This window comes from Agelaius phoeniceus, chromosome 5 (assembly GCF_051311805.1).
Source record: "Agelaius phoeniceus isolate bAgePho1 chromosome 5, bAgePho1.hap1, whole genome shotgun sequence".
NCBI classification, from domain to species: domain Eukaryota; kingdom Metazoa; phylum Chordata; class Aves; order Passeriformes; family Icteridae; genus Agelaius; species Agelaius phoeniceus.
Window position 1 is genome coordinate 25,431,270 of NC_135269.1, and position 120,688 is coordinate 25,551,957.

At 40.7% G+C, this 120,688-nt stretch overlaps 6 protein-coding genes and 1 non-coding gene across 12 annotated transcripts; 2 read left to right on the top strand and 5 right to left on the bottom strand.

Moving 5' to 3' along the window:
• Window positions 1-2,457: 2,457 nt before the first annotated feature.
• On the bottom strand, window positions 2,458-9,001 carry LOC129119174 (uncharacterized). Its single transcript, XM_054631014.2, has 8 exons — window positions 8,572-9,001; window positions 7,113-7,256; window positions 6,605-6,658; window positions 6,223-6,312; window positions 5,544-5,724; window positions 4,830-4,913; window positions 4,192-4,269; window positions 2,458-3,130 (listed from the first exon to the last, which is right to left on the bottom strand). The coding sequence occupies exons 1-8, from the start codon at window positions 8,859-8,861 to the stop codon at window positions 2,879-2,881; spliced, it is 1,173 nt and encodes a 390-aa protein (XP_054486989.2). The 5' UTR covers window positions 8,862-9,001; the 3' UTR covers window positions 2,458-2,878.
• Window positions 9,002-9,130: 129 nt separating this feature from the next.
• On the top strand, window positions 9,131-17,179 carry LOC129119067 (heat shock 70 kDa protein 12A-like). The gene is made up of 4 exons (XM_054630768.2): window positions 9,131-9,472; window positions 10,637-10,861; window positions 11,220-11,391; window positions 12,878-17,179. The coding sequence occupies exons 1-4, from the start codon at window positions 9,191-9,193 to the stop codon at window positions 13,939-13,941; spliced, it is 1,743 nt and encodes a 580-aa protein (XP_054486743.2). The 5' UTR covers window positions 9,131-9,190; the 3' UTR covers window positions 13,942-17,179.
• Window positions 17,180-20,987: 3,808 nt separating this feature from the next.
• Window positions 20,988-24,573, top strand: LOC129120093 (cytoglobin-1-like). Its single transcript, XM_054632398.2, has 3 exons — window positions 20,988-21,082; window positions 22,974-23,205; window positions 24,389-24,573. The coding sequence occupies exons 1-3, from the start codon at window positions 20,988-20,990 to the stop codon at window positions 24,515-24,517; spliced, it is 456 nt and encodes a 151-aa protein (XP_054488373.2). The 3' UTR covers window positions 24,518-24,573.
• Window positions 24,574-32,559: 7,986 nt separating this feature from the next.
• Window positions 32,560-62,595, bottom strand: LUC7L2 (LUC7 like 2, pre-mRNA splicing factor). Of its 5 annotated transcripts, XM_054630861.2 has the most exons (12): window positions 62,335-62,594; window positions 53,550-53,620; window positions 52,310-52,415; window positions 51,785-51,879; window positions 42,655-42,753; window positions 41,699-41,809; window positions 40,894-41,037; window positions 39,704-39,880; window positions 37,603-37,694; window positions 36,709-36,738; window positions 35,595-35,789; window positions 32,560-33,599 (listed from the first exon to the last, which is right to left on the bottom strand). In XM_054630861.2, the coding sequence occupies exons 1-12, from the start codon at window positions 62,393-62,395 to the stop codon at window positions 33,407-33,409; spliced, it is 1,374 nt and encodes a 457-aa protein (XP_054486836.1). In that variant the 5' UTR covers window positions 62,396-62,594; the 3' UTR covers window positions 32,560-33,406. The 5 variants fall into 5 exon arrangements, with proteins under 5 accessions (XP_054486836.1, XP_054486837.1, XP_054486838.1 ...); XM_054630862.2 differs by lacking the exon at window positions 36,709-36,738 and having other exon boundaries at window positions 62,335-62,595; XM_054630863.2 differs by lacking the exons at window positions 52,310-52,415; window positions 53,550-53,620.
• Window positions 62,596-64,962: 2,367 nt separating this feature from the next.
• FMC1 (formation of mitochondrial complex V assembly factor 1) lies at window positions 64,963-65,910 on the bottom strand. Its single transcript, XM_054630869.2, has 2 exons — window positions 65,307-65,910; window positions 64,963-65,212 (listed from the first exon to the last, which is right to left on the bottom strand). Exons 1-2 carry the CDS (start codon window positions 65,433-65,435, stop codon window positions 65,018-65,020), a joined length of 324 nt encoding a protein of 107 aa, XP_054486844.1. The 5' UTR covers window positions 65,436-65,910; the 3' UTR covers window positions 64,963-65,017.
• TRNAR-CCU (transfer RNA arginine (anticodon CCU)) lies at window positions 65,889-65,961 on the bottom strand. Its single transcript has one exon. It is a non-coding gene; the product is annotated as a tRNA-Arg (tRNA).
• A 409-nt stretch (window positions 65,962-66,370) lies between these two features.
• Window positions 66,371-118,138, bottom strand: UBN2 (ubinuclein 2). Of its 2 annotated transcripts, none has more exons than XM_077178647.1 (17): window positions 117,683-118,138; window positions 113,493-113,582; window positions 107,725-107,826; window positions 98,840-98,977; window positions 97,473-97,585; window positions 95,890-96,388; window positions 92,550-92,620; window positions 91,709-91,838; window positions 90,254-90,372; window positions 89,505-89,618; window positions 88,202-88,345; window positions 85,205-85,255; window positions 83,805-83,847; window positions 81,553-83,085; window positions 77,350-77,596; window positions 76,535-76,624; window positions 66,371-75,573 (listed from the first exon to the last, which is right to left on the bottom strand). In XM_077178647.1, the coding sequence occupies exons 1-17, from the start codon at window positions 118,100-118,102 to the stop codon at window positions 75,524-75,526; spliced, it is 3,954 nt and encodes a 1,317-aa protein (XP_077034762.1). In that variant the 5' UTR covers window positions 118,103-118,138; the 3' UTR covers window positions 66,371-75,523. The 2 variants fall into 2 exon arrangements, with proteins under 2 accessions (XP_077034762.1, XP_054486899.2); XM_054630924.2 differs by having other exon boundaries at window positions 113,493-113,585; window positions 117,683-118,137.
• Between the last annotated feature and the right edge of the window lie 2,550 nt (window positions 118,139-120,688).

A 120,688-nucleotide genomic window follows, 5' to 3' on the forward strand; every position in this document is an offset into this window, starting at 1 on the left:
GTGAAGAATTCCAGGCCTGCTCAGACATTCCTACAGGTGAAGGTTGAAGCTCCCTTCCCTCTGCAGGCTTCCACCTTCCCATGTTGTCTCTGTGGGAGGCTGATTGGGGGGCATGAGTCATGGTGTTGCAAGAAAGGAAGGGTTTAAACATCAAGATTGTCCTCTCTCTTCCTTTTTCTGACTGTTTTGCTCTTTCTGTCAGACACAAGCTGTAGCTCAGTTTTTTCATGGTTTCCTCTCTGAGCTGTGTATAGGAAGTCGAGTATTTGTTCCAGGAAGGGCCTGGGCCCCTGCTTCCTTCCTTGTGGCTGGGAGAGGGATAATTGTGTAAGCAGCAACAAAGAGATCTCCCTGAGTGTAGGGATCTCTACAAAGGGCTCCTTGTCCCAGTGTGCTGGAAAACTTTCAGGCCTGCCCTTGTTTTCCAGAGGCAGATTCCCTATCCTGAATCTTCTGGGATCCCCACAGCATGGAAGTCAGACCAGAGGAGACCATCTTGCACCAATTTCGTGTAAAATATTATTGGAAAAGCAGGGCACCCCCAACGAAGGAAGGAATGATGAGCAGGACTCCATGGATATCAGAAAGCTAAATAATTACTTTGTTATACTATATTATTCTATACTATATTACATTACATCTAAACTGAATCTGCCAAGCACTCAACTGCACAGCATCTCGTGACTGACGCACACACACACGCTTGGCCCCGATAGGCCAAGGAAACAAAACCCCATCACTCTGGGTGAACAATCTCCATATTGCATTCTACTTTGGCACAAACACAGGCACAGCAAATGAGATAAGAATTGTCTTCCCTTTCTCTGAGGTTCAGGAAATGTGAATCCCAGAATATCCTTGGGAAGAATTGTGCCTTGCTTTTGTCTGTGAAGAGAAATGTGGCGACAGTGGCGGAAGTACCCGGTTTGTAGTGAGAGGTTAAAAATCTCTGATTTTAGCAGTTCGTTCTCTTTTTCAGGACTACTGAACCCTAGGCCTTTTAGCCTTCTGAAGACTTTTAAATCAGTCTTTGAAATATAAGGCCTTGAAAGATGAGTATTTTTGCCTAGCAAAAATGATATTAAGGAGAGAAAAATCAAAGGAGAGGACACACCTGAGGAGATGCAGAAGTGATGAGCTTCAGAGATAAAACTGATGCACAGCATAGGATCCAGACAGACTCAGGCAGCTACCATAAAAAATAGGCTAAAAATTTTCTAAGCAGGTAACAAAGAGAGCACGGCAGCTTGCCATATGTGTAGTATTATACCTGCATAATCACATGGCATTTGGCTCAGGGTCATGCTGAAACTTCTACTTCACGTCACGTCAAGTGCCTGTACTGGACAACTTACCTCTCATTTACCTTCTACGGCCTGGAAAAATGAAATATTATTGCAGTGTTCATCTGAGTCTGCAACATTTTAAAAAGCATGAAAAACCAACAATGATAGTTCTTTCTTTTTGTGAAAATTGTAGGAAATATGTTACATATGTAATTTTACTTGACCTGTTCTATTCCATAATAGATATTTCCAATAAAGGAACACACCTGTATCCCAGCTTATGTTGTCAGTGACCTGCAATATGCTTAGGGAATACTGAATTCCTGAGAGATGCAGAGCAATTTGCTTGCAGAGAGCTGCACAGAAATTTGCCTTTCTTTCTGGGGGCCCATTGAGAAAATCCCAGGGAGTTTGTGCAGCCAAGGAAACTGATGGATTAGAAAGGAAAACTGGAGAAAAGGACTTGGCAGGTGTTCAGTCTTGAGTGGGTATTGGGTCTTCAAAGAGACAGGAGTAGTTGTTCGTTGTTGTAAAGTTGTTTATTGTATGAATACATCAGTACTGAAGGTGAAGAGTTTACAGTATTAAAGTTTGTGCTAAAAGCATTCTGGTATGGAGTCTTGATGTTTTGAGTAGAAGCAGCAGAAGTAGTAGTAGTTAGTAGAAGCAATTAGCACCTTTTTTGTATCCCAATATAGGGGAAATTTATTCATAAATAATCTCATCAGCTAAAAACACAATTCTAAAACATTCTTTCTACACCTATCCAAGCTTAATTCTAATGTGTGAAAGTAGTGTTAGTTTTTACACAAAATCTACACATACAGTTCTATCTGTTCACACAAACAGTTCTATCTGTTCTATTTAGGAATGTAAGCAATGTTCTGCTATGGTTTTGTTATGTCTGGAGCTAAGTTAGTTTTGTGAAAGATAACACTACTGAACTTTAAACTAGGCTTTAGGGTTTTTTACTAGCTAATACAGTTTCTTAAGGCACTTAAGATATATTTCTCCTTACTTAAAATTAAAACTTACACTCCTACTTCATGTCTGTGTGGTTTAATATATTTTAGTTTCTCTAAAGGTTCCAATTCAATTCCTATATTCCTTTCTCTCTCTGAGGGACTCAGAGAAGCTTCTATTCCATGCATTCCAACAGCAGGCACACAGCAGAATTTAAAGTCTTTTTTATTTGGTAATTCTCAAGTTGCTCACAGAATACTGTATCACACCAAATCGCATAAACATGCATTTGCCTCATTGCATGCCCATTATGCCACAGAATACAACTTCTGGAATTCTTCGGTCCAGAGCTGTGGCACATGTGTAGCTGAAGGACTTTGGGAGAGGTAAATTGTAAAGATGTGAGGAAGCAGAGGAGTGCTAACAGACAGGTGGTCTTTGTGAGGAGACAATTGGAATAGCTTCAATTTTTAATACAGGTTTGTAATGATGATTTATCCTAGGTGTCCCAAGTGGGGGATGTCTAACTTACTAGCTCTGAAAAGTAGGCAATTCATGGGAGAAAGAAAAGCAGAGTACTATATAGCAGCTGTTTCATCTTATGGCTAAGTAAGTAATTAGCCTGACTCTCAAGTCATTTTCCTTTGGTCCCAGACTACACCTTTCACAATAATTTCTTCCCCACATTTCATTATGGGCCACAGAAATGATGCATTTTGCCAGTACACTACATCTTTCTTGTCCACATGCTCTACATGCCTGCTGTTTATGCTCCACTCAGCTTTAACTGGTGGATCCTGAAGAAGCAGCAAACAATAAATTTGGCAGCACTGCAGCAGGAACTGTTTTTCATTTTCAGTTCTTTCGTGAATGTCAGCTTCCTGAAAATCAAATAAGAACAGTTTTCAAAGCTTTGTAATATTATGCCGATGTATTGTTACATTGCCTCCCCGCTCTCATTCTGTGCAGCTGCTCCACAGGAACTAAGCACTCAAAAACTTCACTGGTCAAAGCTGCTGGTGCTGCTTGAGTGGGACATGCAGGGGTCCCAGGGCCACTTTAAAAGTTCTTTTATTTACCAAGTCCTGACTTCTGGATTGTGCCACTGTCCAGCCCCTGTCTCTATTTCCTCATAGAGAGATCTGCAAGGAGTTTGGTAAGACCAAGCTCTTCGAAAAACCCAGAAAGCTGCAAAAGGAAGAAGCTCCTCTTTGGAAGTTTCATATATCTGTGATATATATGTCATATCTTCCACAAAAAAAAAGCCCACTAGAGACCTGTCCATGTGGATAGCAGGTGTCAGGGCTCTGTGCTCATCAACAGCCTCTGCACACTTTCCTCTGCCTTCCCCTTCACAAGCAGGGGTTTGGCTGCTTGTGTTCAAGATCAGCTCAGATTTAGCATGACCATATGAAATTGTATGCAACTCCTGCAGTAACAGCCAAGCTGGCAGAAAGGTGGTGTGAGAAGGAGTTATGAGAAGCCTCATCTTCACCCACAAACTGGCCACCAATTGACCCAGGAGCTGAGTGGTGGCTGGGTGCTTGACTGAGCTGTGGTGTTGGGATGCCTGTGCCCAGTCTTGCTGGTCCTGACCCAGAGACCAACTTCACAGCTTGGTCTTGACCTGGCTGAGCTTGCCCAATGGTCACTGGTTTGTGGCTGACCCTGGTCACCACCACTGGCCCTTTGCTCTTTGCTCCTTGCTAGGGTCCAGTAGGGCTGTGCCTTTGTTGGTAGGGGCACGACCCTGCCCATCCTGCTGTACTCCCCTTACAAGGTTATGTGTACTGGAGAATATTTTGGGAGTATATGGACTGGAACAACCTGGTCTCAAGTGGAAAACAACCTCATTCAGAAGGGAGACCTCTCATGTTTTAAATAACAAGCTGCACAGACAATTGGACCATTGCCCCGGTTCCTGGGCTGTATCTTTACTCACTTGGACAATCTGGTTGTAAACACTCCAGTTTTGTTGATAGTGTTGCCTTAACAGCTTCATTATGTCGTGCATCATCACCTACAGAACAATCATAGCACAAAGCAGGCTGTTACCATGTGGTAAGGCAAACGCTGGGAACTTTTGTTTCTCATATTGGGTCAGTCAGTAATGGGGAAGTCACTCATTTCAGGCTTTGGAGGAGGGTCCCATAAAAGCAACGCAGGGCTGGAAAATGCTTTCTGCACTCATATATGTGCTTCATCCAGCTGGACAATTCAGATATGCAGTGTATGCCTGTGTGTCATGGGACAGAGAATAATTTAATTTTGGAAGGCTCCCACAAGGATCCTCAACTCCAGCTCCCTGCTTCTCCATGGAATAGCTTAACTCTTAGAGAGAAAGACCTGGTTTTTATCCAGTGCTGCTCTCATACCTAGGATTGCTAGAGCTTGGCCCCAGACCTCTCAGCTCAGAAGGTATCCCCAGTGTCATTGCTGACATATTTTGAGAGGCGTCCTTAGCAGATACAAAGTTCTAAATGAAATGGCAGGTGCCAATGGCCCTTTTACAGGCCATAAAAGGCCTTTTTACAGGCCTTTTACAGAAACATAAGATACCTTGGTCAAAGATATTTTTACCTTATTCGAAGGTGGAACGTAAAGAACTTTAAGTATGTCCTCTCTTCTCTGCTGTATATCTTTTTCACAGGCATCAAACACCTTCTGCAGTGCAAAAACAACTGATTACAGCATCAATCACAGTGAAACCACAGGTGTGGTGCGCAAGGCTAAGAAAACAACTGGATTAGAGTAAATTGTAGGGCTGCTAATTGATTGAAACATGTCTTCAATAGCTGTGAAACAAACTGTTTCATCAAGCTGCTTGCATATTGGAGCCCATTCTTCAGCATCTGTGGGGCCTTATCATCACAGTCAATGCTAATAATGGCCTCATCTCAGTCTTGTCCTTTCAGGTAATACCACTTTGGTGGTATTTTCCTTTAGATGTCTCCAGCAGCATCACAGCAGTGAGTCAGACATCAAAATGAGGTCTCCCAGCTATCAGTTCAAGCACTAACATAAGGAAAGTGGATTGTTTTCCCACTTGTGCTTAACACCTGTGAGAGATGGGACTAGTATTTGAGTGTGCCCTTCTGAAAGGCAGGAGGAAGAAGGTCACTGTCATTTTGATCTCCACAGCATTCCACAGGCCCTGCTGGGCTGGAAAATCAGAGACCCAAACTTAGCCCAAACCCTGTCTGGTACAGAAATACAAATACTCAAAGGCTGCTATATGGCTACACCATAATTGATGTGATAAGGATCAGATGGAGAAAATGGACTTGAACAAACCTTGATGGCGTCACTGCCTTCTTCATAGGTCCAGCGGTGGAGCATGGAGCACCTGACTTTCTCCCATTCCTGCAGCCGGAGAATCTCGTATCTCTCCAGCACAGCAGACAAACGTGAGGGGTCATTGATGTCCTCAGAGTGCTGGTGCATGGCCATCGCTTTAGCCAACAGCTTTTGGATTCTAGGTCAAGGGGGATATTAAAAACATATCTAAGTCAAGATGAAATAATGAGCAAATGTAAATATTTTACTTATGAAACTGTTTAATGAATCCCATGTTTTCTATGATGCACTTCTCATTTATATTATATAGCTGGCAAGCAGTTTTTTGTGGAAAATAGTGCTTTCTCAGCTTAGTTTTGCATGATCATTGTAGCATCTGATCAGAGTGGCATCTTGACTATGTCATTGTAGACTGGTTTCTTTTACTCTTTATATTTAACTGGCTACCCCAACTGTCTTCCTCCCTTTGCAGAATGTCTTCTTCCCTTTGCAGAACAACCCAAACCATCTTCCAGAGTCAGTTACAAAGAGATGCTGGCAGGTTGAAAGTCTGGAAAGAAGGTGTCATGGATGTCTGGTCAGAAATAGAGTCCCCAAGGACTGGAGGAAGCAAGAAGCATGTGGTTTTTCAGTGTAGAAACACACACTATGTCTGAAATATGAATAAATGCCTTACCTTTCCTCTAGCTTTTTGTTCTTCTCTTTCAGCTTCTCATTTTCTTCATTCTCCTTATGCAGTATTTTAATTACCTTTTCAGGAAGTTCTCTGAAACAGATTTGGGAAATCTCTTTATTTGTACTTGGACACTGGCACAACAGTGGACATGCCCCTGTTGAATAATCTGAGTTCAAGGAAAAAAGCTCTGAGGTGGGAAAGTGCAAGAGCATCCAGGAAAACTCCAGGGGAGCTGAACACCTCCCCTAAAAGCTCCCACCCAGAATTTATGCTCAAATCAAGTGGGAAGCTGTTTACATCAGAAGAAATAGAGGTGTGGTTGTGAGGATCATAATGATTTTCCCCTCTTACACTGATTATTAATGTAGAGAATCACCATTACCTGACGTGACTGTCCAGAAGGTGAAATAGAGTATCAACAGTGTCGGACAAATTTCTGTTCTCGTTGTCCATCCATCCATAAGGGAAAGAAAGAAACAATAAACCACATTGCAATCAGTGGGCAAGTATGCAATAAAGTCTTAAAAAATGCACAAGCTAAACTTCTCCTCTCCAATTTCTGATCAGCCCATAGGGAAAAGAAATTTAGAGACCAAAACTTGTCAAGGCTGTTCTTTGCCAGGTGCACAGTATGTGACTCTGTGAGTCAATACCAACAGTTCAAATGAAATACCCAAAGTGTAAGACCTGCACATTACATGGTGCAAATCCAACAACTTCTGTAAATTGGCTCTGGGTTCCCAGTATAGCCTGGGCAAAATTTGTTGCTAATGCAGAGCCCTCCCTGTGTCTGGCTCATTTTCTGTCCCACCCATCCTAGTGTGCACCAGCTACAGTTCATTGTCAGATGCCACACTAAACAGTGTCATTTTTGATCACTGGACTCTCACGTTATTTTGTTGTCCATCTTTGTCATCATTTCAAATACTTCCTTTGTGTTCTTGTACATCTCTTTCATAATTTCAAACATTTCCTTCATGTTAGAAGTCTGGTCTCCATAGGCTGATGGCTGCCGTGAGGTGTCAGATATATATCTGAGGAAAAAAAAGAAAAAGGAATTCTTATAATGAAGTGGGGTAAGAACACATCCTCAAAAAAGTACTTTATAATTGCAAGCAGCGGCTTCATGGCTACGTCCATGCCAGCAAAAGGATCAGAGCCAGGAAAAGGGCACACGGGTGCAGGTGTGGCACAAGTGAGTTAGCACTCTCCCAGATAATGCCTGGTACAGCTCAGAGGACTCCACAGGCTGTCTATCTTAGCCAAGCCTAAAACTCAAGCTATTGTTTCATGTCCTTGCTTGCTGTCTTATTGTAACTTTTTCTACTTTCAGACTTTGCAGCTGCAGCTAGCTCTAAGTTTTCTCTTCTTCCTGTTTCTAAGGCCTGCTTTTAAGGCTTTCTAGAAATCTTACTTTAACTATTTCCCACACCAAGGTATGCCAAAACCAGGGGGGTTTGACTAATCATTAGGTCTGGATAAAGTAAGCAAGATACAAGGACAGCTCCTGAGAAACAAATTCAACCCAGACCTGCAGAGAGTGGGAGAACAGCAAATGCAGGTGATTGTTCTGCTAAAACCAACTTTGCAATGTATGTTTTTTTTTTAACACAGGAGTACAAAGCTCTGTGTTCTCAAGGTAATTTTTTATTTATACAACTGCTGTGTCCTGTTTCCTCACGAGGATCCCAAATATCAGCTATTATTAGAGAAACAGTCCCAGATTAAGATTCTCCTGCAGCCTGGATCCAGGTAGAACAGAGAGCAAGCTCATCCCCACAACCAGATGCCAGAGCAAGCCTTAGCATGAGGCTTTACCTTTGGTTTATGCCAAAAAACCTGCTGCCCCTCTCAGCATTACTCCTTCCCACTGAAGCACATTTTGGTTTTGTTTACTTGGATTGATTCCTTTCCAGGTAAATTACTTCACTTTCAGTCTTTCACTGAAGACACAACCTTTTTCTTTAAGCTAAGCAATCCAGTAAAAAAATTACATTTTAGTCCACCTTTCCCTGCAAAATTGATGAGCTCAGAGTCAGAGCCATGAAATCCCAGATCTTGTCACACTCTTTATACTGATATTTCTAGTTTCTCTTCCTCTTGCACCAATTTAAGATCTGCCTCCCACTGTTGAGTTGAACTTGAGCAGAATTTGGGGATAGTAACCATCTCTGTGATGACTAGAAAAGTTAGGAAGTAGAAAACAGAGCTCTTACTGAATATTTCACAGTCAGAAAATGTTTGCAATTCAGCAACCCTCATGCAACTCTCCAAGAAACTTTGTAGAAATGCTCAGACCTAGAAAAATTAAATAATATTATCCAGAGATACCCCCCTTGTATAACCTACCTGCTGCCTTCTGCAGTTGTCTTTATGGGATCAGTATCCTCACACTTTCTTTCCAATACCTCTTTTCCTTTTTTTACATGCCATGATTCTATTCCTCTGGAGCCAGAAATGTTGGATGTCCACCACACTTGTCTGCTGGAGCCAGAACCACTGGGTGTATGCCACACATATCCTTTGCTGGAGCCAGAAATATCAGGTGTATCTGGCACTTCTGCTTTTCTGTCACCAAAAAGACTGCCAGTAGCCCACATTTTTCTTCTTCTGGAGCCAGAAACCTTGTGTCTGTTCATGCAGAAGCAAAAAATGTTTGTTGAAATGTGTGGGCAGCGCTGAGGACTGTTGATACTGCTGGGAGTGCAGAAAGCTCCTGATAAGACAGTTCCCCAACAAAGGCACTTTGCTGCTATAAAAAGCCCTGCTTTTTTTTTTTTTTCCCCCCCGGTTTACAGGAAAACATACAATTTACAGGATGTCTAGAGTTAGATCTGTCTCCAGCCAATAAAATCAGGGGAAATTGCCCCTCCCTCTGCAATATCAGTCCGTTTCAGTTTCGTTTCAGTCCAGTCCCTGTTTATGCCTCTCTGCTCCCAGAGCTGCACGCCTCTGCACTACCGTGGCCATGGCCAGCGAGTCAGTCTTTGTCATTGCTATAGATTTTGGCACATCCTACAGCGGGTACTGTTTTTGTCTTGCTTCAGGTACAGACCAAATCCGCCAGGTTTACTGGGGAGCAGAGCATGGGTTAAAGACCCCAAAGACACCTACGAGCATCTTGTTCAACCAGAAGCAGGAGTTTGAATATTTTGGTTATGATGCTGTGATGAAGTACAAGAGCCTGCCCTCCAGCCAAGCTGACCGCTGGTACTTCTTCCAGAACTTCAAGATGCAGCTGTACAGCACGGTAGGTGGAAGATCTGCTACTAATGGGGATTGGAGCTATTCATTTGTTTGAGGGGTGGGGGTTAGGCTGAGTAAGTCTGGTTGATGAGAATGAATAAATGCAAGTCAGAGAGTATTTTGATGAACAAAAGAAGAATTTTTTTTTTAATTCCAAAAGCTTCCCAGGCGCTTCCTTTATGTTGTTTTTTTGTCTAAAGACAATAAAACGTGACTGTATACATGGGTGAAGGCAAATATCGGTTCCTAATAAAAAGCTGCCCTGTTTCCGAGCTTGACAGAGAAACTGGTCTCCCTCTGGGACTCCCTACCTTAGTCCTCAACAAGAAACAGGGATCAAGTGAAATTTCCTGTAATTCAAATGAGATGGGCAGTTTTGGGATTGCCTAAAATCTCATCCCATGTTATACAGCTCCCCCTAGCTTGTCTCTTCCTCCCTTGAAATGTGATGCTGAGGCTAATATAAAGATGTCCAGCTGTCCTTGAAGCCTCCAGTAGCTTTATCAAATTTCTCTCTGAAGGCTCTGTGTTGGTTTAGAATAGTTCACAGCTTTATCTGTGTTTGCTTGTTCAGCCAAACACCAGACTACCCTAGGGCTCCTGGGTCCCACAGGGCCTCTCAAGCATAGAATAAGCCAGAGCACAAGGCCAGTCCCAGCAAAAGCCTCAGGTCCTCTCTTTGGTGGATAGGAGGCCTCTTAGAAGATTTTCCTCCCCAGGACAGCTGGGAATGACATGGTCTGTCACAAGGTCACCTCTGGAGTGGTTGGTTCTCATTCACTTTCAGCAGGGGCTGGAGAGAGGTTTTAGTTCAGAAATATTTCTCTGCATCTGAGGAGCAAATGGTGAAGAAAAATTTCATTACAGAATCACTCCCCACTGGCTCTTGAGGAATCTATAGGATCTACAGGGTCTTTACAAAATTTGGCCTAGGAGAAAGAGCTGAATTATCAACCACATTGACATGTTGCCTTCTGAATCACAGGTGTGGTGGGTGAGCAGTTTGGTAGCTGACCTGTGCCACTTAGACTCAGCCACAGTAGTGAAGCCAGTGCTGGGAGTTTGGTTTGGAGACAGGGGTGTCTGGGTGCCTCATGTAGTGCAGTGTTGGTGTGAAGGGTCTCATACTGACACTGCACCATGTGACCCTGGGCCTTTTTTTTGGTAGAACGTCACAGCTGGCATGAAGCTGAAAGCCACCAATGGAAAGTTCCTTCCTGCCTTGACAGTCTTTTCCGAAAGCCTGCGCTTCATGAAGGAACATGCTTTGAACACCATCAAGGAGGCCTCTTCCCAAACTGTCTATGACCCGGAGGAGATCACCTGGGTCATTACTGTCCCGGCCATATGGAGCGCTGCTGCCAAGCAGTTCATGCGCCTGGCAGCAAAAGAGGTAAAAGCGGGGGTTACCCCCTTTCCTCAAATTACCTTTGGAGGTTTCTTTGCCCAATTGAACCATAGGAACTCCTCAATATGTAAACAACCTGTATTTCAAATTTCAGCCCATTGGGCAGAGAAATCTTCCACATTGAGGGTGGTGAGGGAGAGGATGTCCCCAAATGGCACTATAACAGCTCTGCCCTCTCTCCCCACCGCCAGGTAGAAATGAGCCCCACAGAGATCAGCAGTGCAAGAACCACCACCCTTGCATGAGCCACTAGGGTGAGAACAGACTCCCTAGGAGGTGGTGTTCATGCAGCAGTAATCTCACTCCTTTTCCTTGACCTGACTCCTCTCTTTTTTGATTTTAGGCAGGAATTATCTCTGGCATGCTCTCTAGGAACCTGATCATTGCCTTGGAGCCAGAAGCTGCATCGCTGTGGTGCAAGCAGCTTCCACAGGAAGGGTTTATGACAGATAGCAGTGACAAGAAGAAGTTTGAAGACTCTCCTGGGATCCAGTATATTGTCGTTGACTGTGGAGGTAAAATTTTCCCTGTTCAACAGGTACCATCTTTGCTGAGCATGGTGCATGCCTGTTTCCCAACAGTGAAGGTCCCAGAGCTTGGACGCCACTGCTGTGCTTGTCATGGATTTTTAAATGTTATTTCTCACCTAATGAGATCCTGTGAGCAGGCAGAAAAATAGGAGGGAAGAACAGAGTTGTGTCTCACACTGCAGTGCTCTTCAGGCCAGACAGTCACAACACGAGGCCCTGCCCTCACACCAGATCAGCTGGCACAGTGTCCCAGCATCAGCCACCGGCTCTTGTGTAGCCTGAGCTCACAGCCTCCTCTCCAGAAGCAGCTGTAGTTAGTGCCCAGTGAAGCGACCAAAGAGAAGAGCTAGCAGGCACCGGAGAGTAAATCATTAAGAATATTTGATGAAGCACTTTGCAGTAATTTCTCTAGATTCCTGAGGTTTTTTGGAGTGATGTGAATTTTCTGCCAAGAGCAGTTTGGTGGTTGTGAACAAATACAGAAAGGTATGGAATATTAATCCCAATATTACCTGGTGGGACGTGCCTGGCCTTGTCTGACCCTTGCTGCTGGACCAAAGGCGGCAGCTGTGGTGTTTTCACCTCAGAGATACCTCTGGCCGGCTGGATGCTGCAGCTGGGCACTCGGAACAAATCCAGGCATAGTGGAAACTCAGTTCACCTCTGGTGGAAAAGGTTCAGGTGATGATGAAGAGAAAAAGGAGAGGATTCTGCCATGGAGTTTTAATCCAGAGTTTTATTCCAGGATGACAGACCTCTGAATCTTATAACAGCTCCCAACAGAATCCAGACCGCATGGTCCCGTCTCCTTTTAAGCCCCGGGGACAGGGGGAGGGAAGGGACAGGTGAGGCACCAACCAGGTGGGAGGAGGGGAAGGCTCAAGGGACAAAGACACTGGGACAGGCCAATGAGCCCGGACCTGAGGGGCATCTTTTGAACTTCTGCCAACCACACCACGACCCTGCTGGAATGTTAAGATTGATGGACAGCTCTCAGCAGGAGGGCAAAGAGGGAGGGGAAAGGAGAGGTTGGCACACCTGGGGGGTTGGGATAGGTGAAACAGGAAAGGGTGTCACACTGCAACAGAAAGGCATGAAGAGGACCACAAGTTCCTGAGAGTCTTCTCACCACTGCTCAGGAGTCAACCACCTATGTGAGGAGGCCAGGCTCGCTTTGTGATCAGACAGGAGATTGGCTTGTTCAGTGAGCAAGCTGGAGCATCCAGCTCTTATCAGAAATAACTGTAGGAGCCTCATGAGACCAGGCTTTTAAACAGAAGTGCAGAAATTTAAGAAATCTAGAGAAGTACAGGCAATAGCAGAAGAGGGAGGATGAGGAAAGAAAGCAGGAGAAAAGCACATCTGTGAATTGGGAATTCAGAAGATAAGACTGAATTCCGTGGAAACTTGTGCACTTTAAAGCAAACAGCACAATTAATTTGAGTCTCTGTGTGTGTGTTTGCACGTGTAGGTGGCACCATAGACATCACAGTACACGAGATCCAAGAAAACCATTGCCTAAAGGAGCTACATAAGGCAAGTGGAGGTGGATGGGGAGGCAACAGAGTGGATGAAAACTTCACCAATTTCCTCAAGGAAATATTCAGTGATGGCGTATGGGATGAATATGTGAAGAAGCACCCTACTGAATTACAAAATATGATGTACAACTTCAGCTTACAGAAATGCTCTGCTAGCAGGGAGGCAGTCTACATACGCTGCTACTACAACCTGACCAGAGTGGCAGAGTCCAAGAAGGACATCTCCAAGTTCTTTGAAAATGCAGTAGGAGCTGTGTGGTGTGATGGGACAATCATGATTACATATGAGAAAATGAAGAGCTTGTTTGACTACAGTGTCAACAATATAATTTTTGCTTTGAGGGAAATTCTTTCCAAACCTGAGATGGACAAAGTCCAGTACATTTTACTTGTGGGAGGCTTTGCATGCAGCATCATCCTGCGAGATGCAGTCAGGCAGGCCTTTAGCAGCAAGTATCATATCCTTTGTCCCATGGAGGCCCAGGCAGCCATTGCAAAAGGGGCTGTTTTATTTGGAGTTAATCCACACATCATTACCTCAAGAATCAGCTGTAGGACATATGGCTTAAGTGTGTGTGAGAAATTTGATGATGCTATCCATGACATCCGTAAACGGAGGGTCTCGAAAGCTGGTGACTTTATTTATTGCACAGGACTCTTCCAGAAACTGGTGGAAATTGGAGAGTCAGTGAACATACACAAAGCTGCCCACTATGATTTCTTTCCAATAGAACCAGATCAAACAAAGGTAACCTTTACTTTCTATTGTACAAAAAAACAGAATGCTCAGTATGTGGATGAGGAAGGGATGGAAATGCTTGGCTCCTGTGAAGTGCCATCACCAGCCACATGGCTGGGGTTAAATCGCAGGCTGAAAGTGGAGATTCAGTTTGGGCTCACTGAATTTAAAGCCACATGTACTGATGTTACTTCCCAAGAAAGTCGTACAGTTATAATAGATTTTTTATCTTATAATTATCACTCATCATATTGAACAGATCTTGGATGCGTTTTCCAACCATTATGATTCTAACAATTCTATGACTTTTACCATAGAGGAGACAATTGGACAGTAAGTTCATCATTCAACTTTCTTTTTACGCAGGAAAAGTACTAGTCTGATTCTCTGGTTCCTTCCATTCCTCACCAACTGCCCTTACAGTTCAACATCTCGTTTTCTCTTGTATCTGACAGCAGGTTTTCCTGCTGCTTTATCTCATGCCCTTTTAGCTTGCATCTCTGAACACAATAGTCCATATCATCAAGACAGTCATCTGTGACATACCTGTATTTGATGGAAAGTCTCTGGACTGGTGTCTAACTTCCACATAAAGCAGCCCATAGCTGTTTATTTTAGCCTGATGTCTTCTTGCAGCTACACCTTCTGTTTCTCCGACATCAGGTCACTTTATCTGGAGTCCAGGTTTAATTCTGCTGGGGGTGATATTTAGTGGATTTCTGTTTTCTTCAGAATATGATTTATATAAACTCTATGTAATTAAAGCTCCAGTGTCCCAGACAAGGGAGTTGAGTGAACCAGTCTAGGGGCTTGTGTCCAAAACCTATGGGAGTCTGTTTCCATTAAATGATGGGGTGGTTCAATCTCATCAATTGGGCCAGTTGTAACACTACAGATGTGAATAGTGCATATGCTGCTGCCTGATGCCTCTGTCCAGCCCTGGTACTCTGTATCTCTGATTTGGGCATGATATTTTCTATATCTGTAAAAACTGATCTCTTTCCTCCTGCCTGCAGCACCTGTGCAAAATTGAGCAGTGTGAAGGCTTCATGAGCCTGAATTTGTCCACAAAAAGGATGCAGTCCTGCAGTGTGCTGTGTCTGGCTGAGGTGCAGTGAACTTTCTTCATAGCAACCCTTATGTTGGTGTGTGGTTTGGGTCCAGAATGATGCTGATAGCACACTGATGGTTTGGGGTGGGCTGGGGTTTGTGGAGTTGGCTTTCTTCCCCTTTACCAAGGATGTAAAGTTTCTCTGCTGAACACCAGCCTCCACGAATGCAAATTCTTGGTTAGCTGGATACAGTGCAAGAAAACTCAGCCCTGTCATCCTTATTAGTTGAATAATCATGTTAGAGTCACTGCTGGCCATGTGTTGAATATTGTTAATCATGAGAGCAGCATTCAGAGGACTAACCTGCATATTTACTATGCCCTATGATATAGAAAAGTGAAATGATTTTGAAATTATTACCTTTCACATTTAAAATGTTATGCATGCAATAAAAATATTCATAACAGACACCTATGTGCATTTCTACCATGTCAGGTGGTACCACTCAGAACACTTCATAAGGGCTATTCTGGGGGCGAGGTCCCAAGAAGCTGAGTAATCCTGCTTTTTGTTACTCTTTGCATTTGGTGTTTTCACCAGTGGAAAGCCCAACACAGCTCCACCCAAGCTCACCAAGGCCCTGGAATGGGAAGAGAAGTACGGTCTGGGACAGTGGCAGTGGGGAAAGCCTTTCCCACCCATGTGCTAGGTGGGCTTTGGGATTCAGACGTTGACACTGTAATATATGGTATAGATAATTCATGCTATATAGATAGATATATGTGTGTATAAAATATTGTGAATGTCCAAAGTTATGCCTTTGACCACTCTGGCTGGGAGCAGAGTTCTATTCTCATTGTAACCAGTTCCCGGACAGCGTTAAGATAATATCAGATCTGTTACCGTATGTGGAGACTGTAGACTGCAGTCTGCAAGGACGATGTAAAATTTTGCTGTAGACTGCAAGGACGATGTAAAATTTTGGTCCCCAGAGGCCATAGTTGCAGCATCTTTTTTGGCTCCAGGGGTATCGGCAGCAGGTGCCCATGCCATTTTAAATAAGTTGGGATGTTGGCTTGCTAAGCAAACCAATACCACCTCTTTGGCACTTTCTAGCCTTTTGCTTGATGTTGATTCTATTCGTCATGCAACGCTTTAAAATAGAGCTGCAATAGATTTTCTTTTACTTGCACAAGGCCATGGTTGTGAAGAATTTGAAGGCATGTGTTGCATGAACCTTTCTGACCATTCACAGTCCATCCACTCCCAACTCTCTGAGTTGCAGAAGTTAACTGGAAACCTGCAGGTAGAATCGGGTTTTGGTATTGATGAATGGCTCAAATCTTTAGGCCTGGGATCATGGTTACGCTCGATTGTTAAGGTTATCATTATAGTAAGCATCATAGCTTTGTTAGTAGTATTAATTTTGCCATGTTTTTGCATGTGCCTACAGAACATGGTGCAAAAGATGATATCTGCTGCATTTAATCAGACCATGCTTGTTCAACAGAAAAACGGGGGAAGTGTGGAGAGCTTTGTGGACAGTTGGCTAGCTGAGAAAGGTCACATCTACATAATACTGCTGGTTAAGCAAGAAGGAGACAAGTCCAGGATTCAGCAGTCAGTGTCCAACCACTGACAAGGACATTGTGCCCTTGGTGCAACAACAGGATAGGGAAGAGGATCTTTTGCCAAAAATATGAAGATAGTTTCAGCAGAATAATCACAAGAATGTAGAAGTAGTAACAGAATAACCTTAAGAATGCAGAAGTAGGTGTAGTTGGCTAAGTAACTAACCAATAATGAGCTCTTCTTTGCAATATGTATGAGCTTCATTAACACCAATATAAATATGTGTGACTATCAATAAAGTTTGAGACTTGCTGCTCACTCATATTGTGTGCCGCATTTCTCCTGCCGATCCAACAACTGTATGAATTGGACAGTCCCGGACCATCATAGATGATTTCCCCTGGCATCTATACCTGGGAGATAGCATCTGGACCTTCCTGGACCATGATTAATGGAATGTCTCAAGGAGCTCACAAGACCTGCACCTGGGCATGATTACATCTGCAGTACTCAGGAACTGGTATCATTCGAATACCTGTGAATGCAGCTTCTGCCTGGATACTCATTTGTCTGAGTCTCCGGATCCATCTCCGTCTGTTCCTGCACATGTATGGATCCAACTCTACATGTGAAGAGACACAAAGAAATATGTGGTCATCCCTGCCTCAGGCAGAATAAAGTGTATATAAGCTGGCTGCTGGAAGCACTCGGGGTGAACTCCTGGGGACACGCTGTCACTTTGTCAGTGGACCCTGGTTCACCCAGCGCCTGCGCCCAGGGCTGATGCTGTCTTGGCTGTGGTGGTTCTCTTCCGAAATTCTATTTTTTTTGTTATCGATCCAATAAATCTTTGTTAAATTTTTAATAAATTTGGCTACCGATTTGATAATTTATAACAACACCAACAGTTGTGACTGCAGCTCCTAGTTTTGCTTGTTTTGATGAGCTGATTATGTTGATAACCTCAGACACTGAGCATGAGCAGATGCAGGTGTTTGTCCTTTCTGTGAAAGCAGCACTGAGTGTCAGGGTCTTGGGCTAAGCGTCCCTGAAACCTGGCAATGTGGGGGGCTCCACCCTGAGCCTGACACCACCATGGGAGTTGGGAAAATAAGAGTTACAGCTGCTGAGCCCCTGGCAGCCATCCTCTGAAACAGGTGTGTCTGCTGAGCTGGGAATCAACCCTGCTGAACAACAAATAGGTGTTTATGCTAAAAAACACAGAATCACAGATGCCCAAGTTTCAAGGATAAGAAAAGACACTGAGGTTTGCAGTGCCTCCAGCCAGGACATCAATGAGCTCTAGAGCTGTGATGGCTGCTGGATCCTAAATAGCTGAGTGAGTAGAAGGTGTCGCCCATTTCCGTGGCTGGATCTTGCCAGCTGCCTTCTGCCTAAAACACGTGATTTCTTGGAAACTGAGAGAAAGCAACCCCCCTTCTGCAGTACTGACACCACTTCTGGCAGCGAGGTGAGAGGCACATCCCCTTCTCCCCCTGCTGGGGACAGAAAGAGGAGCAGCTTTGTCACAGCCCAAACACCGTGGCTGTGCTTTCTGCTCCCGATTTCCCAGCGCCATCTGGCTCACCCTGCTTGCTGGATGTCAGAGGAAATTAAAGATTCACAACAAGTTCGCAGTCACTATAAGTTAGCCTTGAAACCATGACAGGGGGGTGCTGGATGAATGGAACCATGAAGAGACCCTAGGAACAGAATGCTATAAATCCTTATGTCCTTGACAAGTAATGGTTCAAATAGATTCAAGCAGAAACTGCAACAGAGGTTTAACAAAATAAAATTAAATGATAACTTAGCAACAGGTGATAGGATGTAAAGACAACCTCAAGTTACCTTAGATAATTATAATGTTAAAGAACACATCCCCAGGGGAATTTGTATGTGGAAATGATAGGATAATAAACTGGACTGAGATCAGCACATGCACATCAACAATTTTGTAACACAAACATGAGTGACCAATCTCCTGTTTCTATATGAATTGGTTATGGTTACCTTTTTGTAAAAAGGACTCTGCTTGTTTCCCAAAAGGTTGTAAAAGGCCTGGCCTGTCCCCCTGTTCTTCAGATTTGTAATAAAGTCATATTTTGACTCAATGTGTTGTTTTGCTCTTGCACACAAGGATTCCTTTCTCTAGGGATAGCATCCAGAGGAACTTCACCCCTGTTAGAAAATATGTCTCTTCATGCAATAGAAATTATGCATGAGAGGATTCACTTCCTTTGGCATAATAAACAAAACAAACCACATGAGAGGAAAAAGAAATAAACCAAGCACTCATCCTCTTGCTCACATGTGGGGAGGTATCAGCAATGACTTCATGATTAAACAGCACATTTTCCATAGCTTTTCCATTTCCAGGCCAAAATAAATGGGTTTCTGAAGCTTTTTTGTTTCAATTGCTAGAGATTGCTGAGATGTTGAATAAATGTATATAACCCTGTTAGAGATATCAAAACTTTATGAGGAATTATTGTATTCATCTACAAGGACTTGGAAAATCATGCAAGGGGAAAACAGAAGATAATTTTCCAAAACAGTAAAAGTAACACCAGAGGATGGAAGAATAGAAAAGCATGTCACAGAGAGAGCATGGTGTCGTGCTTCAGGGAAGATGTCATTGCTTTGTCTGGTCAGGGATTGCCCTGTGCTGCTGACACCTGCTTGGTCACAGACAAAATTGTCACCCTGGCCCCAGAATTGGTCCCACCAAGTAAGATAAATGTGCCTCCATGGAAATGTGTTTCAGAAAGGGCAGGGAACACTGAAAAGGGAGAGAAAAGTTCAGGGCAGGTACAGTATCCAACAGGATGATGACCAGTGGAAGAGCCCATGCTGGAGCAGTTGAGTGGGACACAAGGAGCAGCAAGAGCAAGGGACTCCCACACACCAATCCCAGCTCCTGCACCACCCATGGCCTCACCAAAAGGTCTGGTTGTAACCTGCAGCATGGGGTGGGGAAACAGGACAGGGAGAAGTGAGGCATCTAAGTGTTGGTTGGCTGTTTTTGTTACTTGGCAATAAGGCAATTGGATTGAAATTTCTCAACTCAAAATAGGTATTTTTGGCCCATGACAGCATGTCTGACTATATATCAAGGGATGGAGCATGTTCATACTGCAGTGTCCCAGAGGAGAATGGGGGAGAGCAGAGGAGAAGTCTACTAGGGAATCATAGAATGTTTTGGATTGGAAGGGACTTTAAAGATCATCCAGTTCCAACCCCCCTGCCATGGGCAGGGACACCTTCCACTAGACCAAGTAGCTCAAAGTCCCCTCTAGCCTGGCCTTGAACTCTTCCAGGGATGGGGCACCCACAGATGCTTTGCAGCTTTCTACCAGACTGCTCTTTGTTTGCTGTGTGGTAAAAAGGGAGAGGGAGGCAAGAGGGGACAGATTTCAGTGAGATCATTTGAGGCCTCCCTCAGCAGCAGTGGGACACAACCATCACCAAGACCAGTCAGTCTCTGTGAGTTTGCATCCAGCACTTTCCTTCTGCCCTGGGGTATCAGGCTGGTTTTTCTTGACATGCTGCATATTTTCCCCTCACACCTGTTCCTTCCCTCCTCTAAACCATCCCAAACAATATAAAGTTTTGTCGGCCCTCAGCATCCAGCAGCAGTTTCTCAAGCCCCTTAGCCCTTATTTTGCGTGCATGCCCTGGACTTAACCAGAACATTCCTGACAGAGGTTAAGCCCAGGCATTGCATGGATAATCCGTGAAAACTTTTTGCCTCCAGTTCCAAGTGACTGTGACTGTAACAAGTCCAGAGATTCTGTCTGCAGCTCCACTCTGGCCCTTCTTCCACCCCTTCTCTCTCTCCCAGGCAGTCAGAGCTCAGAGACAGGACAGAGATCCCAGCTGCCAGCCAAGAGGGTTAGGAAAGTGAAATGCCTCTGGTCCTGTGCACCCTTTACCTCCAGTGCTAAAAGGAAGTGGCTTTGCAGGGCACTATGGCTGTGGATGCTGTGCCACGCTGCCATCACCATCCCTGCAATGCTGGGATTTTGGGCTGATGAAGCCTCCCACCCTCATGGGACCAAGGCTGGGAGCAGCTGTGGGGTGAGCCCCTGTAAAACCAGAGAGCTGTGGGGAAAGCAGAGACTGTGGCATGAAGGCAGGAACTGGAGAGAATTGCTGGACTAGAAACAGGATCTTTGACTGAAAGACCAAAGAGTGCCAGGGAGAGGGGATGGCAGGGCACCACAGTGCCCTCAGCACAGCAGCACTCTTGGGAGAAAACCAGGAAAATTAGTGCTCAGGCAAGGATCACCTTCAGGAAAAGGAGCCAAGCACTGGCTTTGGCAGGGGAGAGAGGGGAAGAGAATTTATCTTTTTTTCCCCCACTGAAAACTGCCTTTTTTCCCTTCTGTCCTCAGACAGTGAGACCTTTGCTTTGGCACCTGACCTATGACTACAGGGCTAGTCCTCTTCCTCATGTGGTTGGTTTCTTTCCTGATTAAAAGTGATTAGGTAGCTCTAAAACCTGCAGAAATGTTACTGAGGGTAACAGAGACAAAGAGACCCTTCAAGATCTCTTAAATCCCCAGGGCAGTATTTAGAGAGCCCTGAGGAGAGACCTGGAGCAGAAGAACCCTGCAGGACCTCCCTGTCCTTCTCCCTCCTGCTGCACCCTCTGTTGCCAACATCTCCTCCACCATGTCACTTTCTGAAGCAGAGGTGCAAAGTGCTCGTGGTGCCTGGGAGAAGATATATGTGGATGCTGAGGACAATGGGACAGCTGTGCTGGTCAGGTAAGGAAAGAGCCCATCCAGCTGCTGCCCTGGAGGGGTGAAGGAGGAACAGCAAGGATGGAGTTACTGCCTAGGAGCATGTCATGGTGTTTTTCATGCAGCCCTTGCTGGGAAGAGGAGCAATCCACACAAGGAAAAATAAAAACAAAGGGGTAAGGGGATGGGAAAAGAAGAAGAGACAAGAACAGTATCTTCACCCATGTAAGGTAAAGAAAAGGTGGTATGAAAGGGAATGGGAACAAAATATGGGTGTTATTTTCCTCTTTACCTCTAAACTCTTTTAATGCTTTTTAAAAACTCGGTATTTCACTTCTGATTCTCCTTCAGCCTCAGTCCATCCGTTCCACTGTATTATAACCTTTCTGTGGACTTTCCTCTCTTAATTTCCATCCTGTTTCCCTCTCTTCTGTTCACCTTTCACATACTCTACTCTCATCTGGGACTTACATCACTTCCATAAGCATGGATCAGTTAAAATACTATTTCTAGTTATCAGACATTTACCCCTCCCTCCAGCTTCCTTGTATGTCACACCTTGTGCCTGGATTACCCTCACAAAGCCTTACATGCTGCTCTTTCCTTCTGCAGGTGGCACAATCTGAGCACAGTTAGGGTCGGAAATGCAGCCATAAGATGTTAGTAGCATCCAGTAGCTTGCCTCCCTGGGCTAATTTACTCTAGAAGGTGTTGCTTTAGTGTCTTACAGCCCCAGGCCTGCCTATAGAGAAGGTCAGGGCTTCCCAGGACAAGAGAGACGTGGCCATAATGGAAAGAGTCCAACAAAGGGCCAGGAAGATGATGAGGGGACTGTAGTATCTCTCCAATAAAGAAAGGCAGAGAAAGCTATGACTGCTCAGCCTGGAGAAGAGAGAACTCAGGGGAATCTTGTCAATGTGTACATAAAAACCTGAAGGGACAGAGCAAAGAAGGCAGAGCCAGGCTCATCTCAGTGGAGCCACGAGACAGGACCAGAGTCAATGGGCCCAAACTGACACACAGGGTGTTCCCTTCAACATCAGGAAACTTTTTTTTCCTTTTTTACTTCTGAGTGCAACTGAGCACTGGCACAAATTGCCCAAAGAAGTTGTTGGGTCTCCATACACAGAGATACTCAAAAGCCATCTGACCATGGTCCTGAGCAACTGGCTTGACCGGTGGTATTGACCCAGATGACCTCCAGAGGTTCCTTCAAGCCCGACCATTTTGTGACTCTTTTTTGTGAAATGCAGTGTGGAATTTGCTATAGATATTTCAGGTGGATAACCAGTTTACCCAAAGGAGTAAACTGCTTTTTTAAAAAGAGTTTGACCAAGATGACTGTAATTGATCGAAGGTAATTTCAAACACACTGAATTGTGTTACTTTTGAATAAATGGAATGAGCAGTACCCCATACTCAGACAACAGTCTGTCACAGGCAGTAAGAAAGTTTTGCAGTGGACTCTAGGAAGGGATTAATTAACAAAACCAATAGTAGGGTTTCTCTATGAAAACACCCACCAGTATCACAGTGGTCATATCTGTTGTCCAGAACATCTTTGGGAATATTAAACTGTCACAGTCATGTGAACGTGCTGCCACTTCTTTGTGAAAGTAACACAGAGAATATATTATCTTTAGAAGGAGTGGAATAAGCTCATTATAGGTTTTAAGGTGGAATGAGCAAAGGAAATGCCCTGGAGAGGCAAGGGAGAGAGGACTGGCTGCTATGTGCCTGGGGGTTATGCACAGGTGCAAAAGGCAAAGGAGAAACAAGGAATGCAGAAGTGTCTGTTCTAATAAAGAGAAGGGGGAAAAGAGACATAAATGTGGAAGGCAGGGCCTGGAATGTGTGGCTATATCTGCATTAATAGCTTGGTTCACAAGTCAGGATGTCTCTCATTCCTCAACAGGATGTTTACTGAGCACCCAGACACCAAGTCCTACTTCACACATTTCAAAGGCATGGACTCTGCTGAAGAGATGAAACAGTCAGATCAAGTCAGGGGCCATGGCAAGAAGGTTTTCAGTGCCATCAATGACATGGTGCAACACCTGGACAACTCTGAGGCTTTTCTTGGGATAGTGACCCCACTTGGCAAGAAACATGCCACCCAGCTGAAGATTGACCCCAAAAACTTTAGGGTGAGTGAGCAGCCCTCTTCCCAAAGGGTGTAATTGTGAGGAGAGCATGTTTTCCTCTTTGAGGGGCAGAACTGAGGAACATAGGCTTTGTATGTAGGAATACATATATATGCCTCAGAGAATGGAGGTGGTGGAAGGTGAGGAGGTTGGTGGTGGAAGATGGCAGGAGTGAGAGATCTGGCATTGGTGGGGAAGATGGCTGGACAGCAGATGTGGTGCAGGCAGGTGATGTGGTGGGAGCTGCACTGCTGCCCATGAGTTGTAGAGGGTTTTCTCAGAGCAATACGATTCCCATACCTGCCATTTAATAACAAGATACAGAAAAGGACTTTAACACTGGACCTCAGTCCCTGATGTATTTTTTATCTTGTAACAGGAGCTGAGATTTTCCAGGACAACTGAACCAGCTGTTATTGAGCAACAATGACAACAGCATTGTCATAATTAAACAAACTCAAATAATAAATACAGGATCAAATTACTTGCCCAGATCCACCTAAGGTCACTAGCAGAGTGCATTTATAACTATTTTGTCTGCCTTACACAGCAAAAAGAGGCACCTTCTGGCAAAGATTATTTCCAAATGAAGGTGATTTCAAAAGCAGTGGGCCCAATTTTCAATGAGTGGGAAAATAAGTGATGATTTATGGCTGAAAATACTTTTTCAGGGTAAAAATGCACATGAAACAATAAATGTTGTAGAGGAAAGGAGTTGGCATTTCAAAGTATACCACCTACCTTACAGCAAGAACTCTGCTACAGCATGCTGGATAGCAAACGAGCAGGAAAGGTCAGGGAAAAACTTAGCCCCCAAGCCATGTATGTTTTCCATAGGTGTCCAACAGAGGGCTCATCATGGCCTCTAAATATTTGGGACAGTCCCCTGCCTGGAGAAGGATTGCAGTGGATGGATGAAGCACATCAGTCCTATACAGCTATCCTTAAGTGATAGGTGCAGTCAGCATTAACTGGGGTAGTTAAAAACACCAGCAGCAGTTTTATTGTGAATTCTATAATGCAGCTTATTTTCCATGCCCTGTTACAAGCTCTGCAGGTCATGTGCTCTGAATTGTTCTTGTACTCCTTTCTGCCCTCCAAGAATCCCGGCTAAAGATACATAAGTTATTATGCCTCTAATGGAGAAAAGTTCACCCTGGTTGTTTCTTCCCTTCTCCTTGTTTAGATTATCTGTGACATTATCTTACAACTGATGGAGGAGAAATTTGGCAGAGACTGCAAAGCTTCCTTTGAGAAGGTCACCAATGAAATCTGTACCCACCTGAACAATATCTACAAAGAGGAGGGTTGGTGAGGCTGTGCACCCTCCAGGCTCTTCAAACAACTTGCCAGCACCGATTTGCTGCTTTTGGGCCCCCAGCCACAGCTGGAAAAATTAAAATTTAAAAATTAAAAAAGCAAGAAAAAAGGCTTATACAATATAGAATATCAATGTCAATAATTTCCTTAGCAAACTGAGTTTCTACAGCTAAACAAAACCTGCAGATACATCAAAGTCAACCAACAAATCCTGATTTGCTTTGCAGTTTGTTTCAGGTGGGTTCCTCTGGCCACTGTCCTTGAAGACTGCATTTTAAGATGGTGACTTTAAACTTTCTATTCCTAAAAGAAAGACTTACTCCTGCCAGCAGCACCAGCAGCTCTTTGGCTCACCTACCACCTCTCTATCCTCATGAATGACAGGACATTTTGGAGCATCTCTAGAATCTTTGTAGAGGTCATTATTTAAGAGGCCTGAGTTTTGTTTTGTGTTTGAACTTAAACAAGGGGGAAGTGCTGGGAATGACCAGCATCTGGGAGAGACATGAGGAAAGGCCCATCTTGCATAAGCCAGGAGATTCACCCAGCCTTGGTTTCTCAGAGCAGCTTTCAGCACAAGGGATGACAACACTGAGTGTGGTCACCACTGGACCCCTCTGGGCAGGGATGAACGTCTCCAGGGTGTGGATTTCACTGTGTTACTCCCAGGAAATTACTTGGGTTGAGTTCCCCCATGAAGCAAGAGTAGAGCTCACTGGCTCTGGTGCACTCAGAATGCACCCAGCTGATGGAGACTGCTGCCTTGCTGTGTGGGCAGCACAGGGGCCTCAGCCTGGCACAGGACTCGTTCTGTCCAGTCACAGCCTCCCTTCAGTGTTAACTGGGTCCTGAACTATTTAATTGCTTTTCTTGGTATTCCTTAGACTTGGTGAAATAATCAGCTAATAACTGCAAATAACCACATGCTGGTTTGCTTCAGTGTAATGCAATAAACACAGAGAAAGCAGATGTGCCCTCTCATTTGCTTCACAGAAAAGGTGATGTGCAGCAATGGCAGCTGGTTTCAGTGCACATTTACTGGTGGTACTGGGGGATTTCAAAAACCACCTCAAGCTCCCACCCAGGCACTCATCACACTTGTGGCAGTCAGGCTTCTCATGGATTCCACTTAACCATGATGCAACAGTTTTGTAAACAAGTAAAAATGCAGAGGTTTCTTCATTTAACATGTAGCTTTCATCACCCAGTGCATTTGGCAAAGGATGCTTCATCCCAAAGTCCAGAAGAGGAACTCTAGCCAGAGGGGAAGATGGGGCAGGCTGCTTTATTTGCTTCAGTTTTCTGTTCAGCTCGGGGAGAAAGTGAAGCATATTGCACAGAACTGGCAAAAACTGTAAAACAAGAACAATATGTGTAAAAAACTATTTATAGTCTCAAATCCCTCTGAAGGAGTACAAGTAGTTAAAGCTCAGAAAAGAGGCGGTGGCAGTTCTTTACTCCCATTGCTCTGCTGCAAACCAGTTTGAGCTTCCGAAGATTTGAAGGCAGCCCTTAGAAAAGTTACAGTGGTTCCAGTGCAAAGTCCCCACCCATTTACCACCTTCCAGAGATGGAGACAGAGGCTCCAGCCGGGCTGAAGGTGCCTGAGGGCCAGTGCTGTAAAAGTGCCTTCTTTTCAACCCCTCTGAGCCAGCACCTGGAACGATTTCTAACCCTTGTGCACTTAAATGAGCATCACCATCAATACTTTACCACAGTCAGCACTTGTCAGATAGTTTCAGCCTGGGAAAGTGGGAAAGGGCTGTACAGCCACGGCAGCTCCTGCTGCTCTCAGGCCCTTTGTGACCTTGCTGGTGTCCAGCCCTACTTTGCTGCTAGTTAATCCTGCTTTTCTGATGGAGCATCTCCTATAACTCTGATTGCCTGCAGTGGTCTGGCAGCACCACTGAGCCTAGGGAAAGGGATTTGGGACTGCAGTTTGCCCAGCAATAAGAACTGAAAAGCCAGGGCCAGGAGAGGTAGGTCATGAGACAACTTTCTAATTGCCTGCCGACTCCATTACATGCCCACAGAGGGGAAAGCAGGGAAAGCCAGGGCTAGAAGCAAACATTTCTTCCTCTTTCCTTGTATTTCCAGCTGCTGATACAACATTTGTTTGCCAGGGAAAAGGGGCTGGTGTTGGTGTTTGGGGGCCTGTGGCCCAGCCTGGCCTAGCTGGCTGCTGAAAGTCAGCATTGTGCAGGATGCCTCCCAGACCCAAGCTGGCACCAGTGCCAGCTGGGGCTGGTTTGACAGTGCCAAGTGGCTCCTGTAATCTGCCATCAGGAACCTGGCCTGGTGAGTTTTGTTTGCCAGGGAAAAGGGCTGGTGTTGGTGTTCAGGGTCCTCTGGTGCTGAGTGGCTGGCCCTCTGCTGGGGTTCTTCAATGCAGGTCACCTCATCCCTCACTTCCCCCACCACCCAGCGGTGACTCCCTGCAGCAGCACGTGGGATCCCGAACACGGGCTTTGGGAGATACACAGACATTGTGGGCTGAGGGGCAAAGAGGGGGGGGGCTTGAGAGGTGGAGAGCTGACACTGAGGGTTAGGGGTGCAAAGGACTCGGGGTACCAGGTAGGGTTAGGGTACAGGTGAACCCGAATGGTGGGACAGCCCCAGAACCCTCCCAGCAGGTGCAGGCAATTACCCCAGTTAGAAGGTAGAGATGATGTTTGGAGGCCACAGAGTTACAGGTAGGAGTTAAACTGTCTTTTAGGAGTTTTTTAGGTTTTTTTCAGAGATTTTTAAGGATATTTAGGGTTTTTTTTTTTTTGCAGGAGTTTTTTAGGAATTCTCTGGGATTGTTTAGGATACCTTTGGGGCTTTTTCAGGTCTTTTAAAAGAATTTTTAGGGTGTTTTAAGGGCTTACTACTAATTGGAATTGTTAGGGGTGTTTTTGGGTAATCTTGGAGCTTTTTTAGGACTGCTTAAAAGTTTTTAGGGCTTTTTGAGGAGTATTGAGGGTATATGGAGAACTTTTTAGGACTAGGGTATTTCTAGGGTTTTTAAAGGAATTATTAGGCTTTTTTAGGGTCTTATCAGGGCATTTTAAGTATTTTAGGGGTATTCTTAGAGCTCTTTTAGGACTATTTAGAGATTTTTTTAGAGGTTCTTTGGGGATTTTTAGGGGTGTTTTAGAGGCTTTTTAAAAGTAGAGTATTTTTAGTGTATTCTGAGGCTATTTTTCGGTTTTTGTGGGGTGTTTAGGACACTTTGAAAACTAGGGCTTTTTAGGGAATTGATAGGGTTTTTAGGGTTTTTTCAGGGCATGACAGAGGCTGAGGGGCAGCTTGAGGGGTATTGTGGGGGCTTGAGGGTGGCAGAGGCTGGGAGCTGAGGGAGGAGTAGGGAGAGGGGACAGTGGGTGACACACAGAGATGCCACACAGGGTGGCAGGGGCAGCTGGAGGGTGACACCGAGAAGCTGGGGGCTGAGGGGCAAAGGAGAGGGATTAAGGGTGACACACAGGAGCTGAGGGGCAGCTGAGAGGGGGCTTGAGGGGTAAAGGGAGAGGGCTTTAAGGACTGGACAGTGCAGTGGAGATCAGGGCTGCTACAGGGTGCAGCTTCGGAGGCAAGGTAGGTAGAGGTGCAGCACCCCTCAGCCCAGCCCTAACCTTGGCCTAACCAGCCCCCCTAACAACAGCCTGTTCCCCCAACAGCAGCACAACACAGCAACCCTAAGAGCGAGACCAGAGCGGAACCCTCCCGATGGGACAGGACAGCAACCCTCACACCAGGACAAGGAGAGAACCCTCTGAGGACAAGATCCACTGCAAAAAAGGTAGGGAAGACATCTGAGGGTTAGAGAAACAGGTGGGGCTTGGAGGTCGAGCAGGTTTTTTTCAGGACTTTTCCACACCTTCTAAGGATATATAGGGGATTCTTGAGAGTTTCTTAGGACATTTTAGGCTTAGCCTTAGCCTAAGCCTACATTTACTACCTGGGGTTAGGGTTCCAGCTAGGGTTGGGGTTTTCAAACCACAGAGCCCAGAGCTCCAGGCACACTGCAGCTGCAAAAGGCATCCCAAGGGCAACACAAAACTGCCACAACACGGCTTCCTCCAAAGCCATTTCATTGGAATCAGCCTTATCCGGCGTGGCCAGCCGGCTCCTGAAATTCCTCATTGTGCAGGATGCCTCCCGGACCCAAGCTGGCGCCACTTGCACCTGGGGCTGATTTGACAGTGCCAAGTGGCTCCTGCAATCTGCCATCAGGAACCTGGCCTGGTGAGTTTTGTTTGCCAGGGAAAAGGGCTGGTGTTGGTGTTGGGGTCCTGTGGCCTGGAGCGGCTGGCTGGCTCCTGAAATTCCGCATTGTGCAGGATTCTGCTTCCCTGTTTTGCAAACTGCAGGGAAAGACAGATTTCAGTTCTTACTGAAAATAATAAATAATCACATGAGTAGTAATAGGGCATGAATTTATTAAGCAAGTGGATAAAATTGATCAAAGCATAAAACTAAAGAGAAAGAACTTTCATGCAGGACTGGACGAAGAGTGCATTAACCTTTTTTATAAGCCCCTACATCAGAAGAAACTAATCTCTACTGCCTTGGAATAAAGGAAAATGATACTGAGGAAGGTGGCATGTGAAATGTGGGACAGAGAACAGTAAACTGGAGGGGTTATCAGGTGCTGCACACCCCTACACAACACTCTGCACACTGCCAATGCCTCTGAACTGTGGCTCAGTCTGCATTTATACTTGGTTTAATGTTGACTGCAGCCCCCGACTTCTCTGTCTGTACAGCTTAAATTATCTTTGGATGTAGCCACCCATGCCCTTGGGTGCCTTGCACTGGCCCCAGGGGTCAAGTCTTGCTACCATTCTCTCTTCAGCTACATAGATGATCCCTGCTTGAGGGCTATTTAACATTTGCTCAGTCATCACTTTGCACTGGCTTAGAGAGCTGGTTTACCTATTTTCTCCCATTCCCCCTGGGGATGGGTGGTGCAAGATAGGCTGGACAGGGAAAGGGGCTCCAGGGCAGGGCTATCATTGAAGTAATGGGATGGTAACTCCCAGATCCAACAGCTGATGGAAGGCATGGGGACAGAGGAACAGCCTCCTGTGGCAGCTCCACTGGCAAGTCTTATGTTGGGTAATGGGATACAGTGGCACTAGGCCAAGCTTCTGCTTGGAAATGTCATGGAAATGATTTTACTGTGTGGCTCCTCCTGCTGCAGTGGGAAAAGCAACACGCAGGCTGTGGTGGCACTGAGCCTGACTGCCCAGGGAGGTAGCTGAGTTGCCATCCATGGGGTACTCAGAAGGGAGGAAGATGTGGCACTTGGGGACATGGTTTAGTGGTGGGCTGGGCAGTGCTGGGTTAATGGGTGGATCCGATGTTCTTGATGGGCTTTTTCAAAGTAACCAATTCTACCATTTCATGTTCAGGAGACGATCTCATTTCTGGTAATATGCCATTCTCCAGCTCCTTAGCATCTTAACCTTTTTGTTTTGCACTCCCCTGACTAATCCGGACTGATTATAAGATATGGGAATGATGCTTGCAAGTTCACTGCAGTTCAAACACTTTAAATCAGTTATTTACTTTTTCTGCTCATTTTGTACATCTTCAGTTTGAGAAAAACTGCTATAGAGCTACAACTGCATTAGCAAAATTTCCAAGATCTCAAAAGCTGATGCTCATCTACAGCACCCCTAGGTTCTCTCAAGAGCTCCATCTCACAATCTATTTAACCATGAAGACTAAGGTCAATCCATACCACACTTCAGCTGTCCAGCAGGAAATTTACAGGTGATGAATACCTCAGTTTTTCAGTCCTGGAAATTAAGGTCATTGGGTTCTGATGAGTGGAAGATCCGTATTTAGGCACAACTCTCCTCTTCTGATAGATGCTCCAAATCTTTTGCATCCTAAGTGTGTTTCATCAGTCATCCTAATTTTTTCTTCCCAACTGCACTTCAGTCCTGTATTTTCACAAGTAATTCAGATTATTTTATGAGGGAATCAGAGATACCTTCTTGCTTAACATTTAGCGTGGTACTTCCTCTACATAAGGGAAGGCCCAAACCCAATCTCCCTTCTGCAATTTAAATTTAAAAGCCATTTGTAAAGTGGATGGCATATTATCCAGAATTTGCTAGTGTGGAGTCTAGGCACTGTTTTGTCACAGTATGCAAGTTTCACCCACCCTCCCTTCCTCCCCCTTTTTACAATACAAAATTTGTAGTTGCTGGCTGCAGGCGGAGACAGGTCCTGAGTATTTCTGGAATATAATCCAGAAAGGAATTCCAAAGGAATCACTGGCACTTGTGCTATGTAAGATATATCTAGAAATGACTGGTCACCTTTTGTCACACCACTAGAATTCCATTAACAACTGTGTGATGATAGATGTTTTCAAGCACTTAGACTCTGTCTGTAGCAGATGGACAAACACTGGTAACTTCCCTTCATCAACCACCTGGGCCATCCAGGAAATCAAAAAACAGTCCCAGGAAGGAAACTCATGCTCAGAATTCAAATGGATAAATAAATAAATGTTTAAGTAGTTAGTCATCATCACTTTGGCAGCTTAAAATGATGTGAATTCAAAGTGGAATGTGCAGTGCTGGATCCAAGTCCTTGCAGAGGTGTAAATGTCCTGTTCTAGCTTTCACTGCCAGTCAATACACTGCTAAATTATCTTCAGTGTTAGAATTATCACCCGTGTGCTCTGACCATACCGAAGATGCTATAGAAATGACACTGAGGAGGGATGCACAGAGTGAATGGTATTACACAAGGACGTTAGCAGGCGGTCATAGGCACTTGCACTAGGGAGAGACAGGCTGCAGAACCTGCTGGAAATGCCAACAGATCATTACAAACACTGCTCTTAAGCATCACTATCAGGTAACTCAGTGGTGTGATCACAATGAGGAAAACTTACCAATATCTAAATTCTTCTGTGTGGGAGTAGGGCATATCTGAGTAGCTTAAATACCCCAAAGCACTTTAAATCCAACAGAATGGACAGCAACCCCTTCGGATCAAGGGCACCCTCAGCAAGTTGGTGCAGTCAACACACTGGAGGAAAGGGATACCATCCACAGGGACCTCAACAGGCTTGAGGGGTGGGTGTGTGCAAAGCGCAAGAAGTTCAACAAGGCCAAGTGCAAGGTGATGCACCTGGGCCAGGGAATCCCAAGCACAAATCCAAGCTGAAGGATGAACAGATGGAGAGCAGCCCTGCTGAAAAGGACTTGGGGTGAATGTGGGGCTAGGCACAACCCAGCAACGTGCACTCACAGCCCAGAAAGCCAAACGTGTCCTAGACTGCACCCAAAGCAGTGTGGGCAACAAGGTCAGAGGAGGGATTCTGCCCCTCTGCTTTGCCCTGGTGGGATGCCCACCAACCCCACCTGCAATGCTGCATCCAGCTCTGGGATCCTCAGCACAGGAAGGACAAGGACCTATTGGAGTGGGCCCACAGCAGGCCACAAAGATGATCAGAGGGATTAAGCACCACTCCTGACAATTCAGGTTGTTCAGCCTGAAGAAAAGGCTCTGGAGAGATCTTACAGAATGTTCTAGTACCTAAAGGGAGCCTACAAATGGAGGGAGACTTTTTACAAGGGCATGTAGTGTCAGGACAAGGGGGAATGGCTTTAAACTGAAAGAGGGTAGATTTAGACTGGATATTAGGAATCAATTCTTTGCAGTGAGGGTAGTGAGGGGTTGCCCACAGAACTTGTGGATGCCCCATCCTTGGAACTATTCAAAGCCAGGCTGGATGGGGTTCTGAGCAACCTGGACTAGAGAAAGGTGTCTCTGACCACAGCAAGAGGGTTGGAACTGGATGATCTTTAAGGTCTCTTCCAGCCCAAACTGCTCTATGATTCTGTCTCCACATGTTTCTGCTTTTGAACATTCTAGAATAATCAGGATTGTAAGAGGAATGACTGCTTCTCCTAGAGCACATCTGTATGTTAAAAACTAATAATCAGGTATTTTTAAAATGACTGAACTGCTAGTTAACCACCTTAACAGACCAGTATATCCTTGTTAAGTTATTGGACAATATGGTTTCTTTTAAATTTTTTTTATTTCTTTTGTTCTTAATTTTTGTTTGTTGTTGCTGGTTCTTTTGTTTGTTTTAATACAATTAAAGATGTACTCCACAAGAAAAAGCAGAAAGAGTCCTTCTGGAAAAAAACAAATATATTGAACACATACCAATCAAATGGTACAGATATGGGACTGGCTTTGATTTCAAAATTTAAGTAGAAATAAAAAAAGATGTAATGCAACAGCTGTTCAATTTCCAAGTCTAAGTAGGCACTGTAAAAAGACATTTCCGCTTTCTCCAGCACACATTCCTGTCTAAATGCTCCCACTGTAATCAACTCCTAGGATCCCAAACAAAAATAAAACCCAACACTGGGAACATAATCTTAGAGTAAAAGTTAATATCCATCCACCCACCCTCTTACAAAAAAGCAAACAAAAAAAAAAATCCCCCCAAATACAACCTTTCAATGCTGCTGTTTTGACTGGAGCAGAATTGGAGAATTTATAAAGGTTCAAAAGCACCCAAGGCAAGTAGTACAATATAATTTGTTCACTAACTTGTATTGGAAAGGAGATTAAAAACATTGAGATCTGCGTCTTGGTACATAAAACTGTTGTCCTGAATAGAGAGAAATCTTTCAGAAAAGTTTTACAACTTGGTGGAAGTCCAGGACCCAGCTTTAGGCACCATTAATTCATGGGGTTTAATTCTGACTTTGTTATAACCACTTTTATATACTGTACATCTACCCTAGTTGTATCAGTGTTGGAACTGCTCACTGGTGTCCCTTTGAACAACTGTAAACTAAACCAAAGTATGCAACTCCATAGGAAGCTAGAGATCAGGTGAATATACAGCCAGTTATATCTCCCCTGCTTCACGCTCCTCCGAGCTCCTCGGCTCTTCCGATCGGCCGTTAGCGCTTTCGTACGAGCGTTTCTTGTCTTTGAAATCCCGCGGCGACCTCTCCCTCGAGCTTCTGTCTTTGTCACGGGATGTTCGATCACGATCTCTTGAACGCTCTTTGTCTCTGGAAGATCTTTCTTTAGAGGATCTGGAAAGTGCGGTGCATTTGAGAATTCAAGTTAGACACAAACTGGTAGCTATCAATCAGCACTTAGGTTTTACATTTTTCTTCTTTTTCCAGCCCAGCTTTAGATTTATATAAACAATAGTGTATGAGAAGACACCAAATCATTCTACCCTTCTACCTTTCCTACTTTAAATCCTACCTCAAAGTACTTGTCTTCTATCTACATTTACTACAGAGCCCAGACTAAGTTCAATGTGCTTCACTACATCTCTTACTTTCAGCTTCCACCTCCAAGTTTACATTAACTGGAGTTGAATGGAAATTTCTCATCTGCAGTCTCTAGTTTAAGAACAGTGTCCAGCCTTTCTCAGACTATAAATTACAAACTTAAAAAACACATTTAAAAACAGGAGTTTGCTTAAAAGAAGCAGGAAATAAACTTGCATAATTCTGGAAGGGAGGCTCTAAATGACAAACACAAAACAAATCTGGAATCTGTTCTACGACCATATTTTGTTACAAGAATTAACCCTTGTGTGACTTTGAAAGGTTGGGGTAGTGTTCTTTTTAGATATAGATAAATAGGCATTTTCAAAACCTTTATGATGGAGACAGAAAAGACTGTTTTGTTAAATGAACTAGGTAGTTTTAAACTAAATTAGCTACCTGTATGGGAGAAAAATGGAATAGACATCTTCCTATATATTCCCTTACAGATGCACTTAGGTCTGTTTTTGAAAAACATTCCATCTGTATTTTACCATATACTGCAATCACAAAATGTTCTAATACAGATTTTTACAGAAAAATTTTAACAGCTAGCCAATCAATTCCTAGTCAAAAATTTTGGTACTCTGGACCATAAGACTGTACTCTCCCCACTTACAGAAAGTAACTGTCACTTAACCTCCAAGCTTCAAAACTAAGGTCTTGAAAATCTTTTACTAATTTCCTTTTGTAAGCTTACAAATAAGTGAACTTTCACATTAGTTGCTCATCTGAAAAAATTACTTTATCTACAATGTAGTGTTTTGCAAGACTTAGTACTTGCAAAAAACACTGGGATCCACAGGCATTACCCTATTCCACAAACTACATGTCACAGAAGAAGAGAAACTACATGCCAAATAAGAACTTCATCCTGGATCTAGTTCAACTGTTCATCAAGTACCTTGTGCCCAAGTCCCCTGCAGAAGTAACTATGATTTAAGTCCTGAAATAATTTGAACTATAAGCCCTGCATGTGTGGCCACTTCAAAACCTGACCTTTTATGTTCTTGTAGGTGAACAGTCCCAGGGTTTTAAGACTGAGCACTCTTTCACTGTACTGCTCTCGAAGTATGCCACAGTGGGTAACCTAAACAAGACAGGAATTCTGTTTATGAGAAGACCTCCCTACCAAATGCCTCATTGTGCAATCCCAAGTCTTTTAAGCTATGCTCTCCTCATTCATGTAAACAAGTCAGCCAATCCTCAGGAGCAGACAGCAACTGAATTATTCAAAAGCAACAGCCCCAGCCTGCCCCCTGCAGTATCTTTCCACGAGAGATCCTTGCAAAGCACAATCTTCAGCTGCAGTGTAAAAAGTTTACTTTCAGACATACCTAAACCTACTTTCATCTGGTGCAGTTCACAACAGATGAGTGTTGGGAACGACAGCCCGAGGGAAAACCTGAATGCACTGACAGTAAGATAACTGCTGATATCCCTGGGTTCAAATGAAAATCAGCTTTTTCACTTTCTATGCTGCATGAAACTGGTATCAACTTGACACCAATACTCTGTAGCACTCATCCAAAACAGAAATAATATATAACTCTGTTATTGATATATTAAAAAAAAAAGAGAATAAAGCACTCTGGTGTGTCAAATCATAAATATGCTGAAGTTGTAACTGAAATCTGAGACAGACTCGAAATGTATTGAAATTACTAAGTGGTAAGCATAAACTTAATTTAGTGTGAACATTCTCATTGTGTGTTGGGAAAGGCCATTTATTTCTAGGGCAACATTCACCTCTTTTTGGAGCTGCGCTCTCGGCTCCTCTCCCTGGAGCTGTGCCTGCTTCTATGGTGGCTGCGGCTCCGGCTGCGGCTGGCGGAGCGGGACCTGTGGCGGTGCCGTTTCTCACGGGATTTGGATCGAGTCCGTCTCTTGCGTTCCCGCGAGGCTGAGCGAGAGCGGTGTCTGCGGCGGTCCCGGGACCTGGACCTAGGAACAGAGAGGGCTTACAGCACACACTGCTCTCACCAGCCACTCTCACCAGAGTGCTGTGAACATTACACACTCTATGTGTGAGCACATCTGGACAGAGAATGAATGGCCTGCAGTGTTCAGAACCATTGCAGTGTCTGATTCACAGGCAAACAGACAGGGGAAAGCAACATCAGAAAGCCTACAAACTCCTTTTTGACTAATGCAGACTATTTTATAGTTAATTCATGACTGTATGGCTACAGCATAGCAAATTCAGGCTCCTGAAAGCAAATACAAATATAAAAAAATCTACTTTTTACATTTTAAACTAGTATCTGTATCAGGGAAAGAAGAACTTAATGATGCAGTGACAGGGATCATCTGCCAGAATCTGTGTGTTATGATGTTCTTTAAAAACTGGACTATATTGTTCCCCATAGCTACAACAACAAAACTAATCTGGAAGGTTCTAAACACTACACAAATCTGGCATTTTCTTACTTTTTCCCCCCTCCAAATCACTTTGCAATCATACCTCACTGGTGACCTTCAACTGTGTAGATTTGAAACTACATTCATACTATTCATGGGTGATCTGATGAGTTAACCTGGTGCTTAGGGATTTTGAAAACATGGGCTTTCACCAAAAGATATTAGCCAGAAACTTTTGCAAAGAAAAAGCAATTCTCTGTGTTTTAAGTGTTATTTGGGACATGAAGCTGCATTGTAATAGCCACAAAATAGATGTAGATGTATAAACTGAGTAGCATGGTGATAAATAGTGTACAAACACACAGAGAGATGACTATGTAACAGAAAGCTTTGTTTGTAAAGATGGTCATCTTAAACTAACAGTGCTAGACAGTCTTAAAATGTTCCAGCTTGTGAAAGGCTAACTTCACCGCTGGTATTCCTTGTCTGCAGATTTTTATACCTTTTGGCATGCTTGCTGTGGGATCTGGACCTGAAATAAATGGAAAATAGTAATTTTTCTTAAGAGAATCTCACTATCAAATAAAGTGCAATTTAGTAATAATAAACCAGACTAGCTGACCTGTTATTGTACTTCTTGCTTTAGCAGCAAGTATTTAAAGGCCTTTTAATTGATGTCAACATCTTTGTAACACGTTTATCAGGAAACACATCCCTGTTTCATGTTGGTTGGGTCTTTTAAAATTTATTTTTGAGACAACTCTACTAGAAGCTCAGAAGATTATCTAACCAGCTTTTTAACTTACATCCCTCCCACAGAAAAAGTTTCCAGGGGATGTCAGTATTCCCAGATTTCCTGATAGGCAAATAGTACCAAACTGCAACAGATTTCAGAAATTCACTGTTAACCTCTGAAACTTAACGTGTCAAGAGAACTGCAACTCAGGTTCCATTCCACTCCAGCCCCACCAGGCCTGGAAGCTACTATTCCATAGAAGAACAGGGAACTGCTTTCCTTAATCATACACTGAACTGCTTCAAGTAAGAAAAATTTCTAACATCTCTGAAGGAAATTGTTAAGAAATGTAAGGCGATCATATGCATGTAAGCTCACATCTGTCAGGTCTCAAAACAAAGTACAAGCCTGAAAATTATCCCAAAGGCCCTTTGTTGAAATATCTAGAGACAATACTATCAGCAGTTTTTAAAAATGCTTTTTATGAGAACAATTCCATGTTTTAAGATTTAGAATGAAATTCCATCTCAGTCCTTCTAAGTTTCCAAGAAATGCAAACTATTGTAATTCTGCATATTTAGAAATGTGTATGAACTGTATCAGTTTTATTATTAAACATAAATAGGTCATAATGTACATGCAATTAAAACAGATCCCTACCTCCTTAGTTTCTCCCTTTCTTCTCTTTCCCTCTCCTCTCTACGTTTCAGACGTTCCTGATTTCGTTTCTCCTGTTTATCAGCCACAATCCTCTGAAAGTAAAAGAATATATTAAGTTGTATTAAAAAATTTTTCACATGAAGGTGCTATAAAAATAATCTAGACAGTTAACATTCAGTTCTCTCCCTTAGGCATATCCCTTCCCTTGTGTATATTATTCCCACTCTCTTCCTCAGGATAGATACATATATTTTATTTTTTTTCTTGAAGAAACAGAAGTTATTGCAGAAGAGCTGCACATGGGTGTTACATGAAGACCTGAAATATGCAATTAAATATTAAGTTTTTAATAAAGGGGAATTCAGAACAGTAAGTCATGCCTTTAATGTGAGAGTTTCCATGCCAATCCTATCATATTTTGGACACTGGGGAAAGGCAGAAAGCAATCAGAACTGGGAGAGTTAATTGTTTCTTAAAGGACTTGGTTGGGCCAACACCTAAGTTTTGAGGCTACTTGTTTCTGTATTATGAGTGTGGGATAAAGTTAGAGCAGATGCTTCAGCTGATAGCCCCCAGGGTGAACTCACTACTACTGGGGACAAGGCACGCTCAGTAGAGGGCCCTCAGGTGTGCAACTCACAACTGGAGATCTGGCCAAACCCAAGTCTTGCCACCTTCTGGACATGATGCAAGAAATTCAACTCTTTGTAAAGACCTTCTTCTGAGAGGTGGAATTGCCCCAGCAGCATCTTGATTAGATCTCTGAGGAGAGCTCTGAGGAAGGAGGGGATAGTTATTGTTTTCTTTCTTTATCAGCAAAGCACTTTGAAAGATTAATTTATTGATGCTTTGGGAATGTGAAATAGTTATCCATGCATATTTTGTTCCAAATGATGTAAATAATTAGTTACTTCAACCCTTTTTGTCAAATTATATCTATATTTCCTTGTACAACATCAGCAATTTAACTACGAGCAAGGTTTCTTGTTCAAGTGACTCTTTGCATAATTTCATGGAGGGATGAGAGGAAGTACACATGACCTGTTCTAGGCATCTAAGATTTAAGTTACACCAGCTATAGTTAGGAGCCTGAGTTGGCAACATCAACAGGAAGAGTTAGCTCTCCAAAGGGCAAGTCACAGTATCCATGCAAGACAGCTGGAATATTACAGAACATAAACCAGTCCATTTATTCAAATCCAGTAGCAGCAATTTCTGCTCTTAGGAATTCAACCAATTTAGCTACTGTCTTTGGTGATTTCTACAGTTAAATTGCTTAACTGAACTGTGAACTCCATAATTTGTCATAAATTAAGGTCATAAATGGCATCAGTGTTCAAATCCATCCTCTTGAAAACCAGAGGTCCAGAATATCATTCCATAAGTCTTTCTCCCAGCATATGATTTCTGGTCAAGATAGGTTATAATATTCCAACTGGATTTCAAATGTTCAAGCTACAGAGAACATGCAACCTCCCCGTAGCAATTATTTCTGACTTCAAGATATACATAATTTGGTGTTCCCATTTTGGATAGCTACAGCCTTGAGTTGTTGGATTCTATTCAAAATAATTTCCTAATCTTTCTCCAGGTAAAATGAACAATTTGAGTTTTAGTCATTCATTATACAGCAGGTTGAGTTCCAAGCATTTCTTTACATTTTTTGAAAACTTTTCCAAGTGTTATCATCCTCCTTACTAAATGCTCTTGTCAAGAGTCTCCTTATTACTTTTAGTCAATCATCTGGCTAAAAGCAAAGTTCATTTGGCTATCTCCTATAACTGCTAAGTATGTTTCAACATCGCTGTTGTTCACTCAAAATACAGTTCTCCATTTTAAAAGGAGATTCAAGTTCTTAGCTCCCAAGATGCATTACTTTGAATGTGCGTTTTAATCTACCTCAGTGCAAAAGAGGTCATCTTACAAATCTATCCAGGTAATTGATGCTAAATTAGAATGTTTCGTCTTTTTAGGCTAACGAACTCCCAAAGTTTAAAGTGATATGAAAAAAAAATCACACACAGAGAAAGAAATATTCCATTAAGGGTGCCTGGCAAATAATTAAGTAGGAGCACACACAAAAAATGTAAGAATGATTTACCCTGAGTTCCTCAAGCTTCTCTCTTATTTCAATAAATCCCAAATGTAGTTTTCCTCCAAAGTGATCAGCAAGTCGTCGGTCATTATCATGAAGACCAAGATAAGCCGAGCACACTTCACAAACCCGTAGCTTCTGCTGCTGAAAGCTGGAGGCAGGCATAGAATTCCTGTATACTTCCTAGAAAAGAAAAACATTTGCTGTTACTTCAAAATGCACATAAACACAAGGATGACACTTTACTGAAGATACACTACAAATAACCAAATTCAAAGTACACCAGAACACCCTTTAGTTAATTCACACTATTCATACTTCAAGTGTATCACTAAGATACAGGGCATGTTTCCTTATTTTGAAAACTGAACACATTTAGAAGCAGGGCATCAACTGTTTTTGCAAATAAAAAAAAAAAGTTGGGTATATATTATATAGAAGGATGATGTACTTTTTCATGTACAGCAATGAATAAACAGTAACACTACAATTACTATGTTGATGTATTATGAAAATATGACACCAGTTTTAATTCTGAATCCCATTTAAAACAGTATTAGTTTCCTGAGAAATTTACCTGCTTTTGAGACACTAATTAAACACATTACCTGAGCAAAATTTACCTAAACACATTCAGATGATAGATCAGCAAGACTGCCAGCAATCCTTCTGGTACTATTGAAACAGCTGCAGATACTGGTTTCTAGAAATTTCAGTATCTTTGTCTAATACAATATGGAAAAGCTCCTGGTGAATTCTGTCACCTGAAAATTACCAGGATCATTTTGACTTTCGTGATACACAAGACATGAACTCTCTTTTAGTGAAGACAATGGATCACTGCACTGAAGCTTTCCAGCATGAGGCTACAACAGGGTTGCCATAGCAAGAGCCATGACACCAAACCAGGTGCAACCACCACAGCCACAAAGGTAGTGTTCACAGATACACCTGACCAACACAGCCCAACTAAGATAAACGCATCATTTGTGGAAGAAGTACAATTTTAATGGTATAGGAATGTATTGAAGGGTAGAAACTTTAACTGGTTGCCACAAAGCAATTTCTTCAGTTTTATATGTAGCAATTAGCTAAAGAATTGACAGAAATAAGATGTCTTGCACTACACGGAGGCCAAGCAATTTAATGTTTGACCCTGCCCTCTCCATCCCCCAGTCCTTACACAATCAACTTACTTCTGCTTCTCTTTTCTTTACCCGAGCCTTCTCCACTTCATCCATTACTTTTTGAGATTCTTCCACGTTCCCATCAGCTCCAAGCTGTTCTACTTTGGCCAACAGTTTCCCAATTTCTTCATTCAATTCATGAACTCTTTCAGCCTTGAAAGACAAGAAAAGCCTTAACACAGGAAATACTTTTAATTATGGAGAACAATCTGAACTACTACTGAGTTATGATATGCAAAATTAGAAGGACAGAATTAAAAGAAACACACACAGAGAACTTCTCCAGTTAGAACTAAAACAGAAAATGCCTCTCTGCAAAGAACACAGAAAAAGGCAAAGTTACCAAGTCTATGTAAAATTCCAGAAAAAGGATTTTGTTCAGCAAACTGCAAATAATTCACACTTATCCACAACAGTCTTGAAAAATTAATATTTGTACAACCATCTCCTAGCATTTGCATATATGTGCAGAAACATTATAGGTTTTTCATTCAAAAAAAGATACAGAGAAAAGGACATGGATTTTGTTTACTTTATAGATGAAGGTTGGATCAAAAAGTGAAAGAATTACTAACATTTCTACAGCATGGATTCAGAACCAAGTTTCCTGAGGTCAAAAATATCAGAGAGGTCTCTTCCCTCTGTTCTCTTCTGAGCCTTAAAAGGCAATTTTAGCAAGGAGAGAAAAAATGTATTACTTTTTCCCCCTCTTCAGTAGGAATTCTCAGATTTGATATATTTTCAAAACTTGAAACTGTCTCCTTAGAAAAAATGGCCTCCAAAAAAATAGCAGTAACTTGTCTGCCATGCTTACTTTAGCTGCAACTTCAGCACTGATCTCTTCCTGGGTTTCTGCTAGTCTTTTCTTAGCCACTTCTGTCCGCCGGTCGCAGTCTGCAATAAATGACTGCAGGTGGTCCATTGCCTAAAACATCAGTAAGAACAAGGATCAATGCTGTCAAGAATATAAATAAATCAGCTGTAAGGCTTCTTCAGTTTATTAAGGCTTCACTTTCACAAGTTTTTATTAGTGATTAGTGAACAATAATCTACCGGTTTATGCTGACTAATCACACATATTCATAGACATGGTTAAAAAATTATAATCTACACATCGCCATAGTTTCTAAGTATTTGCAGAATTTTGGAAGTGAATCTGTTTTAAGACAGAAGAAGAAGGAGTAGCAGTGAGTATTTCTAGTGGCATTAAAATTCTTGGAAGGCTATTCAGGATCACTTCATCCAGCCGTGACATGCAATACTGAAACTTTTTTCACTAGGGCTTAAGTAGGTATATTAACCATCCCTCCAAATAACAATTAAAAAACCCAAACCCTTTTGTCCTAGCAAAGGCTAACTTCCTAGCTGGGAGTTCAAAACAAACTACAGTGTATGGAGACACAGTATATGATTTGTTATCTGCAATATCAAATTACTTTCTTTGTTAAGTGTAGAATTTAAAACTCCATTCAAAGCATGCATACACAGTTTTAACATATGCTTGCTATTTGACAACACTAAGACAGCACTCAGGTTTATCATACTCTGGGAGGCTGTTAACAGTTCTCCTAGAGATGACTACCAAATTAGCATATTATAATGAAGAGGCAAGTATCTTTCATGTAACTGTGACAAGAGTTTCTCTGCCTCTTTATAAAATTGCTTTCCAAAAGCCTTCCTTCAGTCTGTAACACAAAATCTGTTGCTCAATTTATCCACCCAAGTACACAAACTAATGCTTTCTCTCCAGCATTAAGACAAAATACATACATCAAGCTCAAAGAAGAAATCTTGATCTTTGGATGCTATTTCATAGTCTGCCCTTAATGCCAGGTCATGCACTTTCAGGCATTCTCCAAGGTCCATTCTCTGAAAAGACAAAGGCAATGCGATTTAACTTTTCAGGTGTGTTACAAGGAATAGGGGTAGCATGATTTTCTTTAACTGTCAAATATTCTGAAGCAAGTCATCTCCCCTGTGGTAATGAGAGTTTAACAAACCTATAAGATTATACCAGGTCTTTGATAGACATGCATGAATCAAGAAATAATAACAGCAGAGTGAATGAACAGCTTATCTTATCATGATGGCTGTTTGCATTACAAAGTATCATTGATGTCCTGCAAAAATGCTGTTTTACTAGAAGTTCAAAAAAGTGACTGAAGTGGAACATCACGTATTGAACTTAAACAGTTCAGTAGAGCCAAGTTCCATGAAAATAACTGGTAATTAAATGGTCAAATTCTTGACCTGAACCTGTCTGCACAGTCCATGATAATGTGTTACCATTATATTCATCACCTCAAAGAGCTACAACCACAGCACCATTTTAAGTGCTGCTTAAAAAACATTCTTGAAGCATTTCAAGTAGCACAACCAAAAATCAAATCCCTGCAAAACATTTTGCAAATGAGGGAAGATGAGCTGAATGTTGGACTATGTTCAAGAACCAGGGAAGAAAAAACTTCACTTGTAATCTAAAACCATTCTAGAAGGGGCAGGAAGGAAGCATGGATGTAAAAAGTAAGTAGGCTGCATCACTTATCTTGCATACAATGCCGCTGAGGAGAGTGCCCAGAATCTTACTGGGTAACGACTACTGTTTTTAAATTGAATTTTGCATAGGAGACAGCACAAGAAATTCTAATTCAGTCTGGTCACGACAGGTCTGGTGACAGGGCAACATGCACTTTACAAAAACCGAACCGAAAAACTCCACCCACAAACAACCACGAAAAAACCCCAAACCACCACCCCCAAACAATCTGTAATGGAAACAAAACTGAATGAACCCAAAGCAGCCTCTGTGCAACAGCACAGGCTGATACAGAATCATTGGAAGTGATTGTTATTTACAGCACTTAAAACCAGCAGTTTCAGTTAAGTCTGCGCTTAAGGCAGCACTCACTTAATATTAAGAAGAATTAATCCTTTCTTAACATTGAAAGCACATGACGAAAATTGAACTCTGATAGAAAAAGCTGTTACTGTTGTAGTTAAGTAACAATTTAAAATCCAAACCTAAAATAATTAATAACTTGCATTGTGAGTTTTGTAAATAGAAGATGAATGTTAACTCAGAATATGCTGCAAGCCAAATGAGTGAGGGTTTTGTTGAGTTTTTGTTTGCTTGTTTTTAATAAAATACTTGGATTTAAGTAAACAATCAAAGCCTCATACGTACAGTAAAATAAACAAACCCCAATTATTTTAGTCTTTCAAATTTTTACTTGGATTTCCAATGAAACCATTAAAGTAATTTTTATGGAAGCTGTTGGTTTATTTCATACAGAAGTTTCAGATGGAGAAAAAAGCCTACATTGGTAAAATAAAGAATTTTAAAGTTGAAAAGGTTTTTTATAAACTGCAGTTATTTAAATCCCCTTCAGCTACCATAAATCTGTTTTCCGGAAAACATTTGATTGCAATAAGGAACATCTGACTGCAATGATAAAGGAAAAGATTAGCTTTTCCTTTTGCAACTATACAAGACCTCAGCAATTTTGTTAACTGATGCAAATCCACAAAGACCTTGAAGCTGAGCAATGTATTATAGAGGTCTCTTTCCAAGCCATGCTGACATTATTTAAACTGAAGCATTTTTTCAGGAAAGTACTTCAATACTAGGAGAGCAATGCAAAAGAACCTTAAAAAATTATCTGAAAATTAGACACTTGAAAATTATCCTAAAATTGTAAGAGTGACTTTATGCCAATTCATCTCTTGTACTGAATAAGGTCTTTAAGGCTAAAACTGTAAAACTCAAGGACAATTCTGAAGTTATAAATGCATAGATAAGGTTAGTGACACACTTCAATAGGTCTGAATATAGTGACAAAAACACATCCACCACACACAACCTTCCCGCTATTCTAACATGCAATCTGCATACACTTTGAATAAATGCATAAAATAAAATTCCATCACCCACTAAAAACCCTCATAATTCACGTAACACTACCATGACTTGCTGTTCACTTTACATGCGTTTTATACTTCTTTCTCTCTATTTAGGTTGGATTCAACCTCCACAAAACAGTACATTTTCTGATTTCTTTGCCTCTTACTGGGAATTGTAAATCCAAAGCCTGAAAGGATGCTAATTAGTCTGAGCCAGCATTACTATAGAGAAACATTCTGTCCTCCCCTTCTCCCTGTGCTGTGCCACTTCCATGCTGGCACATCTGCCTGTGCTGTTGAACACAATCTGGGTAGTGACAGGGTAAAAAACATCTTAGCAAACCAAACAGAGAGGCAAATTTTTCATCAGCATACCTTTGTCCAACTTGTTGGGCAGCCATACAAACGATGTGCTGAGGGTATGTAGGGGACAACACAGTAGTGAATGAACTTGAGAAGCTGGGGTGTCTTACAGTATTAAGATGGCAAATTCAAAAACTGTTGAAAACCTTCAGTAATGTTAGTGGAAATTTTGGGAGACAGGGAGTATGTTATGATTCCTTTTTGTTAGATGCCTCAATCACAACAGAAGAAATTTTGGCTCCCCTTCCCCCTTTTGACCCAACAGGGAGCAAGAAGAAGCAGGTACAAGAGAAAAGGATTCTTTATCACTAGTTTTGCTGCTGAAGAAATTACATCATTGTTGGAACTGCTCCTCAACACAGCCTATACTAGTCCTAGGTAATCCTTTTTAAGTCTTCACGGAAATATGTCTTTCATAAAAGTTCCTTTAGCAAACTCCAATGTACAGAGGTCTAAAAAACCCACCACATTTAAAACTCTTTAATAAGTTTGCACAATAAATGCAAAAACAGGCAAAAAACCACTTCTGCTGGTGCAAGTTATGCAACATCAGGCAAAGACAACTTATCTTGGGGATGATTCATTACTGTCAAAAGTCTATGCTGGGTCATGACCGCCAAGAACCTTAACAAGCACAGAGCAGTTTGCAGTATAATCTGGCTCGTATGGGTAGCTGCAAAGTAGATGCACAGCAGATGAAAGTGGACAGAAGATACAATAAGACACATTATTTTCCTTTTCCACAAGTCCACCTTGCAATTTGGTGCCAAGACATGCTCTTCCCCCAGAGGCAAAGAATAAACATTGGTAGTCTGCCATTTAAAGATCAATCACATTTGAAACAGAAGATGGCTAAGAGGGAGACTCATGCTCAGACACTGAGTTAATGGAAGGCTTAAAAAGAACACACACTGTTTTTCACTATCAATACACTGACTTTCAGACAGAATTACACTACCTAAAAGTGATTTACAGAGCAGTTCAGATGAACAACACAAAGAAAGGTGAAATCATCCAAGTCCCCAGGCTAGACGTAAGTGAAGTTCATTGAGTGAGCTAAGCCATGCTTCGGGCTTTCCGCACTGAGATTAAAATCTGAAGAAAAGCCTATATATATTTGGAGACTCTTTATTTCACATGAAAGTTATTGATAAAGATTAGTCTACATAACCACATATAAAGCAGTGTATCAGGAATCCTTTTGTTATTGCTGAGTTCTACTTAAGAAACTAGTGCATTGTAGTACTTGCTGAGCACTTTCTACAATATTTTTTTTATTTCTTAGTGTTAGATGGGCAATAAAAGATGACTGACTTCCCAGAGCTGAGGTTTAAAAAACTGGTCTTTCATAAAAAAAAACAACATTGTATTGAAATGATTTAGTAATAATTTTTGTCATCCCATCCACAAAATAGAATGTCTTTGGTATAACAAAGAAATATGGATTACTTTTTGTTTGCATAGTGCTACTTCAATCAAATCAGGTAAAAAAAATTACCACATGAATTAATTACAAGTTAACAAGGAAGAGCTGGCCAAGAATCTGGAGTAGAGCATCTGTAGAGTTTATCTGCAAAATAAATCTGCACTCTGAGTAGCTGACAAATAACTGAATAGGAAACTAAACTCTCATGTGATGCTGTTTCTGGAATTTGAAATTAAGGTGGGGTTTTTCTGCCCCTTTTTAGCTCTTGAGCTACCTACCTACAGCAAAATTCTCATTTTAGCACTTCTACAACTGCTACAAGTTCCTTTGACAGCAGAAATTTGATTACTGAATATACTCTACACAGACTGCAGAAAGAGCACAGAAAAGCTGAAGGTACTTAAAACACAAAGGGCTGATGTTGAGCCAAGCGACACAGGAGCACAAACTATCAACTACTTTTAAAACCAGCAGGTATCTTTAATGTGTTTTTGAAAGAAAATACTCTGGGCAGTGTTTGTGTAGATATTTCTTTTTAGATATAAAGATACCAAAGCAGTTCACATTCAGCAAGAGAAAAATTTTTTGTTTGTTTGCTTAGAAAGATCTGACATTGCTGAAAAATTGATATTGGAGGAACCAGATCTCCTCCTCTATCAAACTGTCAAGGCACTACCAGGGTCTGTATGAGAACACTTACTACTGATAAAAAGAAGCTGAAGACAGACTCTCCGCTGAAATCTTCCTTATTATGGAACGCATTCTTCAGCTGCACTACCAATTTTATTTTGAACAGATTTCTAGACTTGTGATAAAACCCATCCTTTCTTGTAGGCAACACATATTTAGAAGGGGATTTAAGTTCTCTGACTCCACTAAGAGTTTTAACTTTTGTAGGACTTCACTAGCAGGAAAGAAATGCTAAGTAAAAAAGATGCAGAAATTATTAAGTTGAAGTCTTTAGCAACCACTGAATTCCAGGTATCTTCTGAAGTACAATACTTTTTAAAAGACATTGCTCCATGTAACCATACTCTCATTTCTAAAGACTTCAAATTAGACTGCTGCTAGTTTTGGTAGTGATGATTTATTCTTTTCTTCTTATCAAATGAGATATTTCACTGTTTACATAGTATTTGCTCTTCTAGCCTGACTATAAAATATATTACCACATTAATGATAACCATGCAGAAAGTAACAACCCCCCCTCCCCTTCTCAATAAATTAAAACCATTAAAATGGAATGTGGCACACTCAGTTCACCTTCCTGGTGCTGACCAAAGAAACCAAGAATACATTTCAGGAGACTGACATGATCACTTGAGAGGACAGCAGTGCACTTCACAATTCATCGCCACTGGGTTGAAGGCTTCGAACTGAGGTAGCTTATGCAAGCCTAATTTAATGTGATTTGCCAAGCTGAAACAGTTCACATGATCAAATCAGTCCTGAACTGAAAAGCTGATACCCTCAGACACAATGCCTTTTAACAGCTTCTAATGCTTTTTCTAGAAGTACAGCATAAAATCACAGTCACACGCCAAACCACAAGTTTTAAGCGTACAAATAGCTCCAGAGCCAGTGGGACTACTGGCAAATAAATTAACTGCAGATTAAAACTCCTTAGTAACATCTATTTGCACATGTGTGAACTATCCAAACTTCTCTTATACAGTAAAAGGAGATGCAGACAGTACATTCAAGCGAGCCTAAATGGATTCAGCCCAATGTGAGAGGGATACCCATGGGCAGGTGAACTCCATCTTTTTCTAGGCTCCACTGCCTAGAAACCTTCTAGCTTCAGTGCAAGCTTCAACACCCAGCTCCTCAGCTGAAATCTAAATTTAGATGTCTTAATCTGGAGCTGAATTCCACTCCTAATAAGATTAAAGTCAGCAATGTAGCCAGGTATATTGCTAAACCAGGGTCTTGATTAATGTGGTGTTTAGTCAGTAAGAGCCCCGAAGAGCTCCACGCAATAAATTTAGGAGCATCTAAAGATATGCATAACTGCAGGATGAGCCAACAGAGCCTATCTTCAGGTCTTTAATAAATAAAATGCAAGAAATATATTTTTTTCCTCAATAAATACACATAAATACTAAGTTAATTCATTGAGCAGATAAGAGTTGCAGAACCATCATTTGCAAGACCTCGAATAGTATTTGTGAAACTTTTTTCATCAGGGAAGCACCATCGAGTTGGTAAGAAAGCCAGATTAATTCAGAAGTGTTGGGATTTTCAAAGACAGCTACTGGGTTACAACTATTCAGGACATTGCTACTTACTAATAGCCTTATTAAAGGTGTTAGTTTTAAATCTTCCCACCTTGTCATTTTCATTACTACTCTGCTATTCATTCAGGAACATACATACAAAGATAGAGAAACACAGACATCTTATTCTTTACATCCAGAGAACTGCTTAACAGTTTTGTACCATTATGGGGGAGTCATCTTACTCCTACACATGCAGCTTCAGTCCCCAATATCAGAATATGGATTAACAAACTTTTTTGTACAGAAAAAACCCAAACACCCACAAACAAAAACCCACCCCAAACTAAAACAACAAAAAGACTGCAATCATTAAGAGTAAAAGTGTTAATCCTGTAAGGCAAAAAACAAACAAATAAAAATCCTAACAACAAAAACCAACCAACCAAAAAACCAAGCAAAAAACCCACAAAAAAAAAATTCGTAGCTGCAAGTAGGAAAATTATTCACTGTCTCATCATCCAGGGTTTATAAAGTCTTACTAATTTCTTATTGTAAAATTTTCAGTTCAAAATGAATGAGCAAGCTCGTAAACCACTGACTTTTATATATAACTGGTGTCCAAGTGATCATTAACGCAAAAACACCTTCACCAGGCAGAGATACTTCTGACTGCTTGATTTGAAATTTCCCAGTCTAAAACCCAGCATCTTAGTAGCACAAAAACATATCCATAAAATAATCCCTAAAAAAATGTATAAACATACTACACCTTTACCAACACATACTGCAACCTGAGGAACATGGGTTTTTACTGTCTAGGGAAATCAAAGCCTTTGCAGAGTTTTGGAAATTTGGCCATTAAGGGAAAGAACACACCAAAATAACAGGGCCTACTCATATGAGTCACTTTGTTTGTCTTGTGTTATCTGTGAATGTCCTCCTTGAGTGGTTTCAAAGAGTGGGTGGCCTAGAGATGTATAGAAGTCTGCATTTTGCAGTGAGGAACAGTAATAAACAGTATCTAGGAATTGTAGATCATCTTGTGACACACCAAAAAAAGGCAATTCATATCCAGTATTTTACTGATAATCTAGTCAATATAGAGACTTAACCTCATAAAATGTCCCCAGAGAACTTACTCTTTCAGGAGCATTCAGAGACTTGAATTAAAAAAAAAGAAGTCACTCAAATTTTGCTACTATAGGTCTTGAATGCAAAGATGCATCAAGATCTTCCTAACAAAACTCTGGAGAAAACTTCACAGCCATTTTCTAAATCAGTGACAAACTGCTCAGTAAGACTCCATGCTTCCTGCCCTTTTAAAAACTGCTGTTAAGAGAGAAGGTCCATTCCTGTATATCTACAACCAGGTAAACAGCAGAACACGGCCTAGGTAAAGCCTGTCTCTTTTGAGTCCCCTTTCTACTACTCCCACTAAAAGGATTAAACTAGTCACTGCTTTTCTGCATCCAGATTTACACTGTGGAACACATTTTCTGGTATGATGAGTAATTGCATGAGGAAGGAAAAGACTGATATTCTCTAAAGAAGCAGTTTCATTTAGTATTCCAAGAGCTGCTGCAGCAAAATCTGGTATGAGGCTGAAGAAAACTTCCATTGAGGACTGAAACTGTGTCAGCTGCCCCAGCCAACATGACTAACCTGCAGTGTAAGAGGTGCTACTGCATGATACCTATGACTTTTATAGTTCTGAAAATGAACACTTCTTCACTTACAGCTGTTAAAGAAATGTTTGTTTATAGAAACTGGATCACAATGAAAAGCTGTCAAACAAATCTCTGACAAGTTTCTTCCTGTGGATTATGACCAATGCCTTTGTATGTTTTGATAGCATACCAGTATGTCCCAAGCAGGAGGTGTTTTGCTCACCACATAACCAAAGCACCATCCAACCTAACAGATGGGTTGATGGTGAAAAGAAACACACTGTTCTCCCCTTCCCCCATTTTGTTTGGACAGTAATGCACAAAATAGTTCAAAATAAAACTATATATACACATTGAGACACAATACTACTTCAAATAATCCCGAGACAGATTTTTCAGTACTTATTTTCCCTGATGCCAAAGGATAACAAAATGTGCCAACATGAATGAAAAAAGCTACCCTAGCAGCATTAAGAACAGTAGGCACGTGGGACTCTGTATCATCATACTTTATCTCTCTACCACTAATTATTCTAGTCATCAAACATTAGATCAAATAATCAATGAAATATTACTCACCTGCCTTTCACAAAATAATAAGCTACCTTAAATATGGATCACAAGGTAAAGCACAAGCACATTGACAAAGAAAAGCTGCTGGCCTGTGTCAGAGCCCCTTGTTTCCTATCCTCATGTAGTGGAACTGCTACTACAGAGTGCACAAATGTCCAAGTCAAACAAGTTATTAATATGCCATAAATTGAGATTTAAAAATTGCTTTAGAATTTATGACAATGGCACAGTAACTGTATAATGTACAGTAAGTGTCATTATCATATTAAACATATCTAAACTTTTAGAAATTTAATGATTTGAACTTTCAATTATTTTCATTAAAATATTTCTGAAGAGAAAAATCTCTGTACTTCTCTATACAAATACATCTTTGGAATACTCTCCCACTATAACATCCATTTTTAAGAAAGTAACTTCATAATTTATACATACAATATATTTTATTTCTTTCTATTACTTGCAACTGTACCACTGTAAGGCCACTCTGCTATAGCACAACTCACATCTGTAACCTTATGTGGCTTTTCATGTAAACGATGAAATTTAGGTAATAATTAGCACATAGAACAGAAGAATTCTAAAAATTAACTTCAAAACCCATAAATTAATTGTTCCTGAGAGTTCCTCTGAACTACCAGAGAGTGCTAGATAGTCCCTGAAACCCATGAAATTTAAGGAAATACTACAAAGAACAAATATAATCCAATTTCTGCACTTATCTAAATAAAACATGAAATTTAGCTACGTACAGTTCCAGAGAGCACATCATGAGGGCAACAGTTGAGAAGGTGGCTCTTGCACACTCGGTCATCACTGAATTTGATTCGCTGACGGGTGGTGTCACCTGCAATATAGAAATCAGCACGTTCCAGGTCAGAAACCTGTGGCAGTCAGGCATGTCCTGCAAATTACATGCAAAGCGTTAACAGTGCCCTGTCACATACTGAAGGTCTATGGAAACTAGAACTCAAAACACCCTATGCTTCTTTGGCAAACAACACCAAAACCACAAATGTGTGTTTTAATGCTCTATAATGCTATTTAAAAATCCTCTCACACTTCCCCTTCAAAAATGCAGCAGGAAAAGTGCTTGAAACCAGAAAGTCAGTATTAGCTTAAAAACACTTTGATACAATAGCATTTGTTAAATGAGCTATATAATTCTCTGTTCAGACTTTGCATGAAATAGTGACGTATTTCTATGCAAGAATTAGCATATCAAAGCAGCCTCATAAACACAAAATGAAACACATAGAGTCTTCACCAAATCCCACCTGATACTCGTTTTATGATTTTGCTCTTGGATGCAATGCACCCTTTAACATCTGATGGGAGTAGCATAAAGAGTTGGCAGAAGAATGATTTTAAATGCTTACAAACCTGAAAAAAAATCAAACATACGGGCATAGCCTATATGCAAAATATTTTAGAGGTGTTTGCATATCTCCATATGATAAACCTTTTTTCTTTTTTCTTCTATGTGCTGTTTGTTGGGCTGGAACATCTTAATTATATCTCATTGTGGCGGGTTGCAGCTCCTGCATCAGCAGAAGCATCAACGTGCCCAGACACTGAAGTTCAATTGCAAGGTTAAATAATCCCTTCCCGGAGCAAGACCTGAAGTCTTCAGAACAAAGTAACCAGCTGGTATTCTGGGGATGAGGGCTGAACATGTCTCCCTTTGAGTAAAATAATTGTCACTGTTTGAAATTCAGAAGAGAGATCACTGCAATGGCTCTCTTCTTGTTAAGACACAGGCATGATAAAACACCTCGATCTCTCCAAGGATGCAGCCTTTTTTTTTTAACATAATTTGAGATGATCTCTTTTAATTGAAAACCTACTGGTGAATTACTGAAGCAGAAAGAGCTGCTGGGAGAAAAAGGGACATACAGTGAGCTCAGATAGCAGCCTCTTCCATTTCATCAAATATTTTTGAGTGTAGATACATTTTGCAGTTATTCAAGTTTTCTTTAATGGCTTCATGATCTGAAACTCTAAACTTCTAGATTTGAAACTCTTAAACAATTCAAGAAGCCATATTCACTACTGAGGTTAACTACAAGAGAGAGGAATAAAAAACCTGTATAATTTTAGTCAAACCTTTCTTATTATGTAATCAGATTTAAAAATATTCATTCTATGTGTAGGATGCTAATATATAGCATTTTCAGATGGGCCATGTTTCAGATTATTAAGTAAACAAAAACTTTCATAAACAGCACAAGCTTAATTTGCCTGCAGGATACAACAGGTAAAACCTGTAACCCACACACCAAAGAGCTTCAAAGCAGTTCAACAATAGGTTTTCTAGAGGGCAACCTTACTGCTTGGTTATACTTACAGTACCAAAAATTCAGAGTAATCTCTTTATAATCATGCCTACTACTGCAGTAAAGAGTTTTGCTCTTCTTATTTTTTTTCTTTTTAGGAGGTGGATCTTTATTTTTTTAAACACATAACTGCGTTTGTTCCACATTCATTAACACATCTGAAAAGTTATTGATAACTCACGGCTCGGCGAATGCGGGGCCTTTCTGACACTCCCTTGCAGATTGATGTAGGCAGGCAAAGATACATTGAACCTTTATAAATAAAACAAGGGGCCAGATTGTTCAGTTTGTATAGAAAAATAGACTCTGCCAGCAATTTTAACACAGCATCTAGAAATACATGTTGACTGTAAAGATTCTTCTATATAAAGACACATCAACAAAATAAAGTATTTTAAAAAAACCCCAAAGCTGATGGCCTAATAGCCATAGGAGTCAAGGAGTTACCAAGACCAGAAAATTGCTGAAAGACTCATGTTCCTTAAGTAATGTTGGCAAATAGTATTTTCACAGACATTACCTCCAATTACCTTTTTCACACCTCTATCACAACTAGGTACTGATACTACAGCTGAAATACAGTCCTTTTTCATCAAAGTGACTAGAATGATAATCACAATTACCAACCAGAGGAAGACAACATAGGGAAAAAAAAAAAAAGTGGCAGAAACTGATCAACAACAACGTAAAGAATACTTTACACATTTGTATTTAAACTTCTATTCTTTCTGCACTGTGCCTTTATTTAAGCATTTAAAAAACTTTTAGAAAGGTTCCCTTACAAATATGATTGGGGTATTTACATTTTCTTTTCTACAAAAAGCAATTTTATACATTTGCATTTCTTTTTAATATATGCTGTTTCAGAAGGAAAAGTTTATTTAAAAAAAAGGTGTCGTATATCACATTCTAACAGAGACTGACTGTTGTGTCCCTCTGGCAGCTCATTTGCAAGTCTGATAGCCTCAGAAGAAAATGCTTTCATTCCTTCATGAATATTGTGAGCTCCAATATTCCTAAATAGTGCACACCTCTTGGCAAAGACAGAGGATTTATTCTGCTGCTGACCTACACATCAATCATCCTGAGAGTGTGATGGCCTGGGATCTACATAGGTTGCTGAGGGGGGGGAGGGAAGAATAAAATCTGTGGATCCACTATGCACCTGATATTCTGCCTACAAGAGCAAATGAGATTTATGCAGATGCCTTCTAAGAACTAAAACAACACAAACAGATGTGTTCTTAAGACAAGGACTTCTGCAGTACAGCAGGTAACCAAAATGCTACTTCTGCTTGTCAAACTATAGGGAAGTTGATGCCTTCTCTGTATGGTCAAACAAACAAGTGAATACTAAATCTAAATAATGAGTATCAAAAAAATATTTTTTTAAAAATATATTTTATGTATTCTGTAATAAGAAAGTAATACACCCAGGCACCAAGTGGCTGCAGTCACCTAAGTTTCAGAAGTACTCTTGAACATCTATAAAGAGGACACAATCACTGATATTTCAGACCTTATTACAAATTCTATTTTAATAGGTAAATAATTAAATCAGCTCAGAATAGCAGTTTATTTAACCCTGCCTCTGAAGAATAGCACAATATTCAACTACTTGATCTTTAAGACTTATGCTCATTACAGAAATGAAAGTAATTTACCAGGGCATTACAGGAGTCAACATCTATTACTGTAAGCCATCCCTGTGTTTCCAATTTGATTTTTTTCCACTAAAAGAAAAATAGTATAGTTGATAAAATTTATATGGAGAAAAGATAAATTAAATTTTCCCCAAGAAGCATCAGCTTTAATTTTACTGAAAGTACCTGTCCCAAACCACATTTCTCTAAGAGACTACTTTCCCAGTAAACAGAGAACTTTGAAACAGAACTGAAAAGAAAAAAAGCAAAACACCAAGGAAACTTCTATACTTGCACATTCCATATCTTTTACAAGCATAAGGAAGCTGCACACAAGATATACAAGTATTCGAGAGATTATGGCAGTAATGTAAACTTTCTAAAGGAAGTTTTCTATTTTGTATAAAACATACTGACTACAAAATTAACATCAATATTTAAGACCAGTGCATACTGCTGATTAAAGAACATCCAGAGGTTAAGCTTACAATGTGCACTTGTACTACACAATTCACTTTGAACTCCCAAGTCTAATCTATTAGCAGGCCACCACAATGTCATTCCTGTTCAGTATATTTTAATCACAAAGGAGCAGAACGAGCACTAATGCATCAACAATGCTTAGCATAGTAACACACTCATGACAATGACTTCTTTCATGCAGGATCTCTTACTATTCTGATGTACCCTAATACACTACTGTCAACAATCCCAAAGCACTAGTGAGAATAACCCTTTATAATCCAACTGTAACCTCTAATTGTAAACCAGTGGTGCAATCCATGCAAAGGAAACCAAGTGAATTTTCATTTTCATGTTGTTCACCTCCTGAACTAAGATACAGCAACAAAAAATGGTTAACTTTCCACTCAAATTTTTAAGCATGAGTCCCAACATGTTGGCAAAGGACTCTGAAAGCTTTATTCAAGAGCTACTAACAGGGTGGAGTATGTGTTTAAAAACTGTGTATCAAATTCCACCCGCAAAGCAAGCCCTGTCTAACCAGTATCCAACACCATTATTTAACTGAGGCTTATGCAGGCACAGAAGATCCTGTTCCTGCTGCACAGTGAAAGGGCAGCTAGTTCTGATCCTCTTCTCACTAAACACTGCTCATGTCCTGATCCTAACACTTTTAGAATAATACATATTTCTAACCAGGACTGCTTCTGTTTAACACCATGACTGAAGCAACACTAATTAATTCAGACTATAATGAGACCATCCTGTAGCCAATGCATTACAAGTCAAACAAATACAGGAATGGTCTTCCTTGAGGTATGAATATGCCCATTTGCTTCTTCATAAATGCCATTTTAGACAGCATCCCAAGTAGAGATAATTCCTCAAATTCTTCACTGTTCCCATAATTTTTTAAGGTTTGAACTATCAGAACTTTATAACAAAGCCAGAAAATACAGACAATTCCCTAAACACAGTCATTGCTCTTCAAACCTGACCACTCCTGATTGACAAATTGTCCTGGACACAAATAAAGCACCTTTTCATGAAGTTCATGTGTTCTGACTACTTTCAGATTTCTGAGCTGATTTCAGTTCAACATTCTGGGGAGGTTTTACAGAAATTCCTGTATATGAAATATTTTTCTCTACCTTTGCTGCTGCTCTGTATTTGAAAGCAGAGCTCTTGGAAGAGACTCTTGGCACCCTAGCCTGGCTCTCAGCCTGGAGCTACCCAAAATGGCTACAAAATTCTCAGCAATGATCTATCAAAGTTTAAACACACATACCACCTTCTACCTCCAAGAATGAAGCAAAGTGGAAACCAAAATCTACCTAACCCTGCAAATACCAACATAAACACTCCACCCATTGTTAAGTACACAGAATTTCTTCAATAATCCCATACTAAAACAAAGAAATTACAAAATAGGTTACAAGTTCCAGATTACACCTCTGTTACCATATAAAGCGTGCCACCAAACATAGGATGAATAAAATAAGCACAGGAGTGTCACTTCAATTCCTTCCAAACAACGAGGACAGGATTACTGACCACTACTAAGGATAACTGAAGCATAACCCAGAAAAACCAGTTAGGATGTGAACAGATGCAAAAAGGGTATTATAAGCTTCAAAGGAAGAAGAAGATGATCTACAACAAGAAAAGTGTGTTTGCTAGTAATAGCTGAAGAACTGAGTTGAAGACTTCAAACACAGCTCAGCTCAAAAAGCTGGCAGGTGAAGCAAAAGGAGGTGCTGACTGGCACTTTATACATACTGCTTCTATTTAAAGGCTCTGGAGATTTTTCTGCTAGTCACATAGCACAGTATTTGTTAAGATGCTTGGGAGAACCTTTTCATGACCACAGTCTCAGAAGCACAATGCACCTGTTTTTAAAGAGAACTGTCCCAGACTGCAAGGCAAGATGTATTCTATTTGCCATCTGTCTTCTGTTAAGCAGGCAGTTTTCCTTATCTCTTCCACAACCACTCCTCCCTCCGGGGGACATCTGCTGATAACAGCTACTGAATGTCACTGCATGACTGGTAAGAACTACAGCATCCCATTGTGAGATGCTCTGCCCATGAGGGAGGAGCCAAGCATTGCTACCCAGATACAATCTGGAGATTCTGGAACACCAGCAGGGCTTCTTCACTGGATTTCCCAGGGGACAGCAGCTGCCTCTTCTTCCACTGAATCTTCAGAGGAAGAATACACCTTTCTACAGGATCCCTGCCTCAAGAGAACCACACCTGACACTTCAGGAGGACTGCAGCCACAATTCCAATTCGACTGCTACTAACACCCTGACCCACAGGGTGTCAGGTTGTGTTCTGACTCTGTCAGTGTTGTTTTAGTTTGCAGCATTGTTTATTTTATCATTTTATTTTCTTCCCTATTAAAGAACTGTTATTGCCTGTGCCCGTATTTTTTTTGCCTGAGAGCCCCTTAATTTAAAATTTATAGCAATTCGGAGCAGAGGGGGGATATTTTACATTTTCCATTTCAGGGGAGGCTCCTGCCTTCCTTAGCAAGCACCTGTCTTTCCAAACCAAGACAAGAATCTAATTAACTTTGCTAGATTTTCATATTTCTAGACTGTGGTCTAATTTTGAAGCGGTGGCAATTATTTTAAAAACTCAAACCACCATCACATTTCTTTGCAACAGCCAAGTCTTAGCAGCTCCAAGATGTTCTGTGGCACCAGAGCCATTGGGATCTGCTGTGTCTGCACTACTGTCACAAGTAATGATCCTGCTTCAGCCTCTGCTTCCGACCAGTTCCTCAGGCTGACTCCAGCATTCACTCCTGCAGCAAGGCACAGCACATGACTGACCTGGTGGAAAATCAAACACTTGCACAAGATAAACTGATTCAAGATCAAATGGGATCCTCCCCATAAGGCCTTTTACAGAAAAGTTTTTTCAATCTTTGCCCATTTAAACTATATTATGGAAGAAGACCCAATCCTGGGGATACTAATATCAACTGTTAACATTTCACTCAATTTGCAAATGACTCAATTTATAGTTATGATCCTGTCTGTAAGGTTCACTCCTGTTTTCTGGAGAACAGGGATGGCAAAAGCAGGGTTTACCTAAGCGTACTATTAAAAAAAGCTTACTCAACTTTACAGTTCAAAACCAGTATTTTAAAAAATAAAAGTAATACTTTTCTATGGGCTATGTACTCCTAAATGACAAGTTTCTGCAGCTCCGGTAAACAACAAAAAAATCAACTTGAACTAACCTTTTAACTATTGATATATAGAATAAAAACTCTTTTAGTTCAAGTGATAACAGAAAAAAAACCCAAAAAAACCCCAAAAATATTAATATATAAGCACGTAAGATTAGCACCTGGTTTTCAGCACCACTTATTTCGTAATATTTGGAAAACCCAGATTATATATTCAGTAATTTATTTTTAAAGCCTCTCTAGGTATGGCAGGTTATCAGTACTTGGAATGCCATTTCAGAGATTTTTTTTCAGCCTGAAGTCATGACTATATTAAAAAAAGCCCAGCTTTTTACTAGCATCGAAATCAAAGATACTTTTTTTTTTTTTTTAATTTTGGCACTGTCCACATCCAATTCAGCTTTCCACTTGTCAGAGAAGTGTGCAAGAGAAGATTAACCTAGGTAATATGCAATGTATTTTAAAAAACTCACGTGCTTTTAAATAATAATTAATATGTGTTTTTCTCAGGTGTGTAAAATAACCACTCCTGCCATTCAGACATTTCTTTGCACTGACATCACCAACCCAACTGCTTTTCAGTTAACCCAGCTGTATTCTAAGAACAGCAACTCACTGGCAAGTCCTGAGAGGCACCGGCCAAGTCCCCTCAGTTCCACTCTCTGTCAGGTGTCTGTCACATGAGCAAAGGCAGGCACGGAGCAGGGAGCACTGGGCCTGGCAGCTGCCAAGAGGCTGCCGAGCCCCACATCCTGGCAGGTATCAGCCAGCAATGCCCTGTGACTGCAAGTGCATCCATCCTGCTGCCCAAACTCAGCCAAGGGAGGCAGCAGGCTGCCAAGGAAGTGGGGAAGCTCTCAGCTGTCCCTGCCCACAAGCACAGGGCCCTCTGGGAAAGGGCACAGCCAGGGGCAGGGGCAGCACACCCGCTTCTGGGTGGCCACATGCTCGGCAGCCCCGTTTGACAGAGAAGTCTCCTCTCTAGCACAGATGATTTTTCATTAATATTCTTACAGCCTTGTGGGTATTTTCTGAATCGCTGTGATCAATAGGAACTGTGCTTTCCAGGTGTTCTCAGAGCTTAACAGCAAATCTATAAAAACACTTAATCACTACACCTTCCAGGCTTTTCCTTTCTGGCCCTAGGGACACCAGTCATAATGAGTATGCACATTGTCCCACAAATTACAGCCTACAGCTCATCTCCTAAAACCATGTTTGAGCATCTGATTGTGGAATTTTCAAAATCATTTTCAGAGCATGTTCATATTTTCTACAAATGATACTAAAACCTGAAAGGGAAAAAAACCCCTACACATACTCAGGCACGGCTGCTGGTTTTAAATTTACCTCTGAGTTTTTTCTATTCCCACCGACGAGATCAAATGTTTGATCTACTTTTTCTAAAACAGGTAAGATTTTTAAGCCTTCATATTCTAGTCTTCTCAAAAAAACCTCAACCAAGACAAAAAGACCTGCCAGACTTTGTAAAGTATAAAACTAAAAAGCACGTTTGTAATATTGAATAGTATAAAACAAAAACATTGCCCAAGAAAGATTATTTTTTCAGAAACTCTATTGCATTTTAAACTCTAATGTGTTGCCAGGGAGAGCAAAATCAAAGGCAATGGGGATAAGTGGCGAAAATAAAGTTCTGACCTACCAAGAAATTAAAAAATTGACACATTCTAATGAAAAGCTGCAATTTGCATGTTAACAGAAATTGACTATTTGTCAAAGGTAACAGGAATATAAAAAAACCTAACGACCACAAACCCCACTATTCTCAAGCTTAGCAATATTTCAATGACCTTGAGCCTGGCCTTGGATTTATTACATACCAGCTCTGCAAAAAAAGGTTCATTTTCAATCCCTGTGTACAATTCAGTATAAATGATGCTGATGCTCCAGCTCCACTGGACTTTTTTTTTTTTTGTAAACTAGAATGGTGTTACACAGAGATCCTCAATCCAATAATGGAAACCAGCTTTACAAATCATCTTTTCTCCTTATCCTTCCCCATCCTACCCATTTTGTTTAAATGCTTCCTTTCTAGCCAGTTAGTTTGTGAACAGTTCAGCACATGTGGTTTAGGAATTACAGGGTGAGCAGGAGGGGGGGGAATACAATTATCAATACAATAACTGCCTTCTTACAAAGCCAGAGAAAATATAGCCTGAAATGGCTATTCTTGGTTTAGATTTTAGTCACTTAACATTTTTGGGCAGCTGTCTCAAGTAAATGACACTCTTCTCCCATCACACAACAGAAAATACTTTCAGAAACTGAAACGGCTCCTCCACCCGCCTGAAACCTTCTGTGTAATGTTAGGGTAGCACTGAGACAGCGATGTAGGTGCCAACACTGGGAAGACTTGAGTTCTATAAGCACAATGTTACTTTGCCAAGCACTCAGACATATGCAGCCACAACAGGAAGTATTGGAAAATGTTCTGAAGCAAGACAAAACCACCCCAAATTAGATCCTGTATGATGACAACTCACTAAACAGCCTTACTCTGGAAGACAATTTTCGCAGAACAGTAATTTAGAACTCTGCAGAAAGCATTCACGATACAAGGAGTATGCATAAACCAGTTACATTTTTCAAAATTCTAGATTATACTAAAAGAAGCTGTCATTTCACATGAGCCCAGTACCCAGAGATGATCAGGACATACAAGGTACGTCCCACTTCCACATCCTAGTCAGCGCACGGGGGAACAGGTAACCATTAATTTAACAAGTTAATTCCACAAACATAACACATCTGCAAGAGTGAGTACAGAGTATGAGTACCACATGCAGAACATTTAAATTACCTCTAATTGCTGCCTACCCTCGGGTGCAGAATTCTCTTGTTTGCAAGTTAAGAACTGCACAGCCTAAGCGGAACTGCTCTTCTCTAGCAGCTCCCCCAACTACCTGGATTTACGGGCGAGCGCCGGTTCAGACTTTCAAGCTGATCGCCATGCACTCCGACAAAAACTGCAGAAAGCTTTACGCAGCAATACTCTCCACTGTGTGATCGCAGAGCGACCTGAAACCTGACCGTACATCTCCTATCTCTCTCTGAGAGTGACTGCCTCCAGACGTTAAGCTTTTACTTGGCTGTTTAGGGCGCTTTTTTTTTACAGTTTGTCCACTTAGGTCAATCTCACATTGCCTTTCAGAAAGCAACAGCCATACCCGCCTGCTGGCTAACACGATGGTTCGGGCCACAATTTAGACAACTCTGTAACGACACAAAACCCCACCCTGCTCTGCTGAAGGGGCTGTTGGTCTGGGGGGATTTTTTTGGTCCTCCCCTCGATGATCAGAGTCTCTCAAGCGTGTGTGCCCCTGTATGGTGACCGGGCGAAAAGGGTGCGCGCCGCGTACACCGCCAGGAGCGGATCTCCAATAACAGCGGCACCGCCATTGCGGCCGCCCGGACAGCAGCCGGCGCCGGCAGCTCCGCGGGGGGAGGCGGCGCCCGGCTCCCCCCACCCCGCCGCCGACGGTCCTGGCAGCCCCGCCCCGCGAGGGGTGCGGGCAGCGGGCCTCGGGCCTGCCAATCACGGCGAACACCGCCCGGCCCGGCCGGTACCACCGTGACCTCCGGGGCGGCGGCGGCTCCGCCCCCTCCTCCCCGCCCCACCGCGGCCGGGGAAGCACTTACCGTCCCGGGACGTGCCCATGAGCTGGTCCAGCATGGCGCGCATCTGGGCCTGCGCCGACATCTTGAGCGCGGGGGGGGCCGGCGCGGCCCGGCCGAGTCACGCCGACAGCGGCCTACAAGGCCCGAGGCGCGGCGGGCGCTCGGCCCTGCCCCTCGCGTCACAGGCGGGGCCGCTCCCCCGCCGCCGCGGAGGGAGGGAGGGAGCGGGCGCTGCCCCCGCCCGGCTTTCCCGGTGGGAAGCGGAGCGGGAAACTCGCTTCGTGCCGGTGCCGCCGCCTCGCGCCCCCACACGCTCCCTCACTCCCGCTCCCTCCCGCGCCCGCCACGCGCGCGTGCCGGCGGGAACGGAAACCCACGCGCACGCGCCTTGCGCTCCTTCGTCCGCTCCGCGACGTCAGCACGGACGGGCCTTGGCGCTCGCACATTGGCCACGGCCTGCGCCGCTCGGCCAGTGACGCACCAAGCGCCGAAGCTCCTGATTGGGCCGCCGGTCTGGGCCCTTGGGGCGCGCTGATTGGCCAGAAAGGCCCGCGTGGCCGGTGTGACGTCACGGTCTCCGGGTCAGCGGCGGCGCCGGGCGCGGCTGGGGTCCCGGGCGGCCCCGGAGCGCAGCGGGGGGAGAGCTCCCGTCTGGGGACAGTTCCCTCTTGGACTGGCGTGCAGCACCACTGCCACGGCCCCTGCTTCCCTCAAGTATGGGTACAGTCGTGGTGAGACAAGTTACTCTGATACCCCGCTAATTGGAGAACCTCCCTTAAAACTGAGGCTATTTGGCTGATAATTCGACTTACAGGGCACCAAGGTCCATTAAAAAAAAAAAAACCCAAACGAATTTTTCCCATTCTAACGCCTGCATTTTGTGACTCTTCCTTTGTCAACCGTCGTGTTGCCATCTAGTGCCCAAACCCGTCACAAAGATCAGTTGTAATCGTCCCCAGGCGTTGTCGTGTTCAAGGTTAGCTCCATACGAATGAAAAAGGGCCACACGCAACCTCCCTAATAATAACCCCCCTCACCCCAATTATCTGTATTTCAGAAGGACTTGTAGAGAAGATGTTCTTCTGTAACACATTCAGGAAAAGATTCTCTACCCAGCGCTCTTCAGCTAATTAGGATATGTCCTGGCTTTGCTTTTTCTTTAAAATCTAAATTTACTTTTGTTAGTCATCACGTTGGATTGAAGGGGAAGTAAATGGAAGAGACACAGAGACACCAATGCTTGTTAGAAGTGTCTGTTTAGGTACCTTGGTATGCTTAGGGGAAATTTAGACTTTTTAGTGATTATTTACACCAACACCATACACACTTTAGCTCCTTCTACTCTTTAAAGAGCATCTGTGTCTGGCCAAATGATCACTTTTTTCTTTTTTTAAATTTTATTTTTAAATTTCCCTTCTCAAGCAATATACTACAGAATGCAGCGGCTTTCATTAAATAATGCTGAACAAGCAGTGTGTCACAGCCATTCTCAGTGTGTGGTGACATCCCACAACTTTATCTACTGAGCTGAAAATAGGTTGATACTTTTCCACCCATTATATCAAGGCTTTTGGAAAAAAACACCATTTAACTTGTGCGACTTGCAAACTGGAATTCTGGTCAACAGAACCCTAAAACTTGTAGTTCACATCTCCTTGCCTTACCTAAGCAGCCCAAATTTTCCCTGTTTTAAGGATCTGTTGTGCCTATCCACTATACTGTGGGGATTAAACCATTCCCAAGTTTTAAATACAGGGGAAGGAAGAAACAGACTCAGATGAACTGATTCTCTTTGCAATGCTTTTCTGACAAAACACTGTTTTCCCTGTCAGTAAAAAAACCCCAACAAACACACTCTAATTTTCTTGGAGTTGCCTCAGGCTTCTCCCCAGATAAACCTCACATTTTTAGCCATTTAAAGTCCTTCTTGTTATAGATTTCTTACATATCTTGCACACAATACAACACTCTCTTGCGAACAGCAACATCTCAAGGCCTTTTATAAAAAGAAACTCACTGCTCCAGATTTGTGAGGTGAGTCCCGTTTGTGCACCTCCCGTGACTGCCTAGAGTCAGTTCCCTTCAGGTTTTCTGAGATTCAGAGGGAGAGGGAAGCACAGGAAGCTGGCAGTCACTTCTCAGGGACAGGGAGAAACATGTAACTCATCTCTCTGAATCGCTACTGCTCACTCACCGCCATGGTAAAATTCAAAAGAATTTTTAAGGTGGAAGAGGTTTGTGCTACTGCAGTGCTCACCAGAACCCACAGACGCTCCACAGAAGTGACCTTTGTTCTTGGGAGAGTAGGGAATTCCACATACACAGAATATGGCTGGGAAATGCCTCAGTAAACACTGGACAAATTCTCTCACCTACCGCACTTGAATCACGTGGGGGAACCACGAACGCCTGCAACCCCTCAGACAAGCAGTTCATCAGTTCATCATGAAGGCTGACATGTTTTTCCACTACAAACCACCTCTCTGTCAACCCTTGGACGGGTCAGGACACACGTTCACAAAGTCGGGGTGGGCGTCTGGGAGGCCTGATGAAGGCAGAAGGGGTTGGTTGTCTCCAGTTACGGCTTTCACACCATAACCTAAACTTGAAAAAAGGCACCTGCTAGAGACCCCAGGCCATTCCAGTAGCTCTAGGATATATATTTATTTATTGAGGAATAAACATTGAGCACAGCAGTCCCGCCTCAGCCCTTCCCTCCCGGCTGCTGAGGCAGTCTGAAGCCCACCAGCCCGGCGACCTCCTGTGGCGAGCGCTCTCCCCTGCCGTGGTACTCGCGGTGCAGGGCCTCGTGCTCCCGGACGCTGCGCAGCAGGCACAGGTAGGTGGCGGCCTGGAAATGCAGCTCCTGCTGGGCCCGGCACAGCTTCTCGCTGGTCACCTGCGGGGAACGGCGGTCAGGGCGGCCCCGAGGCCTCGCCGAGCCCCGGGAGCTGCCGGGGGGGCAGGAGCGGGGAGGGGAAGGCGGCGCGTACCCGGTGCGCGCGGAAGGCCGCGAGCACGTGCCGATAGGCGGGGCTGTCGCGATAGGAGCGGCCGGCGGCGTGGCGCAGCTCGCGCAGGAGCGCGCGCAGGGTGCGCAGCGGGGCTCCCAGCGCCGCCATCTTCCGAGCCGCGCGCGGCGCGCCGGCCAATCGAGCGCCGCCGCCGGGCCTCGCCCTCGCGCCCCGGCAGTGCGGGCAGTCGAACGCCGAGCGAGCGATCGCCTCCTCCTACTCTCTGCCGCCCTCTCGCGCCGTTGCAATCGGCGCTGGTGAAGTGCTGGGGTTCGAGCGCCGAGGCTGGGGCGTGCCCGGCCCACGCCTCGTAACCGGCCTGTGGTAACGGAGCGGGAGCACCGGGAGCCGTCCAAGAGGCGCATCATACGGCAGGAAACCGGCTTTGGCCGCGGGCGCGTCCCCGCCAGTTTCTGGGGTCTCCGTTTAAAAGACGCTTCGGGTCCCGCTGTACCCGAAGGGGACGCCCAGGAGGGAAGCTCAGGAGCTGCAGACTCGAGACAGCGAGCGGCTCACAGACGTGAGGAGAGGCTGCACGGCTCGAGTGAGAAAAAAATTACCCACCCCAGATGGGACTCGAACCCACAATCCCTGGCTTAGGAGGCCAATGCCTTATCCATTAGGCCACTGGGGCTGCCGCAGGAGGGTGGTGTCTGTGCACTTAGTTATCCACTGTCCCCGCCCCTTCTCCTTTTATGGCGTGCATCGGAGGCCAGTGATTGGGCAGCGCCGCCCGGCGCGGCTGCGCGCGGCCCCCTGGGAGCCGGGGCCGAGGCGGGGGTGCGGTCCCTCAATGGCGTTTGGTTGCAGCTCGGTAAAACACTGTGTTCCCACATGGAACGGCTTCCTTCCCCAACGAACCTTTTGCGGTTTCTAAGCGCTGGTCCTGGCACACAGTGTTACCCTTGCTCGGGTGGTTGCCCTGACCGAAGGAGGCCCCCACCCCCAAACAGAAAATCCCGACCAAAAGCCCCAAGAGGGCCAACCCTTCAAGTGAAACCTTTCCCCATTTTTATTTTTGTGAGAAATCACAGACACAGGGCTAATATGTACATTCCTCTTTATTTAATACAGCACAGACACGTGACACATAGAAAAACAGAAAAGTACACTCATGAAAAAGCCTGTCGCAGTCAGGGACAGGGAACAGCTACGCCAAATTGAGTAAGGCTCCTACTGCAGAACAGGGGTCTGCCGGCAAGGGTGGATCCCAGAGCAAAGTCTGCTGCCTAAAAAAGCTTGTGCTCCTTTCAGGAAAGCAGAAAAGGGCAAGTCCCTTCCGGAACAGGTGAAGGCAGCGTTCCCTGCAAGGTTTGCAGGATACGAACCCCATGACTGTGTTTGGATCAGAGCACTGATAAGTGCTCTCCAGTTATTCTCACAGAGGGCCAATAGTCCTGACCTCTGAAAGCATTGGACTGCTCAGGGATAGGAAACCTGAGTACCTGGAAGGAGTGAAAACGTCAAGTAGTCACACAGAAGAGAGTTAAAATTAGCCTCCCTGACAGGGCTCTGCTAGCCACAACTGGGAATGTGCAAGGAACTAACCAGCTTCCCAACTAACAAAAGACTAACAGCCATTAAACTGACCAGAACAATATTATAACGCGTTGGAACTGACGCGGGCTTTTGAGGCAGCAGCTTCTTCCTTTTCCTGCTTCAGTTCAGGATGGAGATAAAGCAGGCACCAGTTCCTCTGGCAAAGAGCCTTACACACTTTTAAAAAATTAAAATACAAAAAAGGGAGACAGGTGTATTTACAAAATCCATGGCTGGTACAGTACATCATTTTTAAGACACACTAAATGCTACAATCTTTCAGGTCCTGAGATTATTACAAAAAAACCAAACCAAAACAAAAACAAACCCCAACAACTCAAAACTTGTGTTCAGGTCCAGTTTTATAAGGAGAGAGGAAAGAAACCACACATTGATAACACAGTATCCCTTGAAGTTATTGGAACACACCTCCCTAAAAAATCCAAGTGAAAGTGGTGCTTACCACTCAAATGTAGCTGCATTTGGTTGTTCAGGCTTGTTGTCACAAGAGGGGAGCATTTAATGGGGCAGTTTCCCTGGAGAGCTCATCAGGTAAGCACAAGGCTGCTGGGATCCTCTCTCCATTGCTAAGCCCTATGATCTGGAACTCAAGTGTTAAAAGGAGGAAGGTGACCTTGTACAAATTCATGTTGGACTGAGGAAAGCATCACAGGAACCACCAACTCAAACAGGTTTGCCATCTCCCAGTAACTGTGCGCTCCTTTGTTCGAAGCCGAAGAATGCAAAGAATTCTAGCTGTGATTTAACATGTGTTAATAACAAAAAAAATTCCTCCAGCTTTTTATTCTGAGCTCCCCAGTGAAAGGCAGCAAAATAGTTTATCAGCCCTTCATTGTCTAGGGGATCACAGCAAGTCAGGTAGAATTAAACTGTATCCAAACTTGCTAAAATATATATAGATATATAGATTAGAAGTTACACCAAACAAAGGATACGGAGGCCAAACTGCTGTTGAGGGGATGTTCCCCACTGCCATTAGCTGTGCAGGGCACTCTTCTTCACTGACCCTCTTTTAACAGACAGGCCTACAGGGCCTTGTACCCTCACCTGTTTTTTTTCCCCCAATGAACATAGAGATTTTGTATCATCAGAAGTTATCATCACAGATGCCCTTTTATTATAAGCACCTGATCTTAAGCTAGAGAATGGCAACTTTTTAAGGATTACTCATTAAATGCTTCTAACTCTCAGTAAAAGACTACAAGAGACAAATCACATTAACAAGGATACTAGTTTAACTGCTAAAATATAGTGCTCCTCAGTAGACTTCTGGGGGGTAAAAAGTAGTAGTTAATTTTGTTGTTTTTTTTTTTTTTACAGTAGTCCAAAAATAAATTTTCTCCATCTATTTCCAGTACAGATCTTGATAACTATGCAAGAACATGGTACTAATTGCTACATGATGGAATCACCGGCAATAAAACACATACTACAATTCTCACCTCTGAGCTAAATTGTTATTTGTAGTTACATACAACAAGACTAAAAGACCAGTGAGAAATACCTGGGGACTGGGATTTAGTTTTAATTGAGCTGGTAACTCCCCTTGTTTAGAAGCAACTTCATTTCAATGAGAATTTACTTTAATTCACTTCTGATGCTGGAAAGAAACCTGGGATGTCTCATGAGTTTCTTCCCAAATCAAATCTGTACATTAAAAAACATTTCTGCAGCTTCTTAATCCAACTGTGAGAGCTGACTATTCTACAAAACTCTCAGACCAAAACCTGTCACAAGAAGTTAATTTAGCTTCCCTCTCAAGCAACTTCATGACACTTGACACTACGTGTTGCACCAGTGAAAGGGTTTCTTTTTTAAAATACATTTTTTTTTCATGTTAGCAAAAAGTTCTGCATTACAGACATTCAAAAATACTCCATTTTCTTTGGGTAAAATTTCAATATGTGTTAAGAGGGGTCACTGGGGAAAGGAATGCATGTAACACTGAAACACGTAAATACTTATCTGCATAGTTGATATTAGTGACTACTAATCAAACTAAGGCCTTAGCTGGAAAAAGCTGAGAACACAAAAAAGTTTCTTCCCCCACTCTGGTGAAATCTGCTAAGTCTCAATGAAGCTCTGTCTACCTCAGCAACTGTTCAGTTTGGCCTATGATAGTGGCATCTTCTGACTGGTTTTGGTTTATTCTCTCCCACTCTTTTTCTCTTGGTACTAGACAATAGCAAATATGACTATTTATTGATAAAACACATCTGCACACACTGCTAAGAAGAAACAAAAAACCCTTTTAAGTGTTGCACATGATAGGAGCCAAACATAGTGTACATGCTTGGTTGGGATTACTTCACCATAAAGAAAATCTTAGTAGCTAATGGTTATTGTTTAAGCAGGAGATGACAGCAATGGAAGAGACTAACACACACTTCTAGATACAAAACATGGTGGTGGTTGGGGTAGAACTACAGCTGTCAAAAATGGCCACAAAAGACAGGACTATATCCTTGACTACTGACAAGATTAGCAGTTTTACTTAGGAGTGTGCAAAAACAGTAGCAGGGAATTTTTGTACTTCCCCAGTTCTGGGCCAGTTCCAGGCCATGTTGATCTCTCAGCATAACTCACAGCAGCACCAGGGCTTTCTAGAGCCCCAAAAGGCTATTACAGCAGCAAGGGATCACTGCATCATAGAAAAAGGACAATGAAGCCTCACCAGAAGTTTCCACAAACAAAGCATTCCCCTACACAACAGTTATTTTTCCAGTGGCCCAGTAAGCATACTTCTGGCTGCTTATTTTGGCAGTGATTTCTTAAGCAGTAGACAGACACAGATTTTTACAACAGTGCCATTTGTTAAAGACTGCAACAGTCAGCCATCATCACCAGCTGTAGATTCCTCATCCCACAGATCAGCCCAGGATGAAGAGCATGTGTTCAAAAGGAATTAAACAATGTAATTGGTGAATATGGTAAACTTCACTGAAGTAACTTCACTGATGCACCTAAGACAGATTCAGAAGCACCTTAAACTACCACTCCAACTGGCTGAGCTACCAGCAATAGTCCTATCTTTGACTGGCACCGTTAGATTGGTAGGAGAAATCCACTTATGGCATAGTTTGCCTAACTGGTTAACTCGAACATGTGAGGACAAGCCAAGAACTGAGTTAAGCTTTTCTCTGCCACAGGAACGTATTTGGTACCATATTTTCTGCTTTCCACACTGGTTCTCCACCCATGAAGGACTCATCATTCCATTCCAACTCTGTAAAATAAATGCTTCCTTTTCATATTGCAACTCAAAATTAAATCTTCCCTAGGGGAAGCACATCACAGAACTAGAACAGTCTAGTGATGCATATACATGTTACCTTAAGTTTAGCACTTGGTCCACAAATGAAGTGCTAATTTCAGGTATTCATGTTTATAATAATCATAAGTTAGATAGATCCTCAGCACAAAGCTGTTAAAATCACTAGATCATCTATTGCAGATAGCTAATTTTGTCTGAGAAGAAGGAAACAAGCACGGATACTGTTATGAGGGTTTATCTGCAGCTAAGAACACATGAACTTACTGTTCATTACAGTAAGAGAAGAAACCACTAATGAAATCTCAACAAATTGAAAAGTACAACTCTAAAAGTACAATATGACAAATGACTTAGGCAGCATGTGAAGCATAGCTAGCTTTAAACTCAATTAGCAGCTGCACTCTTGCAGGTTTTACCAAATTCATTCTTACATAGGATGCATGGTGGAAAGTGACAACTTTGGTAAGTATGAAAATCCTTGCAGTAACTGTTGTCAAGCAGATATGACCAGCTGCACACAAGATTCTTGCAGTTAATCTCAATTCAAATATGTTGCAAGCTGCTATTTTAACTTTATTTACCCCCCAGCTCCTTGGGGCTGTCAGCCACACATCTCTGCCTCAGACTCAGTGATTGTGTGAAGCAGTCCAGTCATTAATAAGGGCCTATAACATTTTACTTATGACCTAATTAAGAAATAAATTCAATAAATTCAATTTCTTCAGAGAAAAATGCAACAAGTTTCATTCCCGTTAGCCACTTCCTTTCTCTCGTGCACATTTACACACACTCATGCACACACTCTTTTATTGTACTGTCATCTTTGCACAAATGTTCAATCTTGAAGTAGCATTTAACAGAGCCAGGAGAATGGAGAAAGATGAACAGGTTTCAGGAATATTGCGTGTGTGTGTGTGTGTGTGTGTGTGTGTGCACGTGTGAGAGAGAATGCACAAGCACATAGAACCAATGCCACAGTACAGCAGCTATGAAGTTACACACATTACACACTTGGTTTTGTTTTTTTTTCTTTACAAAAGGGAAAAAAACCCCAGTTTAACAGCATAAAGCCATCTTGGCAAGCTTAAGATTTTCCTCCAAAATGCTTTCCAGCACTTCAGGATCGCTGAGAAAAGTTTAAAGAAGGTAGGGAAATAAAATTAAAACAAAAAAACAAAAAAGGCACTTAAACAAAGGACAAAGGCCTGAATCAAGTAAGTCATGAAGGGTAACAGCCATTTCACCAGAGCTTGGACCAATCAAAGTCTACCAACCTTTTTAAAAATTTCTATAAAATTAAAATTGCATAAAGTGTTAATGAATCAGTTGTTTGCCTAATGCTTTAACTTTCTGGTTCATTTTATGAAAAAAAAACCAAACAAAACCAAAACAACTAACAAGCCCAAACAAAAAACCAAGTGTCCCTTTAATGATTTTCCCCCCCAGTTCAGCAAAAGATGAAAGTTAGGTGTGGGAGAAAGCCTTCCACAGTTTGGCTTGGCTGTAGGTTTTCCCTGCAATGCCATCTTCAAAAAAAATCCAGAACAAAAGCTGAAGAGGGACCACTGTGCTTTCACCAATTCACTCAAAAACAAACAAACAAAAAAATCAAAACAAAAAACCCATCAACCCAAACACCCGAATGCTTCTAATCCAACTGTGGGCAAAAACTAATCAAAAGAAAACAAAAACCCCTGTAAACTAGATTAAAATCTGCTAATAAATACAGCCAAAAGTTCATTTTATGAATGTAGCAGCAAATGTGATAAAGTTAGTCGGAGTCCAAGGTGACTCCCAGAGGGTTACTGGTTTGCACAACTGATGGCAGCTTGGGAGAGTTGCAGATTTCTCTGTTTTCATGTCCTCAAGGGTCTTGCACCAAGTGGAGAAGGAGTGTGGAGGAAGGGTCAGGTGATGGGACTGCAGGAAGGAACAGGCTTTTAGCACCTGTCCCACCCTTAAATCCATGCATCAGACAACTTTGATCAGATTCAAACACAAAGCAGAACCCAGGTAATTAAAAGTTTCTTCTGATTAGCAGAAAACAGATGTGAAACCCACAGCATCCGCACTTGTGACTCAGTTGATCAGTATTTAGACATGTTTCTCTAATCAACAGAGAAGGCTGGACAAAGTGACTTAGGCCATTTGTGTCTTGGAATGGGAGAACACTGCAGTTATAGTCCAAGGTATCAGGAAACTCTGCAGCCTGTTTTTCATCTAGCCTGCCTTCTTTCTTTGCAAGAGTCTCTAATGATTTCACATAGCTACCATGGTTTTTGGGACTTTGGATCATGTAGCAGGGAATACTACCCAGACAGTTTCAACATCTAAAACCTATGTTTGAAGTTATTGCTTGCATTTGTTTGGGGCTTTCAGAGAGCTTGACACGTTAGCTCATACACAATCCCCAAACCAAGTTCAGCCCTACTGCCGGAAAAGACAGCTCTACTTGGCTTTCTTATTGCTTGTGAATACTGAGGGTTTATTTAGTATGTACAACTACAGTTTATTTATTAACAAAGGCCCTTAAAAAGTAGTAAAAACCTGGCGGGATGGGGGGGGGGGAAATGTCTTCAGAAGAGCTGCTGTGCAGAAGATAGTAAAACATTAACCTAATTTTGCATTCAAACGTTGCAGTTATCTTTCCTGTTCTGTCTATGCCACCTGCAAAGGTCTCTGGGAACCACCCTATTACTTCCTTTGATTTGGCCTTGCTAGGTTTAACCAAGCAGAATAGAAAACAGCAAGTAAAGGGTCCCCATCTCCAGTGTTGTTCATTCAAAAGACACTCAGAAGCATAATGAATAACAGGAGTATAATGACTGAAAAGATTTACCTGCTGGAGGTTGTTTGAACTGATGTCACAAACAATGTATGGTCATCTTTATTTTCATCACCCTAGTATCTATTTCCACAATAAGTTTTAGTTTACTTGTTTCCCAAGACTGAGAAGCTCAATAGGACACAGAGGTAGGACTACTCCTGCCCTCAAGATTTAGAGAGGATACTCTTCAACCGAAGATGAAGCATATTTCCAGAAAGAAAGGAATGTTGAAAGGGAATTTGTGCTGTAGTTATAAAGGGCTCCAAGTCTCCCAGTCTAAAATTTCAGTAAGTATGAAGACAAAAGATGACAATTTGAATGGGATGCCTTGATGAGGAAAACACAGAAGAGGTAGAACTCTCTTAGGACGGGGTCCTTTATATTGCTGCCCAATGGCTCACTGCCACAACTCCCTTAGCTACATGCATTGTTAAAGTTCTCAGGTTTGCCACAGTTCAGAGAATTAACATCCTGTCAGAACTGTTGGGCTTTAAAAAACAAAGTTGGCTTCCTTCAACCCTTCCTGGAGAAAAGAAAAAAAATATCAGATGAAGCTTGCACTCTAAATAGTTTATGGTATTTTGACAGAATTTGTGCAGTATTAATGCCAGGGTCTACACAGTGTTTGTGTTTCAACTCTAAACCTCGATGGAGATGCAAGCTTGTCTGATCAACACACCACATACAAAACATTAGTGCCAGCTCAAAAGCATTTAATTGGCAGATGCTGTGGAGTGAAACTAATGAACTAATGCATCTTAATTCAGTCTGTCTTTCACAGAAGTGTTGTGCAAAAACATTTATTGCTGAGCTCAACCCAACATTTTTATACTAAATACACAATATATATTATTTTAAATTTATGCATATATATTTATATAAAATTAAAATGAGCTCTAAATAGAAAAGAAATTGTTGTCTGATCTAAGAAAAATAAATCACATGTAAAAGAAACCTGCAAGCTCTAAGTAATCTAGCAAAATATATTGAAGAGTCATTATTCAGGGGTCAAAGTCTCTCTAAAGGTGTGAGATAACCAGCAGTGTCTGGTTCAGTCTCTGAGTCAAACTACCAGAAGAACTATCTACTAAGAATTTCAGCATCTCTGGTCAAAGGAATGTTCCAGGGTTGAAGGAGAAGGGCGTCATACTGATTTATTTGCTCCTTTTCCCTATGACTTATTTTAGTTTCTGCCATTCTCACCTTTTATCTGACAGCTCAAGGGACTCAACAGCAAAGTTCTGTCCTAGTGTCGAAAGTGCAACACGTGCTGGATGCTTCCTAATCTTACATGTGAACTGGTTGATGTATTGCTATCAAAGAAAAAAAAAAAAAAACAAAAAAGCCAAAAAGCCAGCTCTGCAGTCTTGTGCTACCATGTAAGAAAGAGTTCAGGTCAAACTCCCCAGGCCAGCAGGGGCTGGAAATGCTGGAGACAACCCATTCAGCCCCCAGAAGAGAAGGCACCTCTGGTCGCTTTTGAACGACTCCTCTTTGGCTAATGCCTGAAGCAGTATTAATCTGACTCTGGAATAGGTCACAATCAGCTTTCTTTAACTAGCAAATCAATATAATGCATGGCTTCTGGGAGGAGTTAGATAAAGGATGAAGCCTGAGAATGAGAAAAGAACTGGTTCTGGTTCATGAAAGACATGAATAGAGCATCTTTCCAGTAGCAAATAAGCACAAGGTAAAAGAAAGTTTAATAAATGAAAATACTGAAATATTAGTGTGATTAAAAAAAAATGTGGGAAAGAAATGCTAGTCTGACCAATAAAATGTGTGTTTCTTTTCATGTAAATGAATTTCCATCCCCTTCCTCCCTTAAATAAGAACTTTTGTATTAAAAAAACCCTGAAAATAAATCAAATAGTCTGTGTCTCACATATTGATGTACCAGATCTGTTTTTGAAGACAATTCTCTACTGAGACTGCATACATCGGTAGGCTCCCTAAAGCCAAACAGCCTTCTAAAGCTGGATAAATGCCCATTATCAGAAACTGCTTTTGTCTAAAGGTTTAATTATAATGCAAAGTATCCCAGCACCATCTCTATTCTACATAACCTTTGGTCCACAACCATATAGTACACTCAGGACCTACACATAATCTTATACTGGGCACTTTGGGCACTAAGGAAGTGGATGATTCCACCTTGAATGGAGAAACCTATTCTAGCACCTTTCACCATTTCCACTTTTCATTGGACTTCACCCAGAAACAAAATGTTGGTGCTGCTGTGGGTTTGACGATCAATTTCTTTTAAGAGCCAATCAGAGCAGATAAAAAAAGGTTGTTTCTTTAGGCAATATCAAACTATGACCAGTCTGCATGACCAGGAGGACCAGTCCTCCTTTTCCTTCTCTCTTTGATCAAGTATTGTTTTATTTTTCTTCTTCCTCTCACCACAGTGCTTAGGATCAGAATATGTAAACATTGACAGAAACAGCAGCCCTGTGACAATAAGCACTTTCCCAACTGGGCAGATTCTGTCAGCCAACCAGAACTGCGTCAGCTCCCTTGCTTGTCCAGAAGTCACTGGTTTTTCCGCTGTAACTTAGTGTCCCCTTTACTTTGGCCTCCATCTGTAGTTGAGAGACAGAAACAAAAGGGAAGAATAAAAGCATGAGTGAACTTTTGCTTTTGTAACTTGCAGTAGGAGAGACAGGAATTTGGCAGGTTCAACTTTAGCATCACCAAAAAGTACATGGTCTTTACTGAGTGGAAGACTTTGCGTCTTTTTTGTAGGTCATTTATTAGAAATCGCATTATTATATATCAAGCTTCATACCAAAACACTTCCCAGTTTTTTTTTGGTACTGAGAACCTCTCAAATAAAGAATGAAGAATGCCCACCAAGCTGCCACCCTTCCCATTCCTTCTCCTGGCCCCCAGAAAACACATACAGGTGACAAAGAAAGGTGTACACTCTAAAATGCACCCTCTAAAGCTTTCTGAAAATTTTCCTGCTCTAAGCCTTACAAACAGAAAAATAAAATGCTCTGCTTCAAGTTTCTCTTCTCAATAAAAATATCTTCTATTAAGCATAAAATTCCTAAGGAAAGCAGACATTCCATTAAGAAACTATCCCACCATTTACATGTGAATATAGTCTTATAAAAAACATGAAAAAAGCTTTTAGCTGGAAGGTCAGTTTCTCCTTCAAAGGGGAAATGAAAATTTTTAGTGGGAAAAAACTTTATGCAGCCTATAAACAATCATGTTACTGTCCAGTAAGTACTATTCCTTTTTTCCCCACTAGATGAATTTGTACACTTCAGTTTCTAGAATTGTTGCAGTAAAGTACTGGAATTTTTGGGTTTTTTTTTGTTCCTGATATTGAAGAGTAGTAGGGGAAAAAAAATCATTCAGGTTCCAAAAAATACTGCTACAATAGAGTACGTTCTGCCAGCTGTTCCCAATGTTTGTCCCTGTGTTGTGTCTTCTCTAAACTAAGTGCTGATGTACATTATATTTCAGTCTAAGGCAGAAATCTGACTTTTAAGTTAAAATAAGTTAAAAATAAGAAATATATCATGTCTTTACCTGTGTAAGCTTGCTGCAAGTGAGCAGGCAGAGGTGAGTGAGACAGCGTTGCTGCATGCTGAGCACCTGGCTGTAAACCCTTCAGTAAGTCTGGAGAGGGAAAAAAGGGAGAACAAAGATAAAAAATAAATCTTGAGGAGAGAGGCAGTCTCTGTGAAATAAAGGTTTTTATAGTCTAGCAGTAGCAGCTTATCTCCACAACAAAGAATAAATACCCGATAGCATTCTGATGGTTGGAATAAGTCAACAAAGACAAACCTATTCAAATACAGTTAGTCAAATGTCAGAGCAAGGACCATGCCTTGCTATTGGGATGCAACTCTTCATATAATTTGGTTTGGCAGAAAGACCAACATTTCATATAGCTTAAGGACATAAATAGCTTCCTTATAAGCATGAAAAAGTAAATGCCATTGTGGTTGACAGTTCTTTGTAAGAGAGCTGTTTGATATCTGAGGTTATTGAGTTAAAGCTACTTTGAGGAATCACCTTAAGTCTCTTATTTGAACTGTGACATTTGAAGACTTTTAAACTCCTTTCTAAAAATAAGGTATTAGAAGTTAACCCAAAAAAAGTATGTTCAAAACTAAACGTATACCATGAATATAATAATGAAGTTAAGCTTATCAAAGGTGATTTATAACATATAGGTATTATGTAAAGAAAGTTTTTACCAGTGAAGGAATCCCATTTACTCTCCTGTAGGGATTTTTATGAAGCAAATCCGAGTGTCTGAGGACTTTATTGCTTCACTACTCAATTTCCATTTTAAGGATGCATCTTTCCGTTTAGCACAGTGTCATAATTCCACTCACTCTGAGTTAGGCTGTGGTGGAAAGCCGCTGAGGTAGATCCCGAGGTGGTTGTCACTCCAGCTGTGTCCGTCCCAAAGCCAAGCAGCTCCAAGGGAAACTGGAAGGGCACAGTCACAGGAACAAGGCCACCCAGCATCCCAAAAGGAGTTAATGGTGCAGACGTCACGTTCTGACTGGTCACAGACAGGGGTGATGCCATGAGAGTCAGAGGTGAGGCATTAGCCAGTAGTGATGCTCCTGCTGTTGACTATGCAAAAAAAAAAAAAAGAAGCAGTACTTCAAGATTTTTAAAGATCTGAATTGTATTCTTTAAGGGTATAAAAATCAACTATTCCCTGTTAAGTGTTGCTCTGTTGAGAAGTATATTAAACTATTAATGAATATCCAGTTATCCACCTAGGAAGTCTTCCCAGTGCTCATTTGCTAAGCAAGCACAATTATATTGCAGATTCAGACATAAAAGTATGGTTCATCTATAATGTTTTTCTCATCAGCCTTACAGCTAATTTCCTTGATCTCCTTTCTTATTATGCACTGGGCCTACAGTCACAACGTAATGCAATATCTTCTATTAGATTAATAATATGAAATTATCCAATGCAGATCTGAGGTTCTTCAGAAGTACAGTGTTACACCTCTCCCCTTTGCAAATCTGGGTCTTAACAGAACATTATTTCTAAAGAGGTTGCAGAGAAACAATGAATTCTGAAAATTAAGATTCATATGTAAGAATCCCCAAACTTAAGAAGACAGGTTAGCAAAATGCATACATACATATGTAGAGGTGTGTATGCACATGTCAGAGGAAAAGACAAAGGAAAATAATCTCTCCACTCTAAATGTCAAAATGAAGTTAAATTCACTGCAGCTTTAAAATAAAAATGCAAGATTAGCCAGAACATTTTAGCTACAACAGCTCCCAAATCACATTAATTCCCCTAATATTAGATCAGCTTATTCTTGTTTAACAATCTTGCCTTCACTGCATATACAGTAATTTCATATGCTGATGTTCAGTTCTCTAATTATCTACTACAAAACACTTAGTATAGAAAGCACTTTGAATCAGACTCCAACTCAGATATTGTAGTTATTTGAATTAAAAGACTCAGACGGAATAGGATTACAAATCTGTGCATTTGTACAAGTAAGCCTCAACTACACCCAAAATTTAGAATCATTTTAATGAACACATGAGCATAAAATGAAAATGACATTTCACTGAGTTCTGTAATAACAACTTACAGAAAAAGCAAAGTGATGAAATCTCCTAGCATGGATAAATTTTTATAACCAGTTTTGGTCTTAAGATGTTCCAATGAAAGCAGCTAAAGGAAGGACAGTTTCTTCTCATGAGAAAACACAGTATTTCAGAACAGTGGCCCTGTAAAGGGCATTTACCGAGGCATTTACCTACAAGTGATGTTCCTAGCAAGTGCTTATGTTGGTCATCTTAAAGGTACCAACTTCTACAACATACTCTATCCCACAAGTAGGAAAAAAAAGAATGAAAAGTATCAACACACTATCATTCTCTTTTGCCTTTAAAAGTACTAATTTCACAATAAGCTTATGTACAAAAAATTGACAACTGTTCATTGTCTATGTAATCTAGTAAAGGGCAACAAAATAAAAGCAATACAGTAATGTTTTGCAACTGTGAATTTGTTGAAAAAATGCCTCAAAACAAACTTTTGTAAAGTGCTCTGCCAAGATCTTGCTTACTCCCTCAAAAAGAAGAGAGAAATACAGTGAAGAAAAGAGGTACAGAGCACACCCTAAAGGAACCGCAGTTCAGATGGTTCTATTTAACTCATGTACAATAGTTCTTAAAAGGGCTCATCCTGGTCATGTAGATCTGAGTCATTAAGATCCTTAGAAGTCTAAGGTAGATTCTGCTCAAGAGTACTAATGGTAGCTAGAGCTTTTTAAGGAAATCACATATGTACTCTTTGGCTTTGTGTCCTTAAGATGTAACTTTCTGTGAGGCTTCAGCAAGTATAAACTTGTATTCTGGTAAATAATGGTGTAAATCAGAAGTGGAAAGGAGGCAAACACTTCTTGGAAGCTTCCTAGTTAAGAACACCTTTATTATCACATGAAATAATCTAGTTTCATCTTTCATGTAAGCAGACCAGAATATTGTAATGAGCAATGCAGGTACCATTCTCATCTTCTAACAGCATCTCAAATAGGAATTAAATTCCTAAGGCTTAAAAGAAAGGAGATTCACTTTCAGTCTTATGTGAAGTTGTAAGAGGAGTAACTTAGTCCTTAGTACATGGTTCCTAAAAACTAGCCTGGAAGTGATGTTGGCTCAGCAGCCAGCCATTAGGCATTTATTTATAAATAAATAAAACCTCTGTTATCACAAATCTCTTCCCTTTTAGTGTACTTGAACTGGGAGATAATTTAATTCCCATCTTTCCTTGAATGTACTCCACTGACTAAGCTTCACAGTGCACAGCAGCAACAGCCTTATTCCATGGTTTATCTTCTTTGATTGAACCATTTTTATGAAAGTAATTTCTGAAGTGTTAGAAAGCCCACATGAAAGGTCTCAATAATTATTTTAGTGATACCGTATGCTGCTCAGTACCTTTAGCTGATTTACCCCTTTCTATATACCAACACACCTTATTTTGCTGTATTCTACTACGGACTCATGTTACTTATTATACACCACACACCCCCACAATTCAGTGCCACAATTCTTCAGTAGGACTGTGGCCAAAATGCATTTCATTACTTGGGTGACCAGTGTTTCTAACAAAAAAATTACTTGCCTTTAGCTACAGGAGGGTTTGCCAGAATTCATCTCATCCAGCACAGCACTGCTTACTTCCCTTCTCAGTCATGTTAAAGCACTACCATACCCATTTCACATTTTGTTCTACATCACAGCCATTGCATCCACTGAATTCTGCTGACTGCACCAGGAAGAAACAACCCTCTTCCCAATCCATTCATTGTAGCTCTTTTTGTCTCCTCCAGGCACCTTCAAGAGTACTCAAACTGCACTGTACTTGGCTCAGCTCTTCTGCAGACCCTCTGTGGTACCTCAGTGGCCTGTACACAGCATACAGGCTGTGGATCTCTTTGCCATTCAAAGCACCTAGAGTAAGTGAACGCTGTGTCAGAGCCTGCCAGACATTTACTGCTGACTGTTTCAGTACAGTAGGATGAAAGACCATAGAAGTGTCTTGTAAAAATCATCTTCCTCCTGTTATTCAGCTGCATTAAGAAGAATTTGATGGCAAACTAAAAGATTATAAAATATTGCCAGAAGTCAAGTATACATCACTCCCATGCAACAGAAATGTTTCAAAATGTTTCACTATTTAGAATAATACTAAGTTTTTGATTTGCTGTACACCAAGAATATAATTTAAAGCAATACTACTTTTTTGTAAGTATTGATGACTTCAGCATAGAGAGCACTAGAAAGAGGAAAACATCAAATCATCTCAGTTCCCAGTAAGAACACAACCTAGGAAAGCAGGTTGTCTTCTGAGTAAATAATAGGTTTATAGGTTTAAGAACAACAGTATTTTCAAAATATTTGTTTTGTTTGATTTGTCTTGTCTCTAGTGATAGTATAAGCTTTCAGTTTCCAGGGTATTTATATAATAATGGGGTGTCTCATTCAGTTTGACTAGATCCTACAAAATAAAATACAGTCACAATACAAAAGAAAAGCCCTTGCAAGTGTTAATTACAAGTCTTGAATTACACTCAACCACGGGCAACTGAACTCTAGTTTTGTAGTAATCATGAAGTCTGACAACAAATGTACGAAGATACCTTTTACATGACCACCATCATTATAAATATGTAAATATGAGAGAATGCACAAATCAAATAGTGCAAGTACATACCACATCCCCTGAAAATATGGTTACACAAAGCTTACCTTTTCTAGCGCTGTTAAAAGAAAAAAAAGTGAATTCTTTTCCACAGTATAGACTGACAAACAGTTTACAGTGAGGATTTGTTCCACACTGATCCTTGCATTTCACATCAGCTGGAAATACATATTCTTTAGTGTGAAACAGTTTCATCAGTATCAGCATTATGCTTAGAAAGGCAAAAAATTAAATTTATGACATTTACAAATCAAGGTAAAAAATCCTAAGAATGTTTACAAAATAAATGTGATAAACATTAATGTACAGCTCAAATGTAAACTTGTTTGATGCATACCTGCACGCTGGCTGCTACAACTGGAGACCCTGAGGCAGAAGATGGTCTGTGTGGAGTTGACAATTGTTTAGTAGCACCCTGTGTTCCACTTCCTGCTCCCCCAGACAGACTAGTCCTACTAGCTCCACTTGAGTTAAGGTTACTGCCTCTGCTGGCAGGTACATTCATTCCAACTCCACCCAGATTATTTTTACCAACAGTTCCAGAAGGAGAAGAGTTGGGCAATTTTGAAGAAGCCTGAGGGTTTTTTGCAGGCTGAAGGCCTGAGGTGCGATTAGAGGACAGCAAATTCACTGTGGGAGACTGCCTGCTGATATTTACACCACTGGTCTGTTTATGAAGGGGGTTGTTGCTGGAGTGACTACTCTGGGAAACTAGTGCACTTGAACTGGAAGAACTGGGTGTTGTTGCAGGCCTGGGGGATGAGGTGGACTTGGATGAAAATTTAGGTGATGCATTGGGCTTGGGTGTCACAGAGGGCTTAGATGAAGTGGGCTTGGGAGAGGCAGCAGGTTTGGGAGAGGCAGCCATGGAGAAGGGAGGCTTGAAACCCTGGGAAGAAACTTGTGACACCATAGCCTTGGCTAAATAGTTACTAGAGGTAGAGGTGCTGGATGTTGTCCGAGAAACCAGTGGGTGAGACACTTGAGAGCCACTTCCGGATGAGGGATTAGACAAAGGCAGGCGATACACTACAGACTTATCTTGAGCCTTGATCACTGGTGATGAGCAAGAGAGTTTGGGATTACTACTCAATTTCACCACAGGATTGGTCTGTGATTTACTAATAGTTGCTTGTAAGGGAGATACGTATTTCTGTTGTACAGCTGAATGCTGGTGCACCTTTGTCACTTGTGATGTTGAGGAAGTACCACCTTGAGCCTCAGCAGATGATACCAAGATGTCCTTGGTTCTTTGAGAGGAGGTGGAAATAGCTGCTTGAGTCTTAGAGGAAGAAACATGAGTCTGAGAAGAGGAGGAAGCAGCTTGGATCTGACTTGACCTCTGTAGTCCTTGTTGAAGTAGTTTGGCTGGCAAAGGCTCTAAGGAAACCTTGGGATTTTGAATTGAAGATCCAGCAATAAGGCCTGAAGAGATACCAGTGTGAACTAAGTCCTGGGGTTTCTTTGGTACTGGCCCTGTGTGACCAGCAATAAGACTTGATGAATGGGATGTTTGAGTGGGCTCTACTTTCTTTGAAGTTGCCAGAGGCAACTTACTCATAATGCTTGCTAGTTTCTCTTCCCTCAGCCCAGGGCGAGGTCTGGATGTTGGTGTGTCTATGGTGGACCCAAGAGGTGATCCCTTGGCACCATTATTGATAACTGCCAGAGCATCAGAAACAGAGTCCAGTGAGGGTGGGTGGAAAGAGAGGTCTTCATCCAGTGAGTCATCCAAGCAGATGGTCTCTGGAGCTGCTGTGCAGCTAGAGCTGGCTGGGGTGCACACAGCTGCACTGGAACTCAGTACAGGAGCACAACTTGAATTGACTGAAGACATACAGGTTTTCTGTTCTTTTTTTGGACTGGAGTCCTGAAAATGAAAGGATAAGAAACATCAGGTTCAACAGTCTTCCTGAAATTGATTTAAGGTAATCTTCAGTGTAATACTTTTATGCAGACTTTTAATACTTTAAAAAAGACTGTAATACTTTCATTTCAGTAAATTCAGACAAACCAAAGATCTACTACTGAAATTTTCATATTAAGATACTTATGATAACTAGGTGCTGGAGCCCTGTGCGCTAATTCAATATTTGGATTTAAAAATCTAGTGTTGTTGCTCCACATAACTAAAAGTGTCCATACAGTGAAGAACAACCAATATTGTGAAGAATAGGGTAACTATTCTGATCACTTACTAAAACTGCTACTGAATTAAGACAACACCTGGTCATGTCAAATGAGGACCTCTATACTATATATGGTATCCTTCCAACCACACTGTTTTCCAGTGATGCTAAGTTTACGTTAAACTTAAAACACACAAAGCACACATTCAAAAATGCGAAACATCACTGCAACTAGTACCTCTTCATAGTCAATTTTCAAAAAAACTATATAGCCTAAAGTGGCAAAGTTACACAGAGGTATTTTGTACTACAGTCTTTGAAGTAATGCACCACCAAGCCAATAAGGACTGCCTGAAAAACTTTCTGCAAGAATTTTTCAGGATCAGAGGCAGAAACAGGTTGTATCAAATGGTCACACTGGACCATTAAGTGGTATTCAGATATTTTAATAGGCTTTTACCTTCACTTTGGGTTTAGGGGCCAGAATCACCTTCTTCTTTGCCCTAAAACAGAAGGGATAAATGTGCATCAGAAGACCAAAACAAAAGGCAAGTAACTTTCATTTTAAGTGTTACCTTGATTATACCCCAATAAACTAGAATGATGGCTACAGGAATCCAGCTTAAATAATAAAACATCCTTGAAATGAAAAATGGTTTAAAATATAGGGGGAAAGAAAAATAGCACACTATCAATTCATTTTCCTGGTCATGTATCTCTATGTAAATTAGTTGCAAAATCAACTGAATTGATGACATAGCCTGACATATAGATCAGGGTATATGCAGAGAGATGGTTTTATTTTTCTGATTTAGAGGAACATCAAAATATCAGTTAATTTCAGCCTCTCAATATTATCAGTTTGCTTTGTCTACACAGAAGTCTTCTAGAATAGCAATAGAATTTCACTTTTTACATTGACATTTTTGTCCCTGAGGAAGATGCCTCCTATTCTCATTTATTTCAAACTGGATAAAACCAGCTGTTTCTTCCCCCTACAAAAGTGGTTTGTTGCTTATCAACTATTAAAACAGTTGTATCTAATTTGTTTGTTGCAAGAAGTAATTTAGCAAACTGTCAGATTTTCTTCTGCAACATACACAAACTGTAGTTATGCAAGCAAGGACAGCATTAGGGATTATTAGTTATCGGCTTCAACTTAGAGATTCAGCATTTCACACTTTATTTCTTCAAGGGCAATCAACAGATTTATATCTTGGAGGCAATTTTTGATCCTTTCCTAAGCAACTAGAAATACCTGGTTAAAAAAAGATTTTAATGTAGGTGGACCATGACTCAGTTTTGATGTTATGTAGAAAAATACCCTATGTTATTCATATTTATCACAAAAGTTGCAATTGTGGTGTTATTTAAAGTCATAACAATCTATTTGAATTCTGACTGAATGTGGACAGCTCCAGAGAGGCACACAGCGTTGTCTGAAAATGAAGATGATAAAATCCCACTAAGATACACAGACTTCTGTGATTAGAGATATTTTTGAGGAAAAGAAAAAAGCAGGAAGTACTGCATTCTGAGTTCAGTTTAATAGGTTGAATGCCAAAATTTAGGCAGTGCGCAGTGCTTTGAGTAAAAGGTATTAATTCAAGAATTAATACCCCTGGAGTTATCTAGCCACTTCACAAGTGAGTTAAAATATAATGCCACAAGAACATTACAGTTATATACCTAAATTAAAGCATTAAAGAAGATTATAAGCATCACTGTAAGTATCTTCAAACAAATCCCAAAGTACCTCCCTTTCCTTCCCTCTGTCTAAAACAGGTAGCAGGAAGATGAGAAAAGATGCTCTGCACAACCTAAAGATCTTGTAAAGCAAATTGTCCCTATTATACTCACGGAGCAGAAGTGAGGTGATTGTGAACACTTCGGCTTTCCTTAAAAAGCATCCTAAAAGAGTGGTGAGAAAAGAAACATGAAATGATTCTACAGCGACAAACAGCCTCTGACCACCAAATACCCAAATATCCTTTGGTTTTCAGAACCAGCCTTTGATTATCTGTCCCCAAGGGAACTAATGATTACTTTGCAGTGCTGTTATGGTATAGGTCTTGGCATCCATAAACAGAAGATCTAAAGAAATTATAATACTTTGCATTTGTGCTCAAAATACCTCAGTAAATGGCCAAGCAAAAATCAACATAAGAGAATATTACTTTCTTCAACTGGACAGAAGAAATACACTTTGAATGCTCACTCCTCAAAGACTAATGAAATAGTTCAAATATAAAATAAAAGATTATTGTAAACTCTTCACACTACAGTCCAACAAACTGATCCATAGTCTTGGGTTTGTGGTTATTAATCTCTTGTGGGGTTTTTTTAAAGCACAGAAGATAAAAGTCAGAACACAGTAGCCAAGCTTGTTTCTAGTTTTCTTCAGTACTTTTAGTACTGAATAAACTTTTACTAAAGTTTTTGAAAGTTTAGTAAAAGAAAAACTTGAGGCTATTGTGTATAATTTCTCTGACTTCAGTTACACTGGACTGACACATACATATTACTACAGAGCCAAGGAATGGCAGGAGCCAGTATGACACATCTCAATACTTGCCATGCTTTTATTCAATGTTTTCAGCTCCTTAGTTGCCAAGTGGAAAGTGAAAATGACTGCTGACCTGTATCTATCCTACAGCTTACTATTCAAATGCAGCTATGAATAGACAATGAACACTTGGTCCCCTTCCTTGTTTCCAGACAGGCAAACTAGGAAAGGCAATATTTTCTTACAGCACTGCCATCACATTGACACTGACCACACCATGAACAGCTGTCTAAACAAGAGCTTTTCACCACTGATAATATAACCTGCAGAGCTGCAATAATTACAAAAAATCTGAGTATCCAAAAATCTCATGTCATCTAGTAAGAAAACACTGATCCTCTCACTACAGTTCAATGCCTTACTTCTCAGATTCTATTTCCAGCTCCATTTTCACATTTTCTTCACCAAACTAACCTCCAAATCTGTATTGCATTGTTCCATCAGAGACTACTGAACACCTATGAAGAACATCATGGAGCAAAACCAACATTCATCGTTACATGTTTAACGTGCCACCTCCTGACATATACAGCTTCTTCAGAATATTTCCCTTCCCACCTCCTTCTTGGTGCTTTATCCATTCCTTAATCTTTTCAATTTGGAAATGAAAATTCAGAACTAATCACAGGCCCCAGTAATTTGTAGCATCATCCTTCAAGGTAAAGACACAATTTTAGGTACTATAAAAGGACAGAAATCAGACATGGTACAAAGAAAGGACAGAGCAGTATATGAAGTCCCTTCCACCCTTAACATTCTGTAATTTCCAGTTATGATCAATACCTTCCCTCTTCCTTCCCTATATAGCTATAAGAAACATTAAATACAGTTAACTTTGAAAGTGCAAGAAATTTTTCTCCTAAGCTGAACCCACAAAGTTCCGGTACCATAGACCTATCCTGATCAGTAAGAATTCCTTAAAAAATACATGGTCAATAGATCAGTTTTAGCATTAAATACCTATTTTTTTTTCAAGTTTATATAGTTCCTTCTCACTTGAGGCCACATATAAAAATGAAAAAATTATAAGCCTTCAGCATAATCCCTAACATAACATCCCAACAAAATGAGCATTCAGAATACAAACTATGTAGTCTATTAGAATTACCACTGCCAGACTCCAGGAAATACTTTCTTTTCCTCTTTCCAAGCAAACCTGTTTGCCTACAAATTACAATACATAACTTCCTTAACAGAAAGCAAAAAAGTGCCACCCAGTAGATACAGGACAATTTGTAAGTCATTATGGTACTAAAACCACCCAGTTAGTAAATGAAGTGTTGGTGGTCAACAGGAAGTTATGATCTGTCACCTGTTGGGGTTTGTTTGGTCTGTTGGTGGTTTTGGTTTGTTTTGGGGGGCATTCTGTTTTTTTGTTTAGTTTTTGTCTTTTGTTGTTGAATCCAATTGTATGGATAGTTTAAAAGCTCATGGAAATCTTCAGCAGACTTATCCAACGGAGAGAACCGTATATTTTATAGCTTTCCAATTCAAAGTTTAAACATGCTTCACTTCTATGTATTCTTGAATCACTTCACTATCTCTTGACTATTTCTCCACTATCATCAGTGATCTTTCTGTCCTATCTTCCATTCTTAAACAAAACTGGGATTCTCTGTCTCATCTAATTCAATAAAATCTTCGTAACAGATAACATCAAAGTCGTTAGTCTACTTACACAAAAAACTAAATAATTGCACCAAAATAAGTCAGCTGTATGCCAGGAAGTGTAAAACAAGCAAGTCTAGAAACCGGTGTGTTTTTAACTGCTGTAAAACAAAGCATCCCAACTGCAAACAAGACATAGTGAGCAAGAACCTTAAGTCTGTTGTGAACACCGCTATCAAAATTCTAGCTTATAATTTTAAAGCCCGTGTGAGCAGTTTGATAATGCAGTGTTCCAACATACAGGCAAACTGATTTCCAGATCATTATCACTTTCTATATCACAAAGAACTTTCCAAGCTGTTACCCTCCCACCTCATACTTCTCCTCAAATGAAGCTTCACGCTGTGTTAGAAGCAGTGGCAAATTCAGTTTCTAGGAGATGATAAAAGCAAATAGCTGTCCAAGGAAAACAGTGGGTTTTTTTCACTCTCAGGCTTACAAACAACACAGAAAATTAATTTTAGAAAAATATTTGTTCTTCTAAACTATTCCAGCTTCACAAACATACTCCTAAGTTCCAACCAATATCAATAGTACATGGTTGAGTCAATGTAAGACAATAAATAGGAACTGAAGAAATCATTAACACCATAATGAGTAGATACCTAAAGCAGTTATCTTACCTTGCCTGCATCCAGCCTTTAGGCCAAAGTGGTTTCACTTCTGTTTCCATAAAGGTTTTGAGGTAATCTTCAGCAGACTGACTTCTATTTGGCTCTAGCTCATAACATCCCAGCTTGATCTTGACAAGATTACACAACAGAGACCTGCAAAAAGAAACAAAATAAATATATTGAAAGACACAGTCCTTTCAAAAGCTCAGCAGAAAGAGGCTAAGAAATTGAAGCTGCTGTCTACTGATAGTTGTAGGAAGTGCTCAGTTCCAACTGTGTTTTTTGGAAGTTTATACTGCACAAAGTATTGCTATTACAAACTCGTATGCTCTACCATTGAAATCCATCCTACACTGAGTACTTCAGAGGATTCTTTCTGATAGGGATTTTATCTTTTGATCTTAAAAATCTAAAAGTACACACAGTTAAGTAACATCATCCTTTTAGAGACTCTTGAACGAAAAAAGCAACAGATTTAAGTATCTCTCCCCTCCAGGTCAGTCCAAGCTATATTGCTAGTACATATTTTATGAAGCTTTCTTCCCTGTTGTCTTCACATACCAAAAAGACTCGTTGAGAGAAGTCCATCAGCCCCTTTTAGTAATACATACATATATATATACACACGCATACACACTTGTACTAAAATTATCTTAGATCTTGTGTGAGAAATTACTAATTCAGAAAGATGTGCTTGCTTAAAAGTCTAGATTACTTAAATAATAGTCATCTCAGTTTTTCAGAAAAATCTGTTCTAGGAAACCAAACTCTAGTATCTGATCATTTCAGATAAGAATCTGTGCTGCTCTTGAGAGATAAAGAATTTCTGTTCAGAGGGAACAGAAGGGGTTAAAATTAATACATTTTTCTAGTTGTTGTTGGATTGGGAGGCTTGCCAAATCAGTATCACCAATCTTGATGGCCTGTCCTCCTGTGGCAGACATCTCTAGTGCTCATTGGTGTTTTGTAATGTATTCTAGAAAGGTGAAAAGCAGCTATAACACTGCTTACACACCTGTTCTTTGACTAAAGAAGCTCAAAGTCCTGGAGTCTGAAAATTCTCATGTATTTGGATAAAGCGAAAAAAACAAGCAGTGAAACGTGAAAGGGTTGGACACAGGATTATTTTCCTTTTGAGTTAAAGATGAAGATGTTTCACCATAACAGAATTCCAGTTTGTCTATTTAACACCAACACTCTTCAGAACTCCTCCAAGGTGTAATTCCGGGGAAAATTATTTATTCAACAGTATCATGTAATAACATCCTCTTGGAGATCCCTTTATAAAGTCAGTGAAAATTCTTGGTTTTACCTCACTGTGTCATCCCAGTGAAACTTCTTTCTGGGTCCAACTACCCTCTTTCCAGGTTTCTCATCATCGTCTTCCTCTGATCCATTTTTCTCTCGTTCATCTTCTGCTTGCAACCTACAGTTTGAACAATTATTTTATTTAGAACTATACTACACAAACAAAATATTTCATTAAAAAGGAGTGTCATTCAAGGGTTGGGGGGAAAAACAACCCACAGAGGACCTATTTTCAGATTTTTGCTACATTTCCTTATAAGATAAACAGTGTAATCTCCCTCTCCCCACTGCTTTATAGTTTCTCAGAGAAGTGAAAAGGACACACTCTACAGATGAAGCTTATAGCATCAGTGAAAGCCAGCAATTCCTCTACTGGGAACTGGCAGGGTACTTATCAAACTATTAATACCTCTCCAAGTCTAAAATTACTTAACTATGATCAAAACAATTACAATGAACAAAGATAAAGTATATCAACCTCAACACACCATCCTCCTCCATTACTCCACCATGTTAGGTAATCAACCAGTAATCCTTCAGATTATTTTTTCTATAAAGACCTATCTCACTCAGCTAATGGAATTTCTCTCTGACATTAGACAATAACACACAAAATTAAGTAATTTGTACAATTAAAGAAAGACCCCCTTAAACTGGGGCTGAGTGATTTTCTAAGCTAAGGAAATAAACAACATGGATACAAACTTCCAGCTGGGTTCTAAATAGGCTTGCACAGCCTCCAGAGTAACCTACTTGGCATTCTTGGCTTGATTGCGGGCCTGACAGTCCTCTTGATACTTGCATAACTGTTCAGGCATGACGTTACTGACAGCCAGTTTCAGCTTCTGCAATGGCTCTCTCAAGCGGTCATCCTGTGAAGAGAGGAGAACCAAAATAATCCTATTAGATGTAAAATAAAGACCTTTTCAGACAGTCTCATGAAAATTTCTGGATTACTCCCAAGGTAACATTCCCAGTACTACTTATGGACTGTGACAGACATACTTCTACATGGCACTTGAATCCTGTTAGGTGCAACAGCATTATATAAATGCATGTAAGTCTCAGATGAGAAACAACAAAAAATAGTCACAAATAAATGTGTCATGAACATCCCAAAACATTATGGCATTATCTCTTTAAATAATGCTTTTAAATTAAAATAGGGAAGGGAAAAAAACTTAAGGGGGAAAAAGTAAAATAAACTGACCAATCAATATCTCAGCATTTGCAAATAAATAGCCTATTAATCAGGTCTCCAAAAACTGTGGTATAAAAACATCCTAGGTAATGAATAAAATATGAATATGTATTATATTATCCAAGTGGTAGATTGTTATGACATGCAATTTATGTGCCTGAAAGGTAAGGACTATGTATTTAGAATCTCCAAATACTAAGAATTTCAAACATTAAGGTAATATACTATACACTTCGCTACATGTTTTAAATTCACTTTCTACATCTTCTGACTTTACATTATTAATTTTAATTGCTTATTGAAAAGAACTAGAATATTCTTTTATGTTTATCTGCTTAGAAATAATAGCATTTGAATCTGTTTGCCTTGTTAGCAAGCACTGAGATCTCAGCATTCATTTTCAGATCCTCTGGAAGATTTAGTCCTGGATTTTATCTAAAGAATCTGGTCAGGGTACTTCAGACCACAGATAACTTTTCTGTTCAACAGGAAAATAATCTTCAAAAGAAAAGTAACTGAAAATGGCATACAAAGTATTTGTAAGACCTAGCCACAAAAGGAAATTTGAACAAATAATACAGGCTGGGTCATCTATTATCCACATTGCCTTCCTTTTTTCTTGACAGAAAAGTGAAAACCAAAGTACGTATTTTTAGCCTATCATAACCATTATTACTGTGGCTTTCTAATTCTGCTGCTTTGATATGTACCCTAAGAATACAGTAATACTTAGTGATGACAGCAGAAACACTCCTTAATAGCCTGTATCCAGCTTTCAAGATGAAAACACTTTCTTCTCAACTAAAGACACTGAAATACTTAATATTTGTTCCTAACCTAGTGACAATATCATGTATATGGAAGGAAGCTTTTAAACTTATCTAGCAACTGACCCAAAACATTTTTCTTGATTTGAGGCTGTGTGGCTACTGCTCTACTCTGCTGCAGCAAGGAGAACTGACTGTCATATGGTTGCCTCCTGCTGGAGCTGCTCTCCCCATCCTTACCTGGACATTGAGGTGTAATTTCTTCAGGCGCTTTATGAGCGTGTCCTTATTGCACGGCACAAAAGCCTCCAGGTGTGAGTAGACTCCATTGCGGATGGCAGGATTCACCTCCTGCAGCTGCAGCTCAATACTGACAAACAACAGGAGACAGTCAGACACACTCCAAGGTAAAGATGACTTCTGAACAAAAACCTAAGGAAGCTTTGGAAGCATAGCATATTCTAGCTATGCATATTAAAAATAGCAGCTTGAGATATTTTCAGATAAGCTTTTTTATAAAAGGAAGAAGTCCTAATCAATGGCAAGAAACCATTCACATATGTAGTTGTCCAGCAATGTTGAACATTCGAAAACATTAAAAAAATTCAAATAATTCAAATTTAGTTTACACCCACCACTGTGAATCAAAATTGAGAGACTTTGTGATAGTCTTCTAGAGATTACTTTTGTTTCCTAGATTATGAACACAGAACTTTCTATATTAAACCCTTAATTGAAGATTACAGAGAAAAAAAAATCTGGTGTTTGCCCACATGAAAGCTGAAGGTCCTTTGAGTAACAAAAGTGGGAGATAGGAGTAAATAAAGGCAATTTTGTTGAAGTTTACACATGAAGTCAAGGACCAGGGCACTGCAAAACATTTTACACTGGATAAAGACAGACAGGCATGACAGGAATTGTACACATACATAAGTCTCTTTAGCTAATAACTAGCTTAGACTGATCTACCTTCATTGACTTTTAAGGGATTTGTTGGAACAACCTCAATAATACTTCCTCTTCTGTACTTTTCCTTTCACCCCATTTCCAAAAAGGGAAGGTTCTACAGATAAGCACTTACTCCAGAAGGATATTATTCATGTCTTGTGTGAAAAACTTCTTCCTGCCTTCTTCATCAAACATCTTGGCAGCCTAAAAATACAAAAAAAAAAAAAAAAAGGCATTCAAGCTCATAGAGTATTTTGAACCAACAATCTTTGTATCTTTACTTTTACAGTCACATCATATTCTTATTTCCCAGAAAAGGTTACTTGGAAAAGAATAACGAAAACCAAGCTATTCTCAGCTGTTTAGAAAAAACTGAGGATTGTTACTGTTATATTCAATATACACACCTTGCTCTAGGGCAGGCAATCATTCTGTTTAGGATCTGCCTGGATCACTGATGTTAACACATTCATCTTTTGAATAACCATTAAGAAAATTGTAGATGCTTTATCACCATCAACACCACCAACATTCTACTATCTCTGTTTTAAAAAGAGAAGCATTGTTTGACAGGTCAAGAAGGCAAGAGCATTAACTAACACATTTCTACTCCATCTTTTTCTACCTGTTATGTGCCTCATCCAGTTGCATCTTTCCAGCTTAGAGCTCTCTCAAACCTTCACTGCAATTTCTACAATAGGATTATATTTGCTAGAGGAATACCTCATCCCTCTTTTCTGTTGCTGTCCAGCATTCTTGCCATCCTTAGACTGTACCTTTAGTATTTTGTCTGGTATTTTTGTTCTTTTTATCAGAAGTTTTTACTGATCTCCCAGCAATTCCCATGCAGAATCCCTTTATCTTTGTTCTTATCACCTAGATACATTTTTTTTCTCCACAAGGAATGGCAGCTTATAGGACAAAGCCAATTCCCTCTACCATTTTACAAAAATCAGTAAGAACCTTTCTCTAGTGTACATCTACTCTGCAGAAATTCAGAAGTTGAGAAAAAAAAGCCCTTAAAATAACCCATAGAGTAGTGACTTGCAACAATGTAGCTAAAAACTACAAATAAGTCCAAGTGTTAACATGATTAATTTATTACTATTAAATACTTACTGTTCTTGCTCTTTTTAACTGGCCCATTTAAATTTGAAAGAAAAGTGTTTTCTAAAAATTGTGAACTCTACCTCTCTTCCTGTGTGAACTGCACAGGAAAAGAGTGTGACACTCAAAGCTGTAAGGTAGCCCATTGTCTGAATGCTTTATCACTTCAGTCATGAACACTGATACTGGAGTTTAAGTTCCTGCAAGGACTGCATTTCACTCATTGCTTTCTACCATAAATACAGCTGCTGTGGGGATGGTACTATCTGTTTAAGAACACTGAAGCATTTGTCCTGCTAAAAAAATTAGAAAGGTTATGGATGCCTTCAAGTGATAGGGTACCAAAAAGACAAGTCAGAAAGTCTTAAATCCAGGACCTTTATGCTTAATTAACACAAGACACATTAATTGACACATTAGAGTCATCTGGTTTATATAAAGCAGAAGGAAAAAGCTTTGACATTTTAGTCCCAGGTAGACCTTGAAAGGCAATTCCAGCATTATACTATTATGCTGGACAGCACTGCTGGCTTTTAAAAAAAGCAACACCGGCAGATTCAAAAACTTCATCACGATTACTAACTATGGTTGGGGTTTATTTCCAGAGTGATTATCTTGACAGTGACCTTAAAAACAGAGGAAAAACCTCTTTTATTTACTTTCCTGCTTGTATACAATATTGCCTTCCATCAGGGTAGTACAGAATAACCCACTTGGGGAACTATTACACATGAATCTACCAAAGAAAGTCAGGAAGTTTTTATTGCCTGTAGACAGTGGCTTTCCAATCTTATTATTTTTTTAATTTTGATATATTGTACCCCATCCATGGAGCATAGGCTTTTTCCTACAGCTTTAGAAACTTTTCTTTGTGCTAAAGAGATCTAAAGCTGCAAGAGTCTGGTGCTTTTTAGATGTCTGATTGCAATTTACAGGAGGTATGGAAGTCGCAATCTTTAAGTCAACATACAGTCTAGCTGTTCCCCAAGTATAAACTTAAACTTCCTCTGCTTAGACAGGAATCTTTCAAAAGACACTGTCAAAAATGGAAGAGTTCCCAGCTGGTCTAGAGGAAGGTGTCCCTGCTCACAGCAGGGGGATTGGAGTGGATGATCTTAAAGGGCCCTTCCAACCCAAACCATTTTATGATTCTATGAGGAGTTATGTTTTCTAAGAGCCACTGAATTAAAGATGCCTCCCAACTGGTTTGAGATTGTAATACAGAGAAGCAACATGAATTAACTTGGGGTAGGTCACTAACACTTCCTGAATTTTGGCCTAATCCATTTCTGCACTTTTGCTAGAAGCTTATTGTTGATTCATAGCAAAATTAACCTGCATACTGAAAGGTAGACAGAAGCTCCTTCACTTCAGTTAATATTAATTCCTTGGCTGTATTTAGCTTGGTATGTTTAAAAATAAATAAGAAAACTAGAAGACATTTCTATAGACGTAAGAGCAAAGCAAACTCTGGAATTGTTTAAATTATTTTTTGTCCAAAAAAGGAAGTATGTTTTGAAAAAGCAGTTAACTATGAGTAAAGAAAAGCTGCACTTTATACTAAATATGGAAAAGCTGCACTTTATTCTAAGTAAGGAAAAGCTTTAATATAAAAATTTGAACAAGCAACAAATTTATTCTCAACTTAGGATAACATCCATAACTGAAACAAGGAGTATGTAATACCTTAATACTTCTGATCCCTTTCAATAACTTACTGGAATATTTGTAACTTGTTAATTTAACATCTTTCATCCCATTTTTGAATTTTTGAGAAGTTCAGATTCCATTCTAACCTCCCAGAAGAAAAAGTTCAGTTTTGTGGTTGGTTGGTTTGTTTTTTGTAGTTGGGTGGTGGTTTCTGGTTTTGGTGGCTTTTTTTACTTGGGTTGGTTTTTTTTTGTTTTCAGTTTTTTTTTTTTTTTAACTGGCAAGTGAAAGCCAAAAAACCTGGATCCAAAATACATGGATTTGTAAGCTGCAGTCATATGTCAGGTAACCTCCTCCAAAGTAAGAAAACACCCATTCATTCCATTTTATCAAATAATAATTCAAGTTAAAATAACACTGGTATTTCCATTATGGAGAAAAACCCATAAATAAATGAAAATTACAAGTTATTGCACATAAAAGATTTAGAAAACCCTGTTTCCAATGTGAAACAAACACTGCTAAAACAATTGACCTGCATCATCTCTGCTGTTTTCATCTGAGTATAAACACAGCCTTTAAGATTGCCAATAACATTATTCTTCATTTCTAAAGTTTCAGCCAGCAATTCAAGAATGACACCCAAGGTCCTAATTGTTCTTCCTTGTTCTCTCAGCTTCTTGAATGCAATCCACTACCAGCGAATTCATACTTACTGTTCGAAGGTCTCCAATGCGCTTTTCAAGTAGCACAGGCAGACCTTCAGGGAGGGCAGGCACCTGCTTGGGTGTCATGACCTGAGAGGTGTAGGTTGCCTGAGTGACATTTCCATTCTCTCCTGACAGCTCAGAGACCGGGCTGCCATCAGAAGTGCCATCAAGCAACTTGTCAAAGTCAATGTCCCCCAACATCTCCAGGGCACTTTCAGTTTCTTGCAGGAGCTCAGGTTCATTTGTGCTACCAAAAATGGAGAGGACAGGATCATTGATCCTAAGATTCAAGTCAGAGATATCATTTCCTGCACTGAGAGAGGAGGAAGGAATTTTACTAGGGGTAGAGGTTGCAACAGTCACTGGAGGTTTTGGACTAGGTTCCTTCTTCCTCATGGCTTCCTTCTCCTTTTGAAATTTACGGATCATGGCAGCCAGAGAGAGTGAGTCTTTATACAATTTCTTTTTCTTCTTCTCAGACTTGTGTGAATTTAAGGCCATTACTCTGTAGAGGAAAGAAACCTTTCATTAGCATGTGACTTCTGAGGCCTTAGTAACCTTTAACAAGACAACTCAAAGTTTAGTACAATTAAAATTTATCAGGGGGAAGAAGTAGTTCTTCCTGCTTCCATCTTCAGATCATTTTATCAATTACCATAAACCTTAGGTGGTCATGTGATTACATGTTCTCCAATTGATCTGTTACATTTTATACACATTAAGGCAAAGGTTACTTCATTTTGACTTCTCAATTTAATTATGGAGAAGTTGGCACAAGTGTTAAAACTCACAGCAGATTTACAATACTAAAATACTTAAATTTGCCTCTCAATACTGCTGAATGGTGGCAGGTAGCCTGTACAGCATATATTTTAAAAAAATTCTTTTCATTGCTAAAAATTTTTAAATGCAGGCTCAAAATCTATATTTTTTTTAAACTGAGAACATTCCACCAATTTTTCACCTTGATGAAAAATTAAGTCAATAAATTTTCAATATTCAATGAGAATATTCACAGTAAGACAGCCTCCATCCACTCAGCAATAGCTTTCTAGCAGCCACCTAATCTAGCCCCACCACCTTAATCTTTCTATGCTAGCCTCAGAACTGAGGAAAGCACAAAGTCAGTAAGAAATACATAGAAGAATAATTAAACTGTATTTACAGCTTTACAGATGAGAAACAAAGATATTTGTTAAATGTAAAAACATTTAAATTAAATACATTAAAACCTTTAAATTAAAATAACGTAAAAACATTATTTTTCAATAGAAGATGCAATCCCTAGTGCCAGCTTAGATGCTGGGTAGGACAATGACACTTTGTGCTATTCATAATACTCAAAATTTATTTTCTGTGATTTGTCTTTCCTTATTCCTGGTGCAAAGTTTCGGGGGACAAAAGTTTAGCCTGTAGGACTGAGTAATATAAAAACCCCACAGAAATTCTGAAACAAAATCTATAAGCTATTAATTACAGTTTAAAAGTACAATAATCAAAAGAGTTATAATGATCTTGCTATGGCCCACAGTCTCAAAGCCAAACCTCAAATATAATTGAAGGGTTCTTATAAAGAAAAAGAAACCCACCCCAACTGCTTAGGAACTTTCATTTTCCGAGGCTTCTTCTCCTTCTCTGTCCCTTCATCTTTTCGCTTGCGTTTCTTCATTCCACGATCTTCACTTTCTTTCAACTTTGCTATCTAGAAAAGAGATCAAATAAAGGACAATGATTCTTCCACCCTAAAGGACTTCTACAGCAAGAAACATTCAGTTTTCTTTACACTTTCCAATTCAGAGCCAGGAAAAACACCTTAATGTGTGTAAAGGCAAATGGTACCATGGATTCCTAGCAGCAGTTTCAGTTACTGACAAGTGTTAATCATTAATCATTTTTAAACAGCTATGAAATTTAGAGTTTTTAGTAATATAAATACTCTAAGGTACATGCAGAGTGCTGCCCAGCCAGTATGGCCAATGGCTACCTTGGAAGATGGAATTCCTGCACCTTCTTCTGCTACCAAAGTTCCATTGCTGACTATGAAGCTGACCACTATGAAATATCTTTGCTGGTCAATACAGACCATCTGTCTCCACTCCCTTGCCCATCCTTAGATTATCTGAGGGTGCAGGGCAAGGAAACTGAAAGCCTTCAGACTGTGCAAGCATCAGCCAGCAACAGGCAAACTTCTGGTGTAGTCATCAACACTGTTTTAGTCACAAATCAAAACCATTGTACAGGCTGCTAGAAAGAACACTATCTGCATCACAGAGAGAGTCAGTACAAGAACCTTAAAATTAAGTGTTATAGAGCAGAAAAGGACACCAGGAAGCACTAAGTTCTCAGAAATAGCATGCAACTTGTAAATGTCATATTGCAATTATGTTTGCATTGACTGTAACTTGTCAAAGTTTATAGAACAGCATGCTGTTTGGAAAGATTGTGTATAGAATTTTAATATAGCTATTCTTATTAACTGAGTTTATTTTAACGGGTATTTTGGTTTAAAATATGGTTTATTGGTAAATATGTTTAAACTTTGTTTAAAATTCTCAATATTAGGAACAATTTCATATCATGCAAACTTTGTGCATGATGAATGATGAATTCATGAATGAATTCATTCATCAATGAATTTGATGAATTTAAGGTCTCATCTTGTATAATAAAATTCTTACAAAATTACAGAATCATCTGTCAGTTCAAGATGGGTGGACACAACTTGTCAGGCTGCCTAAACAGATGCTTAGTCTTACAAGACTGAATAGCCTGTGGACATCCTGAGTTAGTTACTGAATGCTAATACATGAGCCACAAAACAAAATGCAATAAAAAACAGTACCATGCATCATTCTGCTTTTGGACTCTCCATCTGAGCCATTCCAAGTGTATCAAATATTTCCAATGTCCACCTAGCTTCTATTTCTGTAAAAAAGCCTTCATTAAAATCACTCACTTTAGGTGGCCTATGCTTTTTGTCATCTGCAAAGTCTTCATCCTCTGATTCAGATGCCTGGCGAAACTGCAGTGTACCAGTGTTGATATAAAACCCGCCATATTTGGTTGTCAGGGATGCAGGAACCAATTCATCATACTGGGCAGGAAAAGGAAGATGAACTTATCAGCATTTCTTAATAAACTAAACATGTATTTCATTCACCAGTCCCTATACATAAAAGTATATATAACAATTCACAGCACAGCTTGCTAGAATAGAAACAGGAGAGCAATTTTATAGAAAATTAACTGGTTGAAGCAGAGAACATTAATAACACAGAGTATCCTTTCAACACAATGCTCTTTTCTTAACCAAAAGGCAGCATTACAGCATTAAAACTGCTGCTTTCTCAAGACAACTCACCACAGTGCCCTGCTCAAAACCCTAATTCTTTTTAAAAGTTCTCTGAAATCTTATTTTGTTAAAAATGCTATCCCATACATAAACTTCACCACAGTATCTGTTAGCTTATTTCCAATTTTAGATGTTTAATACAACATCGCCTCTTAAATACCACAATGCCAGGACTTTTTTAATTTGAAGGCAAACATTCTCACTTTGTTCAGACAATTTTAAAACTACAACATGCTTCAAACTATCAATAGTTTATTTTGAAAAGTATTTAGTATTTATGAAGAAATTTCCAAGTTAGAATCATAAAGCTGAATCTCAAAAATACTAAAATCCAAAGACATAGAAAAAGTGGTCAATAATCAGTATAGTGGATGACAATATTAATTCTATTATTACATGCAACAAACAACCTCCATGCCATGTAAAATATACTGAATATAAAATGGTTTAAGAATTGAAGTCTAGGCTACCAAAAACTTTTAGACAGGAAGAAGAGTTATCCAGGAAAGTATAACAGTAAATATGTAATTCAACAAGGAAGCTGGAAAAAGAGCCTGAGCTGGAGTCCTATACAGGGATTTAATCTGATTAAGTAGTTAGAAACTTCCCTGACTCATCACCTTTTATCTTCCTGGAACACAGAACTTAACAAGCAGTACAGAAAGACAAAATAGAAAAAGTGGTGACAGCATTTATAAAGTACCCTAAGATGATCTGAAAAGCTAGCAAAAGAAAGTGAGAGAATCTATTAATGGAACAAAATGAAAGTGAAGTGGCTTAATAGTGGACTTGACATTCATCTTAAAAGACCAGGAGGACCATGCAGAGAAAACTTGAGAGTGGAGGTTGTGTAGGAATTTCAGAGAAAATTCATGCTTTTTCCACAGCTCTCAGAACCAGCTTCATTAAGTGCAAGGCAAATAAAAGCAGAGAAAAGCAATTATTATCCACAGTGCTTAATAGACACAGCAGACATTTCCCATTTGAGCTGAGAGGGTGTGAACTGAATTAGCAAGGGTGGGGCAGAACGATCAAAACTGAAGAACACAGTGGTTGCCAAATTAGAAGGAAAAAGCACACAGGCAAAGCTGGGACCATTATCATAGGAAGCAAAAGCCAACACAGTAAAAACTGAGATGCAGAGCAGTACAGGAAGGCCTAGGTAACACACAAGTAAGGATTAAAGAGAGTTCACAAATGAGGAATCATGAATCACATGAATCACAGCAAATTATCTGGATGATCAACATGCTGTGTGGCACAGATCCACTGGAACAAGGCAACAAGAAAGGCAGAATTCATTTAATATACAGAGTGAATGTATTCCATAATAGTCAACAGGCAAGTAAGATCAGCAAGATGTGGATGTATAACTAAGCAGCTGAGGTTTCAACAGCTTCTGTTTAGGACTATGAATTTAATCAGACCTTCAAAGACCTTTCTGATATTCAGTTCCTCTTAACCCTTGAGTAAGACTATTTTTCTTTAATCAAAATCTGTTTTTACCCTGAACCTACTGAACAGGTATAACTTTTAACTCAATGTTGTATTTTAGACATAGGGGCCTGCAGACCAAGTGTAGCTAGTGTACACCCCCTTTTGAGCTAAGCTTACTATTTTCTAGTGCCCTACCTAAACAGCAAATGAGTATGTTTGCATAAGGTATTAGTAACAGAGATTAAGCTTCATTTTCAAGTGCTTTCAGAACTCTCAGTTAAAGGGAACATGGCTCTTGAAAATTCTAAATATTACTGTTTTCAAGACCTTTGCTTTAAACTAGTTTTTCTGTGTATGAAATCACACAATTTATCTTATGAACAAAAATAAGTTTAAAGCCCTTTACAGTGTTCTGCTCTTCCTTACACATTTCAAGGGCAAGAATCAAAAAATCTCAGACCTACAGAGACAGGACTTGACTGACTCCTGTGAACACAGGTTTGTCCTACAACTGATTATGGAATCATCCTGCAGATAACAAAATAAGACTGATAACTGTCTGACCATCTAAAAAGCAGGTTCATATGTAAGTTATTTTAAACTATGGTCCTTGAGCTACATTCCTATGCTTTTAGTGCTATTAATCTAGTTAAATGTTTTGGTATGAAAAATAATTTAGTTTTTTATAAAATAAGTTAACTGGTTTTAACTTCATCACTATACCAAGAACAGTGAATTTTTATGGATTATACCAATTTAGTTCTGAAATCTAGACCCACAGCATTATCTTATATTAATATTGTCTACTCTTGAGTCCAGGTATTTTGACCACAATCCTCAGATATTCTACTGTGATTCTTCTTCTCATTCACCTCCCTTCCGGACAATAACTTCCAAAAGTACACACGTAAAAAAGTTTTTAAACACTTCTGTACTAAGTCTTAGAAATGAGATTTGGTGCAAACATGTCCAAATGGTTTAACAAATGTAGCTTGCTATTTGTTGTACAACAGATAATACTTACCTAAAAGATAAGCAGGGATAATTTCTGGACCTTGCTTAGTTTATTTTTGAGGTAGGTCTAACCAGCTTGGGGTGGAAGGAACTGTTTCATTGATACTGATCATCAGTAGCCCACTGAATAAAGGCCAAGCTACTGAAATGATGTCAAATACAGCTCCTCCAGTGAAATGGACTAAACATCTACACACTTCACTACACACTTCAGATACTTCAAAAATACAGAGTTGATTGATCTCTATGCTTCTTCAAGATGCAAAGAACTGAAATGCACTCTTTGGCTTTAGCATCCTTTAAGGCTGAGTTTTCAAAAAACTACATAACTATCTTTCCAAAAACTACAGTATAATAGAACCTACAAGGAAATCTTGAACAAGGTTAAGGGGAAGCAATGCATTGCTTTGCTAATCCAAGGAGACATCAAAAAGCAAGCACAAAGAGCTTTCCTGTGATAAAGAAGGTTTCTCTTCCAAAATGCACAGGTAAATTGGCAGGTTGGTTTGTTTTTCTTTTAACCCTGGGGAAAAGGACAGCTGGCAGAGCACAAAAGAAAAAAAAGTGTAAGAGATAATAAAAGATATAATATCTAGCCCAGGGTAGTCTCATAGGAGTATCCTAGTTTAGTAGTCAAGATATCATAATCCATCAGCCTACCTGAGCACCTTGAGAGAAGTACCAATACACATCTACTCTCCTGTTTTGTTCCCATCTCAACCAACACCTTTTATACCTTTCCACCAGCCATCAGAGCTATGCTATTAGCTTAAGTGACCTTCACTTCACAGAGATTACATTCTTCTCACCTTGAAAACATTTCAGCCAAAGTAACAAAATGTATGACCAGCCATGTGACCACTTTGATCTGTGCAACTCAATTCTTTCAGAGCTTGAGCTCTGACCTGACCCACAATGAAAATCTAGTTCAGTGTTAAATAATTATGTAACATATTCCTTAATCTCTCCAGGTTTAATGTTACAGAACTACGAGAAGGTTCTGCAGAAAAGTTACAATTTCCTTTTCCCCTCATTTAACATGAAGAGCAGATTTTCCACATATGACACTTAAGACAAATGCTCTTATCAAAGATCTGTTATTCTGGCATGTTATAAACCTCCCTTTGTATTACGTTAGTAATCATATTGTTTGTGTATTTTTTGGGAAACACTTAGGTTCACTGTACTGCTTAAACACATTCATCTACTTAAATAGCTGACCCTAGGCTATGTTCTACTCCTCTAGTAGCTCAGATTACTTTGAAAAGTGATTTTGTGCTCTTCAAAAAATTAAGTCTAGCAAAATACAGGATGCTGCTACAACCATTATAATTTCCTTCTCCTACAAATTTAAAGAGTGATACTACACAGGCCAGATACAAGTCTCAGGTGTTTTCAAGAACCTATGCAGGTGCTGAATTTTCAGTTCATTCGGTTTATTCAGTTCATTCCTTCCTAAAGAAGGGTATGCCTTTTTGCAGAAGGAGCACAAAAACATTATTACTGCTTTAACAAACACCAGATGTGTTCTGCAAATTCAACTACCTTTGTTCCTCTAGCCATTTTGGTTCTTGTACCTGCTTAGTTCTTGCATCTGTATCTACTGGTTTGATACTCCCCTTTATACCTAGATGTATTTTGGGGTGAGGAGGATAAAAAGCAAAGAATCTCCAAACTGAAGCTTGTCCTTGTACTCACTTGAAGGCACAGATATGTCAGGGGCTAGCTGGCAGGCGTCCCCTGAAGACACGTGGGAAGCGTGCACGGCGCGTTATTAAAGGTGACACCGCACACTCGGCTAAGGGAGCACCATTCCCCAAGCACACAACTTCCAAGCCTGGGCAAAGTGACAATGAACAAGGAAGACAGTACTAATACAAACACACCAATCCAGAGCCAATAAAACACTTGGCAAGTGAACCTCTTAAAAATAGAAGCTTTAATGCACCCTCCTGTATTCAGTGTGGATGAGGTCTGTGACTGAGGTCTACAAAGGCAGCCTTTTCCAGATGAAAAATGCCACAGTGTTCAACTTCTCTCAATACACCACAAAAGTATTTTTAATAATGGAACCTATGGAGTGTTTTTCTGTAATTGCCTCTAACATTTGCAGGTTGATAGCTTGGTTGTTTTGTTAGAATTTTTTAAGAGACAGTCATCTTTTTAAAACAACAACACTCCTTTCCATTGTTAGCATAAAACAAGCTCCTTAGAGTAGGAAGAATGAGAGAACAGTACCAAGCTGGCCTGGAACTACATCTGGCCCATAACCTCACAAAAATGGTAAAAATTTCCATTAAAACACTGAGATGCTATTCCCTGAAGAGATACTGTTCTTGCTGGGAAAAAGTTTCTAAGATATTCAAAAGTTTTGTCCAAGATAACTTACTGATAACCCATTAGCTTCAGGTTTTAGGGGCAAGCCAGGGTAGGAGAGAAGAGGATATTAAATCTATTTAAGTTTGGAGAATACAAGATGAGGACAAATTTATTGTAGAAACACGTGAAAACTGTGTTTCATGACACAGAATTTTTGCAGAGACCAAGCCCTTAAATTATGGAAGGTATTCTAGGGAACCCAGATAGAAACAGAGCAATGCTTTTAACAGTGTGTCCAGAATTACTAAAACCAACACAAAACCTTTGAAAGGTTTTCTTTAAAGATGATCTGAATTCTTGAGGCAAGATGTAGCAAAGGAAAAAGTAAGATCTTCCTTTTAGCTGAAGTACCTGTTTTGGAGAATGAAAATCCATGTATGAGAAACCATTGATACACTGGTTTTCTCCAGCGACCAGCACCGGACTTTTTACAGCAGTGTTTAGAAGGCTACTATGGAACTATGAATATAACAGACTAGGTCAAATATTTACACAGGGGCCTGGGTGTCTGAAGAGCTGAACTGCCTGCTTCCCACTGCTCTTGGCATTCACATTTAGCTTCAATTCCTGCCAGTATAGCTATCTAGTATCACTGCTTCAAAAGACACTGCTTATAGATTTGTAGGTCAACAGTTCTTTTTCTACATGCATCTACTTGAAATGAGGGAAGTCTTTGGTTTGAATATCCAAGCCTCGTTACCTTCAAGTAAGAGAAAACAGCATACACTTTCATTAACACTATGCATTACTTTAAATTCCCTCTTCTGTATAGCATAACAGAAAGCTCAGAAAGTACTGTGTTCCCTTGCAGTCTCTACCTATATAAAGCTTACATTGCCAGGAAAACATTCAACCAACCAAATAATCAGAGGTCATCACAAGAGCAAGTAATCAACCTGATCTGGCTGGACATGAATGTGTGTGCAGGAAAAATAGAGTGGGTGAAAAATTCTACAGGAATTCCACTTCATAAAGAATGTAGTTCTGGGCAGCTTACACTACAGCAAAACCTATTTTCAACATCAAAGCAGTGGAAACACTGAGGAGGGGCAGCTTTCTTCACAGGTTATGAACATTTTGTATAGGTCTATTAAGATAAGCAAAGATTAGGACTTGCCATCAGGCTAACCCCTATAGAGGGGTTAGAAACAACAGTAAGTCACTTGTGATTTTCTTTTTTTACTGGAATTATCACAATCCACTGACTACAGTCAAAATGCTCAACTCAAGAATAGCTGCTTGCATACATTTCCTGCTTGCCTGCAAATGCATTTACCTCAAAATCTGTTTTTAAAAGGAAAGTATCTCTAAAGCTATGGAATAAATCTGTTTCGGTGCCAAAGAGCTCAGTATTTCTTTCACAACTATGATAAAAAAAAGGACTAAAATTCTGAGGAAGCTTTCAAATTTTTTTTCTGGGATAGAGACAAGCTAATCCTGGAGCAATTAAAGAGGCACTCCTATTCACTTTTCAAGTGTTTGTCCCCAGGATATTATAGCTTTTTATGTGTAAGAAAGTGTGTCTTCTAAGAAGTAGTCCAGGGCCTGGCTCTAACACATCTCAGGGTACACAGCAATTTCATAGCTGGCCATACAAAAGATGAGCATGCCAGACATGTAGACTTTCTTTCTGAACACTTCTTTCTGAACACTTGTATCCAAGGCAGAATGATGGAATTAGAGGTTTTGTTGAACTTCAACTCCTACATTGCAGAACCCTTAAGCTCTGCAACAACAACATGGACTGCAGCTGGCCCACTATATTTTTTCTTCTTTTCTATATAAAAATGGAGACAAAAGCAAAACAAAGATGGTTTCTCACTAGTCTGTATTCGTAAGGCAGACATGAGGCATAATGATTTATTGAGGAGAGCAATCTTTAGAGAATACACCATTTCTCTCCAATAGCTTCCACAGCTAGCACACGATGCAACCATCTGGTTCTCCAACAACTGCCTTTTGTACATTTTGCAAGGACTCTGGCAAGAGACAGAAGTAAATGCTCCTGCAAATCTACCAGATCTGCTGCTGGTATCACCACCAGTGCTGGAAGGAGGCACAGTATGCTAAGTATTAATACACCAGACTCGTACTTTGACAGAGACCTGTGCTCTGAGTACCGCCAGTGTTCCAAATCTCCCATCAGATCTGTGATGGGTCACAGTAAATCCAGGAAAACCTAGCTAGAACTTGGGCTGGGTACCATTAAATTTTAAAAGCGAAGATGATGAACTTAAGCAACAGTGAGAAACCAGATTAACCTATAGGCTCAAGTGGTTTCTCAGCAGAAATGAAGCACATCTGTTCCTTCCAAGCTGAAGAGCTGAATCTGACCTTTGGAAAAGACATATGAAGGCTTAGACCCCAATACTGTTCCAGCAGTACAACCAGAAGTTGTGGGATAATGATAAAACAGCTTAATATTGGCAGGTTCAAGTTTCTAGACAATGAAAAATGACTAACAAGTTACAAAAAGCACTTTACAGCAAGCTCTCTCCACACAGCTTCAGACCTGCTTCAAAAACTACCAATGCACACAGATAAGCTCAGCCTGCTATGCACTGTGGTTTACTGCTCAATTTCTGCTGAAAAAGTTATCAGCTCTGCAGACACTTTCTGTGCACCTCACACAGGTCATAGGATCACTCATTGCAACATCTATGTGCTAGAAACTTCACAGCTCAGTTTACAGTTCTTTTCTGTAAAGCTTTTGAATTTAAATGAAGGCTTGACATAATGTATGCTAAGCAATGCACTTATGTGCTTTTCTTACTCTTTTCTCTCAACTCCTTTTCATAATCTTTCCTCTCCCACTCAATTCTAGCCCACTCCTTCTCACAGCAGATCACTGCTGTTTTGTCCAGTGTCACTCAGCACTGGAGGAAACTGAAGGCTGGCAAGTGACAGCTCTTACTTTTGTTTTTTTCTACTTGACTAAACTGTACACATACTTCTTCCTGACATTTAATAAGGAAGAATTATAGGAGGTTTCTGAGCTTTTAGATAATCCACTTTTTTCCCCAGGCTTTTTTCTCATTTTTGTAATTTCATATATCACCTCCAAGATTATCTTCAAATGCCCTCTTCTAAACCTTCTGATATCCCTCATACTGCCTGCACCAAACTAATACCTTTTTCTTTTACTCGAAGATGTGTTTTCATGTCTAAAAAATATTCAGACAAAGTAAGCAGTAATATCCTGCTGTTTAACCTGTTTTGTCTCAAATTTTTCAGACATATTCAATGTTTAGAATAACCATCCTCTTTTTACTGGTTTTTAAGAGGAGAATAGCTTCGTGATCTAAAGCAGGAAATCTAATGCCAGTAACCCACTAATAATCCTTTACTTTCCTCAGTAACTAGAGAGCTAGTACAAGAAACTAGACAGAGCAAGTGTCATTTCAGTCAACAGTAAATGAAGCACATAAAAAAATTGATTTCTAAAGCTAGAAAATTATTTGATCTAGGAATAGCTTTCTTAATTTTTTGGTGCATAATATCTTGAGTAAGACTACAAATACAGTAATTCACAGTCTCCCAAAGTAGTACGGCCTTTGCATTCACAACAGGTACAAAGTATTTTCCCTTACCTTTGCTCTGTATTGAAAAGATAAAGCACTGCCTCACGGTTTCCTGCTGCTATGGTGAAGGTTACTTACCGCTTCAGAGTTATCAATGAAAGGGTCTGTCTCGTCGTAGCCGTAACCGATGTCGATCAGATCCTGCAGGCGATCTTTCCGATGCTTGTGGGGCTTGCCACCCTGAAGACAAAGCAAGTGTTACACCACTTAGGAAACATGAAAGCAGCGTTCTAAAGCCTACAAAGCATAAGGCGTTGGAGGAATAGTCATTCAAGGAATTAGCAGTTTTGCTTTCTTGAATGCTTCCTTGAAGATGGTCTAGATGGCTGATGAAAATTTCCACACAGATGCATTCTGGCAAATGTGCCTCACCAGAATCATCCCTGAAAGGCAGCCACTAGCTACCTTTTTCTGCAAGACCAAAATCTTCCTCACATTTCTTATTTAGAGAGGTTTTCCTGTCCTATGAATATTGTATATAGTGACTGGACTGCTAATGATAGAAGGGTTGGGATAATTTAGAAAGTCTTAAGTTTTTCAGTGTCATATTACAGTGTCATTACAAGGGAAAATAATGATAGCCTAGAGTTCATTAAAGTGTTTCCCTACACAAGATGGATTAATTCTCTATTACACATAAAAAGTTGAGTTTTAAAAACCATAAAATGTTACTTGAGTATTAAAACCAGAAGCTGCATCACAAACTATGGATGGATTAACTTAGCTCCAGGAGCTAATAAAATTAATTTTAATCTGCAAGTATTCTTTTCATGTGGAAATTTCATTGTTAAGTCAAATAAAGACTCACAGCTAGCTCAAATATTCAGGAAATCTAAACTTAAAAACTTAAGGCTACACAAAAATCTTAGGATATAAGGCCTAGTTATCTTGCTCACATATATTGTCAAAATAATCAATAAAGGTCTTAAAAGATCAAATTCACAAAAAAGCACTCCCTTCATTTAAATGGTAACTCCCATGAATTCAAGACTTGCTCCTGAAACTTCTCTGCCTGCACCCTACAGCTCTGAGCACTCTTAGAGCAAGTCAGTCTTTCTAGGTGTGACATCCAAATATCACAGTCCATTGGTTACTATGAGAATGCAGCCACTGCCCAAACGTGGTTTCACCCCTGCACGTTTATGAGTGGTGTAAGCGTCTCAACACCTCCATTTTAACAAGATTTTGAGAACATGCAAGTTTGTCACAAAGTAAAGCATGTGCTCTTGCAAGCAGTGTATCTCTCACATATACTTAAATAAACAAATGCAATAGTCCTAGGAGAAAAACCTCAAAAGTAAGTTCAACTTTTAATTCACATTTCCAAACTACATTCCAAGCTAAGTATTCCTATCATCTCCTACAATCGCTCATCTGGAAAAACATCTGAATGACAGCACAGTTCCAAAACATGCAGTGTTTTTTTTTTTAAAAAGAAAGTTTACATTAGATAGATGAGAGAAGGAAAAGTAAGTCAGAAAAAGGCAGCACTTAAGAATTCTGATTAAACTCCAGTGCAAAAGCTTATATAATTCATGATTCTGACTCAGGGGCCAGCAGGCTAAGAATGCTTCATAAACCATACCTCACCTGTACTGAACTCACTAATGTGTAATGCAATCCATCTCTGTACTACATAGATCTTGCTAGTAACCATCAACATCCTTGTTTGCAAGTCTAAAATCTTTTTGCAGCAATGGTTATCCTATGATTCTATGATTTCAGTATAATAAAGGGCAATAAAAAAAATTTAAATTTCCAATACATTCTGACTGTCAGAAAACCAGATATAGAACAAAGTAGCAACAAAAAAAAGTCTTAAAATAGCTGAATGAACAAAAGCAGTCTTAAAATACAACCTGCATTCAGACATATGAAAATATCTGAACCACTGTGTGCATAATTAAGAGATTTTCCTTCAGGCCTGGCTCTACCCAGTTCTGTTCAAGGATCTGTGTTGAGATTTCATATGATCAAGATGTTAAGGACGCAAGAGTGCAGCAGAAGAATGAAGGGATTATCTGTGTCAGTGTCCACCATGCAGCACTTCAGGGAACTTTTATGACTGCAGCTTTCCTCCAATCTTTTTGTCTTAGAACATAAGTAGTCACAATACTAGAGCAAATTAAGGTGCCTGGCTCCTGAAGCTGCAAATACTACTCATACAACTATTCAGAAAAGCCAAAGATGACTTTAAGATATTAACTGTGTCATTAAACCTTGCATTTAAATAAACTTTGCCCAACAGGACTAGAAGGTAGGTGATAAATAAAATGCCAATACCTGAAGAATCTTGAAGAGAAGAATTTAAAAACCAGTAAACCTGATCTTTAAGGTGGATACACTAATAAAAGCTATAAACAAAAGAACCAGCAGGCACAAGAATATACAGAGCAGGAAGAAATGCTGGTAGAAGAAAGCATTTCGAATGCTTTAGAAGTGTTTCAAACATCTTTAAAAACAAGAAACTCTCACTAGATAAGGAAGGTCCACTCAAACTGATGTCTGATCTACAACTAGGAAAGAAAAGGTACACCTAAGAATAGGTATCTCATTTTGGCAAAAGTGATCAGCAAAATTATTATGGAATATGCATTCATTCCTTTAGAAGCAACAGAGCAGGTGAAGAGTTGGGAAGGATGGGGTCTAAGATGACAATTTACTGAGGAAAGTAAAGGAAAAAGAAAACAACTAAAGAATCACTAAAGACCTTCCAGTTGCTCTGAATTTAGTATGATAAATAGGCAGTTAAATTCAGCATCAATAGAGCAAGGTAAGCCACATAATGTAAGTACAACCTAAGCAAAAAACCTAAACAAAACAAACAGCATGCTGCAAATTTGTTATGCTGCTCAGGAACCATTGGAGTTGCAAGGCACAGTTCAGACATTTGCTTAATCAAGAATGATCAAAAAAATGAGTTGGGACTTATAAAAAAAAAACGGAACAGAGAACCAAACCAGAAGTCATCATTATAACACTGAAATATCAGGGCATCATACCATTAATATCCTTTCATTTAAAAAAAACAATTAGAACAAAAAAGAGAACAGTAAGCCAACAAGGATGTTTAAAGATAAAAAACACCACTTCCATATAATAACAATGTTAAGACACTACAGCTGGAGAACTAAAGGGCTGGATTTAGATGATAACGTCAAAATCACATGCAATGTGCAGAAGAACTGGAAGTGTTTCTCTGTTTCTTACAATACAGAAACTATGGAGCGCTACAAGATCTCATCAGGTTTAAACACAGCATGTTTTTATAGGACAGTCACCATGATACTCCAGTGCTGTGGAACACAGAAATACGGTCACAACCTGGTAGATTTCTGGCAGAAAGCTTTAAAAAGATTAAACATGTGACCTTTGGCTTTGAGAGAAATTAAGATACAACACAGGCTGCCAGACAGGCACAGTGTAGTAATACCAATGAACACTTGCTCTATTATACTTTCAAGTATGAGATTCCACTAGTGTCAGAGACTAGGCTACCATCCATTAGATGGATCTTCATTTTGATCCAAGAAAAGCTCTTACATATGTACAATACTCTCCAAGGTTCAGTATGTGTTCACAACAGTGTTTGATTTTATCTAGAGAGTAACAGCAATCAAAACAATGAAAATGGGAACCCTTCAGAGCAGATTTTTCAAGCTGATGTTTAGTATGTGCACAATTACAGGAGAGTTCCGAATAATCAGGTAAAAAATGGTACTTCATGCATTTTGTTTTACAAAAAGACACTTTTCATAGGCTTTTGTACTGATTTGGTTATGAGTACAGCAATTTATCTAAAAAGAAGTAAAAAGTCTTCAAGGCAGACTGCTTTTCATGCATCAAATTTTCCAGAAGTACTGTCACATGTTATGATTAAAACCAATGTTTGACTCCATTTTAAACAGATATCTTAGATAAGTAATACCTAATTAGAGGAGGATACAGCACTTCTGCAAACCTGAAAAAAAACCCTTTATTTTTTTCTTATACAACCACTGATTTCATTTACAGTAAAGCACTGTTAAGGAGTGTTACAGTGTAACTCCAGCTCAGAAGAGTATCCTGCAGCTAGTCATTCACTTGAGGAGAATGGGAATCTACTACATGGGATCCCTGCTCCAACTGAAGCTATGCAGTGAATGTCTCACCACAAGAGGCAGAAGATGGCTGGATGCTGTCAGAACATGAGCAATTGTACTGGGTCAGCGTTCAGAGATACAATTCCTCTAAGCATGGATGGCAAGAAGAGACTGATGGCTCTTACATTGGAAGAGAAAGGACAGGGAGTTTCTAACACAAGGAATCTTAATCCCTCATCACCCTTCATGCTTAGTGGTTCTAACCTAGTAAGTGCTTCTTTATATAGAGGACATTCCCTTTCAAGGGGTTGGAAGGGACAAAAGGCAAGTCAGAGAATGAAAGGCAAGGAATCAGAAGTGCAAGTAGTAATGAAGATGCAAGTGTACCACAAATTTAAACTGTTGAAAATTGTAATTTTTTGTTACCTACTGCTTTCTAATGGTTAAAAGCACCTATTCGTCCCTTTCTGTGACTACTGAACACTGAACCATGGTTTTCTTAAGTCTAATAAAATGTTTTGTCCATATATGTACAGGTTCAGCTTTGATGGATGCATAAACATATATGTAAAATTAGATTACTTCCACTACCACTCCCTCCTACATACATTGCTTTACATACTTCCATTGACTTTCATCAACTGTAGTTAAGCAACTTGTTTCAGACATTATAAAATCCTTACCACTTTAATAACAGAAATGAGTTTTCTAAAAAAGTGTGACTGAAACATTTTTCTCTCACATTCAAAAAATTATTTATAATTCAAATTAAAACAGCATTTTGGAACAGCCTTCTCAATTCATATTGGGTTCTCTCAATCTCTCCAAAAGATGAGAATAATTCTTTTCAGTTTAAGAGCTGATTTTGTTATGTATCACAGCTAGCATGCCTTGAAGTAGTAATTATTTCGACAGACTATATAGACTGAGCACGTAGAAAAATCTGCCTTTGCCAGAAAAAAAAATCCAAGTAAGTCAGACAAAAAAGATTTTAATATGTATATTAATAGCAAAAGATACAAATGACTGCTCTTGTTTCCCTTCTTTATTACTGAGGTGTTCCATTCGTAATCCAGAATATCAACATGCCTCAGCACGATGATGAGCTCTGATTGCCAGCTCAGACTTAATCACCCAACCCTACCCATATGAATTCTTAAAGACCTGTTTGGGTGTGGTTTTTGTCAACATTTTCTGATTTCTACCTTCATTTACTAGTGAAAGGTTCTTTATGTTGCTAGCTAGTGTTGTTCAAGTCACTCACACTACACTTTGCAGAGCCAGTAGAGTATCTTCAGGCAGTTGGCAGCTACCAGACATTTATCGAGCAATGATTTACTATTTAACAAATAACTTCCTATGGAAACATTCCAAACTAGTCAGGACATCAAGATTCATCAGTACTTAGCCCAAAGAGAAGACCAGTTCAATAATACACAACAGCATTAGATAAAAATTTTTTCCTCCAGCACAGTGTAGAGCATGAATATTGACCTGCATCTATTACCAAGATTACCAAGATTATTCTTTTCCAAGAATAGCTTCACAAGCTATAACAGTCTGCTATCTATTTAGCAGACTTGTCTGATAAGCTTGTGGCAGCTTCAAGGTACTTAAATGAAATAATGTGAGACAGTCATGGCTGAAATGTACAGAAGTCCTTTGACACTACATTAGCAACCTTATTCAGGAAAAAAAACCCACCAACATTATCTGTTATCACTATTAAATATTTGTATTTTTTAACAAAGTGCAGTAACTCACGTATTTTGCCTCAAACTTCTTGGCAAGCATTTCTACTTCATGTCGCTCACGTTGCTCATCATTATATGGATCCTCTAAATGAACTGATTTCTTCTGAAAAATGCAAAAGTTACACATTCATTCCATAAGAAACAGAGTGCATCTCAAAACCTATTAAATGCCAGAAAACAATGCTCTGATGACTAAGTAGTCAAAATTTATACTTAATCTCTAAAAATCACTTAGATCTTTGAATTACCATCTAGCTACTTTTCTTCTGATGACAACAAAAGCAGAAGAATTAAGGTACTCAGATTTGTATTTTCCCAAGCATTCCACAACAACCTCAACTCTAAGTCTAAGCATAAGAGAGAATTATTATTTTTTTAGAAAAAATTATCTCTAATCACAACTCCTTTTTACCTCCTTCTTCCACTCACTGGCCCCTCTAACAGCTGTTGTGATTCTTCTAGCTATAACAGACAGGATGTACATGATGTGTTAACCAGGAAGGAAGCAGCCAGAAGACTAAAAAGCTCAGTAAATTATAACCATAATTAATGTAAGTCTTTTATCTAAAGAAAAAAATTACAGCGCAAGAGTTAATTTCAGTAATAGTAACTATGTTAGCCACAAAAGATTTAATATTCCAGCTATACATACAAGGAGGGAGTAGCCCCTTACTTTTTGGTGTTTTTTAGAAAGAGGTTTTCACTGAGACAAAGTCAATGAACAGAGTATACACAGTGCTTTTGTTTTTTTTAATAAGTGATGGCAGAAAAACAGGGCTGCCCTCCTTCAAATTGGAGTTCACATAAATACAGTAATTGCCAGAAGGAGGAAGGTACTAGGATGCTAAAATATGGTGGAATGGAATTCCATTTTGCAGAACTTTATGGATGGCAACTGATTTTACTGCATATGGACTACTCACCAATGAATTAATGAGGATTTATGAAGAATAAAAAAAACAAGTTAAGAAAAGCAAGATCTTTCCTCCATGGTTTAAGAAGCCAGAATATTGACTAAATGGTGACCAAACCAGCTCATTAGCATCAAGACCAATGTAATGAGGAAGGTAAGCTAAGCAAAACTGCAAACACCACATAATTACAATACATTTTCCAGACTGAGTATTTGGAGAAAAAATTAATAGAGGCTATAGTTACTCCTAAAACAAATTAAAGCCACTTACTTATTTCCTGCAGGCATAATTAAATATAAAATACTGCTCAATTCATGAAACATCATTTCCTCTACTTTTAGCTGGGAAAAGGTATTCCTCATCTTCTGCTAGGCATATGTGGCTTTTTTCTAACTGTGAAAGGAGACAAGGTTGAGCCTAAAGTTCAATGAAACTTAGTACTTAAGTGTTAACTTGCCTCTCTCCATCAAACACTCAAAGCTGACTAGCAATTTATTTAGTTAAGCAGTATTGAAAACTGAAATTCAAGCAAATTTTAGTTTTGACTGTTTCTAAGGGATGGATGGCTCTTGAACTAAGACATTACTACTTCAGCACCTTTGGAGCCTGTTCAACAGAAGCCAACTTGAGCTTCTGACTCATCCACTTTGACTTGGGTTTTACGTACCAAGCCTCAGTCACCCCAAAAGAAATGGGAGCGCACTTTCACTCCTGCCAGTATTTAAGAGGCAAATAAACCCTTCAACCACACCAACTTATTACTCACATTCAAAACTTTACATAATTCCTCCCAGAAGATGAACTCTACAAACAACCCTATCAAAGGATGTTCTCTTTATCAAGGTAAAAAAGGACAAGGACAGCCCAAGTTTTTAAAATAAACATTTCCACTAGTTTCTGATTCAGCATAGGAACCTAAATTTGGAATTAAAAAAAGACAGAAGTTGCACGGCCAAATCAGTTTTGGGATTCTCTATCACTTCATTATTATATAACTACTACTATCATGGCCTATTAAAGCCATAATTGAAGTTATGCCTATGCACCAGTGCTTGCCTTCCTTTGGAGAGCTTTTCTTGGTTGCTACAGTTCCTACAAGAATACTACAAGATAGAAAGAGAAGCTCCTGACTTTGTAAAGTTAAATTTTAATGGGAAATGTTATAAAAAAGTTGAGCAACTTTTTATAGGGGAGGAATCAACAATAGCTTCAAGAAAACCAAATCAATTTTCACCCTTACAAAAAATTTGCATAGTAAAGTATCTGAACTATTAATTTTAAATTGAAACATTATTAAAACAACAAATTTTGAAATCTAAAACTCCATTTAAAACCACAAAATTAACTACCAACTAGTAACTACCTACTTTGAAAAAGCAAATTTCAAGATTTTAAATCTTCGCTAATATTAGAGTAGCTTTTCCAGGTTCTACCATATAACAAGCAAGAAATTAAACTGACGGGCCAAGTATACATCAGGTTTTAAACATGAGTAAAAGTTCAGAATCACTCTAAAAGGATCCTGGTTTATGACACTGTTTTCATAGTAAATCAGCTGATTATTCTACAACCCAGTAACAGAAGTGCCATTATGATCCATTCATTTTAATTTGGACTCTAAGGAGCTGAAAAATACACAAAGTTTCTTATAAAGCATTACTATCACTGTCTCTACCATAAAAGCAGTTTCTGATCCCAGCTGTACCAAAATCCCCTAAATAAATGCTCTCCCACCCCCAGAAGACATGGAATTTGCATCAGAACTACATGAGAAAGAGCCCGTTTTCCCTGAGTATGTGATTAGGATACTGGCAACCTTCAGAATAAGAGGCAGTTATGGAACTGGGAACTGCCAAAGGGAAAAGTCAGCCTTCAAGTACTGAACCACTTCTAAACACTAACACAATTTTCACCTTCACAGAACTGCTCAGAAAGATTGCACTTCAGAGAGCAGCATGATTATGCTACACTAATTCTGAGGAGTCATAACTGGCACTGTTTGCCCACAACAGCTGTAGGACAGGATGAACAGAAGGAACCTTTTAACTTGCATGACAAGATCTGAGGGATTAAAATCAGTCACTGATTTTTCTGCCTTCCACACTTGAACACAATCCAATGTGTATATATTCCTCCTACAGCAGAAAAAGTGAGCAGCTTGCTAAGTATAGCTACAGCACCGTCATCTCCTAGAAACACTTTGGTGCAGAAGAAAAGTTTTAACCGTATTCAAGTTTGTCCTGTATGTAAAAATCCCGTGGCACTATCTGTACTGGTATTTGATACTTGCTTTTATCACCAGATCTACCACAACCTTCTAAGTAGTAGTTACTTGCCCTCTTCCTTTTCCAGTAAGAGACAAGCTTTCTCTAAAACTGTGCACTGGATTAAAGAGAAGCCATAACTATTTAAATCAAGTACAACTTCACTCAACTAAGTACAATTAAGAATGAGCAGCTCAAGCGTAACCAGCTTAAGGACATGTGTCTCTCCTTCCCACTTGGAACAGTGGGCCCTGTTGATTGGCTAACACTGCTTGCTTCCTAAAGTCTGCAGAAGCTTTATCCTTAAAAAAACAAAGTAGTTCAAGTATCAAACACTTTCTGCTTGAGAGGAACAAGAAAGGAAGAACACTTTAGTTTTCTTCCTTGAATTAAGTTCTCAACACTTACAGGTGTGGTTACCAGTTCAATCTTAACTCTCATTTATCCCTGTCTCCTTCAAGACTACAAGAACTCCTCTCCAAGTCTGCTAATGATCACTTCCCTGCTTCTCGAGGCTTATAGCAGAGCCGGGCTTTCTTTATTTACCTGCACACAGCCTAGGGACAACCCGGAATACAGACCGGCGTGGTCAGAGTTTCGTTCAGCTGCCGGTAAAGGGCTCCCAGGAAGGGAGGATGCAACACCTCTCGGGGCAGGGAAGGGGAGCGGCAGGGAGGTGAGCCGGGGTAAGCGGGACACAAGACAGTGGCGCTTCTCCGCCTCAGCCGGCAGGAGAAGCCAGGAGCCCTTGGCCAGCTCAGGGACAAGTGGGAAGCCTCCCCTTCCCCCCACGGGCACGGGCACAGGCGCAGCCTCAGCACCAGGAGGAGCGCGCAGCGACGGCAAGGCAGCCGGACTTCCCTCCAGGACGCCGCCCCTCCCGCCGCACCGGGACCACCCCCGAGCAGCAAGGGGTAACCGGTAACACCATCGGCAAGGCCGGGGCCGCCGGCAGCCGAGAGGAGGAGGAGGAAGCGCGGCCGTGCCGGCGGGAGGGGAGGGAAGAAGGGGAAGTCCCGTACCCGCGAGTCCCCGCACAGCAGCAGCTCCGGGTAGCTGAACTCCACGCAGCCCTCCTCGGTGGGGTCCTTCAGCACCACCTCCAGGCGGACCGTCTGGCGGAGCGGGAGCGCCTCCCGCGGCGGCGGCGGCTCCTGCCGCCCGCTCTGGCGCGGCGGTGGCGGCAGCGGCGGTGGCTCGGGCCGTGGGGGCTCCCGCTGCGGCGGCTGCTCGGGCCGGCCGGGGTCGCGGGGCGGCTCCGGGCGGGCAGCGCTGTCGCCGGGCGGCTCGTGCGGCGGCGGCTCCGGCGGTGGCGCCTCACGGCCCGCCGGAGGTGGCTCCGGGTCGCGGCCCGCCGGCTCTCGCTCCAGTGCCGGGCTCTCGCCCTCGCGGCGCCGCACGGGTGACAGGCTAATGAACGGCACCCGGCGCGGCTCCGCCATCCTCCGCCGCCCCCCCCCACCCGCCGTCCGCCGGCCCCCGCCTCACACGTTCGGTGACACCGCTCTCCGCGCTCCCTCCCACCGGCCCCGGCTCCTCCCTCTCCCTCCTCCCCGCTCCGCCGCCCGGTCGGAGCTACCCCTACGTTCTCCTCGCCGCCCCCGCCATCTTGGCGCCCCCCCACATAAATAGAGCAGCCCCGCAGCCCGCGCAGGCGCAGCCGGGCCCGCGTCGCTGCTGTTATTGCTCAGCTTCCCCCGGACGTCAGCGCGGCCGCCACCGCCCACACGCCGCGGGCGCCGGGCCCGCCCCCGGTTGCCGGGGCGATGCGCACGCCGGGCCCGCTGCCGCCGCCTGCAGCCGCGGGGGCTGCGCAGCGTTCATCCTCCTGGGGCACCGGGCCCGCTGAGGGGAAGGTCCGCTGAGGTCCCCAAAGTCGGCGGCTGCGGGTCAATCACCAGAGAAAAGCCACCCGTGCGGGGAGAGCGGCGTTCCCAGCCAGAACGGCGCGGACGCGCCGTGTCTCGGTAGCATCAGCCCACGCTGAGTGGAACAGCTGAGGACATCGGGGTTTTACAAAACCATGCCGTATGGCGGGGTTGATCGCACCTTGTTCCTACAGAAGAGCAGCCGCTGCCCGGGGTGCCGGTCTGCCCTCCGCGGCACAGAGCTTGTTCAGTGGCCCTGCCTGGTCTGGAGGGCACCCGCTCTGACTGCAGGGAGCAGTTGTGGCTTGTTGGGAAAGAGCTGCGAGAGGCAGAGAGAGAGAGAGGGGACGACGCGAGAAAGGCAGGGTTTGAGCAGCAGCGAGACTTCCCTCATGAGCAGGAGCTGCCTGCAAATACTGCAAGTGTTTCAGTCTGTCACCACCTACTTTGACAGACTGATGGCTGGTATTTCCAGATGGAGGTATGCCACCAAGGCAATGTGAAGTTTCAGGAAGCTTATGAACATCATGAGTATTGTATCCTCTAGCTGCATTGGAGCAGAGAAAAAGACATTACCATTTTGGGGGCATTTTTTAGTCTCAGAAATACTAGGTAGGAGTGGGTCTATTCTCTTTTTTAAAAATGTACTCATGCAAAGCAGGCAATTTACATCTATTATTTTGCATAATGATAACAGACTATTCTGTGCATCACATTACTCCACTTTTCAAACTACATCCATCACTGTGCTTGATGTTTTCCTGTCATTGCATAGGAAGCCTTTTGACTTGACTTTTTAATTTCATCTAGACTCCAGAGAAGATCCGTGACACTAGAACAATATTACTGAAAGTTATAACATCAATAACGGGGAATGGAGGGCATTCCAGAATACTGCTTGCAGCAGCAAGTCAGTGCAATGACTGACCCGATCTGAGAAATGTAAACTTTCCTTTTGAGGCTTGAAACTTTGTTGAGCTTTATAGTCTAAGGGACTTGTTTTATCTTAAAGCCTTGCACGTTGTGGTGCAACTAGCAAGCTTAGTAGAGGTGGATGTATTCCTCAAATATGTTTTGGCTTTCAGCATCATAATAACATGATTTGGTAGTTGCACTTGTTCTCTGTTGAGAATTTCATACAGCTATCAGCTGATGCACAAAATAGGAAATGTATTTCTGGATTCAAACTGAGTGAGCAGCCGTAAGCTCCAGACCTCTGGACCCTGCCAGGAAGATTCTGATTCTCATCAAAGTTTCTGTGTAATCTGTGCCATTAAATCCTGTGATGGTAAAAACGGGCCTTTCCTCAGAAAAAGAGCAGTTTATTGCATATCAAACAGAACTCTTATGTGGAAGTCACAGGCTCTTCTGCAGCTCTGCTGAACTCTTTTTTCAATTACCAGATGGGTGACTAGACCTTGAAATAAATACAAGAATACAACAGGTAGTTTCTTGACAGATAATACTGGGATATATCCATGGAAAGTGATAAACTATGTATTTTAAGTATCCAATGTAAAACTCCATTCAGTCTTTCAGTCTCCTAAGATATAGGGGACTATATTCAGAAGTAATCAATGTAGGGCATGCCAGAATAAAATCAGTTTTATGAGTACCTGAATCCAGTGCTTCATATTGTCTTGTAGTGTAGATACAAGGAAGACCAGTGTAGAGTAGACCTGGAACTACATCTTGGTCAGATTTTTAACATGCTTTTAAAGTAGGGGGAAAAAAAAAGCTGGAAAGGAACAATCATGATTCAACCCATAGCAGGGTTACAGAGAAAACCAGAAGTAGTTCTTGGAAATAGTTTCAGGTGGCCATTTGTTCTGAGATTGTAGACCTTGATATTTAGAAGCAGCCTTTCACATCTAAGGTTACTATGAAATAGTAATTCATATGCCCCCTTTTCTCCTAGGATTTTAATTAGACAAGTAAACCCTCTATTTCTGTATTATCTGATCTCTAAGCATCTTAGAGTGCACATACCATTTTTATATGGCTTAGTATTTGTTTATGCAACTGGACAAACAGTAGTTCTGGATCTTTGCATTTAAAGTGAAGTCACTAAAGACAGTTTGCCCTGTGTATCTGAACTAAATCAAAAAGAACCTTGGCAGCAGAGCCAAGCATAGTAGGTACTGGAATATGTTAATGTTA

What these genes read in the sequence shown, in the direction of transcription:
- LOC129119174 (XM_054631014.2), bottom strand. Translation starts at nt 8,861, where the DNA reads ATGAACAGACACAAGGTTTCTGGCTCCAGAAGAAGAAAAATGTGGGCT. An exon ending in AAGATGGACAACAAAATAAC is followed by an intron (nt 6,659 to 7,112) that starts GTGAGAGTCCAG and finishes CAACGAGAACAG; the next exon opens with AAATTTGTCCGACACTGTTG. An exon ending in CTTCTGGACAGTCACGTCAG is followed by an intron (nt 6,313 to 6,604) that starts GTAATGGTGATT and finishes AATCTGTTTCAG; the next exon opens with AGAACTTCCTGAAAAGGTAA.
- UBN2 (XM_054630924.2), bottom strand. Translation starts at nt 118,102, where the DNA reads ATGGCGGAGCCGCGCCGGGTGCCGTTCATTAGCCTGTCACCCGTGCGG. An exon ending in AGAAGTTTGAGGCAAAATAC is followed by an intron (nt 107,827 to 113,492) that starts GTGAGTTACTGC and finishes CTTTGTCTTCAG; the next exon opens with GGTGGCAAGCCCCACAAGCA. An exon ending in TCATTGATAACTCTGAAGCG is followed by an intron (nt 98,978 to 107,724) that starts GTAAGTAACCTT and finishes TTTCCTGCCCAG; the next exon opens with TATGATGAATTGGTTCCTGC.
- LOC129120093 (XM_054632398.2), top strand. Translation starts at nt 20,988, where the DNA reads ATGTCACTTTCTGAAGCAGAGGTGCAAAGTGCTCGTGGTGCCTGGGAG. An exon ending in GGGACAGCTGTGCTGGTCAG is followed by an intron (nt 21,083 to 22,973) that starts GTAAGGAAAGAG and finishes ATTCCTCAACAG; the next exon opens with GATGTTTACTGAGCACCCAG. An exon ending in TTGACCCCAAAAACTTTAGG is followed by an intron (nt 23,206 to 24,388) that starts GTGAGTGAGCAG and finishes CTCCTTGTTTAG; the next exon opens with ATTATCTGTGACATTATCTT.
- LOC129119067 (XM_054630768.2), top strand. Translation starts at nt 9,191, where the DNA reads ATGGCCAGCGAGTCAGTCTTTGTCATTGCTATAGATTTTGGCACATCC. An exon ending in AGATGCAGCTGTACAGCACG is followed by an intron (nt 9,473 to 10,636) that starts GTAGGTGGAAGA and finishes TTTTTTTGGTAG; the next exon opens with AACGTCACAGCTGGCATGAA. An exon ending in TGCGCCTGGCAGCAAAAGAG is followed by an intron (nt 10,862 to 11,219) that starts GTAAAAGCGGGG and finishes TTTTGATTTTAG; the next exon opens with GCAGGAATTATCTCTGGCAT.
- FMC1 (XM_054630869.2), bottom strand. Translation starts at nt 65,435, where the DNA reads ATGGCGGCGCTGGGAGCCCCGCTGCGCACCCTGCGCGCGCTCCTGCGC. An exon ending in CGGCCTTCCGCGCGCACCGG is followed by an intron (nt 65,213 to 65,306) that starts GTACGCGCCGCC and finishes CGTTCCCCGCAG; the next exon opens with GTGACCAGCGAGAAGCTGTG.
- LUC7L2 (XM_054630861.2), bottom strand. Translation starts at nt 62,395, where the DNA reads ATGTCGGCGCAGGCCCAGATGCGCGCCATGCTGGACCAGCTCATGGGC. An exon ending in AATCATAAAACGAGTATCAG is followed by an intron (nt 51,880 to 52,309) that starts GTGGGATTTGGT and finishes TCTATATTGCAG; the next exon opens with GTGACACCACCCGTCAGCGA. An exon ending in CACAGCAAGCATGCCAAAAG is followed by an intron (nt 35,790 to 36,708) that starts GTATAAAAATCT and finishes CTCTGTTCCTAG; the next exon opens with GTCCAGGTCCCGGGACCGCC.